This window comes from Mustela nivalis (genome assembly GCF_964662115.1).
Source record: "Mustela nivalis genome assembly, chromosome: 1".
NCBI lineage: Eukaryota > Metazoa > Chordata > Mammalia > Carnivora > Mustelidae > Mustela > Mustela nivalis.
In genome coordinates this window covers 144,964,814-145,070,988 of record NC_139020.1, presented here as the reverse complement: position 1 = coordinate 145,070,988, position 106,175 = coordinate 144,964,814, and the positions used below count along the sequence as shown (strand labels likewise).

The window sequence follows — 106,175 nt, the reverse complement described above, 5'->3', positions numbered from 1 at the left end:
ACGAAAAGTGCCACTGATAGAATCTTTAGTCTGGAAAGGGTTCTGCAGTCATGGTGTTGTAAAGAGATTATTTTGAAGTAGTGCTTGATGAAATAAGGGAGACTAATGAAAGAAAATCACTGACTAGGCATCATGGTATACTTTGGTATGTCTGCTGTGCTTGCGTGTCTAGGCCAACTCATTCTTTTCTGTGTGACATTGGAGATGTACTAGAAAATCCTTGGAATTAATTGAGTCATTAGCGGAAAGAACTGTAATTATTCACTTTATAGGGTATTCAGTTTTAACTAATCTGCAACCTTGTGTTTACCATGTTTAAATCTTAAACCAATTTTTCCCCTATTTTTTGCAAGAATTTGTTTTTAAACTACTTAAATCTTTTTGTTTTTAAGCACTTTTTATTGAAGTATACATTAGAGAAAAGTATACAGATTACAGGTTACATGGTTTGAAAGATCACTAATCAGCACCAAGATCAAGACAGATATTACTGGCATCCTATATGCTTACTATGTGCCCTCCTCATCAGCACCCCTGCCTAACCCACCAAGTGACCAATGCCCCAACTTCCACATAGATAAGTTTTATTTATTTTTAAGCTTTATACAAATGGGATCTTAGAGTTATATTCTTTTGGTGCAAGTCTTTCCAATTTTAGTTCTCCGACACATCAACAAATGCATGTAGCAATAATAATTATTCGTCTTCATTGCCTCATAATACTCCACCATGCAAATATGCTATAATTTATCCATTATGCTATTGATGGGTGTATATTAGTTTCGTATTATTGCTGTAACAAGTTACCACAATTTAGTGGCTTAAAACCGTACAAATTTATGATCTTACCATTCTGGGGGTCAGAAGTCCAAAATCAGTCTTATTGGGCTGAAGTTAAAGTGTCAGCAGTGCTGATTTCATTTGGAGGCTCCAAGGAGCATCCGTTTCCTTCCTTTCCAGCTTCTAGAGGCTGCTTGCATTCCTTGGGTTCCTGGCCCCTTCTCCATCTTCAAGGCCAACCGCATAGCATCTTCAGCTGGGTGCGTCCGCCACATGGCTTCTCACTCTGAACCTGCTGCCTCCCTTGTGTCAGCAACCCTGTGATTAACTTGGGCCCACCTGAGCAATCCAATGTAAGCTCCCTCAACACTTCACTCTCCTTGCTAGCATAGCATGGTTTCTGAAGAGAAATTGGGCGTCATTCTTATCTTTGCTCCTTCCTTCGTAGGTGGTTTTTTTTTCCCCTTTGGCTTCTTTCAAAGTTTTTTGTCTTTGATTTTATGCGGTTTGCTATGTTATGCCTAGGTGTAGTTTTTTGGAATTTATCCTTTGTGTTCTGTAAACTTTCTGGATTTGTGGTTTAGTGTCTTGACATTAATTTGGGGGAAATTCTTAGTCATTATTGCTTCAAATATTTTTCTGTTCCTTTCTTCTTGTAATTCCATTATATATATGTTACATCTTTGTAGTCCCACAGTTTTAGGATATTCTGTTCCTTGCCCCTCTCCCCCTCCAGTCTTTTTTCTATTTGCTTTTTAGTACTGGAAGTTTCTATTAACATATATTGTCACCCAGAGATTCTTTCCGCATCTATATCATGTCAACTAATTAGCCCATGGAAAGTACTTTTCATTTCTGTTATAGTTTTTTTTTTTTAACTCTACCTTTGTTTTTTATTCTTCCTTAAAATTTACATCTGTTTGCTTATTATTACCTGTGTATTCTTGCATGTTGCCTACATTTTCTGTTAGAGCCCTTAGCATATTAATCATAGTTGTTTTAAATTCATGACCTGATAATTCATCATTTTTGCCATATTTGAATCTGATTCTCATGCTGCTTCTGTCTCTTCAAAATACTTTTTGCCTTTTACTATGCTTTGTAATTTTCTGTTGACAGCTGGACATGATACACTGGGTAAAAACTACTCCAGTGAATAGACTGTTAGTAATGAGGTGGTCAGGTGTTGGGGGGAGAAGAAGCATTCCCTAGTCCTGTGGTTAGGTGTCAGTGAACCTGCACCCCTGGGCTGTGAACTTCACAAGTCCTTCCCAGACCGCATTTCCACCTCCAAGGCCTTACACCTGAGGTGGACAAGATGGCTAGATGGGGAACACCAGGGGATTTTTCTCATTTTTCCTTTTGACATCCTGGTAGAGCTCGTGGAGGTAAAACTCACAAAAGCGTGGGGAACCCCCTGTGACTGGGGGTTTTTAACTCACAGACTTGACTGCTGTTAGTCTCCAGCAACTTGTCAATTACAGTTTAGAGTTTCTTACCCCAGAACTCTCACCCTCAGAGGTTTCTGCTTGGGAGTTTCTAGTTAAGCAAGTTGTTATTCTATGTCCACTTGCCAATCTCTAATTCAGGGGACAAGGGTTGGCCCTGGGACCTCACTTCTCTGACAAATCTAAAAAGAGTAGATTTTTAAGTTCAGCCTTTTGCTTGTTAGAGTAGAGAGATAACTTTTAAACTCCTTCCTTGCTGGCTTGGAAACTGAAAGTCTCATTTCTCCTCAAAATCCTAAATACATCTGCAAAGTCCCTTTGCCAAACAAGGGTCCTAGGTCCCCAGGGATTAGGATATGGACATCTTTGTAGGATCATCATTAAGCCTCCCTACAGGGTGTTAGCAGCTTTCAGCTTTTCCAATGCTATTATGAATTGTGCTGTTATGAACACTCAGATGTGTCTGGTGGGAAATATGTTCTAATTTCTATTGCATATGTACGTAGATGTGGATTGCTAGGTCCAAAGACTATGTGTATACTCAGCTTTAGTAGATAATGCCAATTTTTCCAAAAAGGTATAAGAATTTCCATTCCTGGGAGAAGATATTTGTAAATGATATATCTAATAAGTCTAGTATCCAGATTATGCAAAGAATTCTTACAACTCAAGGAACCTAAACTTAAAATGGTCAAAGAATTTGAATAGACATTTCTCAAAAAAAAAAAAATAATAATAAGATACACAAATGACAAGCACAGGAAAGATGCTTATTCTCATTTGCAGCTGGGGAAATGCAAACCAAACCACAATGGGATACCACTTCACAATCTAAATAAAAAATGAATGTTGGCAAAGAATGTTGACAAGATGTGGAGAAATTAGAACCTCAGCATTGCTGGTGGGAATGTAAAATGTAAAATGGCAACCACTTTGGATAGCAATGTGGTGTTCCTCCTAAGAATATACAAGAGTATACATGTCCTAAGAATAAACATGTTGTGGGCGCCTGGGTGGCTCAGTGGGTTAAGCCGCTGCCTTCGGCTCAGGTCATGATCTCGGGGTCCTGGGATCGAGTCCCGCATCGGGCTCTCTGCTCAGCAGGGAGCCTGCTTCCTCCTCTCTCTCTCTGCCTGCCTCTCTGCCTACTTGTGATCTCTCTGTGTCAAATAAATAATAAATAAAATCTTTAAAAAAAAAAAAAAAAAAAAGAATAAACATGTTGTATTACCATACAACCCAGCAATGCCACTCCTAGATAAGTACCCCAGAGAATGAGAACATATGTCCTCACAGAAACTCATATACAAATGGTTATAGCAGCATTATTCCTAATAGCGACAAGATGTAAACAACCCAATCATCTACCAACAGGAAAATGGATAAACAAAATGTGGCATATGCTACAATGGAAAATTTTTCAGCCATAAAAAGGAATGAAGTATTGATACATGTTATAACATGGATAAGCCTTGAAAACATGTTAAGTGAAAGAAACTAGTCAATAAAGTCATGATATAGGATTCCATTTATTCAAAATGTCCAGAATGGGCAAATCCATTGAGGCAGAAAGTAGATTAGTAGTCTTTCTTTAGTTTGAGACATGCTGGCAGGTAGACAGTAGGATATTGTAGTGGTTTTAATTGTATTTCCTTGATAACTAATGAAGTTAAACATATTTCATGTTTATTGGCCGTATAGATCCCCCTTTTTGTAAAGTACCTGTTCAAGAGTCTTTGAAGTCTTGTCCTTTTTATTTTTTCTTTTTTTTGGGAGGGGGTTGGGGAGAAGGGTGGGAGGAAGGTGAGGGGGAAACTATCTGACTTTTTCTTACTGACTTACTCTTTACATATTCAGGATGCTAATCCTGGTCAAATATGTATTGTAAATATCATCTCATTTTGTGGTTTGCCTTTTTACCCTCTTATTGGTATCTTTTGATGAATAGGAGTTATTGATTTTAATGTTTCATTTGTCAGCTTTTCTTTATTGTTTTTGCTTTTATGACCTATTTTAAAGAAAATCTTTGCCTGCCTTCAAGGTGATGATAGTCTATGATTTTTTTTTCTAAAGGATTTATTTTACTTTTCTATAATCCTGGGATTGATTTTATGCATGGTATGAAGTAGGGAACAAGATTTTTTTTTTTTTTCTTTACCATGGGTAGTCAATTAATTCAGTACCAGTATTGGAAAAAAAATCATCCTTTTTCACCTCACTGCAGTGCCCCCTTGGTCATAATTTGTCAATTTATATATAATTCTGTTTCTTGACTTTCCATTCTATTTGCCAGTTTGCCTATAATATACCAATACTACACTCTCAATCTCTGTCCTCTATCTGGTAATCAAGTCCTCCAATACTGTTTTTCCTTAAGATTGCTTTTGCTATTCTTGACTCTTTGCATTTCCATATAAACTTTGGAATTAACTTGTCCATACACACACACACACACACACACACACACACACACACACACTCTGCATTTTGATTGAGATTGCTTTGAGTTTATAGATTAATTTGAGGTTCGTTTGTCATCTTTAAAACATCTTCCAAACTATGTATAGGACTATCCTGCCACTTACGTAGATTTTCTCTAGCAATATTTATATTTTTCAATGTATCATCCTGCACCTCCTGTCGGTAGATTATTTTTTCCAGTGAATTTTTTGATGCTGTCACAAATGACATCCTTTTAAAATTTCATTTTATTTGTTGCTGGTGTATAGAAATACATCTTTATCATATTATCCAGAAACCTTATTCAAATCCCTTTATTAGTGTAATAGTTCATGTGAAACTTTTTATGGATTTTTCTACATAGAATTATGTTACCTGCAGATAACAAGTTTTATTTCCTTCTTTTTAATGTTGTCTTGCTTTATGACACTTGTACACAGTACAGAATACTACAGAACCAATGAGAGGAAGCATCTTTATCTTGTTCCCCATCTCCAAGTGAAAGCTTTTACTGTTCCACTGTTGAGTGTTTTTGCTGCATGCGTTTTGTAGATACTCTAGCAAAGAAAGTTCTCTTCTTTCCTAGTTACTTTATATCATGAGTTTTATCATGAATGAGTGTTGAATTTTATAAACTGTTTTTTTCTTTATGGAGATACTCATTTTCTTTTTTTTCCCTGTTAATGATATCATTGACATTACCTTTTAAGAATCTGAAGCCAACTTTGTATTTCTGAAATAAATCAAACTTGATCTTGATGTATTAGTTTTATTATATTGCTGGATTTGAGTTGCTAACATTTTATTAGGATTTTACATTATGCGCCTAAGAAAGATTGGCATGTAATTTTTATTTCTCATCATGTTTTTGTCAGTGTTTGATATCAAGATTATGTTGACCTCATAAATCAAGTTGGGAAGTCTTCTCTTTTTGTATTCTTTGTAAAGAGTTTGTTAAAGATTGGTGTAAATCTTGTCAATTTGTTTCTTTAAAACTATCTGACATCAATTTATAAGGCCCTTTGTGGAACTTAACAATAGCCCAAATGGTAATATCCATTACAGTTTTCTTATTTGGGCTTCATTTTTTAGAGAAATTACTTTTTCAGTCTGCAAAATGTCAGAATATGGGAATTCCTCCTTCATGTAGCACCTTATTAATGTCTGTACCAAACAATTGTTCCCCGTGCTGAAATAGGATGGCAGTCGATGTCAGGGAATTCTTGCTGAATGTGTAAGACTTCTCCTATGATCATCATTATTTTAGGGAATCTTGGGAAAAATTATGATTCATGCATACAATAAAAAATACAAGGTTATTAATGTGAAGAAGTACATGGATTCAAGAATATTTTTAAAAATACTTCTCAATCATATAACTAGAGAATAGAGGGATATGATCATACTTTGAGAAATAGTTGTTACTCTCCATTTTCTAAAACTATGGCTACATAGAGACATATATACACATATACATACACACTAACACATTTGGGGCAGAGTGGTATCTCAATACCATTGTATCACCAAAATCTCTTTAGAATTAGCTGGCAACAATTCTTTCCTGTCTTCTCTTAGGTTAAGATTTTTTTCTAAAATTCAAATACCATGATTCTCCAATTTTTTGTCATGGGACTCCTTTACACTTGTACTTAATAAGGAGACTCCAAAGAATTAATTATGTGGGTCATATTAAAACATAAAAATATGGGCCATATATATCTATATTTGATGTATTATAAAAGCTGAAAATTTTAAAATGAAATAGTAAGGCTATTAGATATTAAATAACCTTTTTTAGGGCTGACTGGGTGGCTCAGATGGTTTAGTGTCTGCCTTGGTCTCAGGTCCATGATCCCAGGGTGCTGGGATCAAGTCCTGCATTGGGCTCTCTGCTCAGTGGAGAGCCTGTGTCTCCATCTCCCTCTGCCCCTCCCCCTGCTTATGCTCTCTCTTTCTCTCTCAAATAGATAAAATCTTTTTTTAAAAAATAACATTTTTTATAGAAAATAACTTTTACAAAACAAATGTATTGAGTGTCATTGGTTTTACGTTTTTACAATTTTTTTTAATGTCTAGCTTACTAGAAGACACCTGGATTCTATTATCTGCTGTATTACATCTGATCTCATGTTGTTTGGTTGAATTCTGTGAAGAAAATGCAGCCTCACAAATATATATATAGGGTAGGAGTATCTTAATAGCTCTTATAATTGTAGATTTTGTTTCTAAAACTCAAGAAATCGTAGTTTTATAAAGGTCAGTGGCAGTGTAATGCATCGATCTGTCTTGCATTTTGAATGTATTTTTCCCATGTGATTTTATAACATTATTCATTGGTCTTTTAGAAAATACCAGTTCACTGAGTTAGAGTTCTTCCAAGTATTGACATGTCTTACAGAATATCAAACAAATCACATTTTTAGTAATATTACTGATCTCTTTAGAAAAGTTTAAGAGATGAGGTGCCTGTATGGTTTAATCAGCTCAGGTCATGACCCCAGGGTCCTGGGATAGAGCCCCCCAATGAGCCCCACATCAGGCTCCCTGCTCAGTAGAGACTATGCTTTTCCCTCTGCCCCTCCTTCCTGCTCATGCTTACGCTCTCTCGCTCTCTTTCTCCTCTCAAATAAATAAAATCTTAGAAAGAAAGAAAGAAAAAAATTTAAATGATAGGAAACTAACAAGCTCAGTGACAGATACAGTTTACTCAAAATTCTTTTTCTCTGGAAAGTTCAAATTTCACCAGTGTAGTGAATACTGTCAGTTTTATTCCTTGTACTGGCAGGCTCACTTCATTCATTTTTGAGAAAATGCCTGCCTGCCAAATACTGATGTCTGAAAAACCAAATGACCTTTAAGTAGTTCTTTCAAGTAAATATGGTGAAATAAAGTGGCTGTTCAGTTTATAACTATTCAATAGCACGAATGCTTTTCCTTGAAACATCATTGTACTTCAGTATAGAGCAGAAGTAATGTATGTATACTTCCCATTTCCTTATACAGAATTTGAAATAAGGCTGGTACCAATGGTTACAACTTAATAAAACCAGTAATTTTTACCTCATTAAGAGAGTTCTTAAGTGAAATCGGCTGGGTTTTGGGGTTTGTTTGTTTTTTTTTCACATATAGTAGTAAAAAATAAAATGACTATAAATTCAGTTTGGTGCCATTGCCTTGCTTCGTGCTGGAATGCCAGTAGCTTTATTCGACCAGCAGTGCAAACGACTGTCCACACAGTGAAAAAGCCAAATGACCTCTTAGTAGTCTTATGAGGATAGTTTTGACCTTCCAAAAACTTTGCAAAGGTCTCAAGACCTCTGGGGGGCGGCGTCCCCTGACCACATTGAGAACTGTTGTTATAATTCAAAGTCAAATTACTCTTTTGATTTTGCCCTGTGTTGGCTTAGAATTTAAAACAAGGCTTTCATTCCAAAGTTTTGGTTGACACACTGTAGAATGTGACTCTTCCAGCATCTTCTATTGAAATGTTTTCTGTCTGGAACACTGCAACTTTGCCACCGTTGGCTGAGTGAGACTTGTATTCTTCTGTGTTTCGTGTGTATGCACTCTGCTGTCTCCTAGAGTCTGGCTCACATAGAAAGGACTGTAGACGGCAGGTGATGACCACGTCTCTCGCTGCTCTAGCACTCCTTGACATTTGGAGCACACGCAACCTTTGAGTCTAATAGACTTACTTCAGCCCTGCCCTGCGAGATACCCAAGCATCTTAGCAACCACCTCCATGAGAACCTTCACGTACAAGACTTGCAGTGCCAGGACACTGTGGAAAGAGCCAGAAGAGCTGGGCTACCTGCATTTACAAGTCACATGACTGTGGAAGAGGCCTCTGTTGTCCTGCAGCCTTAGTTTCATCATCTGCATGGTGGCCAGCACAACGTGTCCAGGTGTAGGGTCACAAGTGAGGATAAAAAAGAGGGAGCTTGTAGAAGTGCTATGTAAACTGTGAGGGGTCACACACATTTAAGTTTTTATTGCCACAGGGGAAGGCGTTTTAATTTATATAAATATCATAAACACTAGTCCCATGCATAAATGACTCAAGCAAGCATTTTTAGATATTACCCTAAATGTATTAGTGTAATCAGACCTCTTCTGACAAGCAGTTGCAAGGCAGTTGCTACCTTGTGTGCTTGTTTTACAAAAAATATATATATTTTATACATATATTTATACACTATACATATATTGTATATACATATATCAACTGCTAGCTCTTTGTAAAGAAGAAATTAGATCTATGTCTAACATCAGTCACAAGAATAAATTCCAAATGTATCAGACCTAGATATAAAATATGCAACCATACAAGTACTAAAAGAAAATAAAAAAATGAAACGCTTTTGCATCTGAGTGGGAAAAGGCTTTCTAACTTTAATTCAATTCACAGGTAATAAAAAAAATTAAATTCAAGTACATAAAAATGATTGAAGAACACATGATGACAAAAAGCTCCATAAGCCAAGCCAAAAGGCAAATAAAAATGTAGAGAGAAAATATTTGTAATATACCGCCGATAAAGAGCTAATATTCCTAATTACACGAAGAACTCTTAAAATAGAAGTGGGGAGCCAAAACCCCTTTAGAATGTAAGTAAATAGGTAAAGGACATGAACAGACAAGTAAAAAATAATATAAAAACAGCCCTTGAACATAGACAAATATGTTTAACTTTCCTTAGGAAGAAATGCAAATCAAAACTACATTGAAATATTATTTCTTCCCATCAGAATGAAAAAAATTCAAAAGCCTGACAACGCTTGATTGGAGAGGGGATGCGGAAATAGATGTATTCACTCACAGCTCCTGGGAGTGCAAAACTACCTCTCGTGAGGGACTTTTGCAGTATTTAAAGAAACGACCCCTTCAAACTCAGCAATCACGGAACTTACCCTAAACTTTCCTATCTGACAGTACAAACGTAGTATTCACACAGATACTTAGTGCGGCATTATTTGTAATTGCAAAATATTGGAAGCAACCTAAATGCCCGTACACAGGAAATTGGATGAATAAACTGTAGCACGGCCACACAATGGAGTACTATGCGATTATTCAGAAAAAAATGTGAAGCTGATTTCCATGAACTGATAGGGAGCAACTTCCAAGATGGTATCTGTCTCTTTCCACCAAAGAGACACAGGAAAGATTGCCAGAAACAGTCACAAGTTGTGACCTAGGGCGGGTGGTTGTGTGAAATGAAATGGAAGGTATAAAGGCTGAGCAGCATTTCTCTAAGGATACCCTTTTGTATGATTTTCCTTTGAGATCTTTGTTAATTTTTCACATTTTCAAAAAATATTTATTCAACGATGAGGAAAAATCTCTAAGACGGGGACGTGTCTGGGTGGCGCAGCTGGTGAAGCATCTGACTCCTGATTTTGGCTTAGGTCATGATCTCAGGGGCATAGGACTGAGCCTCACGTTGGGCTCCACGTTCATTGGAGAGTCTGCTTGTCCCCTTCCTCTCTGCCCCTTCCCTCTCACATTGTCTCTTTGTCTCTAAAATAAACAAATATTTTTTAAAAACAACAACAAACCTCTAACACGGTTTTCTATAATCTTTAATGACTCTATGAGCCATGAGGGAAAGTCTTGTGTTAAGGGTGGCCTTCTGATGACAGGGACTCCCCGTAATCCAAATCCCAACCTGGCCCCCACCTTCTTTCTTCCCAATCAGAAGCGTCTACCCTTCTCCATCACATCTGTCCCCCAACTAATCAGATTGTCCTGTAGTAAAATACTCAACTGATGGGGCATTGGGGTGGCTCAGTTATTAAGCATCTGCCTTTGGCTCAGGTCAGGATCCCAGGATCGCAGAAGCCTGCTTCTCCCTCTACCCCTCCCCCTGCCTGTGATCTCTCTCTCTCCCTCTCTCTCTTAAATAAATAAATAATAATAATAATAAATACCCAACTGATAATGAGAGCAAGGGCGCTAAGCGACCCATGGTGTCCTCCTTGCCCCACAGGCCAAATACCACTGTGGAATTAACTCCCTGCAGAGAGCAGAAACCCTAGATCAAAAAGCATTATTAGCATTCCTTTGCCCTTGCAGCCCTCTGCTGGTATAAATGAAATGTGGAGATTGAACATGTTGATGTCTTTTCCTCTCTATTCTAGTTTGTCCGGAGAGGAACTTGATAAACTATCATCCCAAGAAGATCTCTGATCCAAACTTTTCTTTGCATATCTGGCATTCTTGTCCACTCTGCGGTGTTTGGAAACGTTAGCAAGGAAAAGGTAAGACTGTTGCTTTGCCTTCCACAGCACCACTTCCTGTGTTCTCCTGCTGGCAATAAATACCTCTTTATTTCTCTGCCTCCTCACCTTCTCTCCCACTCCCTCCAAAACTTTAGCCTAAATCCTCTCCTTTCTATAGGTGCTTCCCCTTAACATTCGTATGGTTCTGTCAGTTCTCTGTGTGTCCCCCCAAATGCCTTATCTCTTCCAATGCTCCAGATCCAAGTTTGAAACAATTTACCAGGAACTCCACGTGATGCCCTCTGGCACTAAAACCTCCATCCTAATCTGAGTTTTTCATCTGCCTTTTGTTGAGACAAATGGTCCAAAACCTGGAAGTAAGGCAAAAGGATTATTGATTGCCCTTTCCTATGTCCTACTAGAATAGTGTCAAAGTATGGTCTTAGCCCAGCAGCATCAGGCATCACCTGGGAGCTTGTTAGAAATGTAAAGTTTGAGGTTCTACTCAAGATCTACTGAGGCAAAAATTGTGGAGGTGGGGCACAGAAGTCTGGGGTTTAACAAGCCCTCCAGTGATTATGATGATCGCTCAAGTTTGAGAAATAATGAACAGGAACAGGGCTGGCAAACTATGAGCCAAATCCAGCTCAATGCCTGTTTTCATGAAGTTTTATTGAAATATGACAGCATTATGGCATTTATTTTTACTCTACAACAGCAAGATCGAGGTGAGTGGCTGCAACAGAGACTTATATGTCTGTGACAGAGACTTAAATGTCCTTCATAATCCAAAAGACTTACTATCTGGCCCTTTAGAGAAAAAGTTTGCCAACCCCTGGACTAGCAGCAAATCATCTACCAAACCCTCTTTCGGGTCATTGTTGGTTGAAAGATAATTTGATGTGACTTACTATTTACTATTTATTACTCAGTTGGGCCCAGAGTCTGTGAAGTTAGGTGTTAATTACAGAAGATTGATAAGCTACAAATGATTTTTATCTGATAGAGGTGAAATGATTTATCTCAGCTAGAGTTAATCACAAAGGCAACAATTTTATTGTCCTTGTAGAGGTTAGTCAATTTTGAGTCTAACCTAGCAACCATATTCCTGCATTTTTTCCCTTTCACTATGTATTTTTAAACACTATACATACATCCATATAATATATATACACAGATATACACACATACCACCATCTCTTGTATCCTCCTCTGGACCAGTTTTACTTTCTCCTGATTGCTTTACTAATAAATTTAACCTCTGAAACATGCTCGCTATATACTTATATGACAGTCGTCTTTTTAATTCTTCGAAATTTATACTTTGACAATGACAAGGGTTAATGCCTCCTTCCTCCTCAAACAAACCAGTCTCCAAGTCTCACTGATTTTACCTCCTACATATTGTCTTCTGTAACTCCTCTCTGTCCTTCCTTCCTTCCATCTCTGTGCCTGTGTATACTTTCTTTGGCTTCTTTCCTATTGCCTCTCTGCCTACAGTAAGTATCCTCGGTCCTGTTTTTGGCATGTCCAAGGGTAAGTATCCTTTAACCCCCAGCTTGAAATTCCATCAGGCTGATCCTTTAGCTACAAGTGATTTCTCTTTGCTCTTTCCCAGCACTTTTAATTTGTATCTCTTTTGTAGCACATATCACTTTCTATTTCATGACATGGTCTTTTAGGGAGGTTTCTGCGGCCTTATTGTAGGACTTCATCTATGATTCGACTTTGTATCCACATTATTGCCTAACTGTGCTAATATAGATAAGAAAGCCAATAAAAGTTTTCAAGTAGGCACGGCTGAAAAATCAAAATCTCAACGGACAAAAGTAGCACCAAATTATTTTTTGAATGTCTAAAATCTCATCAAAGTGTATTTTCCCAGACCATCTCTTTTTGTGAATGTTTCCTCTGTCTCATTTAAGAAATACTAACTATATAATATTGAAGGAGAAAAAAGAATATTCTTCAAAACTTAAATGAGCCTTTCTTTTTTTCTCTTTGGTAGATCTTTTCTCCATAAATAAGATTTCTCATTTTGCTGTGGCAAATCTCAGCATTTAACTGTTCAGTGTTGTTTATCCATGACCAAACATGACAGTTTTCCTACTGGATGCACCCATCAAATGGGGTCCCTAATTCAAGTGTCTGTTCATGAAGCCCTAAACTCTTTATTTGATATTTTTATCAAGAAAACTTAAGCAATGCACAGTTGTTATTGTAACAACAATTTTTTAACTAGGAGGGATATTAGTGCCTTAATCTAACTGATTTGGGCATCCCTAAATCAATCAGGACAAAAGAAGTTATGATACATCTGCTGTCCTCTGCTTTTGTTCTTATCACATCATAAAATAGTGTTCCTTTGTATGCTTGGATTTCTCACCAGTATCCTCTGGAGAGTTTGTTACAAAAGTATGTTCCCAAGACCAAATTCAGAAGTTTTGGGGGCAGATCTCCAAGAATCTTTGTTTTTAGTTAACTTCCCAGCTAAAAATCCCAGTTTGGGATTCTTACACATCCCAAAGTTTGTGAATCATGAGCTAAATTCTTATCCTCTTCTAAATTCAAGAAGTAGAGACCCCCTAGAGCATAGTGCACCTTAAATAGACTGAGAGGGCTGGGAGAACCTGTCCATTTTCTCTCCTCCATCAAAATTTTTAAATATAACTTCCCCTCAATAATTTATCTTGAAATGTTCAAACACAGAAGAGTTGAATTAAGAAACGACCCCAATAGTGACGCATATACTACCTCGTTAACATGTTACTGTGGTTACTTTGTCACAGGTTTATTCTTTTATCCTTCTCTCTGCTCTTCCACCTGTCTTTTTTTTTTCTTTCTTTTTTTGAGTGATTTTCTTTTTTTTTTTTTTTAAGATTTTTTAAATTTATTTGACAGACAGAGATCACAAGTAGGCAGAGAGGCAGGCAGAGAGAGAGAGAGAGAGAGGGAAGCAGGCTTCCTGTGGAGCAGGGAGCCCGATGTGGGGCTCGATCCCAGGACCCTTAGATCATGACCCGAGCGGAAGGCAGCAGCCCAAACCACTGAGCCACCCAGGCGCCCCTTGAGTGATTTTCAAAGTAAATTTCAGACTTCGGTAATGTCTGATTTGGGATGATGGCAACTTGAAGAATAACAGGGCTGTGAGTCCTTGTAGCCCTGGTGAAAACACGATGGTCTCATCTCATTGAACACAATCAGTGGCTGCTTGGCAGGACATTTATAAGGCATTTAATCAAAGACAGAGGGCTGATTTGGACTGGCTGTTTGGACAGCCGCGGCAGAGTAGTATCTCCTTGTCTCTATTCCTGTGAATGGGGGCTTTTGTTCTGTTACCAGAGGAAGAAAGGGAGATTTGGGACCAGGGAGGAGACTAGATTAAATATGGAAGTAGGCGGCAGCAGTGGCCCCTCCCCTCTTGCATGGATTTTGAGGCTCTGACGGTGAGATGGGTTAGAGGCTGAGGTTTGCTGAGTCCATGTTAGCAACAAGGTTGAGGCGGACTGTGTAGGTCTGCATTCCAGCTACCCCTAACCGCCTGCCCTTGGATATATTCCCCGTCTTGGCCTCAGTGTGTTCATCTGTAAAATGAAAGTAATGATAGTACCTACATTACACTGTTGAGGAGAGAATATGTGTGCCTGACATGGAACCCAGTCACCTTCAGTTGCTAAAATATAAAAATATGAATTTCCTTAAGTTGAGACAAAATTAACATACATTACTGCGGAAGTTGGTGCACAAGTAAGAGACAAGTAAACTAAATGGTTTTGACAAGCCTGAAAGGAATTCAGAGAGATGCAGAAGGGAGCAATCCTGAAAGTCCTTTCAGACAACGCCCTGCACTCAAAATGAAACCACATTTCTTTCCTTGCTCTACAAGGCCCCTACATGATGTGGCCTCCGCCTACAACTCCAACTTCCTCTTCTCTCCTTCCTAACTCGGTCCTCAGGACACGCCGTTCTCTTTGCGCGAAGGTTTCCCCCCAAGAACTTCAGTACGTTGGACGAGTGACTAAGGCGCAGACGCAGACGCAGGGGTTGGGGGTGGGGCTAGAGCGGAGGCGGGGCGGGGCGGGGCGGGGCGGGGCGGAAGCGTGGGCGGAGACCCAGGAAGTGACGGCCCTGCTGGTGGTCCTTCTGGAGTTGGTCAAGTCCGCGGCGACATCTCTGCGGCCACCGCGTTCCCGGGCGATGGAGAATGGAGCGGTGTATGGCCCCACCACGGAGGAGGACCCGGGCCCGGCTAGGGGCGCCCGGAGCGGCCTCGCCGCCTACTTCTCCCTGGGCCGGCTTCCGATGCGTCGGCTCGCGCTCAAAGCCTTGCAGCTGGTAAGTCCGCGGCCGGGGTGGGCGAGCCGGACTCGGGGGTAAGGGGTCTGGCCTCGGAGCCGCCGGCCTGCGGGCGTGGGAGGCTGCCGAGCTGGTGCTTCTCTACCTGCTTGTTCAGGAAGCGGCGGTTTCCACACCCCCAGTTCCTTCTCTCTCGGCTGGAAAGGGGGGCGTTACCTCCCGCCGTGGGGCAGCCTCTCCACCCCAGTCTCACCCCCACTGGGTTCCCGGTGACGACCTGGGCCCCCGAGCGTGTTGCGCGGGTCCAGGAAATGCGTCGGAAAGCCTAGTCAGCCGCTTAGACTTCTTTCACTCCATCCTCTGTTACGACCTCCGTCTCCTCTCCCAGCTGTTAGGCTGCATTATCGACCAAAGTGCCTGTATTTAGACTTCCAAGTGCCTTTTGTTTATCTTTCCTGGTTCTTGTGGTTTTCCTGGTACGAGCCCGTGGCGGGGGCAGTTTAATTTGTTGGGCGAAGTCTTCGTTACTGCGCACGGCATTGAGATGGGTGTTTCCAGTGAATTGTTTCTGAGTGAGCAGTATGCGTATACGAAGTACACAGTGAAAGGACAGCTTGTATTTGCGCGCAGGTGGCAAAAGGAGGGCATGGTTTACCCCTCTCTGAATCTCACTGAGTTTTAGTTCACTTTAGGCAGTAAAGGTACCTTAAACCTCATAGTGAAAATATCAAACATCTTTGGATTTTAACTCCAGTTATACACATACGGACACACTATGTTCTGTTTTAAGCAACGACGAATATTTTCTGCCAGAGGAAAAGTCAGACTGCCTAGAATGTTCCTAAGTTGATTTTGCTTGGTGTTTTTTGGTTTTTGTTTTTTAGGGTTTTGTTTTGTTTTGTTTTGCCTTTAGTCATCTCAAGTAAAAATAGCCAGTTGGTTTCCTTGGGAAGAGCTTAAATTCTTAGAACTCCAATAACCAGAACTTACATTCTTAGAACTCAGATGACCTACTTTTATTAAATTTTTAAAAAAATGCTCTCAGAAAACAGGCACTACTTTCTGGTTGTCAAATGATCACATGTGGGAATAGTTTGGATATCACTTGGAGGCAGCTGAAAGTGTGGCCTAGGGAAGTGAGAGTGTCTGGATTTCTCCAACCTGTTTTTAGGGAGTTCCTCTCTGGTAGCCTTTCAGTTATTAACAGGCATCGAAGGCTCCCTTCTGCATTGTTCCTTTGTATCATGTGCTCCTTATACCCAGAGATACTTCTTTCTGTTCTCTTGTCAGTTCTAACAGGACTTTTATTTTTTTATTTAAGATTTTATTTATTTGAGAGTTGGAGAGATAACACAAGTGGGCAGAGCAGCAGGCAGAGGGAGAGGGAGGAGTAGGCTTCCCACCAAGCAGGAAGCCCGATGCGGGGCTGGAGCCTGATGCCGGGCTTGATCCCAGGAGCCTGGGATCATGACCTGAGCCGGAGACAGCCACTTAACCAACTGAGCCATCCAGGTGCGCCATAACAGGACTTTGAGATACCAGTGATGCTCCTCTGTAGTGAAGCTGAAATGTATCTACACCAATAGAAGAACTTTTTATAACAGAAAAGGTTAGTATCTATATCTGAAGTATTCTTGCTGCCCTACAGACATCATCAGTATTGGTGTCCTGCCTGTTAAATCTAATTTTCAGTTGTCTGTTTTTTCTTTCTAATTAGAAATGGCACAGCTGAAGTAAAATTTTTCATTACCTTATTAACAGTTTAATAGACTGTGGTTCCTATCCCTGGACTAGACCTACAACCAGAAATTTTGGTGATAGACTTTTTACTTGAATGGGAGAAAAGGAGATGAATTTGCCTTACAAGGGTTGGTTGTTCCTGCTTGTTCCCCATCATAAGGAGAAGGAGAGAAAGAATAAAAACTAATGTCTCTTCTTGAAATCCATTTATAGGCTTATCTCGGAGTCCCTGCATGTTGGGTTCCAGACCACCACAGTAAAGCGAGTATCACAGTAAAGCCAGTCTAGTGAATGTTTTGGTTTTCCAGTGCATATAAAAGTTATGTTTGCACTATACTATGGTTTGTTAACTGTTCAAAAATAGTATTATGTCTAAAAAATATATATACATGCCATAATTTAAAATAACTTTTAAATTTTTTTTAAAAGGTTTTATTTATTTATTTGAGAGAGAGAACACAAACAGCGGAAGGAGAGGAGGGAGAGGGACAAGCAGACTCTGCACTGAGCTCAGAGCCCAGCAAGGGGCTTAATCCCAGGACCCCAAGATTATGACCTGAGTTGATATCAAGTCAGATGGTCAACAAACCAAGCCACCCAGGCTATCCTTAATTTAAAATATTTTATCACCAAAAAAAAAAAAAATTTCCAACCATTTTCTGAGCTTTCAGTGAATTGTAATCACTGATCACATCATCATAGCAAATATAATAATGCAGATGTTTGAAATATTGCAAGAATTACTGAAATGTGACACAGAGACATGAAGTGAGCAAATGCTTTTGGAAAAATGGTACCAGTAGATTTGCTTGGCTTAGTGTTGCCACAGACCTTCAATTTGAAGAATGTAATCACCTGTGAAATGCAGTAAAGCGAAGTACAGTTCAATAGGTATGCGTTTATTTACTTATGGGGGATTTGTAATGTTATAAGAATACTTTCTTGGGGTGCCTGGGTGGCTCAGTAGGTTAAAGCCTCTGCCTTCAGCTCAGGTCATGATCTCAGGGTCCTGGGATTGAGCCCCACATCAGGCTCTCTGCTCAGCAGGGAGCCTGCTTCCCCCACTCTCTGTCTGCCTGCTGCTCTGCCTACTTGAGATCTCTGTCAAATAAATAAATAAATAAATCTTAAAAAAAATTATTTTAAATAAAATATTTAAAAAGAATACTTTCTTTAATATAGATTTTAAAAAATATTTCATTATTGCTTTTGATTTTGATTGTTGTCTTTTCATTTCTGCTTTGAGTGATGGCCTCTATCTCTTTACAAGAGTGTATATTATGGAGTTACCCAGGAAGTTCCAAGGAAGTTATAATGAAATTAAATTAAAGCTGTCGTCTAGCCTGGGGCAATAGGCACAGTCTTCTTTGCCTTAAGTCACATTCTGCCTTTAGATTGTTTTACTTTAGATAACTTTTTTTTTTTTTTTTAATTAAGTAGATTTGCAGAGCTCCAGTAAGGAAACACCTGTAATGAAGAAACCCATAGTCAGAAGAGGAGGTACTTAAACTAGGAACGTGCAAGCCCTGTGACATTTTACCCAAAATGTGGTGCATTTCCATGTCTGGGTATGTTATTCTAGACCCATAAATCTTATTAGAGCCTCAAAACTCCAAAAGGAAAAGGAACCTTACTTTCAAACTTAAAAATCAGACTCTCTGGGCTTAGGAAATTCTTAAGAGTCCAAAGAGATGGAGTTGGATTTCCAAGGTTCTTTTCACCATTTAAGGTTTTTACAAATCTCTGAGGCTCTGTGGGGTGTGCTGGTACAGAGCTGAACACCAAGCAGGTCGAGAGTGGAGCCTACAAACAGGAGAGGTTAGAGATAAGGAGTATAACCAGCTCTTGAGGTTTGTGCTCTTGGAATTCTATAGCTGTGTCTGCTACCATTCAGATAAAACCTTAATTTCGTCAAAGGCTTGTCTAAAAACTTAAGCAAGCCATAACTACTATCTGCCCTTCCAGAGCTGAAGAAGAAATACTCAGCTGGAAATGCAATGCCAGGAGTCCTTGCAGTCCTAAGTTTATGCAGTTTATTTCTTTTTCAGTTTATTTTGTCCTTAGATTGGTCATTATGCACACATACACACACATATTGTCAAGTTTTTATTGTTATTTTTGAGGGAGTTTTTATTTTCAGGGGAAAATTGACATTGGGCAACTAGTTCCTTGCTAGTAAGCTGGTGGAATGATTTGAATATGTGTAATATTCTCTCTGCAACAAGCTGACATTGTGTTTATGGTACCAGTTGAATGTCCTGATGGCTGCAACGTACTGTACTTATAATGACTCTTCAGACGGGCAATCACCAGTGATTTAAAGTGCCAAGAAACAAGACACTGAGAAGTAATTTCTCTTGTATTCATGCTTTCTTCATTATTTCAGTGTGAAAATTGATCTGTACTAAATGGTAGTGCTCTATTTTTAACCTTGAGGAAGATCCATAAGGTCAGCAAATTATATCTTTGAACCTTTGTGAGAGTAAATATTTGCCCAAGGCAAGCGAGGCCTAACCTAACTTCAGGCTGACAGATTTGTTTACTTGTACTTTACATAGGACTGTAGGCTTTGGTCATAAGTTCATTAATTCACAAATTAATGTTATAGTGAGGCCTTATAACGAATGGCAAACATTTGAAAGTTCTTTTTGTAAGAAATGTTTTAATAGTAGACTCTTAAAGATCAATGATGGAGACTTCATGTTTACTATAACGACTGTTAATTTTAAGGAAGACTGACGTTTCAGAAGGGGTAGTGAAACTGAAATGAAGAGAGACACAGGGTAGTCACTCTCTGAATGTTTAAATCACCAGAACTGTGAGTAAGCCGCATTTTAGTCACGAAGATTTCCCAAATGTGTTGACCCTAGCACATTGGTTTTAATGTAAAATTTAACAGCAAAAGGGGAAATGCACATTAATCTGATTGTAACTTCCAAAATCCAGTTTTAAGGGAAAACCCACACGAACATACATAGTTGTAAAGTGAGCTTAATAAACAGCATTTCAGTGGGGCGGGGGATCAGGTTGGCGGTGGGGGGGCGGGGGACAAGTGCAAGAGTGGGAGTCAGGAGACCTGGGTTTTGGGTTGTGCCTGGCCAGCATGGAACCTCGCTGTCAGAGATTCACTCCATCACCTGTAGACAAAAGGGTGGGAGACTGCCCTCCAAGGACCTCCCAGCTCCAAAGGCTTGACAGTTCCCATAGTTCTGTTTGGGTAAGATTTTATGTCATTAGAAGCAGTCACATTGACAATAATGTTGTTAGGTTCTTAATAGTCAGTAAGCCGTATTTAATGTGACGTCTTCATGTTACTGAGAGTAAAATTATGTACCAGAAAATAATAATTGAGCCTTTCAACTTTTAACATTCATCATGATTTCCTTACCGAGTGACCTTACCTCTCTTATCCTTAACCACTTTGGTATTTAATGCTGGTGACTATCCAGTTCTTGAAATTATTCCTTCCCTTAACTTTCACAGTACATTTTTTAAAAAATTTTTAATACAAAAAGTGTTTGTTTACCAAAAAATATATATAAATTAGGAAATACGATTAAAATCAGCGATGCCACCACCACCTCACCCTGTCATTGTTTAAATCAGGGATATGGAGTATGTTCACTTAGTAATTGAGGAGTTTTCTTACAAAGTGTTAGACCCCCATTTCTTGCTTGTCAGGTGTGAGCTGCTCTTTCCCCTCCTAATCCTGAACTGCGATAGTCTTTCAGGCCCCACCCAGTCCTCTGTTCCTCCAGTCTTCTAACCAGCTAAACCAGGCCGGTAATCCCTGTTGCTTTCATCCGAAAGCCCTTGCTCCCTGGCCTGATCATCACGTAGCCACACCCAGCTCCTTAAACATTTTCATCATCACTCCCCACTCAGGTCAGTCACCTCATTATCCCTCTGGGTCTTACCATGCAAATTCTTGCCTTCATGAATCTCTTCTTTTTCATCCTCCACCTGAAATGTTCTCTGCCTATCCAGATCCCATGTGTCTCTTGGCCCTGGTTGAGTCTGGCTCTTCCATTTATCCTTGTCTAGCTACTATTAGTCCCTGAGAATCCAAGCATTTTCTTGAGATTTCCTGAATCTGCATATAAGGGATGGTCAATTAGGAGGTGTATTGTTTTCTTATTTCTTTTCTTTTTTTTTTTAAAGACTTTATTTATTTGAGAGAGAGTCAGAGAGAGTGTGAGAGGAGAGGTCAGAGGGAGAGGGAGAAGCAGAGCAGGGAGCCCGATGCAGGACTCGATCCCAGGACTCCAGGATCATGATCTGAGCCGAAGGCAGTCGCTTAACCAACTGAGCCACCCAGGCGCCCCTGTTTTCTTATTTCTTGTACACTGATCTTGTTGCTCTATCATTAATGTGCCTATACATTTTACGGTGTTGGATAATAATACTCAAAATGCACTTCTTCAAAAAATCTTTTGTAATTGAGGTAGAATTGACACGTGTTCGTTGCAGGTATACAACATAAAGATACTGTAGAGTACTGTCGGAGATTATATAGGAAGATTTGGAATATCAGACAGATGGGGAGTCAGGAGAAAACTTCATACTGAATATAATTTGTAGTGCTGATTTCTTGGCCTTTAACTGGGAATAGGAGCCAGTAAATGTCCAAACTTGATATTGTACCCCTTTAATCTCTCAGGGTGTCCAGGCAGAATCTGCCTCTTAATACTGCCCTGAGGCTTAACTCCTGTTAATAAGTTTGGAACAGGAGTGGTAAGGAAGGCACCTACTGCTGCTGGCTGAGCTGGGTCCTGCCCTTTCTTACTGAGAATAGACAAGCAGTCTCTATCTCTGCAGAAAAGATTGTATTGTCATATGGCTTACGCAGATGAGCATTCCTGATAACCTAATTATTGTGATATGAATGGCTCTTGAGCAACTTGTCTCAGACCCCAGATAGAGTCTTAGGTTGACATCTTCTCACAATTAATTGACTTTTATATACCTGAGGTCTATTTTGCAAATTTGTCATAGAGAAACTCCTAAAAGTTGGGTAAGATTTAACACAGAAGCAAGAATAAAACACATGGAATATTAGACATTTAGTATTTTATTTTACGGGAGTCATGTAAAAACGCACCCTGTAATTATAATTACAGGAGACTAAGGAAGTAAGTTTACACAATGACTTTCTGAGATTTGTATTGGTGTGTCACTTTTTATCCTATGGTGTAATAATTGGGAATACCTTACCTAACCTAACATCTGTCTGAAGGTGGGTATTTGGGATATCCTGGACTATTTTATGTTTTACTAACTTGTAGGAAATCATAATAAAGGCTCTGTTTTCATCCCTGTATAGATTCTTTTCAGTTGTGTGTATATAGGAAATTATGTATTGGCAGTTGGAGGGGGAGAAAATCCCTTAGAGACCTTCATACCAATTTAGGTTTGACCATTGTTTTTGAACTTTTTATTTTGAAATATTTATAGATTCACAGGAACTTGTAAAACAAAACATACAGGGAGGGCCTCTGCACTTTGTGTGCATGTGTGTGTGACCTGTGTAGCTTCCTAGAGTCACTACCACAACTGTTCCAGAACTGTCTAGTCACCACAGGATTCCCTCCACCCCTTTATGGCCACACCTTTCCCCTCTCCCCTGGCCACGCTAATTAGTTCTCCAGCTTTGTAATTTGTTACTTCAAGAATGCTGTATAAATGGAATCCGGCGGGTGTGTGTGTGTGTGTGTGTGTGTGTGGCAAGGGGTCGGGTGCTCAGTGAAGCAGTCAGTTAAGCCACTGACTCTTGGTTTCAACTCAGGTCATGATCTCGGGGTTATGAGATTGAACCCTGAGTTGGGCTTCACCCCAAACATAGAGAGTGCTTGGGATTCTCTCTCTCTCTTTCCCCCAGCCCCTCTGAAATAAATAAAGAAATCATTAAAAACATAAATAAATGAAATCCTGTAGTATGTAACCTTTGAGTTTTGGATTTTTTTCACTGCATAGTTTGGAGATTCATCTAAGTTGTTGTATGTGTGAAGTTTGTTCCTTTTTATTGCTAAGTAGTAGTCCATGGTAGGATATATCATGGTTTGCTTAACCAAAGAAAGACATGTGCTTGGTGTCCAGTTTCCAGAGCCATTATTAATAAAACTGTAATGAACTTTCATGTATCGGTTTTTGTACAGACATAAATTTTCATTTTTCCTGGTCACATGCAGAATGTGGGAATGCAGTTGCTGGGCCATACAGTGACTGGGTGTTTAGTTTTTAAGAAACCGCTTAGTTGTTTTCCAGAGTGGTGTACCACTGACTACTGTTTGATGGAAATATTTTGTAGCCTGGGTGGCCCGGTTGGTTAAGTGTTCTGTGTCATGGTTTCAGCTCAGGTCATGATCTCAGGGTCATGGGATTGAGCCCCGAGTCAGACTCCACACTCAGTGGGGAGTCTACTTGAGGTTCTCTCTCTCTCTCTCTCCCATTGCCCCTCCCCAACTCATGCTTGCTTTCTCAATGCTCTAAATAAATAAGTAAAAATCTTTAAAAAATGAAAATACTTTGTAAGATAACATTTTTATAATATGCAACATATCTGCTGATTTTGGTAGCACTCTTGTTGCTATTCATATATCTGGTTGTTTCTACTGGTCTGAGGGGCAAAATGGCATTTCCCAATAGGCTTTGATTTAGGTTACCAGTCATTTTGATGGTCTTAATGCTTGAAGGAAACTCCCTTGGCTTTCACAAAACCACACATACTGCCCAAGTGAACCTCTCTTCTTTCTCTTCCTTCCTATTTCTAGAGAAGAGTTAAGCCCCAAATCTGGGCTTTGAATCCTATCTATAGAGAGCCTCTTTTCTTCCTTGTCTTTAGGCCCACCCACCTTATTGGTTTCTGCCTAAGTATTTAAGTTCTCTCCCGTATTGAAATTCCCTTCCCTTTGACCTTGTCCACTACTCCCCTATCTGGCCGCTCTTGTTAGGCTATCCCTTTTGACTCTTCTGGCTCTATCCCACTGCTTTGTCTTCCTCTCACTTCCCACCATGCGTCCTATAATCTCAGCCTCCCTGGTTGACTACACTGCAATGGGCTTGCTGTTGCCACCAGCAGCCGCCTTGTAGCTCAGTCTGATGTCAGTGTTTCAGTGTTGTTCTTACCTGACTTCTAAGTACCATTCATTACCCGTGCTTACTTTCTCTTTGTAAAAACACTTTCTCCTTGGTCTGCTACCTCTTTGGACTGCTGCTCCTAATTGTCCTTTGCTGGTTTTACCCCCTCTGCACATCCCTTGGATCTTGGGTTAGCTCAGATTTCTGGATAAAGTTGGCTTTCCTCATTCTGGGTGATCTCACTGGCTGATGCCCATGTCTTCATCTCCACCCTAGACCGCTCCCCCGAGCCACAGACCTTATATCCTTTTGCCTCCTAGACACCTCCCTTAACTCTTTCACAAACCCCTCACACACAGCACCTTTAAAACAGAATGTATTCTCTTCCCAGCATGCTTGCCTCTTAAAGGGGGGGGGGGGCGGGCAAAAAAATCCTGACTCTTTTTCTGCAGTGTAGTCCTCAGTATATTAACACCTTATATACAACCATGGGAGTGCTACTAAATCCCACTTGCATTTAATTGAGTTTCCAGATTCGCTGGACTTTACCATTGTCCATTCAGTACCATTGTCCATTCAGTGCATGGCTTTCTGACCCACGTGTGTCTTGAGCACTCTTGCCTCTGCCATTAGTTGACTTGGGTTATTCCCACTACTACCAACTATACTCTTTATGGTCAAACATTTAATTAAATATTACACAGACTGAAATTGAGTGGGAAAAGGAATTGTTTTTGTGAAAACTAAATTGAATGCTTTGGAAAGTCTGAAAAATAAATTACTACAGTATTTTCTGTGGAATTAAGTAAGAGTGAGATAACCGTAAAGGGCTAGTAGAATTAGTCCAAATCTAGAAGGATTCTGCATTCTTCTTCTCAAGTGTCCAGGTCTTGCTCCACTTCAACTAAGCATTAGTCTGCAAGTGATAATAATAGATGAAGAAAGTGATAATAATAGATGCAGAAAACATGATGTGGAAGCGGAATTCCAGTTAGTAGGCTCAAAGTCCGAGAAAAGCCCTGTTTCAAAATATTGGTGAATAAAATGCCTTTTTGCTTTAAGTTAAGGTGTTCAAGTCTGTTATCTTTTTTCCTCCATTATTTGTACCCATGCTGATAAGGGCTTCTGTCACCTCTTGCCTCTCCCAGTGATTGCAGGAGCTGTTCTCCATTATCACTACGCAGCTCACTGTCTTCCCCTGGTTTCTTCCATCAGCTTTCCGACAGAACATCTGCCCCAAGATTGGCCCTTCCCCAGCCCCTTCTTCATGCCATAGCCAGCGAGAACCACTGAAAGCATAAGCCTGAACGTGTCACCCATTTGCTTTAAAACTCCTAGAATCCAGACTTTTTAAAACTAGAAATCAAGGACATTTAGATCCAGCCTCCGCTTATGCCTCTAGTCTTGTCACATCGATTTTGGGTTTTGTTTTGTTTTGTTTTGTTTTTTAAGATTTTATTTATTTATTTGACAGAGAGAGAGATCACAAGTAGGCAGAGAGGCCTGCAGAGAGAGGAGGAAACGTGCTCCCTGCAGAGCAGAGAGCCCGATGCGGGGCTTGATCCCAGGAGCCTGGGATCATGACCTGAGTCCGAGGCAGAGGCTTAACCCATTGGGCCACCCAGATGCCCTCGTCTCAATGTTTTTGTGCTGCCATCCCCTTCCTTCACGCTGGGTACCTGAACCAGGTTCACTGAACTTGTTCTGTCCATTCAATGGAGGTGGTGGGATCTGTGCGTGCGTTGCGGTGGGAGGGTGCCAGGTGCTCTTGCCACCGGGTTTGCGTCTGCTCCTTCTCTGCCTGGAGCTTCCTTCCCTGTCCTTCACAAAGGTGCCCCACCTGCCTACCCCCCAAACCCCCGCAACTGACCCTCCTTTCCCATCAAGTCTCCGCTTTCCTTCAGGAAGCCTTTCTGACCCGCAAGCAGAGGGTCCCTTCTGTGTGCTTTTACAGCAACACCCTGTATTTCCTCCAAGTCTAGCTTTTAGCACTTGGTAGTTAATTATTCGTGTCCCTGGATTCCCTTCAAGGCAGCCGGACTGTGAAGTTCGGTGGGGATCAGGTCCAGCCAGTAATCTTGTTTGCTGCAGTCTCCACTTCACAGAGTTGAGTAAACAGATGAGTTTTCTGAATACCGGTTTCTGTGGAGAACACTTGAGTAAACCGCTTTGCTTCTTTTGTAGTTGCTGTCCCTGCTGGCCTTTATCTGCGAGGAAGTCGTGTCACAGTGCACACTGTGTGGAGGACTTTACTTTTTTGAATTCGTAAGCTGCAGTGCCTTTCTTCTGAGTCTCCTCATCCTCATTGTGTACTGCACTCCCGTTTACGACCAAGTCGATACTCCCAAAGTCAAGCAGTCGGTAAGCGTGAAGAAAATAGAACCCCTTGACGAAGAACATGGCTCTTTTGGAATCTTGTGTAGTTTTGTCACTCAGACGAGTGTTGCTTTTAAAACTCAGCATGAGAAGACGCTCCCCATGGTACCAGCTCTGCCCCTGAGCAACTCCATTTTTCCTGCCAAGCAAGGGGGTGGGAGAGGGGGAAAGTAAAATCAGAAAGGGAGCGACAGATGAGGTCAGGAGTTTACAATGATTGGTGGTTTAGTCTCATTCACACTAGGCATTTTTTAAAGATTAGGATTTTTGTCACTTCGATTTCTCACATTTCAGAGCATCCCTCATGGGTTCTATAGTTGTCCATTGTGTTCCTGCTCTACACCAGGCATTATGTTAGACGTGAGAGAGACTGATGAGCTAATGTGATATATTTCTGGAGCTTTTCAGAGAAAGCACCACATGATGCTACCTATTTTGTTTTGATTTTTTGTTGTTGTTGTTGTTATGAAAGAAGTTACCAGTAAGTGAATTAAGGCACTTGTTGAATTCATTGTTCAGAAATTTCCCTTTTAATGAAAGTGCACACGAGAATTTTATTTTCACAGGATCAGTGTTGCATAACTTTCTGAAGACCATCTGCTGGCGCACATTTTTATTTGAGTAGAGTGTGGATTTGTGAGATGACACATGAGATGATTCACATGTTTACTGTACTTAATAATGGAGATGTTTCCTTCCTCAGTAGCACTGGAGCTAATAATAGTGGTTTGTGAAGAATTGTACATGTCAGGGTTGCCATTCATCTCTCTGAGGGAAAAGATACAAATGAGGGTGAATTTTTAACTGTTAAGAACAAGGGATAATGAGCAATACAAACCAGTAAGATTCTGTTAATTTTTTAAACTAATGGGAAGTAAGCATTGGGTCATATATTAATATAAACCTAAAAGATGTACTTTGTTCTGTATATCCTTTGGTACATTGATACAACATTGATCTTTTTGATAAGAAACAAGATTAAAATATTTTTCAGTTTAATGGTCTAACTAAACAATGAGAAGCGTTTATTATATCAAAGGAGCATTTGAAAGTTATTTTTTAAAAAGTTATTTTTAAGTAAGTACTGATATTAAAATGTTAGAGGGGAAAATAAATCTGTCATTTCATTCTAAAACAGCTTTTTTAAATATTTTACTATATCTCTTTTGGGTCTTTTTTTTCTGTTCATAGGTGATTAAGAGACATAGCCCTATATGTTGTACGTTTCACCTAACATTATAAGGATTTCATGTTTGTTTAAAACTTTTAAAAATCACTTTTACTCTTGCTCCGTTAATGTACTTAAATACTTTCTAATATCAGAGAAGTTTTCTGTTTTACAGAAAATGTTTTGAGAATGTGGTGGTGGTGGTGGTAGTGTCTGGGGGGTGGGGGAAATTAAGGGGGAATCTGAAGGGTGGAATCTTTTCTATTCCATGCTGTTGAGGCTCAGGTTCTGTTAAGAGTAACAACACCCAACACTAACAGGACATTTACTGTGTGCCTGGCACTGATCTAAGCCTTTTCTACTGATTAACTCTAATCTTTAGAATAACCTCTGAAGAAGAACTGTTATTACTCCCACTTTGTAGATGAAGAAACTAAGGCACACAGATGTTAAATAATGAATTCATTCAAAGTCATAGAACCAAGTAGTAGTATAACTGGGATTTGAACTCAAATAGTCTGATTCTAGAATCCATGTTTCTTCTTCACCACTTTCTTCTTCTTCTTCTTCTTCTTTTTTTTTTTTTAAGAGTTGTATTTATTTATTTGACAGGCAGAGATCACAAGTAGGCAGAGAGGCAGGCAGAGAGAGAGAGAGGTGGATGCAGGCTCCCACTGAGCAGAGGAGCCCTCTCAGCGGGATCTCAGGGCTCGATCCCAGGACTCTGGGATCATGACCTGAGCTGAAGACAGAGGCTTTAACCCACTGAGCCACCCAAGTGCCCTAACACCACGTTCTTCTGCCTCAGAATGGTTGTCTTGTTTAATGCCTCCTTGAATGTTCTCCAGATATCAGTAAATGTAGTTTTATTTGTATGTCACAGATTTGAAATAATATTCAAAGAAATAGGAAAAGCAGAGTAGTGCAGAAAAACCACCTCTTTTAGAAGCAAAGAGAAAATCTCTTAATTTTTTTTTTAATCTTAAATGCACAGTTGACATATAGGAATTCTGTATTGGATGCCTTATTGATATTAGATTTAGGAGACTGCACCTCAGAAAACTCTGAAAGTATCAGACTTAAAACCCTTTGGAATGGCCATCATTTTTACCAGTTTCTCCTGAGTCAAGTGTGCATGTCAAGCACTGGTTTCAATAGGCATCTGTGAGGAGCCTTACAAGATTATACCTGAGAAAACCCTTGGAAACCTAGGGAGAATTTCATGTCATGAGCTGCATCATGAGGAGATAAGGAAGCTTTGATAGAGTAGATAAATTCAACTTACAAGCTCATTTTGGGTCACTCACTTGGAACAAGTGAAAGCAGTATGTTACTGCAGAAAGCTTAAGTATCTAGAAAACATACTATTGGCATAATTTTATGTAGTTAATGACAGGTGGTTCTTCTGATTCTCTTTTCTAGAGTGCTTTGCAGGCACTGAAGTACCCTCAGAGAGGCCTTCCTAACATAGAATACAGATCTTCCCAACTTACAGTGGGGTTATATCCCAATAAACCTGTCGTTAGTTGAAAAATGAGTCAAAGTGCATTTAATGCACTTGGCCCCCTGAACATCATAGCTTAGCCTGACCTACCTTCAGTGTGCTCAGAACACTTAAATTAGCATCCAGTTGGGCAAAATCATTGCCCAAAGGCTGTTCGATATTAAAGTATGGACTCATGTAATTGGGTACTATACTGAAAATGGCCAACAGCCTGGCAGCCGTGTGGGTACAGAAGAGTTGTCAGCATACCTGTTGTTTACCCTTGTGACTGGTGGGTGGCCAGGAGCCACCGCCGCCGTGTAGCATCACGATGGAGGATCGTCCCATACCATGTTAGCTTGAGACAGCATCAAGATTCACAGTTTAGAGCACAGTTTCTCCTGAACGTGTAATTACACCATTTAAAGTTAAAAATCCTAAGTGGAACCATTTTAAGTCAGGGACCATCTGGACTTTGAAAGGGAAGAAAAATTTTTTGTTTCTGCCTTTTGGGTTTTTTTGCTGGAAGTAAGATGGATTTAATAAACCTTTGACTTTGATAATATCAGTATGTCCTTGAGAAAAACACAAACACACACGACCTTTTGGGGGAACTGCTCTTATTAAAAGATTATCTTGTGGGGCACCTGGGTGGCTCAGTGGATTAAGCCTCTGCCTTCGGCTCAGGTCATGATCTCAGGATCCTGGGATCGAGCCCCGCATGGGGGGGGGGTCTCTGCTCAGCAGGGAGCCTGCTTCCCCCTCTCTTTCTCTGCCTGCCTCTCTGCCTACTTGTGATCTCTCTCTCTCTGTCAAATAAATAAATAAAATCTTTAAAATAAATAAATAAATAAAAATAAATAAAAGATATCTTGTGATGTGCTTTGAATACGCCATGTCCAAAGTGTGGATAGTGTTCCTTTATGGCCGGGGTTGGTGGGGGGTGTTAGTGAATGCCAGACTGATGGAAAAGTTAGAAGCTGAAGTATGTAGGTTTGGGCTATGTGAAAATAGACACAGAAAATACTGTGTTGCTGAAGTTTTTTAAAAATAAAAAACAAAAGCATTTGTTTCTGTCAACCTAACTATGTTCTTTATGCACATTACAGGATTTTTATCTTACTGCGGGAACAGGATTTGTGTTTTTGTTGGCATCCATCATTTTCGTTTCCACACATGATAGGACCAAAGCTGAGATCGCTGCAACTGTGAGTATCTCATATTTCGAATCCTTGCTTAGTTTTGTTTCCTTAGAAACACGGAACTTGGAAAGTACTTGCCAAGTGATACAGTATGGGAGAGTAGTTTGTCTTGTAACTTATTTTTTAGTGTAATTTTGAATAGAGGACCTAAGTGCAAATAAATACGATAGCCCTAGCAACCTAGAACCCGTCTTTAGAATCTAGAATAAAAATCCATTTACTCCACTTATGAACATGTCACTGCTAATGGAAGTGGTAGAATTGACTTCGTTATCCCATATTTTTCTACTTTGCAGTCCATTAAAAATACACCTACATGCCAGGCCCTGTTCACGGTGTAGAGAATACATGAGAGAAATGATCCAAAGGTTCAGTCTTTATAATAAAAGATAGATAAATAAATGTCTTTATCTGGAAGCCTTAGGGGAGGGGCAATTTTTTTTTTTTTTTTTTTTTTTAGGAGTTCAGTATATTATGGTTTTTCAAAAGGTAATCCTGCACATATTATATGACACCTTCAGACCTTCAGAGGACCTGGGGCAGCACCCTGTAATCCAACATATTAATATTTCTGAAGGATGAATATTCACAGTAAAAAGGATAAAGACTCTTAAGTAGTTTTACCTCATGCCACTTTTGAGCCCAGTAAATTATGAAAACTTCACTTTTGTGGGTTTTTGGATTTGGGAATGACAAATCAGGGTTCATGCACCCGAATTGGTGCTGGTCTTATGAACGTGAGTAACTGATAGCTGTGTAACAAATCCTCTTACAAATCAGCTGGGTTCCAGTTAATCCTTGTCTCATGGCGAAAGTGAAGTTATAATTAATTGACTTGTCAGCTAAATAGATCATTAAAACTATTTTTAATTACAGAACAACTCTGCAGGAGTTCAAAGCCTTGCATGGTTCTATCTACCTGTTCACAGGAGTGCTGTTTACAAAGCACACATGTAAAGCAAGTGTAAAACAAAACAAATTGAATTAATGCTGAACCTTGACTCATTCCAGCCACAAGGAGTATTTCTGCATGGGCACATGAACCAATGGGTACATGAAGAGAAAATCAGTTTTAATAGACTATTATGGTTAATTTCAGTTTATATACATATTTTTATTGTGGAGGAGTATGGTAAGAGTGATCAGTAAAATGTTTTGCAGTGTGGATATATATTACTAGAAAATCCTTGGAGTGGGGCCCCTGGTTGACTCAGTCGGATGAGTAGTTGACTCTTGGTTTTGGCTCAGGGTTGTAAGATTGAGCCCTTATCTTGGGCTTCGAGCTCAGTGGGGAGTCTACTTGAGATTCTCTCCCTCTGCTGCTCCCCCAGCTTGCTCCCTCTCTCCCTCTCTATGTCTAAAATAAATAATTTTTTTTTTGGTCAGAGAGAGAGAGAGTGAAGCACAAGCAGGCAGAGGGAGAGGGAGAAGCAGACTGAGCTCAAGGAGCTCAAGGAGGAACTCGGTCCCAGGACCCTGGGATCATGACCTGAGCTGAAGGTAGTGGCTTAACCAACTTGAGCCACCCAGGCATCCCTAAAATAAATAAATCTTCAAAAAATAAAATAAAATCCTTGGAAAAAATGAAACAGAATTGAGGAAAATTGAGTTGAAGGGGGAAAGAGAGCATGGCATGAAATTCTGAGCTATTAAAACAGCTTATTTGTGTGTTACAATCAGGTGATGTGTTAGATTATCACAGTATTTCGATTTCATTGCATATATTTAAGAGTAATGGTAGTTTAAGAACTCAGTATAATACGCTGGAAATTACCTTTTGCAACTGTTTAAATTATGAAAAAATTTGCAGACTAGAATGAGTGAGGGAAGCCATTAAAAAAAAGAAATTGAAGTATGTGAGCAAAAGATCTGGACGATCATTTCTCTGGATGTCCTGCATGGCCCAAAGCTCTCAAGGGGATCAGGGATGGCTTCACAGACACGATGACATCTGGTCTGTCCTTAAATTATGTAATATGTTTGTCGGGCAAATAAGGGGATAGATACCAAGATGCCATCAAGCCAAAATGAAGACTCCAGAGGGGAGAAGTGACTTGGGTTTGGAGATGTGGGATTGGTAATTAATTGTAGGTTGGACAGACGTGTTGGGGTGTTTGGGTGAATTAGTGAATTTGGAGCGGAGTCTGCTTCACAGTGGCATGAGGCAGAATGCATATTCTTTAGGAGAGAGGGGTTGGGAGTAAAGGGTTAAGACACTGGAGCAGAAGACAGCAAAATGTTAAAAATCTAGAACAGGGGCTCCTGGGTGGCTCAGTCGGTTAAGCGTCTACCTTCGGCTCAGGTCCTGATCCCAGGGTCCTGGGATCAAGTTCCACATCGGGCTCCCAGCTCAGCAGGGATCCTGCTTCTCCCTCTGCTGCTGCTCCCTCTGCTTGTGCTTGCTCTTTCCCCCTCTGCTCTCTGTGTCAAATAAAATCTTAAAAAAAAAAATCGAGAGCAAAGTGCTGGTTACCAGAGGGGAGATGGGTGAGGGGATGGGTGAATGGGTGATGGGGACGAAAGAGTGACTTGAGATGAGCACAGTGTGACATACGGAAGTGCTGAGTCACTGTGTCGTACACCTGAAACTAATATTACACTGTATGTTAACTAACTGGAATAGGAATAAAAACAAAAAACAATAATAAAAATCATGGAGAGATGGGGTGTTAGAGGTGGAAGGGACTTTAGCCGTCACCTGCATCCATTTTTCCTTTTTACAGAGCAGTTCTTTGCCCCATTTCTTTAAGAGTTTTGCTAGTGTAGATCCCGTCTTGACGGAACTCTCAGAAGGTTTGATCATATGTTAGAAGAGTACAATGAGGAAGTGATTTAAGGAAGAGGGAGTAGGTTGTAGTGTCATGTTGCTGTGTCATTACAGTGTGACAGTTAACTGGAAAATGGTTTTTAGGTAAAGTAACCTAGACGTATCTTAAAAATAGAGTTTCTGTTGATCAGACACTGGATAGTGATTACTTCTTGCCATTTTCACCTGTGCTCAGCTCCCTACTCACATAGTTCGCTTCCCTCCTCTGGGGTCAGGCTAACCATGGCTAATAATCTTGTGTTTTGTATCATTTTATAGGATTTTGTTTTTCCTCTGTTAAACTTAGTATCATAGGTTGGCACCCCACACGTACACATGCACATGTAAGACAGGACATCTCTATTTTGCGAAACTTCAACTAATAGCCATTATTCTAGAATTTCTTTTTATAACATCTGTCTTTTTGATGCCCTTAAAAATTCCTTTATTACTAGGATTAAGAATAATGTGTATAAGATAGGGACGCCTGGGTGGCTCACTTGGTTAGACATCTGCCTTCGGCTCAGGTCATGATCCTGGGGTCCTGGAATTGAGTCCTCTGTCAGGCTTCCTGCTTAGCAGGGAGTCTGCTTCTCCTTCTCCCTCTAATCCTCCCTCTACTAGTGCTCTCTATCCCTCCCTGCCCCGGCCTTGTTCTCACTCACTCTAGTGCTCTCTTCGCTGTGCATGCGTGTTCTCGGCCTCTCTCTCTCTCTGTGCACGCTCTCTTAAATCTTAAAAAGTAAATGTGGATAAAATTGGTGAATCGTCTTGTTTGTATAAAACACTCCCAGAGCCAAGTAGGAAATGGGAGATTATATTCCAAAATCTGTCACATAAACCCTTGCTCTTTCTTCACCTCAGGTGTTTGGATTTCTAGCAAGTATTATGTTCCTGTCTGACTTTGTCATTATGCTCTTCGAGAGACGACAGGAATCCCAGATGAGGAAACCAGAGGCTGCCAGGAGCGCAGGGGCCCTCACAGAACCACTTAATGCTTAAGGACTTTGGGGACCGGGTGTTACATAAGGTATTGACTGTGTGCCGCCTGAGCCCTGGCTGAAGCTCATCTAGAATTTGTGTAATTGTTAAACCACTTCTTTTGGAGACCAAGGGGAAGGGCAGGAAGGCAGTTTTATTAACTTTGGCCTATGTGTCAGTCACCGCAAATTAGGTCAGTGTTTTGGGGTTTAAAAAAAAAATTTCTTTTTAAATAACAGTTAAAACTTCTGTCACATGAAATGGTTCTGCTTTTTTGTTTTGAACGTGAGGACAGTTTCTTTAAATCTCATAGCTCAACTGATTCTAATTTATTCTGTCATTGTTAACTAGGCCTAACTTTCAAATTAAGACTGTACAGCCAGCATAATTAAATTTATCCATTTAGAAATTGTTTTATTTTCAAATTAATTTGTTTAGCCAGGAGTTTTTTAGGTTTTTTTTGTTTGTTTGTTTGTTTTTTGCTGTTGTGGTGGTTTTTTGGGTTTTTTTTTTTTTTTTTTTTTTGATGATCAGATACAACTTAATGTATATTTAAGAGATCACTATTTAAAATATTGGACTAGGGTTTTTTTTTTTCCCCTTAAAAATGTAATACCCAGGCTTTACTGTATGTCAGTCTTAAAATTGTTTAACATTTTAGGATAATATTAACTCTTTCTGAGACCTTTTATAGCCTAATAGAAACTATATAGGAGGTGTTGGTATTTTGTATATATAAAAGCAACAACATCAGAAACCCCACGTTTATACTGCACTTTGGTGGTTGGTGATAAGCAAAAACAAAACAACCCCACCACCACCACCAAAAAAAGAACCAACAACCATTATAAAACACGTAGAAGAAATGGAAGTAACTCTCATGGCTAAGGACCAAAGATAAGGAAGATAGACTTTTTGCACCATACAGTGAAAGTAATTATAAAAACAGTTCTCAACCACTTACCACTGTCTAAAGAGATAAGTTCATACTAGGATTTCAAAATTGGTCCCTTCCCTTACTGGCATATGGTTATTTCTACTGAAGTTAATACAGCTCTGGAAGTCCCATTAAGTGTTTTCCTTGAAGGCTTCCCTCTTTTTAAGACCCCAGCCTTTGATTTTTCATCTATTTGAGATTCTCCTTGTTCTGTCTTCTTATCCCCATGGTCCATATGCTGCTTCATCATCTGACAGAGGTGAGTGTCTAGCTCTGACTCTTGCTTGATGGTGGTGGTCTTTAGGTGGTCCACAATTTGGGGCCCTTTTAATTGCATAGTATATGTAGCAGGATCTTTCGGGTTCTTGTTCCCACATTGGGCATTACTCTAACTTCTGTTTGGGGGAGCCCTTCTTAAGGAAATGAGGATCTAGCAAATCCCGGCCTGGTGAATACTAATGATGGTGTAAGGCAGTAGTCAACCCATTCTCAACTAGTTCTGATCATTTGGGAGAATTGTCTCTGCTGGCAGGCTGTCTTAGAGACCACCAGACAAGGCACTCAAGATCAGACCTTTCTGACCAAGTGGTTCTCAGAATAGACCTGTCTTGTCCTCTTCTTGGATTTTTGACTCCGGACTCTAGAGTTCAGGCAGTGAGCCATGCATCTGGTGTTCTTCAAGACTTTGGTGGAGGTCTCCTGGGCTAGTCGGCCTGGGTTTTCTATAGGAAGGAGTGGAATCATGTTTCCAGTGAGACAATTTAGTGGCCCTGCCCTTTTTAAATTTCTCATTTGTGTGTTAGTCAAGGTGGTGAATGTGGTGGTCAGAATTCATCATTATGGCCAGACACAGCCTCTGCTCTGTCTTCACTGACTCAGGACCTTAGCCCTTTACCAGAGCGTGGATGCCAGCTGGTGCTGATGGTGTAATCACCACTGCCTCCCTGGGAGGCAACAAAACCAATCACTGATGCTGTTGTTTTTCTGGCATGGCATCCAAGAGAGGAGAAATAGCAAAAACAACCCACTTCTGGTCAGCAGGTTCTGGAATTTCCCATCTAACTGTACCACTGTCATTTGAAATACCATCTAGACCCAGCTGGGTTTCACAGCAAGTGGTCTGGGCCACCTCTGCCCCCCCACCCCCACGCACAGACTTAGTTGAGGTTGATGGACATGTCCCCGCCGGCCTTACACATGGAGCGTGTTGACATTGAGCTTCAGCTCTGCTTGCTCTGAGGCTTTGTTTCCATTTATTTGATTGGGGCACAAGTGGGCCTCATAGCTGCCACTTAATCCTTCCCTTTTCAGAAAGATCATATATTCACTAGTATTTTTGGTCACTCTAGAACTATTCTTCATAGTGGTGGTTATGGGACCCGTGACGGATTAGCCTCCCTCTTCTATAGAAGGAATGAGAGGAAAAAGACCATGTGGAAAATAAAAAGTTTTCAAGGAGAACTTGGGACCAAAACCCCTTCTATGTCCAAAACAGGGCACACTCAATAAACTGAAGTTTAACACAATTTTTTATTAACAGCCATATTAGACTTAATTTGTTATATTTTATACAAATAAACTGTTTAGAGTGGTTTTTAAAAATTATAAGGGAAATGAACATACAGTATAAAAATTTTATAATTGTACTTAAATTATGTTCTGTTTGGGGACTGGGAAATGTATTTTTACATTGTTTATGGCCAATCGCTTTTGTATTTATCAATTTAAATCCTGTACGTCTTTTTTTTATCATCTCTCTCAATGTCAAATTTTTTAGTCTTTTTAAATAAATCCATTTTATTGTCTGACTCTGTAGTTGTTTCATTATTTCAGAATCCTGATGCTCAAGGTGCCTGGGTGGCTCAGTCAGTTAGGAGGCTGCCTTCAGTTCAGGCCCTGATCCCAGAGTTCTGGGATCCAGCCTAACATCGGGTTCCCTGCTCAGTGGGGAGTCTGCTTCTCCCTTTGAGTTCCCCCACCCCTGCTCTCCCTCTCTCTCTCTCTCTCTCTCCCCGCCCCCCCACCTCAAATAAATAAATAAAATCTTTCAGGAAAAAAAAAGGAAGCCTGATGCTGAGATGAGACCTTTCTCCAGAGTTCTAGGAATTGGCTCCAAAAATGTGGTAAGTCCACCCAGGTATGGGGCACAGGCAGAAAAGAAACAAGCCCTCTTCCTACCTAGGGGCTGCTCCTCTTGTTGCCAAGACAGAACACACCTTCAAACAGTATTTTTAGGGAGCCATAGAGGAATGTTACGGAGTGAACACCTTGAAATACTTGTAAAGAAGCACATTGGGGCTCTCCCATCCCATTTCTCGATGTGGCTAAACAGTGCTAAAAACAAAATAGACACATTCTTTTTCAGACAGTCCCGTGACTGGGAACGTGTGAAACAACTAGGCTGGTTCTGATAAAGCTACAACTATTTGTATCATTTGCAGAATTCCTGCCTCCAGTCTGGACAAAAAGAACAAGATCTTTATAGTCATCGAGAACTCACTGGAATTTGTACATTCTTCAGAGTTTTGTGTTTTGTTTTGATAAAGAACAATGTGTATTGATGTGCAGTCAATGGCGAGGAGCAGAAAACCCAATTTAAACAGGTCTTAACCAGTAAGGAAAATACCTTTCATAAGAAGCCTGGGTGAGGTGGTTCTGTGATGGTCAGAGTTTGGTGGCTCAGTGGTACTATGAAGCGCCCAGACTCTCTCCGTGTTTTTCTGCCCATCCATCTTCTGCTGTGAGTTTTTATCCTTAGGATTAACCATCTTTGGTGTAGCAAGATGGAGGCAACATGTCCAGACATCACCCACTTGCACGACTATATCCAAAGGCCCGAAGAGAAGAGATTGTGTATTTCTCTGTTCCTAAGGAGTTCCTTCTTCCCAGAAGCCGCTCAGTAGACTTCACCTACTTGTCTTTTACTAGAAGACTTTAAATGCCTCTTTCTAAATCACTTACGTGCAGAATGGCATTACTGAAGAAATGGCCTAAAGTAGTCCAAATTCCTCTCCTTAGGTGGGAACACCCTTTGGAGCATATAGTCTTCTGTTACTGGAACAGATTGGTTTTATAGCCGGAGAAGGGCTACTGTCCTGGGATTCAACAGTGTCTGTCATAGGCCAGTTGAGGATCGGGCCCCAGCTAAGGGAAATAAAATTCCCATTTAAGAAAGTTTCACAGGCCTGACTACCCCCAAAACAATGTGTCATAGAAAAACTAATGATTTTGATGTTTAAATTATAATTGTATAAGTAATGGTACCATAAAAAATTGGTTTAATAAAATGAGGAAAATACTGTTCTTTTCCTGAGATCTTTGCATTTGGCTACTGTTAATTATTGAAATATGTCAAGCACTAGAAGTACAAAAGATCATATCCTGTTGTAGACACCACCCAGCTTTAGAGCCCAAATTTTTACCAGATTTTCTTGAAAGGGCCTTATTTAAAACAGAAAATGAAGTTTCTCTTGTGAAGTACCACCACCTCAAATTTTGCTTTTTACTTTTCCAAGGGCAAACACTACCTTGAATTTGGTGGCTGTTTTTCCTGCTTTGTGGTCTGTGCACTGTATAGAGATGTACCCATAAGCAATGTACAGCATGGTATCTAGGCTGTATTTATCCTTTTAAAGATGGCTTTCTTCAATTCTGAAATTCATCTGATACATGCAGCTCTAACTCATTCACTTTAACTACTACTTGGTATTCCATTGAACAGATATGCCACAATTTACTTACCTCTCCTCTGTGGATAGAAGACTTCTGGTATGGTTTGTTTTTGACCGTTTCAACTTCTGGTGTGGTTTGCAGTGAACATATTGGAGCATCTCATGCACGTGTACAAGAGTTATATATAGAGTGTGTACTTAGAAATAAAACTGTTAGGTCACAGGGGGGGTGCAATTCCAACAAGGCGAAATATTTCCAAATGGTCTCCAAAGTGGAGACTTCTCAGCAGCGTACAGGGGTGTTTGTTTCCTTATTCTTGTCTTGCACTAGTTTTAGTTTGGCTGAAGAGGTGGTCTCATTTGATTGTATACTCTCCTTTCTGCTGGTGAGCCTGATCATCTTCTCATTTGGTTGTTGACCTTTATGGCTTCCCCACATCAAAGGTTGTTCATTCATATCCTTTGCCCTTTCTTTCTTTCTTTCTTTCTTTCTTTCTTTCTTTCTTTCTTTCTTTCTTTCTTTCAAGATTTTATCCATTTATTTGACAGAGATCACAAGCAGGCAGAGAGGCAGGTGGAGAGAGATGGGGAAGCAGGCTCCATGCTGAGCAGAGAGCCAGACACGGGGCTCGATCCCAGGACCCTAGGATCATGACCTGAGCCGAAGGCAGAGGCTTTAACCCACTGAGCCACCCAGGCGCCCCTCCTTTGCCTTTCTTTCACATTGAAGTCGTTTTTGGTTTTTGGTTTTGTTTTTTTTTTAACTCATTTGAGAACTCTTGACATGTTATGGATGTTATACTTTGTTAGTAATAAGCCTTGGAAATAAATCTCAAAGTCTATATATTTTAACTTTGTGTCTTTGCTTATTGATTCTTGCTACCTCAAGGTGAGAGATGTTCTCTGCTTTCTAAGATGTTTAAAGATTTGCATTTTAGGGGCACCTGGGAGGCTCAGTGGGTTAAGCAACTGCCTTCGGCTCCAGTCATGATCTCAGGGTCCTGGGATTGAGCCCCACATCAGGCTCTCTGCTCAGTGGGGAGCCTGCTTCCCATCACCCCCACCCCGTCTGCCTGCTTGTGCTCTCTCTCTCTCTCAAATAAATAAAATCTTAAAGATTTTCATTTTATATTTAGTACTTGAATGTACCTTGGTTTCCGTGTACGGTGTGAGTACCACATGCCATCTGATTTCTCGTGTTAGCAAGTGACTCTTTCCTTCTCTAAGAGACCGTGTTCCCCCTGTCATTTACCAGGTTTATGTATCTGTGTGGGTCCAGGGCTGGCTTTCTTGGGCTATTTTTCTGTACCTGATAAAGTGTTAATATCTAATAGGACAAGATTAAAATTGTTCTATTCTTGGCACCTTTTAAAAAAGATTTTATTTTCTTATTAGAGAGCATGAGGGGTTGGGTGGGGGCAGAGGGAGAGGGAGAAGCAGGCTCCCCACTGAGGAGGGAGCCCAATGTGAAGCTTGATCCCGGGACCCCAGGATCATGACTTGAGATGCTTAACCAACTGAGCCATCCAGGTGCCCCTGTTTTAAAGGCTTTTTAAAAATACTTACAGGTGGGGTGCCTGGGTGGCTCAGTGGGTTAAAGCCTCTGCCTTCGGCTCAGGTCGCGGTCCCAGGGTCCTGGGATCGAGCCCCACATCTGGCTCTCTGCTCGGCGGGGAACCTGCTTCCTCCTCTCTCTCTGCCTGCCTCTCTGCCTACTTGTAATCTGTCTGTCAAATAAATAAATAAAATCCTTTAAAAAAAATACAGGTTTGCAGTAACATTGAGAGAAAGGTTACAGAGGTGTTTTATTGTATAAAATTTTAAGCTAGGTTTGACAAGTTCCATAAAAAGTCCTCATTATTTTTTTCTTGGAACTGCAGTGAATTTGTAGATTAATTTTGGGGGAAATGATTTATGATAAACTTCATCACAAACCTAGAATCTCCACTGATTTGGATCTTTATTGTTTTTCAGTCAAGTCTCATGGTTTTCTTCATGAAGGTCCCAGCACATCTTTTGTCAGATTTGTCCTAGGTACTTGATTTCTGCAGGTTTCCAGAATGGAATCTTTATTTTAAAAATTACGTATTCTCCAGGCGCCTGGGTGACTCAGTGGGTTAAAGCCTCTGCCTTCAGCTCAGTCATGATCTCAGGGTCCTGGGATCGAGTCCCACATCAAGCTCTCTGCTCAGCAAGGGGCCTGCTTCCCTTCCTCTCTCTCTGCCTGCCTCTCTGCCTACTTGTGATCTCTCTCTGTCAAATAAATAAATAAAATCTTTTTAAAAAATCATTAAAAATAAAAATTACGTATTCTGATTAGAATAGTGGAATGGGATTGTGATAGATTGTTATCCAGCACTGTTGCTGGCATCTCTTGATACCTCTGAGAATTTGTGGCTTCTTGTAGGATGTCTGATATCTTGGATTTATTTGTGTCTTTGTGGCATTTAAAAAAATATTTTATTTATTTGAGAGAGCGAGAGAGAATGAGAGAGAGCATGAGTGGGGGAGGGGAAAAGGAAGAGGGAGAAGCAGACTCCCCTCTGAGCTGGGAGCCCAATGTGGGGCTTGATCCCGGGACCCTGAGATCATGACCTGAGCTGAAGGCAGTTGTTTAACCAACTGAGCCACCCAGGCATCCCTGTCCTTCCGTCCTTTAACCTGTTCCTCTCCCTTCTCATGTTTCCTCTAAACTAAAAGATCACTCTAAAGGCTTGCTTAAAATCAGATTAGTCTTTTTCTTTTGTCAAGGTTTTCTTGTGGGTGATGGTGTGGACTTTACCAGGCTCTCAATCAAGCCTGTACTCACTGTACCCTTCGTGGTTGGGGGCCTGACCTTGATCCCATCAACTTTATTCGTTCAAAGTTTCCATCCCTTGACCTTTCTCTACATCTGTTATCAGAAGTTGCAAAATGGTGACTATCACTCCTGCCACGTTTATTAGCTAAAATTCTTCAGTAATGCTCTTCACACCTGTAGCACGCATATCTGACGTTCTAAACAACGTCAGATATTAACAACGGTCATCGGTACTCCTCCTCACCTCCTGAACCAGTACAAAGACCTTAGAAGTGATGCCCATCAGTCCTTCCTGTCTAGTGCACTGTCATGGCCTAGCAGTTTTTACTTCATCCTGTTTTAACACCTCCCTCGCCTCCCCTGTGTTCATCTCAGTGCTTTTCTCTAGATGTGGTTGCTTCACGTAACCATGGGTATAACATAAACATTGTGCCTGTAATTTCGGGGTGGGGGGCACACTCACTGGATTATGTCGTCACTACTCCAGGCCTGGGTGGCCCAAACACCCGAACATACAGCTAAGCCGTCAGTGACAGCCCAGGAGCCAGCATATGGATGTTGTTCACTGGATCTCAGGGAGATGCACTCTGGCTAGAAGTCCCATGAGTTCAGCCCATTGCATAGGTTGTCCACGGCTATGGGCCGTGACCCGCCTATAGCGTTGCACAGGACCTGCTTGCCTTGGCGGTGAGTGGGCTGTTTCATCACGGATTCTTGCCAGCTGGCTTATTTGCTAGGTGGGACCTTCCTTACACTAGCATTAGGGCAAATTAGGGCATTACCCTAATTTAGGGTAAACACCTCTTAGTGAAGATGGTTAAAAGCTCAGGGTCTGGCCCTTCATCAGAAGATCTATTTTCTTCTCAGGAAAGGACTTTCTGGTTCTTGTCCCATCTGGAATCTAGCTCAGAGGTGCCAGATGAGAATGTCAAGTTGGAAATGGTTTGGTTTAGGGCCCTGGATGCTAGCGATTGCCTCACGGCAGCAAGAGAAAACCTTCAACTTCCAGGGCTCACAGGCCCAGAAGCCCAGGAGTTTCCATTGCCAGAGGCCAGTCAGCTGTGCGATCCATCAGACACCAGTAGTTCCTTGACATCTGAGGGACACAGAGGCTTTAGGGTATGGCATTGCCTGAATCACCCCTAAGATTTCCTTGTTGGGGCCCTCCCTCAAACAGGCCTATCTGCTGACTTGGGGCGGAGGCTGTAGGAATATCCCCAGGCTTGAGACGTACTGTCTCCAATAGCTAATATGCAAAGCAGCCAGTTTTGGTGCAGGGCCACTTCTTTTGTGGTTGGTGGCTACTACAAAATTCCTTTTTTTTTTTTAAGATTTTTCTCATTTATTCACAAGAGCCAGAGGGAGCAGCAGGCTCCCCGCTGAGCAAGGAGCCCAACTTGGGACTCAATCCTAGAAACGTGGGATCATGACCTTAGCCAAAGGCAGACGTTTAACTGACTCAGCCACCCAGGTCCAGTTTGTCCTAACTTGATTGTGAAACAGCTCCATGAGCTGTGATACAGCTTCCAAGATGATCACTTGAAAGGCAGGTCACTTGGATTTCGTCCTCATTTAGGGCCCATCCGGCTTTCAGCAGCTGGGCTTGGGTGGCATGTAATGCAGCAAGAGCAGTTTTCTCTGTGGAGCCTTTATGGAAATGCATAACCACAGGGAGTTCACATCATTCTAGCAGTGTCCCATGCACAGAGGCTCTGTCACCGGAGAATTTGGAGCAACCCAAGTGTACTGCTGGGTGCTGTGGGGGGAAGGCACATTCCCCCACTCCATGCCCCTGCCCCCACCCCTAAGGAGATCTGAAAATCAAGTATTAGCAATGCCGGCAATGGCTGCAAACCAAGAGCCAGGTATGATAGGTAGCAACCCATTCATTCACTATGATTATGTCACATACTGTGGAAATGGACAGGACCGTGTTCTTTAAGCTTCCATGGTCTGGCTTCCATTGAAGCCACCTTCCATTGGCTGGCCTGGGTGTCCCATTGAAAGGAAGCTCGGAAGATTCACACAGCACCCCTGGCTATATGAAACCTTGTGCGAGAAGACAGTGTACTTTTTCTTCTTCCAGGAAAAGGCACAAAGTTTTCCATCATCATGCTTGGCAAGCTATATGGGTAAACACCGTTCTGGGCTCAGCCTCTGACTGACCCTTAGATGAGCTACCAACAGAGGTCGCCATGAGTGTGTCCTGTGAGCAGGTTCTTGCAAAAGAGCCCCGAGCAGAGTCCAGACCAAAAAACAAAGTGCCCCACAAAACCACAAAACTACAGCCAGTATCTAATAAGTTGAGGAATATTTGGGGCTTCCTGCAGAGTGGGGTACAACCTGGAGACCCCATCCCATACCTGATTCTTGTCCCTCCTTGTCCCATGGCTAATCAGTGCAGTCGGATTGGGATCAGCTCAGATTGAGGTCTTTGCTCTACAGGAGCTGTGAAATCCGCCCCAGGTTTTCATTTCTGTTGGCCTGTGCACCCTCACAGCCCCCAGCCAGTCCTACTTTGCCTGGCCTTCTGATTCTGTCTTCCCTTGACTCTTAATCATAAAACAATGGACATGTGCAAAGCTTCCCCCGCCCCTCCCTCAACCCCCAGGGGCTGCTTTTTTTTCCTGGCGTTCAGTGGCCTCATTACCCAGGATTTTTATTTCATAGGAAATCCACATCTTGTTCAAATGATTTGCCTGTTTGAGAATTTTGGTGGCGTTCTGCCCCGCCCACCCCAAGGCCTTCCTGGTCTTTCTCTCCAGATCCCTGGCCATTCACCTCTTGCCAGGGCTCTGTTTTTCATTGTTAGGCCACTTGCACCCAAGTGAATGATGAGAAGCACTGCACAGTGCTTTGACCATTGGAGTTCTTTCCCCTCACCTTGTCTTCCAAGGCCACACCGGAGTAAGGCTATTCATGCCGCCCCCTCGTAATTCCTGCTTGTGCCCACATATCCAGCCCAATGAACGAACCACCCCATGTTGGCAGGAGTGAAGCTGGGAAGGAGAGAGCCAGCAGCAGGATGCCTTACCGAGCTGGCCGCCCTTATGTGATTCTTGCCTTGGTCCCACGGAACTGTCTTGGAGAAGTGATCTTGGAGAAGTGATGTAAAACCTGTCTCAGAAGTTTGTCCTTGTAAGGACCTGTTTTACTGTCCCTGCTCCCCTTCCCCCGGGGACTTAAAAACAAGTCCCAGAAACCAGCTCCAGGTGTTAAGGCCAAGAAAAACAAGGCTGTACCCACCTCGAGTCCAGCCCTGACATAAGTACAGCCATCTTGGCAAAGCAAAAGCTGGCACCTTGTACTGTAAGAGTGGGTTAGCAAAAGAATGGGCATCCTGAAGGCCGGGAAGCCATTTTACTGAGCATCCCTAACGGGCCAACACTGCATAGACCACCAGGGCGGTTAGGCGATGGTGCCACAGGGAAAGAATGTTGAGGGAAAAAGTTAGTGCTTTACAACAGAAAGGTCATCTTTTCAATGGCTCAGTACCTCGAGGCCAAAGGTCGCCCTCCCCACCATAAAACTGTAGGAGGCTGAGGCAGAAGGAAATGTAATTAAGGTGAAAATTCTTCTAACCCTAAATCTCACTTAACTGCCAGGGTGACACCAGAGTGGCAAAAAGTTAAACAAAGTTAAACTGTCAAATTGGGGTGCAGGAGATGTATGTAGCTATGAGGAAGTGCCTTGAAAATGCTATATAAACCCCTGGCTTTGAGTGCTCGGGGTCCTTGTTGAAACCCGCTGCGCTGGGTGGACACTTGGACCCCAGCTAGCTGGAAATAAACCTCGCTGTGTGGCTTGCATTATTGAGAGTGTTCTCTGTCTAATTGAGGGGTGGTTGACACCATACCCTAACATCCTGGGAAAGGAAAACAGATGTATCCCCTGACACCTGCGCCCCAGCGGGTAGGGTAGGGTAGGCACTGTCCAGCACTTGCGGGTTATACATGTGTGGGTGCTGGCTGGGGTCCCTGGCAACGCCCACAGGAAAGCTCCCACATAAGAGTCCGCAGGCATCAGTGGAGGTCTGGAGCACAGCTGTGTGCTTATGATGGCATGAAGTTGGTCACAGCCCTTGCAGGACTGGCACTGTGGCGATGGCTTGTATCAAGACATACGTGAGGCCGGGAGGATGTAAAGTGTTGCGTAAAGGAGGGAAAGGGGTGTCTGTTACTGTAACATAACAGTAAGAGAATGAAGTCCCAAAAGATTACAGAGGGCGTGGTGACCGTTTCATGTAATTACAAATAACTACTGTAGTTATATGCACTTTCTAGGCAACCCATATAACTGCAATAGAGCTACAGAATAAGTAAAGCAAAGACGTGAATGGAAGAGTCGGCAGGTTATGCTGGAAGGAGATGGGGAGGGGTGAGGAAACGGAAAGTTTTGCAGTCACAGTTCAAGGTTAAACGTTGCGCTGCGCCCCGCTGCCACAAGAGGGCGCGCGCTACTAGTTGAGGACGCGCCCGGCGGCCACCTGCGGGGCCGCGGGGTTTTGTTTTCGTCAAAGGAAAGTTAGGGCCAGCTGCGAGAGGGGTGGCAGGGCACCACCGGGGGCGCCTGCTGGCAGGGGACCTCGGGGAGGGCCCCCGCCCCACAGGTTTCGGGAGGAAGCAGGTGCCGGCCGCCTGGACGCGCGCCAGCCTCAGCCCTGACTTCCTGCTGCCCGGCACCCTCCTTCCCCGGACCCCGCAGGGGCGCAAACCGAGGGCCCACGGGCTGCGCGAAGCCTCCGCACGGGTGTGGTTCGGCCTGAAGCGCGTCATTTTGAAAGTTCGTTTGGCAGCCTTTAGAACCCACGAAATGTTTAGCCTGAAAATCCAGACTTGCACTTCTCTAGGGCACTTGGGGCTGCCGTCCCCTCCACGTGCACACCCCCTTCCCTGGGCAGTGCGGTCTTTCAGTTTGGGTCAGATGGGTATTCAGCGGGACCGTTATTCCAGCTGTTAGCGCCCCTCAGAACCGAGCCAAGGGGCGCACTCGATACCGCGGCATTTCCTTTTTTGCACAACTCAGCGTGGAGTTAACCCCGGTCTTTCTCGTTTGCGTAATCCTCATATACGGAAAACACGACGGTAAAACCCCAGCGAGCCGCCAGTCGCCTCATTCACCTTACAAGGTCCACAGGCTCCAGTTCCCCTCCCGGTGGCCTTCAAGAGGAGGCCCCTCGGGGTCCCCTTCCCCGGGCTGGGGCTGATTGCTCTGGCCAGGGTCACGGAGCCTGGCAGCTCCCTTCCTCTCAGGGGGTTGGGAACGTTGGTTTTGTTTTGTTTTGTTTTTTAAACAGAAATCCCCCTTCTCAATCTAAACCATGTGGAAACTCCACCATATAAAACAGGAAATAGGCTATTAGTATAAATAACCGATTTATAGTAATATATACTGTAAGAACGGGACTAATTTGAAAAGTCCCCAGTTTGGCATGTAAGACCTCTTCTCTGGATTCATTCCCCTGCTTTGTCTTGGCTGTGCAGGGACAGAGAAATTCTGGTTCCATCCAGAACACAGCAGGTTCGGAGACACTTGACTCACACACTTGCCATCTTCCTCCTTAAGGGCGCAAGGCCAGGGTCCCCTGAGGCTGCCCAAGGTGAGGGAGTCTGTGGGGGCGGCAGGAGGGTTGAGGGGTTCTAGTGTCAGTGTTTGTTACTGAGAACGGAGAGTGTGTGGTTTAAGGGGTTAACATTTTCTGCACATAAAATCAGACCTCCATGAGCCGCCTGAAGCACCCCTGAGGGCTCACAGAATTTTCAAAGTGCTGGTTGCTGTGGAGAGGGCCCAAAGACCCTTGTGTTTCCATGACAACAAAGTTAGCTTTTCATGCTGGGGAGGTGGCCTGGGTGGGAGATGGTGGCACAGGGAATGGGCCAGCTCTGGGTCATCTGAGCATCCTGGATGGAGGGCTGAACAGGTAAACGTGTCTGGAAGGGAAGCTTCTAGCACAAGGCTGCAAGCACAAGGAGTGTGTCAGGCCAGGACCTCCCTCGGGAGCACGCTTGTTTCCTTCTCTGGGCGTCTGCAGACACCACAGCCAACTGTCTGTGGACGAAGCCAGCTGGCCTAGGCCGGCTCTGCCCTGGCCATTCCAGAGTCCCCCAGGGCACGGTGTTCACAGGCCAGGCCCAGGAGAGGACCAGATCTGGCCTCAAATCCCAGCCCTTTCGCCAGCCTGGCTTCCCACTCAGCTTCCTCCCTGGGTCCCTGCTCCACTGCCCGTCTGTTCAGGGAAGGTGCGAGGCATTTTACTGTAGCCCAGAGCAGCCGGCTGGAGAGAACCACACCATGTCTGTCTCAGAGGGCCTCTCCAAGCAAGTTTTTCTTGTGGGTGGCAGAGGCTTCCCCGAGAGAGAGCACCACCCTCCATCTTCCCCCCTCCCTCCCTCCCTCCCTCCTCAAGGCTTGTAAGGCAAGCCCAAGGAGGCTCTGTTTGCCAGGGAGCTGGCTTCCTATGGCAGAGGCTATGGGCAGACCGGCTTCGTCCTCGTCTCCCAGTGCCCCCTCGAGCCACAGGTGCCAACATGCTTCTCTGGGGGCTCAGGTTGGCCTGACTCCCTGTCCTCCCTCCAGGGCCCAGTCTTCCCTCCTCTCGCATCTTTACTGCCCAGTGGGTCACTTCCCACTGGGAGCTGGGGAGCTGGCGGTGGAGTCTGGGTTACACATAGCACCACCCCTGGGCTAATCAGTCTCACACCCACATCCTGCAGCCTTGACTCTCCGGCACCGGTTAGCACATGGCACGGGCCGTGCTGCCAGCATGGGCTGGGTGGCACCCGGGGCTCTGTCTTCCTCCATGCCCCAGGTAGCTCTCCCAGCTGCTGAGGTGCCTAGACAGAAGGCCTTGTATTGCGTTTTTGTTTTTTAATTTTGGTAAAAGATACATAAAACTTACCAGTTTAACCATTTTTAGGGGTGCAGTAGCATTATGTTGTTGGGCAGCCGCCGCCACCATCCATCTCCAGAACATTTCATTCTTCCCAAATGGCACTGTGCCCATTAAACATGAACTCCCCGGTCCCGGGCCACAATTCTTTCTGTCTCTTACTTGTAACTTCTCTAGGAACCTCCTGTAAATGGCATCAGACAGTTCTGGTCCTTAGATGTCTGCTTATTTCACTCAGTATCATGACTTTGAGGTTCCTCATGTTGTCGTATGTTCCAGAATCTCCTACCTTATTTTTTTTTTTAAAGGGCTGCTTGCGTGGCTCTTGAATACTGCTTTCTGTTTGTGTGTGAACAGTACTGGCTTCCACCCTTCACCACCAATTTACTCTGAAAATATGCAAATCTGCCCCTGCTGTTCTCCTTCCCCGGGGAGGGGGTGGTGTGCACACACACGGGTGGGGCCCCCAGGCTTTCCCATGAGTTCTGTGGGCCCCATCACTCTACTCCTGGTTGACAGCCTCAGTTAATGAGAAATCCTTGTGCAATTGGCCAAGTCAATTATTTTATTACAAAACACACACACACCCCTACACAGACACACACACACACATGCACACACACAAAACACACAGAGACAAACACACAATGGGAATTAAGGCTGAGGCCCGAAAGGAGCCAGGATCTCTGATCTGGGGACAGGCTGACCGCAGACTGCTTCTGCAGATGTGCCTCACTTAAGAAAGAGGGTCTCTCCCAGAGGGACTTCCCAAGCTAGATAAATTAGGAGATGGCTTGGTTTCTATAAGGGGACTTAAGGCGGCTTCACTCCCCCTGAGGAATGTGAAGCAGAAGCAGATTTAGGCAGGCGTTTCCAGAAACCCCTCCCTCGTGAGTTAAGTGGGGTCATCGGTCCCTGAGGCGGTTGGTTCCCAAAGCAGGAGGGAGAGACCAGATCTCCCTGGAGGCTGGTCTTCATTCCCAGGCGGGGAGGACTATTCTCCAAGGACTGGAAAGAGGCTCAGCGTGGCTCCGGAGCCCAGGACACCCTCCTACGTGTACGGGGCTTTGGCACAGGAGCTCAGGGTCAGAAGCCCTTCATGGGGGCTGGCCCACTGACCCTCCTGTCTGCAGGGCCTCCAGCGGGGCCAGCCTGGGGTGGCGTCACACAGCTGCATCTTGGGAAGGAAATGACAAAGTTAGACGCTGGCCGTGCAGGGCCCACAGAGAAGCCACACAGCAGGGGGCTGAGCCCAAGCTGAGCTCAGTGCACTTCCTCCCCCACCCAGCACCAACCGCCCTAGGAGTGATTTTAGTCTTTCTGAATACACTTCTTAAAGAGAAAAAAATTCAGTAGTGTGGGGAGGATTTCCCTTTCTGCTACCCCTCTCCGCCTAGGCATATCCTCAGAGGGACTTGAACTGCTTTAGCTCCTTCTTTTGGTTCTTCCTTCCCCCGAAAAAAAATTTTTTAAAGAATTTATTTATTTATGGGGCGCCTGGGTGGCTTAGTGGGTTAAAGCCTCTGCCTTCAGCCCAGGTCATGATCCCAGGGTTCTGGGATCGAGCCCCGCATCGGGCTCTCTGCTCAGTGCAGAGCCTGCTTCTCTCTCTCTCTCTCTGCCTGCCTCTCTACCTACTTGTGTTCTCTGTCAAATAAATAAATACAATCTTAAAAAAAAAAAAAAGAATGTATTTATTTATTTGACAGAGAGAGATCACAAGTAGGCAGAGAGGCAGGCAGAGAGAGAGAGGAGGAAGCAGGCTCCCCGCTGAGCAGAGAGCCCGATGCGGGACTCGATCCCAGGACTCTGGGATCATGACCTGAGCCGAAGGCAGTGGCTTAACCCAATGAGCCACCCAGGTGCCCCATTCCTTCCCAAACTTTAAGCCCTATGTTTCTGCCAATATTTACACATGTATCACCTTCAGCTGTTACCTAGTAACACTCTTCTTTACTTTTCATCCTTCATTTTTCCTTAAACAGCTTGACGGAGATATACTCCAGGTACCATATAACCCACCCGTCTAAATTGTACACTTCTAAGTGTACACATATTCACAGGACGGCACCAGAACTCACTGTCACAATATGAAAATGTTTCGTCACTTCCAAGAGGCCCCCTGCCCATCTGCCATCCCGTCCCCTAGCCCCTGGTCACCCACCACCCCATGCCCTCCCCGCCATCTACTTTCTGCCTCTTGGGATGAGTCTATTCGACACATTTCCCATCAATGGGATCCTACAGCCTGTGGTCTTTTGTGCCTGGGTCCCTGCCCTCAGCGTCCTGTTAACTTTTTGTCAGCAGCTTCTGGAAGGAAATGGAAGCTCTGATGAAATAAGCCCTCTGCGGGGCAGCTCGACCCCCAGACTGTACATGCTCTGCTATTTTGTAGTGTATTCTTTTTTTTTTCTTTTTAAGATTTATTTATTTATTTATTTATTTGACAGAGAGCACAAGTAGGCAGAGAGAGAGGAAGGGAAGCAGGCTCTCTGAGAAAGCCCGATGCGGGGCTCAATCCCAGGACCCTGGGATCATGACCTGAGCCGAAGGCAGAGGCTTTAACCCACTGAGCCGCCCAGGTGCCCTGCAGTGTATTCTTTTAAAGGAAAGAAGAACAGAGGAAGGAAGGCTGGAGTAGAGAAGGGAACTAATGAAAATTGTTGGCTCAAGTTCTCAGCAGTGTTACTTCTAGGAATGTATTCTAAAGAGAGACAGTATCAGGGATGAGTATGGGGCTATATTTACAAGGATGTTCTTTACAACACTGCTTAGTAGCAAAGAGTTAAAAAAAAAAAACCAAATGAAACATAATGACCCCAAGTAGGAGACAAACTATGACACAGACGTGCAGTGGGGTCAGTGCCACACCATGCAGCCATTAAAAGTGAGGAAGAAGAGGGGACTTGGCTGGCTCAGTCAGTGGAGCATGTGACTCTTGATCTCAGGGTTGTGAGTTCGAGTCGCACGTTGGGTACAGAGGTCACTTAAAAATAAAATCTTGGGGCACCTGGGTGGCTCAACGGGTTAATCCTCTGCCTCCGCTCAGGTCATGATCTCAGAGTCCTGGGATCGACCCTTGCACTGGGCTCTCTGCTCAGCAGGGAGCCTGCTCCCCCACCCCCGCCCCGCCTGCCTCTCTACCTACTTGTGATCTGTCAAAATCTAAAAAAAAACGGGATGCCTAGGTAGCTCAGTGGGTTAAAGCCTCTGCCTTCGGCTCAGGTCATGATCTCAGGGTCCTGGGATCGAGCACTGCATGGGGCTCTCTGCTCAGCAGGGATCCTGCTTCCACTTCTCTCTCTCTGCCTGCCTCTCTGCCTGCTTGTGATCTCTGTCAAATAAATAAAATCTTAAAAAAAAAAACTAAAAAAATATTAAAAGTGAATGAATGAATGAATTCATAAATAAACTCTTTAAAAAAAAAAAAAACATGTTGGAGATAAATCCTCAACCATGTGGGGAAAATGCCTGATAGGCAGTTAAGTAGGAGAACAAGAGCACGTTACAGTAACACAAGAAGTCTGATCCTTTAATAAAAGCAACATATATATCTATAGATCTTTATACCTATCTATGTATCTTTACATCCGCCCATCCATCCCTCCATCCAGAGAAAGGAAATACTGGAAGGACAGACACCCAGCAGCTGCTCTTCCTGGGTAAATGTGATAACAGATGGTTTTCATGAAATTTTTTTTTTCTTCTTTATGTGCACTTTGTAAATTCTCTGCACTTCACTTTTGTCATTAGGAACTGATTTAAAGAAAATGCTTCAGCATTAGAGGCACATCCCGGGTGTGGAAATGAGGCAAGGGCAGAGGGTCTTGGGTTCCACCTTTCCAACTAGGCCCCATGCCTCCCGGCCTCCCCTTCAGTGGGGCCCTTCCCTGTTGTGGAGTTTGGTCAGCACTGTTGCTGACCGAACTCCACAACAGGCTGTCCTCCCGTTCCCCAGCAGAGGGAACTTTCAGAGATGGCCTGTGTTTGGACAAGCGGAACTCACCTGTTGACTGGGTCACACATGAGATCTTGTAGGACATCCAAATACTCGCCAGGCAGAGGAATGTGGCCACGAAACCAAAGATCTGCACAGGACAGGGAGGAAAGGAAGTTCCAAGGCCCAGGGCCAGCCAATCAGGCTGTCCTTTATGTTTCTCATTCCTGTACCAGCTATGGCCCAGAGGGAGCCTGGGGAATTGAGTGACCTGACACCTGGGCCTTGCTCAGGTGCAGGGCTGGTCCCCAGGCCTCCCCCAGCAGGACCCTGGCTCAGGACTGGCCCTCAGGCTCTGGCCTCCACCTCCTGGCCCTCCTCACTCCAGGCAACTTCAGGGCCCACGTTCGGGTTTGTATTTACAACTGAGCTAAGGCCAAGACACTGCACAAGACAGTTACTGGGTTAGCGAAAGAGGAAAAGGTGGAACTGTACATTTCAGTTGGGGTTTTTACATTTCTAACGTTCAAATGGACTTTACTGATGGGGCAGGGTTGCATTTCATTCATAACGGCTTTCTGTTCCGTCTTGCTGTATAGCTGTGTACTAATAGTCAGAATCTGAGGCCTTGATACATGGTTTTATGTTTGCACATACTTCAACAATAGTAGACTAAAATCAGTTGAGGCAGCGCTCCTTCCCTTTCTGAGACTCCCCGTTGTGCTGAAGTGGCTAACCTCGCTGACCTAGGAAAGCTGACCCAGCCCAGTCCAGCTTCATTTAAAGAGGAGGAACAGGGCCCCCAGAGAGGAAAAGGGCCTCAGGGCAGGGCTCCTCCGATGGTCCAGAGAGAAGCAGGTGCACCCTCTGGTGTCTGTCTGGCCCTTCGAAGCCTGAAGCCATTTCCTCACCTGTGAACACCTGCAGTAGCTCTAATTTACCGACCACCTACTCTGTGCCCATGTTCTAAGCCTATCAGGGGTGCTGTTCCCTTCTACTCATACCACTTTGCTAGGTGGAGGCTGCTATTACTTCCCGTCTCCCTCATCTGCAGCTGAAGACATGGAGGGACCGCAAGTCAACTCCTTTGCCCAGGGCCGCGAGCCAGTGAGGGCCGGACATGGGACATGGGCCCTAGGAACCTGGCTCCAGAGCCTAGGTCGACTGTAGCCCGGGTGTTCCCGGACTCACCAATGGCTTCAGGCTGGTGACGTGGCCACAACCATGAGCTGATGTGCAGCAGGAAGAGCCCGGGAGCAGCCAGAGACCAAGGGCACAGTCTCCAAGGCCCTGGTTCGCTTTTCAAGCCCAGCTGCTGGTTTACAGAAGCAGCTGCCCCCTCTCCCCACCGGCCCACACCCGCCTTCCCCTCCCCCAGGCCCCTTTCCTTGGCTCCTTTTGTACCGATTGTCTACAGCACATAATTAGCCTACTGGAGCCTGTCCTGGCCCCTCATGGTCTGTTCTGCACAATTAGCACATGAGCTGCCATCCCAGGCTCCTACTGTCTGTACTGCATAATTGAACAGTTTACTATATCGCTACATCACGCTCTTCTGGATGACCATGCCTTGTTTGCTCATTGTTTCATGGGCCTTGGCTTTGACTCTACACTGGATGACCCTTTTCTTATAAGCAAGGACTGTATCTTTTAATTTATTCTGGCTTCCCCATGGCCAAGGCTTTATCCTATTTACTAAGATGGTGTATGATAAATTGGGCTTACTGGGATTCCAGGGCTAACAAATGCGGTTGGGGCAACCTGAATCATAAAACCCAGCAGGAAACTCCCCATGCACCAGTCTCCTCTGTGTCTCCCCCAGCTGCCTGCCTGTCCTGGGGCGGGTGGGAAGCTGGGGTGGTACCCACCCCTCTCATTGGGGACTGGGGGGTGTGGGGTACTTAAGACGATGAGTGTTCAGAGGCTTGGTGGCCCCCTCTATCAATGTGCTGCCTGTGCCCACCTTTGGAGGACAGACCCCACCCCTGAGTAGAATTCCAGGCATTTAACCCACTCCCAGCCCAAAGTCTGGAGACTTTTGCTAACATGTAAATGAAAGAGTGACTGTCCCATAAAGCTTTTCTTAAAATTCATTTAAAAAATTAAAGGTGCCTGGGTGGCTCAGTCAGTTAAGCATCCGACTTGATTCTGGCTCAGGTCATGACCTCAGAGTGGTGAGAGGGAGCCCCGTGCCGACATGGAGCCTGCTTAAGATTCTCTCTCTCTTCCTCTGCGCCTCCCCTGCCTTCACATGCACGTGCTCTCTCTCCCTCTCTCTCTAAAAAAAAAAACCTCATTTAAAAAATTTAATCTGCTCAATAGTGAGGCAAATCAGGCCACCCAACTGTAACGGATTAGCTGAATCAGAAATCAGCTAACAGGAATCTATAAGCCTTTTAAAAATAAATACATATACACATACATACATATATTTGCGTCGGTGTGGTAAATAATGCTCCCACATTACTGTATTTTTGAACATTTCCATGCTTCTATTCAGACTACCAGATGGATTAGTTTTCACCTCTGAAAGGTCTAGGAGTGTTGTTTCTTGACCTGAATACTGTTACAAGTAAGGACCAGCAAAGCTAGGACTCATGGCAGGTATCACTGATGGATCACACGTGCTCTTCCCCTGGGCCCCAAAGAGGCCTTGGGATCTTTGCACAGCTCTGAGGCTGCCATCAACAAATGACCCGAATGGCCCCCTGATGTAAGAAGTGGCTGGCTGAGGGAGGGCCAGGCCACTGGGGCCATTTGAGTGTGCCAGGAACCCTGACCAGCCATCTGCTGAGACCCTTTGCTGTGGGCCCGGCTCTTTCGAGGCTGCTGTTAGCTAGGTGGGTTCTGATGAGTACTTTTCTGGGGAAGAAAGTCCCCAGGAAACAATCCCCTCACTGCCCATCAGGAAGAAAATGCTCTAGAAGTGAATTCATTCGTGAAGGTTCCCTGAGACCATCCTTACCGCTCCAGCTACCAGCCCGCTCTGGCTGTAACTCTTAGAGGCTGCCACAATGGAGGCGATCAGGAGGAGGAGGGTACCGATCAAATAGTGCAGAAGTTCCTGGGGACAAAAACAAAGCAAAGCAGTGGGTCGGGAGGTCTACTCCTGGTTCTCAGGGACAACTGGGCACAGAAGAGAGGAACAGAGGGGAGGGAGTAATATCACCTCCTCTCCTCATGGCATCCTGACAGGAGCAGTTAGCTCACAGGGAGCAGACACGGAAGGCTGGCCAGGATGAGGCCCCGCAAGACAGAAAAGGAGCTGGGCAGGCAGCCAGAGAGATGACAGAGAGAAAGGACACTTGTCGTGTGAGGAGAGATATCCACTACATCTGCTCCACTCCTGAGAGCACTCTGTAGACAGTACCCTGACCTCCAGCTAAAGCTACTGAAAGCAAACAGCTTCTCACAACTCCCAGGCTATGGAGTTTAAAGGAAAATGCCAGCTCTGAGAAGCAAAGCCCCTTCAAGAGGTGTGTACCTCTCCCTGCTTCAGAGAAAGGTCTGGGCTAACGACATGCTGGCTTTGCTGGCTGCCTGGAGTGCCGCCCGCTCTGGGAACAGTTTTAGGTGTGGACTTGAGAAGCTGGTCCCCTCAGACTTAGAGTCAGAGCTAGGAGTGAGGTCAGGGGCCTTCTGTGAAGTGCTTGTGGGGCTGGGGAGAGCTGACTTTCTGGCCCCTAATAAGCCTCCTCGCTTTGTCCTCATTTCATCTTCTCTCTTCTCTGTTCTTCAGAAATCTGCCCTCAGGCCACACTGCTGAGGAGTGTGTTAGCTGGGCAGATTCCGCCTCTGCTTCCATCCATCTGCACCCCATTCACCCCCCCGGGCTCAAAACGGCATCCCCACAGGCCATGAATGAGGCTGAACCTTGGTCATTCAGCAGCAGGGTAAGGCTTCCACCTTCTTCCTTCTTCCTCCCCATTAAAGACCAGATCAGAGGAGAACTGGGGCTTAGGGCCACAAGAGGACTCCCTCTGGATCTGGAGCATATTCATTTTTAGTTGTCTTCCATGAGGATCCAGAAATTAGTTCTTCGCAAAGTTCTGCCCAGGGCAGGCACGTATTAAATTTTGGAAAAGCGGGGCGCCTGGGTGGCTCAGTGGGTTAAGCCACTGCCTTCGGCTCAGGTCATGATCTCGGGGTCCTGGGATCGAGTCCAGCATCGGGCTCTCTGCTCAGCGGGGAGCCTGCTTCCCTCTATCTCTCTCTCTGCCTGCCTCTCCATCTGCTTATGATTTCTCTCTGTCAAATAAATAAATAAAATCTTTAAAAAAAATTTTTTTGGAAAAGCATTCCACTTTTAGGCTGCAGCTCATCTGAAAGCTGTGCAAAATCAAAGACCCCTATTTCTCCTTTAGTGACTAGAAAGGACTATCAGAAGGTAGACCACAGAGAGTTTGACTGAAGAGATTAGTAACTGAAGTTCCCTACCTCTAAGATTCTCAAGCGAAGAAAGGAATACGACACGGGGTAGAGAAAACTGACTTGAGAGACTGCTAAATCGAAAATGCCTCCACAGTACCCCATCAAAAATGTGGGGCTGAGCTTACCTTCCAACACATACTCCCCCATTCCTGCCCCCAGCCCTTTTCTCTCCTGCGGGAATCTCTCCTCCAGCTGCTTCATTATCAACAGTCATCATCATCATTCTTTTGTTCTCAAAAGAAGCAGAAAGGTGCCATAACTTTGAAAGAGGCCTCATAACTTTGGAGCACAAAAGAAGTGTCTCTCAAAATAACACAGTAGGTAATAATATTGAATGTGAACAATTCAGCAATCCAATCAAGAAGTGGAGGTTGTCAGATTGGTTCTTTAAGAAGGTAACAGGAGTGCCCGGGTGACTCAGTTAAGTGTCTCAGCTTGGGTCTCGATATCACAGTCATGAGTTCGGGCCCCACGTTGGGCTTCACACTGGGTGTTGCTGTTTTTTTTTTTTTTTTAAACCAACTACATGCTGTCTGTTGGAGAAACACTTTATACTCAAAGATACAAATAGACTGAAAGCAGAAAGAAGGAAAAGGAAGGTCATTCAAACAGCAACCAAAAGAAAGCTGGAGTCGTTCTACTAGTATCAGGCAAAAATTTTAAAACAAAAATGTTACCAGAGATAAAGAGGGATATTCTACAAGGACAAAAACGGCAATCTATCAGGAAAACCGAACAATCACAAACAGGTATTCACCTCGTAACAAAGCAACAAGATACATGAAGCAAAAACTCAGCAAAATGAAGGGAGGAACAGGTAATTCAAAAATAACAGCTGGAGACTTCGGTACCCCTCTTTCAATGATGTGTGGAACAATGAGGGAGAAGACCAAGAAGGAAACAGAAGACTCAATGCTGTAAGACAACTAGACCTAACAGACATCGATAAAACACTCTACCCAACAACAGAACATACATTCTTCTCAAATGCATGTTAAGATATTCTCCAGGAGACACTATATGCTAAACCATAAACCTCAACAAATGTGAAGGATTAAAATAATATGAAGTATGTTATTCAACTACAACAAAATGAAATTAGAAAGCAAGAGCAGAAAGAATTTTGGGAAGTCCACGAATACGTAGAAATGAACACATTCCTAACTACTGGGTCAATCAAATGCAGAATCGCAAGGGAAATTAGAAAGTACCTGGAGATGAATAAAGAGGAAGACATAATATACTAAAAATTATGGGATGCAACTAAAGCAGTGCTCAGAAAGAAATGTATAGCTGTGCATACCTACATTTAAAAGGAAGAAAGTTTTCAAATTAAAAACCTAATCTTCACCTTAAGACACTGGAAAAACAAGACAAACTAAATCTAAAAGCAAGAAGGGGAAAAAAAGGACTGAAGCAGAAATTATGATATAGGGAACAGAAGAACAATAGGGAAAACTAGTGACACCAACACTGGTTCTTTGACATGATCTTTGTTCATCTACAAAACAGCCAAACCTTTAGCTAGACTGATCAAGAAAAAAAAGAGAGAGAATAGATGACCATATTCAAATGACCAGAATCAGAAATGAAAGAGGGGACATCACTATGGATCTTACAGAGAGGTAAAAAGGATTATTTTTTTTTTTAAGATTTTATTTATTTATTTGACAGAGAGAAATCACAAGTAGATGGAGAGGCAGGCAGAGAGAGAGAGTGAAGCAGGCTCCCTGCTGAGCAGAGAGCCCGATGCGGGACTCGATCCCAGGACCCTGAGATCATGACCTGAGCCGAAGGCAGCGGCTTAACCCACTGAGCCACCCAGGTGCCCCGGTAAAAAGGATTTTAAAGGAATACCATGAACATTATATACCAGTCAATTAGAAAACTTAGATGAAATAGGCATATTCCTGTAAAGACAGACCACTGAAAATGACTCAGGCAGAAAGGAACAATCTGAACAGATCTATAACAAGTCAAGTTTGAGTTAATAATAATAATAAATTACCCAAAGGAAAAACCCAGGCTCAGATGCCTTCACTGCAAAATTCTACCAAGCATTTAAAGAAGAATTAATACCAATTCTTCATAAACTCTTCTAAAAAATATAAGAGATGGTAACACGTCCAAAATTACTCTATGAGACCAGTATTATCCTGATAACAAAACCAGACAAATACATCACAAGAAAACCACAGACCAGTATCTCTTATGAATACAAATATAAAAATCCTCAACAATACACTAGCAAACCAAATCCTATAGCTACATATAAACTGAATTATATAATCATGACCAAAAAGAATTTATCCTAGGAATGCAAATGTGTGATCCACATATGAAAATCAACGTAACATACCATATTAATAGAATATCAAGGGGAAAACCCCCAAATGATTATTTCAATGAGGAAAAAGAATCTGATAAAATCTAACACCTTTTCATTATAAAAACATTTTCATGATAAAAACAGGGGTGCCTGGGTGGCTCAGTAGTTAAGCGTCTGCCTTTGGCTCAGGTCATGATCCCAGGGTCCTGGGATAGAGCCCCGCATCGGGCTCACTACTCAGCGGGAAGCCTGCTTCTTCTCCCTCTCCTACTCCCCCTGCTTGTATTCCCTCTCTCTTCGTCTCTTTCTCTGTCAAATAAATAAATAAATAAAATACTAAATAAATAAACAAACACATTCAACAAAGTAGGACTGGAAGTTAACTTCTTCACTCTGATAAAGGACACCTACAAAAATCCATAACACCACATTTAACGATGTTATGATGGAATGCTTTCCTCCTAAGATCAAGAACAAGAAACGATGGTGTGGTCTTGCCACTTCGGTATTCATCTGATTTCTTGCAGTAAGACAAGAAAATAAAATAAAAGGTATCCAGATTGGAAGGGAATATGAAACTATCTCTATTCATAAATGGCATAATCTTATATAAAATCCTAAGGAATCCATTAACAATCTGTTAATTCTAAAATGAGTTCAGCAAGGTTAACGATATAAGATCAATATACAAAAATCTTATTGTATTTCTACCCACTTGCAATGAACAATCCCAGAATGAAATGAAGAAAATAATTACATTTGAAATATCATCAAAAAGAATAAGATACCTAGGAACAATTTTAAGCTCCCCTCCCCCAAAAAGCACAAAATTTATACTCTGAAAACTACAAAACGTTGTTGAAAGAAATCAAATATCTAAATAAATGGGGAAAACTTCCATGGTCCTAGGTCACAAGACTTAATATTGTTAAGATGGCAATATCAAATCAATCTATAGATTCAATGATTTGTATTAGAATCACACTGACTTCTTTGCAGAAACTAAAAAGCTGGAGCACCTGGGTGGCTCAGTAGGTTAAGCCTCTGCCTTCGGCTCAGGTCATGATCTCAGGGTCCTGGGATGGAGCCCTATATCGCCTCTCTCTGCTCAGCAGGAAGCCTGCTTCTCCCTCTCTCGCTCCCCCTGCTTATGTTCCCTTTCTCCCTGGCTCTCTGTCAAATAAATAAAATCTTAAAAAAAAAAAAAAAAAAAGAAAGAAACTAAAAAGCTGATTCTAAAATTCATATGGAATTTCAAAAATCCAAAACAATCCTAAAAACATGGAAGATTCACAATTCCTAATTTCAAAACTGGCCACAAACCTACAGCAATCGAGATAGTGGGGTAAGATCAAAGCGAGAGTCCAGATGTAAATCCATGTGTTTACGATCAACTAATTTTCAGCAAGGATGCCAAGACAATTCAATGGGGAAAGAACAGTCTTCCCAACAGATGGTGCTGGGACAACTGGATAATTTTTACCTCCAAAAGAATGAAGTTGAATCCTTTTCTCACACTTGACATGAAAATTAATTCAAAACAGACAGAATATCTAAATGTAACAAACTATGAGAAGAAAACATAGAGGCACACCTTCATGATCTTGGATTTGGCAATGGTTTTTTAGATTTTATACCCACTTTTTTATATACCAAAAAAAGAAAAGCGGTTACATTAGATCTCATCGAGGTTAAAAACTTGTGCTTTAACGGACACTATCAAGAAAATGAAAAACAACCAACAGAATGGGAGAAAATGTCTCCCAATCATTTATCTGATAAGGGACTAAAATATACAAAGGACTCTGAGAATTAAGAAATAAAATGACAACCAAATCCAAAACCAGCCAAAGGATCTGTACAGACTTGTCTCTGAAGAAAATTCACAAATGGCCAAGAAGCTCTTCAAAAGATGACTGACATCAACAGTCATTAGAGAAATACAAATCAAAACCATGAGCTACCACTCCACATTCGCTAGCATGACTAAAATCAGAAGGTCAGAAAATAATGAGTGTTGAGAAGGCTGTGGAGCCACTTAGAACCCTCATACACTGCCGATGGAAATGTCAACTGGGCAGCCTCTGTGGAAAAGAGTCCAGCCGCTCTTCAAACATGAGACATAGTTAGCATGGGGTCCCACAGTTCTACTCTCAGGTATCCTCCCAAGCAAAATGAAAACATGTCCACACCAAAGACTTGTAAACATGAATGTTCACATCAGTGTTAGTCATAACAGCCAAAAGGTAGAAATGACCCAAATGTCCATCCATGATGAATGAATAAACAAGACATGGCCTGTCCTTCCAATGGACTATGACTTGGCTATGAAACAAACGAAGTACTGGCCTACACTATGACAGAGATAAGCCATGCTTATCTTACACTCTGCTAAGTGTAAGAAGCCAGTCACAGAAGAGCACACATGTGATTCCACTTACAGGAAATACCTAGAAGAAGAAGATCCACAAGACAGAAAGTAGATCAGTGGTTGCTTTCAGGCTGGAGAAGCTGAGAGGTGGGAGTGTTGGCTAAAGGCGATGGGGTTTCTTTCTGAGGCGAGGAAAATGTTCTAAAATTGACTGTGGTGATGCTTGCACAACTCTGGGAGTATGCTAAAATCCGCTGAATTATACACTTTAAATGGGCAATCAGATGGCATGCAAACTACATGTCTATCAGGCTATTTAAATAAATAATAGAGTGGGAAGAAAAACATCCTGGAAACTTCTGAAATCTTTCCTCGGACTCTACTGTCCCATTTAAATGAAAAATCTTGTCACAACAGTATGACCACCCATGGCCTTTATCAGCTTCCTCCTCCCACCTCATGCACACAGATGTCCCCTTTTCTGTCCCTTGAGAAAGCGCATGCACAGCCTTCTTGTCCCTGGAAGAAACCAGTGGGACATGGGCAGCGATGCCCGCCAGACGCTGCCCGCCAGACGGTGAGCAGTTCAGGGCTGCTGCAGGAAGAGATGATGCTGGCGGCTGTGGGGGAAGGGCGGATGGGACAGACTCCGTCAGCTCTCAGGGCCCCAGCTCCTAACCTGACCTCTGGGAGCCCAGAATGGGGCCAGGCCACCCCCTTACCGACAGGGGCCAGCTGATGCACGTGAGCAAGCGGTAGAGGCGGAACAGGTGCACCAGATAAAAGACGAGGATCATTATCAAGTTGCAGATGGTGACCACTTGGAAGTAGCTGTAGGCACTGTAGCTGTACCACACAGAGCTCCTCACGCAGATGAAGGCGATCAGCAGCGTGACCTGGGACAGAGATACAGATACGTCAGACACAGGCCCGCCCACGACAGACGCCCACGGAACCAGCAACAGCAGCCCGCCGAGGAACTGCTGCACTTCTGGCGATTTCCTGACAAACTAGCCGTGAGGCCGGAAAGGGCCAAGTTCCCAGAGCACGCGCTTTTAAGGCTGAAGTGCATTATGTTTGCATCAGACAGAGGGCAGGAACGCAGGAAAATAGCCAAGCAGAATCATTCCATTTATTTCCCTATTAGGTGGACCTGTAGGAAGTTGCCAATATTGGATGGTTTCTGACCCACAAAGGTGGCGATTCCTATGTCACAAGTTATCAGCTAGCGGAGGGTAAGCTACCATTTACTGATGCCTGATGTACATGATCTCCTGGAGGCCTCACAGAAATCTGCCAGGGAGAGGATATCACCCCCATGTTCATATTTGGGAAACTGAGGTACACCAGTTCAGTAATTAGTCCAAGACTACCCAGCTCATCAGCGGTGGAGGTGGGATTCAAAACCCAAGTCTGTCTGACTCCAGGGACCCGTTCCTCCGTGTCAGCTACAGTTTTGCCTTCCAAGAATATAAGCCCTCCTCACACGCAAGCTGAGGAAGGAGGACATGTTATGAAACACAAAGGAATCCTGGTTACTCAAGGCTTGCCTGCTCACCACTGGGCATGTGGTGAGAGCTCACCCAGTATATTGTTGCAACTGAATGACTGGGCAGAATTAATAAATTAATGAATTAAGAGGTCTGGTAGATTATTAGCAACAAATGAATGCCATGGGAGAGCAGAAGGGAAGAGGAGAGAGAAGATTCTAAGTTTTTGTGAGGGCTGCTCAAAAAGAGTAAAATCCCATTCACCCCATGTAGGGAACAAACCACTAACACACACAGGGTTAAATGTATGGAAAACCTTGGGACCAATTTTAAAAGTACACCTAATTTTGGATAAAGCTGATTTTTTACTGCTGCTTTCCTACAGAACAGTGAGCAAAGATGTGCGACAGAGAGACTTTGTGTCCTATGGGACACTCGGCAGTGCCTCGTTTGGTTGTCACCACTATGGGAGGTGTCTGTGGGCATTTAGTGGGTAGATGCCAGGGATGCTACTGCACACCCCCAAATGCATAGGACAGTCCCCACAACAAAGAACCATCTGGTCTCAAATGTGGCCCAGCAGACACCTGCTGTAGAAGATGTGAATGTCGGGGCGCCCAGGAGGCTCAGTGGGCTAAGCATCTGCCTTCAGCTCAGGTCATGATCCCAGAGTCCTGGGATCAAACCCCACATCGAGCTTCCTGCTCAGTGGGAATCTGCTTCTCTCTCTGACCTTCACCCTACTCATGCTCTCTCTCTCTCTCACTGTCCCTCTCTCAATAAGATAAAATCTTTAAAAAAAGAAAATGTGAGTCTATCACAAGCATTGAATGATACAATGGAGCTAATACCGGTTGAAAGGGTTAGTGTGAAACATACTCTGTTTTCTGAAGACCCTTAATCCGTTCTGGTAGACTCCTCAGAACAGGCACAAGGGCGAGAAGAGAGTCTCGTGGAAGATGAAGGCGGGTGCGAGGAGTGCTCTGCTTGCCGGATCCGAACAGCGGAGGGACTCTGACACAAAGGGACCCTCGACATTTGCCTAGTCCCCGTTGCTAATGAGCAACGTGAGTATTTTCATTTTTTCGGTTCCTCTCAAGCCAGCCAGGCTTGCTAATATAATATAATGATTCATGCCCTGAGGTTGTTTTAAAGCTCCAAGGGGAGGATTGCTTCACCCAGCACTGGGCGTGATCACCAGGGCTGCTCATCAGTCCCCATGTCTATGGGTCTCCCCACCTCCTGCTGACACCCCTCTCAGAAAGGGGGGCCTTCAGGGCCCACCTTAAAATGCAGAGAACTCAGGATTATGCAAGGCCATTCCTAGGGGGAGAAGCAAATTTGTGTCTAATTTAATGCAAAGACTAATCTGTACAACTCTTCATCTGTGACAGTCACCTCTTTCTCATGGTGACACAGAGATGTGGGAGTTTCCCAGTGAATAGGGGGGGTCTGTGCAGGTCTTCCCCTCTGAGTTCCCAGGGCTGAGGACCTTGTAGCAGCAAGGATGTTACTGCTCTACCACAAAACCATCTCAGATCCGCCTGGAAAACATTCTCCTGAAGGAAGACATCCAGAATTCAGTTCGATTGGCCTAAAGCCACCTACCACTTGCTCTTCTTCAAAGAATCCCAATTTTGGAAAATCTCATTTAGACCACAGATGGCATACACTAATGCATGCAACTAAATCTTTCTTTTTGTCCAATAATTCACCCATTCTTACTTTAAATGGCCAGCATCTTGGCCAGCACACCTTAAAAAAAAAAAAATTTTTTTTTAACTGACATCTCAACTTTTCGGAACTCTTCTAGGCCAGTAACCTCTGCAAATGCTGGAGACCCCTGAGTCATCTAGATCAATACTCTGGGGGCAGCCAGAAAGGTGCAGAAGAATGAGCAAGCCAAACGATCCTGGAGAAAAGGCCCTGGGGTATGGCTTCCCCCTACCACGCCCCCCTCGCTGTAACCAGGGCCCCCTCAGACCTCTCTTGTTTTCAGTTAGAAAAGCAAATAAAAAACACAGTGGAATGGAAGGCACTTGTGGTTCTGTTCAGAGTAACTTAAATGTGATCCATCCAACGGACTAACCTGTTTCCCTAGGGGCCCTCTAGCTCCCCTCATAAAGGTTTGTTCTTTTATATCAAACTGCCATGAAAGTTGCGAATAAAATCTCTAGCACACATGTCCGGGGGTTTAAAAGGAATGCTATGAGTCCCTCCACCCAGAGTCAGGGTCTCACACCCCTGCTGTGGCACTGTTCAGAATCGCTGGAATCATCTCACATTGAAACCACCCCCTTTGCCCCCAAACTGTGTCGTTTCTGACTTCATTCTATCAGAGTTCTTACTAGCGGGAAGAGATGATTTTTTTGGAAGCAGCAGTGGGCTTAAATTGCACAGATGAGGCAGGGTGACATCACCAGAGGAATGTTCCTCCGCCAGAATTCTGCAACTAAAACATCCTGGTCTCCCCAGCCAGGCGCCAGGCAGCTTGTTTGGGTTCTCAGCCTGGGTGGGGGTCCCTTAAGAAAGAAACCACCTGCAGCCTGCAGTCTGTGCCCTCAAACACTCCCTCAAGCAGGTTTGATCTTCCCATGCACCTGCCAAGTCTGGTCCACTGAGCATTCCGGCATCTGACTGAAGATGGCACCAGACACCTTATATTTCAAGAACCCTGGGATGGATGCAGGCAGGTCACCCAACCCCACCTTCTCATGGGGGTTTTTGCCCTGACCTTGGAATAATGTTTCAGTGAGGGAGACAGGCAGGAGAAAGAAAAGTAGCTGATGAAAGCCAGCATCAAAAGGTCTCAGACCCAACTGTACAAGGCTTTTCTGGAAAAGCCTAGGAGATGAAAGCCAGTCTTGTTCAAAAAGTCAGAGATGGGGTGAGTCAGTGATTGCAAAGTGCATTTGTAGATGCAGGCGGGCTCATAAATGACTTCGCTTGGCCGTGGGCAGGCAGGAAGAAGAATTTGATATGCTTCTAACTTCTGAATTCTGCCCTGCGGTGGGCAGAAATTTCCCCCCACCTTACCATTAAAGCCCCCGCTGGCCATCACCGCCAAACAGCACTTGGGGAACCTCATTAACACCCACGTGCAAGAGAACCCTCCCCAGCTTACTTCCTCTGGATCCCCGTCTCTCTCACCGATATCAGGCTCTAGGTGCAGGCTCCTTCCCATCCTCCCCCCACTGTACCCCAGCATACAGTTCTGTTCTGTATCCATGAATAAAAAATGCCATCAAAAGCACAAGGGAGGGGGAATAATCCAAAGAACATGATGTCAGGGGTCCTCAGATGGAGGTCTCAAGCAGGCTTCTAATTAGTGTACTGGGTTCTGACTGACCATCCAGCAAAGGACCTGAAGCTTATTAAACACCAAATACGCTTGTCCAGGCTGGGACTATTTCTGGAAGGACACATAAGAAACTGGCCGCCTCAAGGGACAACTGATTATTTAGCGGTTTTTCAAATTTGCTATTTTCTTTTCTTGATTATTAAAAAAAAAAATCATACACTAAGCTGTTAAAAAAAAAAAAAGCATCCTTTTTTTAAGGACACAACTTGGAGATCTTTAATGGTACAGATTTACCCTTTGCTTTCAGTTGGCTGCGGCTTTATTTGACCCAGTGTTTCTCAACCTCAGTACTACTGGCATGTGGGGTTGGGTAGTTTTTTTTGGGTGGCGGCTATCCGGGAGGATGGTTAGCAGGATCCCGGTCTCCACCCACGAGGCAGAGCCCTTCCCTAGGTGCAAGAACCACAAATGTCTTCAGATGTTGGCAAAGGTTGTCGAAGGCAAAGAACCGCTACCTTAAACAACCTTTTGCTAAGGGGTATTTGTCTAATCCCCCGTTTTTTACTAATATACACAACCCTGCAAAAGAATATCCTTGGACATGCCTCTTTATGTATGTATGAACATTTCTGAAAGGCTCTCCGAAGTGAAACTGACGTAGAAAACAGGCAGAAGAAAAGTTATTAAATTTCCTTACTATCTAGAGCCCACTGACAAGTCCTTAAAACAGGCAGAGTGACATTCCTCCAGGGATTCATCTGCTTCCACCTTAATACTTTGCTAAGAGCAAAAGGAAATCCTAGCCTGACCGCTCCCAACCCCCAACCAGGACCCTGTGGGTCTACTTTAACATATAAAAATTCCTTTGGAAACTTCCTTTATCTCTAAACCCTCCAAGATATGTGCTGGCAATCATCCCCAAGCATATGGCCCACCGAGATACATATCTGAAGGGTTTCATGACTAAGGTTTTATTAGATGGTAATAAATGACCTTTTCCCAACAACAGCTAGCTCCTCAAGGTCCTGGAAACCTTGCTTCCAAAATTCCTTAGAGACTTACGCTACCCCTGACCCCCTCCCAAGTTACAAGTATATAATGGACCACTCCTCACAACCGGGAGGCAGCAGCTCTTCCTGCCCACAGGTCCTGTCCCCGTGCTTAATAAACCACCATTTTGCACCAAAGATGTCTCAAGAATTCTTTCTTGGTCATCAGCTCCGGACCTCACCCCACCGAACCTCACTTAAATTCTAAGACTTCATCAAAATGACTAACTGAAAGCATATTCTCATTGAAGATTTTGATGTTTGCTGCCAAAATGCAATCCAGAAAAAGAGGAGCTTCCCCCGCACAGGTTACTATCGGCACTTACAAAAAAAGGAAATGGTATCTTGTTATTTAATCTTCATCTTCCTGATTACTAGTGGGATGAATACCTTTTTGTAAGTTTATTGGTAACTGCCTGTTCGTATTTTCAGCCTATTTTTCTCTTGTTTATATTTTTATTATGGATTTGAAAATATTCTAATTAATCTATTAATCAGATTAATCTCCTATTAAAGAGATTGCAAATATAGTCTTTCCATCGCCTTTATTTTTAGTCTTTTTGTTTTACTGAAATTAAAGTTTTTTATGCAGTCAAATCCATGTGTCATTTTTTATAGCTTCTGGGTTTTGTGTCTGACATTTCACCTGCAGACACACTGGGCCCCCAGGGTGCCTCACGGGCTGCCCCTCAGGGTCCCAGTATTTGCTCTGATGGAACCCTTGCGATTGATACTGTATCTCCTTGTTTGTTGGTTAAATGTGTATTTTCTTGTTGGTTACCTTGTTCACTATCCTTCTCCCAACTCCTCTAAGGACTCTGCTCCCAGCAGAGTGCCCTGAACATGATAGGTATTGAATTCAGCATCAGATGAATGAATGATTTCTGGGGTCATCCTGTCATCCTCCACAACACTCTATTGCACTAAAACCCCAAAACCAAAAAACACACAAAAACACGTCTCCCTCCCTTAATGGCCTCAAGTGCTTTGAGAAGAGAATTGTGCTTTTTCATTAAACTTCACTTGGGAACCTAGCACAATGCCTGGCATGCAGAAAAAATGAATGACTTTTGGAGGCACTCTCAAACACCTTTCCAAGTTGGCTGAATGGGCTCATTAACTACCCCGGGGGGTTCTGGCATTCAGGCTCTCCCAGAGAATGGGGTGTAAAGGTTTCCAGACACCTCGTTCCTGATGGAGCCAGAACATTCTCTGCTTGTTATTCAGGCCAGGCCATGCTCCCCTTGTCCCTAATCGATTTTCCACCACAGAGCCTGGATGGCAATCTAGGCAAGCATCATGTCACCCATGTCACCCCTGCCCTTCGCTGGCAAAGGTCATCAGATCACACTTAGCCTACTGAGATAGAACACTCAATGTGTCACAAACTATCCTCGTATGAGAAAGGTTCAGAGAAGCACAACTGACATTTATTAGGGAGCAACCTTGATGGTTTGGTGCTTATACTGAAGCAAACTGAAACCATTTTTTGTTTGGTTTCCAAGTCAGTTTCTCTACGTCGTTTTTCTTTCAGTATCTGACCCGATTTTCTGGTCTCTGCTGTGGCTGACTGAATTTCAAGAACAAGAGCAACGTCCTCTGCCTCTTGCTCCTGCTGTTACTAGGGGAGGCCCCGCGGCTTTGTCTAGGAATGAAAGTGGAAGGACAGGGCCGGGGGTGGTCACCTCCCTGAGAAATGGGTCATCAGGGAGGACCAGGGGCAGCTGAGACAATGTGGAGACACCACAGGGGATGGAAAGATTCAACCAGGAAGAGAAGAGCCTAATGGCATGGCTCCCCAGAGGCAATACCTAACGCTGACCACGCATGGTGCACTGAGCTCGAAGTGCTTTACAACTACTCACCCATTTTATAATGCAGTTTCCCAGAAAGGAGGCTGAGCTACGGAGACAGGAAGCAGCTTTGCACCAATCCCCCAGCTAGTGAGTACACGCCCCGGGCTTGGACCTGTGCCTGCCCACTGCAGCGCACCCTCCCCAGCACCTGCAGCGTCCCGTTGCCATGGCAGCCATGGCCAGAGCCCTGGGAGCTGCATCTCCCGAGGGCACTCCAGTCTCATCACTGGCTAGTGAATGTGTCTCAGCAAAGTGAAAGGGACAGAGGAATGGCTGGGGTGGGGTGTTTTTTGTTTGTTTGTTTTGACTTACACTCCTTTCTGTTGATACAATTCAAAAATGATTTCCTACCTCCTTTGTGCTAGGCACTATTGACAGAATCATTATCAACGTAACAGACAGTCCCTGCTCTCCTGGAGCTTACAATCTACCCACATTTACGCCATCACAAATTCATTATAAACTTTTCAGAAGGAAAAGTATAGGGTTTTCCAAAGATCACAAGAAATTTTGAAGAACTTGGGGCACCTGAGTGGCTCAGTGGGTTAAGCCTCTGCTTTCAGCTCAGGTCCTGATCTCAGGGTCCTGGGATCCAGCCCCATGGCAGGCTCCCTGCTGAGCACGGAGTCAGTTTCTCCTTCTCCCTCTGTCCTGATTATGCGCGCTCTCTCTCTCTCTCTGTTTCTCTCAAAGAAATAAAATTTTTAATAAAAAGAATAATATATAATATAATAATGTATGATAGAGCTTGAATGGGTCTGCAGGCTAAGTGCCATGGAAACCCCTGAGGGGCGAAAGAAGTGCTGGCAGAGGCCGGGCAGGAGGCATGGAGGCCCAGGGAGTGAACTGGGAGCCCTTCGGCGTGAGGAAGCCACAGCAGTGACAGGCACCCCCTCCTACTGAACACCTACTAGGTGCCAGCTGGTAGGATGCTAACTCATGTCACCCTGGCCCTGCCCCCGTCCATATTGAGGTCGCACCATGCCCATTCCGGGCCAGGGGCGGGTCAGTTGCCACAGATGGTAGATGGTGGAGCCAGGAAGCAAATCCAGGTCTACCTGACTCCCAAGACTCTGTAAAGAGCGAGCCTATTCCAGAAGGACAGGTTGCCATGCCTCGGTGGCTTGAGCTAGCACGTGCCCTCCCTCCCCCGCCCCGTCACTGTGTCTGCTCCCAAGTCAGCAAGCAGGAGAAGTCCTGTAGAGGCATTTGAGAAGGCGGTGATGGGTCAGGGTTGGGGGGAGGGAAGCACAGCCCACCTTTCCTTCCTCTTTTTTTTTTTTTTTAAAGATTTATTTATTTATTTGACAGAGAGAGAGAGAGAGAGAGAACACAAGCAGGGGGAGTGGGAGAGGGAGAAGCAGGCTTCCCGCTGAGCAGAGAGCCCAATGCAGGGCTCGATCCCAGGACCCTGGGATCATGACCTGAGCCGAAGGCAGATGCCAGAATGACTGAGCCACCCAAGCGCCCCCTCTAAGGTTTTTTTAAGGAACTTAATTGCACTCTTGCTCGGCAGCTGGCCCTCCGTGAGATTGGTGGAAGTGGGGGCAGGAAGGGAGAAGGGACAAACCCTCTGGGGGGAAGGAGAAGGGGAAAATGGGGGCTCGCAAAGAGAGGACACAGAGCATGGCCAGCGGGGGTGTCCAGTCCCCACAGCTTTTATGTTTCTCACATGAATTTCCTTCCTGCCATATTTCTCTTGTCACAGTCTGTGATGTCACACTGCCCTCCTTGACTTGCTCCGCAAATGACAAGTGCTACCATTTCTAAGCTCTTACTCTTCCTCTGTCTAGGCCCTGGGCTAAGTGCTCTACAACTGTTAAACAGGTTCACCCTCACAACAGTCCCAGTACAATTATCACTGTCCTTTTGACGAGGAAATATGAAGCACAGAGAGTTAAGCAACTTGTTTCAAGTCACAAAGCCAGGCAGAGTTGCTGCAGGCCCTGAATCTAACTAGCCATTACTCTGCCTCCAGGACCTGCTTGGTTCTCCTCACAGCCCCTCTCTCAGCTCCTGGCCCGTTTTCAGCATGGACTTGAATTCTTTGTCCCAACCCCCTGCAAGCAAGCACAGAGCATGGCCTAGAACTCTGCATGATAAAAGGGAAATCCTACTCTGCCTCAGTGTCCCTCCCACTGGAAGCAGGGCTCTGGGACTCCAACTCAGAAACAGCCTGTTAGGAATGGTGATCATGGGGTGCCTGGGTGGCTTAGCTGGCTAAGCATCTGCTTTTGGCTCAGGTCATGACCCCAAGGTTCTGGGATGGAGCCCTGCTTTAGGCTCCCTGCTAGTGGGGATTCCTCTTCTCCCTATGTCCCTCCCCCCGCTCCTGCTCTGTGTCTTGCTTTCTCTCTCTCAAATAAATAAATCAAATCTTTAAAAAAAAAAAAAAGAATGCTGTTCATATTAAGTCTCCTATTTAAACCGAAGTTACTCAAATTATATAATCAATACCTGTTGATGATAGAAAATTAATTATGCAAGTGTCTATTTAAGAAAATAAAAATCACCTCTCATCCCGTTTCTCAAAGATAAGCACCACCCCTCGCCTTTTGGAGTATTTCTTTCCACATAGGTATGTTTAAAGAACATATGTATTATTTGTTTTTTCTTTTCAAAGATTGGCTCATACTTAAACATATACTGCATTCTAAAAAGATTTTATCATTTGTAAATGTGACTTATTCAATTACTCTGCTCCAGAGCCCTTATCATGGCCTAGCAGCTGTTTAGTTTTGGCTGTCATCCCTGAATGTAAGCTCCACGATGATGGGGGTTTGATGATGGGGATTTGAATCACTCTTCAGCTGTCTCCGCAGGGCCAGGAACCCTCTACCTGGGTGCCTCAAGGATGTTTGGTGAGTATGTGAATGAACAGATGGCTGACTGCAGTCCCAGACCCGTCTGTGTCCCAGGCACTGGGGGAGGAGGGGCATTCCCCATCATCTGCACCTGGGAGGGGGGTGAGGTGGACAGGGGAGTAGAGGAAGTTAGTAGAAGCATCACTCTGGAGAGATCCCACCTTGACACGTGGAATGAGACCAGGACACTCCCTGGTTTCCTGTGCAGCCTGGAACAAGGAGAGGCGTCAAACCCAGAAGCCAGGGGTCATCAGGAAGTGTGTATAATACGCACATGCCAGCTGTAGGCCACGCCGGAGCGATGCTCTAGTTTGAGACAAGCTGACTCTTAAGCTCATATCCCAGCTGAGGCCACCTCTGCTCCCCTGTTCCTCAGTGTGTACGCAGCTGACCCCGGGGCACACAGAGGGGGACCATGACTATGTCCCTGTTGGATCTCCAAGTGCACAGGCCTTCAGTGGTCAACTGAGATCTAAGTGGGGGGGGGGGGCGGTGAGCTAAAGTCTCAAGGGCGCTCCTGGGGTAAAAAAAACGGCTGCCAGGCAGGGGGTGTGGTCTCTTCTCTGTAATCACTTCCCCCCAGGCTCTCCAGGGTTTTGCGGACAGGGAGTATGGGGCCAGGGCTTTGCTTTTAGGCCTAAGCGGAAGAGGAACAGCCCGAGCAGATGCCACCATAACAAGTGACTAGGATGCCCGGCAATTTGGATGCATGCTAAATATTAATGGACAAGATAACACACAGTAGAAGGTCTGCCTCCCAATAATATGGGAGCAAATGGCATAAGGGGTCTTTCAGGGGTGATGGAAATACACCAATCCAATACAATTGGATTATGGGAGGGGCTGCACAACTCTATCAAGTTCATTAAAAATCACTGAACTGCACACGTGAAATCAGGAGCTTTTGTGGGATGTATATTATACCTTGATAAAGCTGTTAAAGAATAATATAGGGGGGACTAAGTGGGTCAGGATATAGTTCAACGAGGACTGGCTAAGGGTTGGTGGCTGTGGTCACTGGCTGAGGGCAACACTACCACTCACTGCGCTGTTCTATTTTCATAGATGTTTGAAACTGTCCATAATAAAGAATGAAAAAAAACAACAACAACGAAAGCTCAGGGAAATAATGAATAATGAAGGGGGAGAAAGGAATTGAACTTTGCAGTCATCTCTGTTGTATTAAGGTACCTGTGGGAGTTAGGGAGTTGTTACTTTTATCTGTAAAACTATAATAATAAATCAATAATCTCATGTCATGAACAGTTCCGGACACTGATGCCACGGGGCTTCATCCAAGAGCAGACAAAGGTTTTTGGTTTCTTCAGATAAACCCAATTCCAGCCGAAGGTGACGGGGTCACTAGACCAAGTACCAGAGCAGAGAGCACCTCCAGAGGCAAACAATCACCCCGGGGGCAGAGAGCATGGGGGTGTGACCAGCTGTCCCCAGGTGGACAGCTGCTGCCTGTGGTTCTTGGTACAAGGTGGGCTGGACACAGCATGGCCAACCTTCTGCCAAGAATACAAGGAACATTCTGGAGCAATGTTTTTCCATGATTGATCAGAAAAACAGCCAAGCTGCTTTGATCAATTTGGCAGTGGGGTGTGAAAAGTATATCCAAGGCGCTCAGACGTCTGGAAATCCACGGTTTGATTTTATAAGTCAAAGAGCCTTTGTAAGCAAAAAAAGAAATGAGAAGCCTTATACTAAGATGAGACCTATTTCTTCCCTAAAAGGGCAGCTGCCCCATAACAACCCGGATTCATTCTTTTAAAACCTTTCCTCCGCCCCAATCTTACCAACACTTTTGGCTTCTAAATCCTTGCTCTCCAGAAGCTAAGAACCCTTGCAATCTCTTTTCCCAATGGAGAGTTCTCTCAACTCTGGTTTATCTTTGCTTCTTCTCTAGGGAGCACCCCTACCTGTGGGCCGAGATAAGGACATAAAGGGAAAACTCAAGGCAACGCAGCCAGACTTGAGGCTACAGGGAGCATGCCATCCCCCAAGTCCCCTTGGGTGATGGTGCTTGCCCTAAGGACATGGGGAGCCGCTCCGAACAGGCCTCTCAGGAAGAGCTGGTGGGCAGCCCTCATCGCTCAGGGCCCAGTCTACACATGGGTGTCCTTCTCCCTAGACCGTGCCACATGCTCCAGGACTGAGCCCCTCTTATCCCACACTCTCCACAGGGAGCAGCCCTGTCCACCAGTCACTGCCCAGAACCAGGCCACCACGCAGGCCTGGGACCTCCCTCATGTCCTGTTGACAAAGCAGTCTCTGCTTTAGCCAGTTGGATCCAGGGTCACATGATGCCATATGCAGGATTCTAGGCCAGCGATGTCCACCAGGACTTTCTGTGATGACAGAGAAGTTCTCTACCTGTGCTGTGCAGTGTGGTAGGCCATGGCCACAAGTGGTGATGTGGCTGGTGAGGGGGGCGCCTGGGTGGCAGAGTTGAAACTACTCTTTGTTTCGGCCCAGGTTGTGATCTCAGGGTCATGGGATCCAGCCCCGCGTCGGGTGCCATGCTCAGTGTGGAGTCTGCCTGAGTCTCTTTCTCCTTCTTCCTCTGTCCCTCTCTATTGCTCTCTCTGTCCCTCAAATAAAAAATCTTAAAAAAGAAAAGAAAAGGAATGTTGTTAGTGAGACCAAGGAACTTAATTCTTAATTTATGTTTAATTGATTTAAAGTTAAATAGCCACACATGGCTAGTGGCTACCATATCATACAGTTCTATACTGTCCATAAGGCATTCTCTATCCTTCTGTTCCCCAGACTGAAGGGGCCTCTCCCTCCCCCAGCACCTCACTCCCATCTACCATACTCCCTACTCCCTACTCCTACTCCCATCAACCGTATCCTCTTCCCAGTATCCTCTTCCCAGGCTCTTGCCCCTCACAAGATGAAACTTCCTTGCAGATCCAGGCAGGGTCTGGGCCTCCCTGGATCTCGCAAGGGAACCACTCAGTGAGAGAACTCACTCACCAAGTACTTTGTCCCTCCTTGGATTTAGTGTCAGGCTCCCAGCAGTGGCTGTTCCTATAGTGAGAGAGATTGGTGACTTTCCACAGATATGAGTAGAGAGCATACACTCCAGCCATCAGTTCCATTCCACGTAAATCCAATCTTATTTCTGACAGGCAGCTTGACTATGGTATGACTGACTGCCTCAGCTCAATGGCTGCGGCCACTTTCTAGCTGTCAGGACTCACTCTTCCTCGCCTCGAGTTCCTCATCCAGTGAGGATAAACCTTGTAAGGACGTTGTGAGGATCAAATCAGTTACCACATGTACCTCTGGACTGAACACCAAACTATCCTATTAAAACACTCATGGATTAAAAACAAAAACAAAAAACAAAACACTATGGGTATAAGTCAAGATTTATTTAGAAGAATAACACAGTGTTATGAAAGTGGAGACCTTCTTAAAAACCTAAGTATTCAATAGTACATTGATTAAATTATGGCTCACCCTCATGATAAAATACCATGTACCCATTAATGAAAATGTTCAACTACCTAAGAAAAACAAAGTCAGGCACAAAGCTTTAATTCTTCCCACTGCACACCACACAAATAAAACTAGAGACAATACATGTAACGGACACAACCACAGACAAAATGTTAACTATGAAAATTCTGGTGTGATGGCATTATGGGTGATTTTTATTCCCTGGGTGTTTTTTCATATTTTTAAAAGATGTCTATGTTGAAATGTATTACTTTCATAATTACAGTAAACATACTTTAAACAATCTTGCTTTAATAACTTGGGAAGATATTCCCAACATAGTAATAAATATAAAAAGGGTCCCAAAGTGAAAAAAGGTCACAATGTGAAAATACCCTTGCCTGTATGCCAAGAGATAAAAACGGAAGCCAAGTCCCCAGCATGTGGTTCATGGCTCATCATAACTCAGGGTTTTAGATAGCGGTGTGGAGACTCTAGTTTGTTCAGGATAATCCTAGTTTATGCCCCAGACCAGCTGGCCAGTGGGGTCTCCCTAGCTCTTAAGTGTCATAAGGGGTTCTAATTTTCCCATTTGTGTTTTCCAATATTTCTAAATTCTAATGAACAGAATGTGTTTCCTTAATTATGATTTGTATATGTGCAACACACACACACACACACACACACACACACACTGATGCTGTTGAGATTGGAACTTAATTTACAACAGATTAGTGCTCCTGATCTCCTCACTGCCTCTAGGTTCTAAAATCAGTGGAGGGTCTTCTGGTCAGTGTAAGGACCTATTTAGAAACTATCCCTGCTCCCCTTCCCCCAGGGGATTTACTTGCAGACAAGTCCCGGAAACCAGCTTCAGGTAACAAAGCCCAGATACAAAGGTGGGTCAGGCCAGGTGGAGACATCCGATCAGTGGGGGGTTGCATACTGTCTCCCTGGTTACCAAGGAGTACGGGCCCCACCCTTTGGGAGCCTTTTGGGCGCCAATCCCAATCAAGGTGTAAAAGGCTGGTTCAAATGTCTACTAGGGTAAATTGTAACTCAATTGGTCACCTAGCATCACTGTGGAGTTTCCTGTGTGTGTTACAATCTCACTGGCCACCTGTGCGTGGCCAGGCCCGACCGCATGGCCTTTGCCCTTAAAAGCTAGTCTGTGAAACAGAGAAGGGTCGCCCTCTCTTGTAAGAGGTGCGGCCCCGAACGTTCCGTTAGATTCTTGATGCTTGGCGCGAAATAAAACTTTGCTTGACCTTCGCTTTGTATCAGTCTCGCTCCTTTAATCACGGATCCATTATTGGGGCATAAGAGTCAGTAGGATCTTAGAACCAAGACAATACAACATATTAATTCAGAAATGGGAAAACACAGAAAATCTATTAAATGCTATTTGTTGTTGTTGTTTTTTTATGATTACAAGACCTAGAAAACTGGATAAAATCAGCTGGATAAGACCCTTCTGTGTAGCCACGGGTCTTACTGGTAGAAGGGGTTAGTGTTTTTCAGAGGTTCCCTGATGAGACGATTAACAAAATAAAAGACTGTGACTGCCAAAGAATCTTCTCCAGGACCAGAAGGGGGCAGGGGCAGGGCTTACAGCCCTTGCTGGGACCTGAGTGGGGTGCAGGTTTATTATTTCCATGAATGGCTAATTTCATTAGGCATGGGGGTAAATTCTATTACCCCCATTCCACAGATGAGAAAACTGAGGCATGGAAGAGGCATCTGCCCCAGGTTGTAGAGCTGTATGCACAGAGGTGGGATTCAGGTTTTCCATTTCATTCCAGAATGTGCTTCTTAATCACAGTATTATTGCTTCCTGCCTCTTTTATGTTTTTCCCAAGCTGTGAGACTGAGCAGATGAATGCATCAGCAAAGCCCTGATTTGTAAAGTTTTCCCAAGGACTCAGTGGTCTGGGGTGGGGGTACAGGACGGTGCAGTGGGGAGGACTGGCAAGGAAGGCTTAACCCAGCTCTCTGCAGCTTCCGCCTCAGTAACAAGGTGTAAACAGAGCACCCAACACTCTATCTATGCACAGTCACTGACTGTGACTCCCCAAACGGCCACAGCAGCATTTGCAGTCCCACAGACTCTTCCAGAACCTTGCTGTTCCTCACCAAGAAGCAGAATCTATTTCCCCTCCATCGACCTCAACGGCCTTGCTGGCCACCTCAAATATGGTGTTAAACAGATCTCAGTACTGACTTCCTTCTGCCCTCTGTTTTAAAAGACGCTCACACCTGGAACCTTGCTACCATGTTACAAGGAGGCTCAGACTCTTGGAGAGGCCACGCGTGGCTGTGTCCAGCCCACAGCCCCAGCTAAGGGCCCCGTCGCAGCATCAGCAGCCCATCCCAGCCCCAGCTTTCAAGGCTTCTTAGCCCAGGCCCTGGCATTACCGAGCAAAGTCAAGGCCTCTTCACTGGGCCCTGCCCCAATTCCTGCCCCCACAGAATTCCAGAGAAGAAGTGGCTGTCTTACACCACCGAGTTCTGGGGTAACTTCATATGCCACAGGGCAGCTGGACTGTGGATGAAAACAGAAGAGGCCCCCGCTTGGTCTGTTTTGAAAGTAGCGTATGAATTGTTCTGGGTTTCAGGTTCTGATTCTTTGCACAAGGAAGTGGAGCTCCATCCAGAAGGCAGCGGTGGGCCCAGATGAGAGACAGCCAACATCTGTGACCTGCACCTGGGACTCCGGCTTCAGTACGTCCCCTCAGAATGTTCTCAGGCCAGGCTCAGCCGGAAGGCAGCTGTCACCCTGAGAGTCTCGCCGGTGAAGTACTGTGTAATGAATCGCCACAGGGGGATGACGCGAGAACGGCTCCATGGAGCCCACCCCTGCCCCGCGGCACTGAGTCCATGCTCATCCTCAGTCATCTGCAGACGAGAGGCTCTGCCCGAGCTAACACCGCTGCCCCTTGAGGCCCCGGCTTGCTTGAGGTAAATGAAACATGCCAGTGACGCTCAGAGGCAACTCTGGAGAGCTCTTGGTCTAGGGCACCCTGTCGCCCAGAACCCACGAGGGAGGAGGAGGAGGACAAAGAGGGGAGCAGCTCGGCTGGTAGGAGTCATCTACGTGTGCTTCCGGGCACGACTTCATTTGGCTACAAGGCCAACCACCAACTGTATCTACGTGCACTCTGCGTGCTGCTGCCCACGTGGGATTTAGGTTCAACAAGTTCATTCGGGCTAATGTGGGTTCTGTGGCCATGCTATCTTCCCATCCCCCACTTTGGAAAAAAGATTTTATTTCTTTATTTGAGAGAGAGCGAATGAGCAGGGGGAGGAGCAGAGGGAGAGGGAGAAGCAGGGCCCCCACTGAGCAGGGAGCCTGAAAACGTGGGGCTCGATCCCAAGAGTTCCTGACCTGAGCTGACGGCAGGTACTTAACTGACTGAGCCACCCAGGTGCCCCCCCCCATCTCTTTTCTTTGCTCAAGCTACTGTCCTGAGGGGCCTAGAGGACAGGAGACATGGGGACAGTGATATCCCATATCAGATGACAGAAGCCAACCCCCAGCTGTGGAAGCAAGCCTAGTTCACGAAGAGCAGGGCCAATCCCAGCCGACCTCAGTCATGTGAGCAATAAACACCTGTTGTTATATGCCACCAAAGGGTTATGACTATTTGTCAGACAGCAAAAGCTAATTCACACATCTGATTTCAAAACAGCCCTGGTTTCCCAGTCAGGCAACCCTGGTTTTTAAAACGGAAAGAAGAGGGGCGCCTGGGTGGCTCAGTTGGTTGAGTGTCTGACTCTTGATTTCAGCTCAGGTTATAATCTCGGGGTCGCAGGATCAAGCGCTGCATTGGGTTCCATGCTCAGCAGGGAGTCCGCTTGGGTTTCTCTCCCTCTCTCTTTCTGTCCCCCCTCCCTGCTTGTGCTTGCGTGCTCTCTCTCTCTCAAATAAATAAATCAATATTTAAAAATAAAATAAAAGGGAAAGAATTAAGCTATTAATTCAGTGATTATTTAGGAAGGACCAACCACGGTGTCAGCCCTGTGCTCAGCACAAGGGATACAAGGCTATGCTGGTTTCCCCTTCTGCCCAAGACAATCCTAAGGAAACTGTAATGCAGGGAATGAGTTACATGGCCCATACTTTGGCGGGTGTCCTGGGGAAGTAAATATTTGGAGAAGCTGTGGGGCCAGTCCCAGCAGGAGGCCTGGCATCCAGCCCTGGGCCTGATGCCAGAAGTGAGTGGCTGTTGGATCTGAGAATGTGGGCGTGGGAGGCCTTGATTAAAAACCCAGGCAGTGTCATGCCAAAAAAGTGCCAGCCTGGGGAAGAAGAAATTAGTCTGGGATAAAAAACGACAAGGCAAGTATGCAAGGACCATTAAGGGATTGTAAGCATGTGTCACTGATGGAAAACCACAATTGTTAAGGCTGTCTGATCATCAGAAGGGACCCAGTGAGGAGGAGAGAAGGGAGTCCTGCGTGTTGGCCAAAGGCTGGTGCTCAATCTGTAAGTACAGCCAAGTGGGAGCACTAAAGCATGGCTGGCAACCTCTAGAGGTCCAATAGTCACTCAGCAAACACAATTATTAGTGAGCCAGTCAACCATTCTGGGACTCAGTTTCCTCATCTTTAAAAGGCAGATAATTGGGGCGCCTGGGTGGCTCAGTGGGTTAAAGCTCCTGCCTTCGGCTCAGGTCATGGTCTCAGGGTCCTGGGATCGAGCCCCACATCGGGCTCTCTGCTCAGCAGGGAGCCTGCTCCCTCCTCTCTCTCTGCCTGCCTATCTGTCTGCTTGTGCTTGCTCTCTGTCAAATAAATATATAAAATCTTTAAAAGGGGGATAATAAAATCTACCAAACAGAGTAGATGGGAGGATTAAATGAGCTGATTTGGGCAAAATATTGAGAACGGCTTGGAACATCTCTAGTAAACATTCAACAAAGAATAGGTATTAGAAGTCTTTTCAGGGTTTTCTTGGGAAGAGTAAATGGGATGTTTGAGAAGCTCTTAGCAGTGTAGCTCTTACACAATGATTCTCCAAAAGGGTGAGGATGTTCAGACCCAGACACAACTACCTTAACACATGATGGGATAAATGCCATCCAAGAGGTGCTGTTTGTGAGGAAGGGTCTGGAAAAAGGAGAAGGTCAGGCGTCCTCTGTGAGAGGCAGACGTGGCCCTTATAAGGACTCTGTAGGAGGTAGGATTTGAACATACAGTGAAGGAAACATGGGGAATTCCAGCAGAGGGAACATGACAAAGGGAGGCCCAGGGATGCAAAGGCACAGGGCATATTTGGGACTAGGTGAGTTGTCCATTTGGGGCAAACCCCACACACGTGTAAAGGGGCATGATGGGAATGAAGCTGGCAGGGAGGAGTGGGCACCAGATGCCAGGCTCAGAAAGTAGACACTATTGATGGGCAATGGGGAGCCTGTGAAGGTTACTGAGTAGAGAAGAGCCACAGGCAAAACTGTATCTCTGGACACCTAATCCAGTAAGTGGGCTGGAGATGGGAGAGAAGAGACTCAGGTCAGTTAGAAGGCTGTGTTAGTTCCAGCAAGACAACGAGGACCAAAAGCATCAGCCAGAGGCGATGGGTGGGAGAGAAGGTGGCCCTCGAGGACCCAGACTGCATGACCCCTACCCTCCCACCACCTCGTCCATGCAGCTGGTGAGTTCCAACAGGAAACTCCCTTTGCTAGCTTGGTAGGGAGGTAGCTGCCTCAGATTCCTCCGAGTGTTGACAAAATGCTCAAAATGAGCTGGGGGGAAAAAAAAAGAGCTGGCAATTCTAAACTCTTTCACACACGAGCCACAGATTAAAGAAAAATCTGCCAGGCCTCACCCATTCTGCAGGCCATTAGCTGTTCCCCACCACCCCCGCTCTCTGACCCCGTTCGGGAGAGCAGCCCCCCAGAGAGGACCTCTTCTGCCTGCCCTCTGGCTGCCTAGGCTTCTAGAGAGCACAAAGGCCTCTTTGTGCCCATGGGGAACCACCTCCTTCCAACAGGCCTGAAAAGGGACACCTTGCCCTTCCCGCCTCCCTCCTGCAGCTACGCTGTCCCCAGCTCAAAGGCATGACTACTGTGACCTGCATCTCCAGGTTCAGCGAAGTCATTTCAGAAGGCAGGTGTCAAGCAGGCCCTTCTCCGATGTCTCTGCTCTCTCACTTCTCTCGCATCTGCACGCCAGGGGAAAACAAAGACCTGCCTTCAGAAAGTTCTCCACTCGCTTGGCCTTCACGTATTAAAAATAACCTAGGAAGGCTGGCACCCAGCCACTCCCTGCATTTCCCCTTACCGGACTGCAGAGTCACAGAGCGTCCTCTCCCACCAACACAAAAGCCGCCTGGTGACAAGACAAAGAGGGCCTTTTAGTCCCCAGGAAGCAGCCCAGCTTCTGCCCTGGTGCAGATGCCATTAAAGGAAGCAGAGGGTGTGGTGTAAACAAAGCCCCACCCCTGTGCACCTGCTAAGGGGAAGGGATAAATCCAACACAGCCTTCCAAGGGCAGTCACCACAGCAGGCACTTAGATCCACAGTAAGGGGAGGCCCCTCAGCTTGAATCTGGCTACTAGGCTCGCATGCTTCTTCCTAAATCCTGTTTCTGAACTGGGTCCACAATCTCATGTTTTGTTTTTTGTTTTAACATGTGGGCAGAAGTGAGAAACAGGTAAAGCCTAGAACAAAAGCTGTCACAGGATGAGGAAAGAGAGAAAAGAATTCTGAGTAACCCACATCAGACTATTAGTACGTGAATGTCTCGAAGGGACAGACTGGAAGTGGGCTGAATCATTAGTCAGCTTACTCTTTCTAGGCTATCAGAATCCCTCAACAAAATATTAGCCTTTCAAATCCAACAATGTATAAAAAATATAAATATACAAAGTTGAGTCACAACAAGTGACTCAACTTCATTTCAGAAAGGCATGGCAGGTTCAACATTTGAGAATCAATGCATATACATCATATTACCAGACTAAAGATGTAAAACCAAACATGCATATCAATTAATGCCAAAAAAGTATTTGACAAAATTCAATACCCATTCATGATAAAAAAACTCCAGCAAACAAGGATAGCAGGGAGGTCCCCTGACCCAATAAAGGGCACGTTTGCAAAAATCTACAGCTAACATTCGATTTAGTGGTGAGAGGCTGCCCTCTTTCCCCCTAAGATAGGAAACAAGGAAAGACTGTCATCTCTCACCACTCCTATTCTGCATACTTCTGGAAGCTGCACTAAGCCAAGAAAAAGAAATGAACGACATATAGATTGAAAAGGAAGAAATAAAACTTCTTTATTTGTAAACAGTACAATTGTCTACGTAGAAAATCTCAAAGAATCTCCATAAAAAGATCCAAGAACTAATACATGAGCTTAGCGATGTCACTCACAGGTTGCAAGGTCAACGTGTTTGCCTACATTAGCAATGAACAACTGAAACTGAATATTAAAAATGCATAGGACTATTTATGGGAACACCAAAAAAAAAAAAAGGAAAAAAGGTATTTATTAGTATTTTTAGTATAAAAAGTATTTATTAGGTATAAATCTAACTTTAGAGACTGCTCAAACTACTATAATGATAAAAGAAATCAGAGAAGACCTAAATAAGTGGAGAGGCAAAACCTGTTTATGGATTGGGAGATGCAACACTGCTAACATGCCAATTCTCCCCAGATCCATATACGGATTCAACAAAATCCCAACCAAACCCCAGCAGGCTTTACGGGTACATGTTGATGAGCTGATTCTAAAATTTACATGGAAAGGCAAAGGGGTTATGATGTGGGGAGAGGGACTGACTAAAAAGGGACAGCACAAAGGCATTCTGGAGGGTGATGGGGCTGTCCTCTATCACTCTGTGGTGACAGAGACATGACTCTACGCATGTGTTGAAAGACAAAACTCTTCTAAAAGTTCTGATATGAATTGTGGTGATGGCAGCACAGATTCTGTGACTATACTAAAAACCATTGAGTTGAACACCTTAAATGGTATGGTATGTGAATTATATCTCAACAGAGCTGTTACCAAACTCCACCCACCCCCGCCCCGCCACCGCAAAAAAAAAAAAAAAAAAAAAATTCTGCAGGGAGATGGTGCAATGATGCTGCCAAACCACAGAGTGGGAGATCTGGGGACAAGAAAAAATTCAGAGGCCCCAGTCCTCACTACACTTTGTAAAGACTTTACTGTGCCATTTCCACAGCCCCCCTCTTTTTTTTCAGAACTCTGACCTTTTCTCTGCCCTGGAATTTTATTGATCATGACAGAAAAACCTTCCAGAAACTCCCCTGCTGTAGAAATGGCAGAGTCCCCAACACTCACAGCTCACCCACGCCAGGGCCCAGGTGTTCTTGAAGGTACCCAATGATTCACACTCTGACCCAGCACACACGTCCATATGCCTAACACTGAGAACAACAGGGAATCTTGAACATTTGCCTCCTACTGCTCAGGAGAAAAATTTTTGATCAAGAAAAGCGACATGACTGACTTGGGGTTACCCAGCTGATGGGTGGCAGACACAAGAGCAAAGCCTATGTTCTTTCTTCATTGTCTCGATACCTCTGTTGGGTCAAGAATAGAGCCTGGCACATAGGACACATTCAACACCAGAAAACTGAGGGCAGAATAAAAGTTCCACGTACCCCGAACGAGGGGGAATGAGTTCTCTCCTCATTCCGACACTGACCTAGGCCAATCTAACTTTCCCATCAAAAGGACCAGCACGGAGTCCAAGAAATAAGAAGGGGACACGCAAAGGGGAAAAGAGGATGAAGACCTTGTAGGAAACAGGACTACTATCAATATGAAGAACAGACGCCATTGATTTCTGGAGAAAGGGGTAAAGCTCGCACCAGGCACTGAGAGGAGGTAATAGAATAATTAACATTTCCTCAGAGCTCAAATGCTTCATACAGGATCTAGATAGTAGCCTAGGAACCAGGTCATATCATCATCTCCATCTCACAGATGAAGAAACTGAGGCACAAAGAGATTAGGTGACTAAACCGGACTCTCACTCCAGCAGTGGGGATTTCACTAGCTGTGTGACCCGGGAAAGCTACATAACCTGACAGAGGCTCAGCTTTCCCATCTGGAACGTGGGGATGACAAACGACCTCATTTAGAGGTTAGCTCATCCGGGGTAATACTGGAAAAGGACTGAGCACAGCACCGGGCACAAATTACATGCTCTACATGTATGATGTGCAAAATAAAAGCTTCACTGGGTCCACGCAACATTCTAGTATGGTGAACAAGCTGTAGGCTTTGTTTCATAATATTCTTGGGTTATCACCGCCTCTTCCTTCACTGAATCTTCTCGGAGTCTCTTTCGGTGTGTGAGTGAGAAACTATAGAAACCACCACTTCATCAGCTTTCTTTTTCTACCCAGTGAGGAGGGGCTCTATCTGAAATGCTTGGCCTTTATTTTTCTTCAACTTTCTCCTTGACCCCAAGGAACAGAGATGGATATTGACTTAAAGTGGACATCTGTTTGGGGTGCCTCGGTGGCTCAGTGGGTTAAGGCCTCTGTCTTTGGCTCAGGTCGTGATCCCAGGGTCCTGGGATTGAGCCCCACATGAGGCTCTCTGCTCGGCAGGGAGCCTGCTTCCCTTCCTCTCTCTCTGCCTGCCTCTCTGCCTACTTGTGATCTCTGTCTGTCAAATAAATAAATAAAATCTTTAAAAAAAAAAAAAAGTGGACATCTGTTCAGGGGCAGACAGTCTGTGCGATTTGAGTATTTATTATCTCAGTAATTTGTACTTTACCTCTTCCTAAAGGAAGAAGGTGACAGAAGGGGGCTTGGTAAGAAATGTCAAAGAGGAGGGAAGAACAGGGATTTGCACCAAATAGGAACTATGAACACAGCGCTTAAGTATCATTACGAAGAACAAGAAGCACGTACAAACTTTCAAAGTCTGTGCAAAGTTAAGAATAAAAATTTAATCCGAAAAGCTTAGGTTGGTCATTAGGATTGAGGGGGTGGAGAGAGTTTCCTGGAAACAGACTCTGGAACAGGTCTCGTGCCCCAACTGGCAATTGTGGGGCAGATACCAAATGAGGAAAGAAGCAAATAAGTAATTATGTATTACAGAATCCCATGCCATGACTTCTAATATGTGTGTATATGTACTGTAAAATCAAAACAGCAAGGTGAAAAATATCAAAAAGCAACAAACAACTGGTTTGTTGAAATCAAGTTCCAAACAAAAACTTTATAGTTTTTGCCCACCTTATAATGAAGGGCTCAGGCTGACAACACACAGGCCCACCAATCCATTTTAACAATCATGAAAATAGAGATAAAGAGAGATCACGTATTACCTGATGGAAATACACATCAGCACCCATGATGTGGTCTTGCAACAAATTTGAGTCTGATGAACCTCTAAATCTAACTGCCAATTTACAGGAAACATGGAGGACTGGAGAACTTCTTAATGATACCATAAGGATGCACTCAGACACATCTACTCAATGGGAATGAACCAAAGGAATGAATGAGTAGGTGTGTCCAAGAAATAAATTTATAAGGAAAAAGGAGGGAAAGGAATGCACAGATTAAAAGAAACTTGAGAGGGCGCCTGGGTGGCTCAGTCAGTTAAGTGTCTGACTCTTGATTTGGGCTCAGGTAATGATCTCAGGGTCTTGAGATCAAGTCCCATGTTGGGCTACATGCTGGGTGTGGGGCCTGCTTAGGATTCTCTCTCTCCCTCCGCCCCACCATCACTCCTGCACATCCTCTCTGTCTCTCAAAAAAATTTAATTTAAAAATGAGCACATAAAAGAAACTTGAGAAACATAAAGGAAACACAATAAGTGGTTTTTGTTTGGATCTTCATTTCAACAAACCATTTGTTTAAACACACAATTGAAGAAAGCTGAACAGACTGGATATTTGATGATGTTAAAGAATTACAGTTAGTTTTTTAAGCTGTAACAATAGTAATCTAATATAAGTGTTTGTTACTAAAAAAGAATGCATACTGAAATATGGCGTCTAGGACTTACTCCAAAATAATCTGGGGTAGATCAGAGACAGAGACGAAACAAGGTTGGCAATGTATTGGTAATTGTTCTAGTTGCGTGATGGGTCAGAGTGGGGTCATTATAATATTCTTAGCAGGCTTATGCTGAAAATTTCCCATAATAAAAACTTTTAAAAGCAAGATAACCAACAATGTGTATAAGCGAACTATGGAAACAATGTTGCCACAGGGAACTGTGGCAGCCCAAGAGAGGTGTATAGAAGCTTTACCCAATTTATCCTTTTAGACTTTGTGAATTCTTTGTTGAGAGAGCATGGGAGTGGGGAATGGTGGGGTTGACAGAGAGAGAGAAAGAGAGAATCACAAGCAGACTCCTCACCCAGCACAGAGACCGATGCAGGGCTGGATCTCATGACCCTAGGACCATGACCTGATCCAAAGTCAAAAACTGAACTATGTGAACATATATAATTATACATAATACACATTATATATTGAGTATATATTATATGTGATATGTATATTATATATTTTTAAATGATTTAAAATGTTAAAAAAAATAGCAACTATAGCAGAGATGGCTAAGTGATATCAAAATCTGTACTCCTCCTTCCAAAGTACAGAGCTGTAGGTAAGAAGTGGTGCCTAGCCAGGGAACAAGGAAGAGGAAAGGTTATTGTGTGAAAGCACTGGAACTGAGGGTCTATTTGTTATAGAAGCTAGTGTTCTACTGTTACAGCAAAGAACTCAAAGAAATACTGGGAATGAAAAGAAGCTTAAAATGAAGGTATAAATTAGTAAATTCTGAATACAAACAAAATTGACCAAAGTTGTTTTAATAATACCTTCTAATTATTAGAACATATAATGGTCAATAAACTGGCTCATTTGTCTCCATGACATTTCACCATCTAAATGGATCATATACAGGCTGTAAATTAGAAATCACTTTGAATTAAATAAAATAACATACATATCCTCTGAGCAAAAAATCCTCTCTCCTGCAATTTATCTTAAGAAAATGAATGCTAACCAGAAGAAAGCTCTAGTATTGTACAACAACAGAGGTTGACAATTTCTTTGTTTTTTAGCGACAAGTGGGGAGGGGCAAAGGGAGAAGGAGAGAATCTTAAGCAGACTCCAGGCTTAACATGGAGCCTGTCGCAGGGCTCCATCTCATGATCCTGAGATCAGGACTTGAGCTGAAATCAAGAGTTGGATGCTCAACAGACTGAGCCACCCAGGCACCCCCAGAGGTTGACAAATTTTTTTGTAAAGGACCAGTAAGTCAATATTTTAGGCTTTGAAGGCCATACAATCTTTGTTATAACTACTCAGCTCTGCCACTACAGTGCAAAAGCAGCCATATGCAATACACGTAAGTGAATGAGTTTGGCTGTGTCCCAATAACACTTTATTTACAAAAACAGGTGGCAGGCTGGATTTGGATGCAGGGGGCTGTAGTTTGCCAACCTCGGCAAATGTTCAATGTAATATCATTTATAGTAGCTAAATGTTCAAAAACAACCCACATGTTCAAAAGTCAATGGTTAAGTAAATTAAAGAATATCCATTTCAATGACTGTACATATTATGCACAATTACAAAGACTTTATTGCAACAGACATGTTAGTAAATAAGGAATTTTTTAATTTAAAAAAAGGGAGGAAGCAGAATCCATGATTATAATCAGTAGGATTACAGCTCCGCAAACTTCATGTACACTCTCAGACAAGGACCAAACTAGATCATCTGCGGAGTCTGTGGAATGGTGAGGCCATGGGTGAATTTTGTTTTTAATTTCTGTGGCTAGCAGTAATTCCATATACTACCACAACCGAAAAGCCAATTTTGTGAACTGACCAAGAAGCTTTCGAGCCCTCTACCTTCCTTCCCAATGCTGGGCCTTTGCAAAGGCTGTTCCCTCCTCCCAGACACTCCCACCTTCTCTTGCCTTGCCCCTTCCCATACTCAGGGGAGGTTCCTTCCCTAGACAAGTCTGACTTATGGACTAGGGAGGACCCCTGTTACCTGTGCTCACAGCATCCCCTCCTTCCGCCTCCATGACACTCACCACCCTGACACTAACCACACCTGACTCATTCAGAGATGCTCCACCTTGCTCATTTTTACTTCCCTGGAGTCAGGGCTATAACTTACAAATGCCGTTGGCCGACCAGACCGTCGCTGTGGAGTAGTTATCTTTCCCTGCCCTGTGCCATATGCTGGCATCAAAACTTCAGAAAGGTGTCAGCAGCATGGAAGAACATTCCAGAGACACGAGTGGCGCACACCTTAAAGCGCTGAGAACCAACGGTTTGTGGAGCTGAGACAGCGGGATGGGGAATCAGGCATGTTCGGTATCATTGCCAGAGCGGGAGTCAAAGAAAGCCTGTGAGCCCACCACCAACGGCTTTCAGCTCTTTTATGAACTCTTCTAAGGAATGCTCCACTGCTCTCACTCTTGATGGCACAAAGGACAACAGGGTGTGTAAAAATACTTTAAAAAAAAAAAAGGAATTTAGAAGAGGAGGGCTCTGACGGTAAAAAAGATTGAAGGAATATCTTAAGCAATTTATTTTCCTTCATCAGTTTTTCTTTTTATGTTTTCCTAAGAGTATATAAAACTCCGATTTAATTAAGTCTCTTCAAGGGGTGCCTTTTGGTTCAGTTAGTGAAGTGTCCAACTCCTGATTTCGGCTCCCTGAGATCAAGCACCCCACCTCCCATCACACTCCACACTGGGCATGGAGCCTACTTAAGATTTTCCCTCTTCTTCTCCTTCTGCCCCTCCTCTCCCCTTCTCTCCCCTCCCCTCTCTCTTCCCTCAAATAAATAAATAAATAAATAAATAATAAAATTAAGAGAACTCTTCCAATGAGCATAAAATAAAAATTCCAATAAAAGAAGTGTCATCGAATTATCATTTTCTTTTTTTCTTAGCCGTGCCTCAGAGGTAATGAAACCTGACACCTGTTCAGGGTCTGGATTTTGTGCCCACAGGGGAGACATGGACCTGCCCTGTTCATCACTGGAGCCTCACAACAGGCATGTCTGATGAAGTCCCAGGAAATAGCGCCCTGCCAGCCAAAGGGCCACGACCAGGACCCCACCCTAGGGTTAGCGCCTGAGCCAGAAATAGAAATCCAAAAGCAAGCTCGCCACATCTGGCACTGGATTTGTTTAGCCTTTACTCCAATTCTGTAATGCCACTATTCAGCATCTGCCAGCATCGTGTTAAATTCGGAATCCTGTCCTGACAGCTTGACACACTGACAGACACTTCCCTCATCCCTAGGCTTGTCTCTGTTTGCTCTGGCACAGCAACCCGCTGTTTTCACAGTGTGAGTCAGTGGAAACTTGTCAAGTCAACTAAATAGGAAAGAGAGGTGCTCTCACACCAGCAGCCAGGGCAGCGAATGTCACTTTACCAGAAACTCCAGGCTGGGCATCCTAGTCTCTCCCTACTGGGGTCTCATCTGTATCTTCCTCATCCTCTCCTCCCTCCGCAGGGAGACCCCCCACCAACATCCTGGCCTGAAGTTAGTGCTGTGGGCACGCAGTGCTTCAAGGCCTGGCACAGGGGCCCTTCCCAGAGCGGGGCCCACCCCCAGCCTCTCACAGGCACCTCCCTACATGGCATTACCACACCATCTGAGAAGATCCAGGTTTCACGTGGCCTGACTTTTTTGAAAGGAGGGCTATTACCAGGGGCTTTGGCAAGAAAATATACTTTCACTCATTAAAAACAAAACAAAACTGGGCACCTGGGTGGCTCAGTTGGTTGGGCATCTGCCTTCACTCAGGTCCTGAGATGGAGCCCCACATCAGGCTCCTTGCTCAGTGGAGAGTCTGCTCTCTCCCTCTCCCCCTGCTCTTGCTCTCTCTCACTATCTCTCTCCCTCTCTCAAATAAAATCTTAAAGAAAAAAAAAAAGAACTGTTGTGAAGGAATCAAGACTGGGGAAAATGACAGGGTGGTGGGGTTAGGGTGGTGTTAGGGGGATGACTTCAGAGGAGGGCACTGGAGAAGGCCTCTCGGGCAGGACAGGGAGTGGTCTAGTAGGAAAGCAGGCAGTCTCTACCCTTAGATTTGTTTCTGTTTCCTGATCTGTAAAATATGAGAACTAGGGCCTTGGAGCCTCCACGTATAGCTGACAGAAAAGGAAAAAGTAGAGAATCCTGCCCCTTAAAAGCCTCCAGCAGGAAGCGACAAATACCTCTTCTACTCGGATTCCACTGGCGAGAACTAGCGGCAGAGCCACGGGGACAAAGCCGGCAGGAAATGTCTGCCTATACAACTGTCCATCAGGAACCAGCCCACACTGCAAAAGAGGGAGCGTGAGCTTGGGGTGAACAGCTAAATATCTGTCACCACACTGAACCCTGTACCACAGTACCTGACTGCACAATTACAGTGAATTCCGATGCTTGCAATGAAATATGAAAAACAGTAGTATCTAAATTATAGGGGAAGGTCAGGAAGATTAAGTGAGGTCATTCCTGTCAAGTTCATAGAATGGGAAATGGTAGGTGACGAGCCCTCAGGAAAATTTAGCCATTGTCCCAAGGATGTGACATGTGAGCTAAGTCTTTCTTTTTTGTCTTTTTGTCATCGTTGTTGTTTTTTGACTAGGACAGGCAGTTAAGCTCCATATAAACAACTAACTTCAGAAAGGAAGTTTACAAAAGGGTCTCGTAAGCATAAAAATTGAGATAAGGTGTATGTCAGGATCCAGACGTGTTTTCTTCCCCTTCTTCCTTTGCATCAACCGTGGCTATAAAAAACACTGCCCTCCAAAGTAACTTTAATGTCCAGTGATGGAGTGGCTCTGTCCTGGATTCTTTGGAAATGTCAAGGTCACGAAAAACAAAAAGGACTCGTCAGGCTTAAAGGAGATTAAGGACACAGGACAAATGAATATAACTCATGATCCAGGACGGGACCCTAGAGGAGAAAAAGGACATCAGTGGGTCAACTGGCGAAATCCAAATAAGGCTGGTGGGAGAGATAATAGGGCTGGTAGGAAATGCATACTGGAGTATTCCTGGACAAAAGAGCATGACGTCTGCAGCTTACTCTCAACTGATTCAAGGAAAAAATAATATATACATATATATGCAAAATGATTATTAGACAAGTGTGTTAAAAGGTTAATAGTTGAGAATCTGCAGGGAAGGATATATGGAGAATTCTTTGAACTGTTCCTGCAAAGTTTCTGTAAATCTGGAATTATTTATAAATTAAAAGTATAAACGTATTTATAATTAGAGATTTAAGTCACAGGGCACATCTCCAAGTATTTTTTTTTAATTTTTATATATTTTTAAAATTTTTATTTTATTTGAGAGAAAGAGAGAGGGAACACAAGCAGGAGGCGCAGAAGAGGCAGAGGGAGAAGTTGGTTCCCCACGGAGCAGGGAGCCCAATGTGGGACTCCATCCCAGGACCCGGGAATCATGACCTGAGCCAAAGGCAGATGCTTAGCCAACCGAGCCCCTACAGACATTTTTTAAAAAATTGCAACTATTTCACAAGCAGGGCTAACTCAATCACCTTAAGACATATTTTGGGGGCACCTGGGTGGCTCAGTCGTTAGGCATCTGCCTTTGGTTCAGATCATGGTCCCAGGGTCCCGGATTGAGTCCCACATAGGGCTCGGCAGGAGGCCTGCCTCACCCTCTCCCACTCCCCCTGCTTGTGTTCCCTCTCTCACAGTCTCTCTCTCTCTGTAAAATAAATAAATAAAATCTTTAAAAAAAAAAAAAAAGACGACATATTTTGGGGCTGCAATATCTTATCTTTAAAAGTTCTACTGGAATGCTATAAAATTTACTTGGCAATCTAATGGTTTGGGGGAATTGGGGACATTTCATTCGATGCCCGAAGAAAGCCAAAAGCAGTTCTTTGGAATGTACTTTTCATCTTTTGTCTCTACTCTGCATCTGAGAATGACTCTCCAATGCTCTCTTCATGTTTGCTCTATCTTTATGGTCCTGCTTTGCTCAGCAGAAATTCAAGGACTGCTTCTCTTTTTGAATAAGCTATTAAGGAAAAAGATGTACCAAAATAAAGAAGATTGAGATGTAATTGCCATCCAGAGTGTCAGGGGATGGCCATCTCTTCTCTGAAACACTGTTCCTAGAAGCAAGCAATGCCTCTACACGGAGAAAATAGTAAAAGTCTACAGTCTACGCTGCTAAGGATTGTTAGAATTTAACCACAGTGGAAAGTCTTGAACTGGCTGTACTAGTTTCCTGTGGTTGCTGTAAAAAATTACTATCAACTTGGTGGCTTAGAAAAACAGAAATTTATTCTTTCACAAGTCTGTAAATCAGACCCAGAAATCAGTATCATCGGGCTTAAACCAAGGTGGCGGCAGGACCTAGTTCTCCCTGGGGACTCTAGGGAGAATCCTTTCATTGCTTCTTCCAGCCTCCGGTGGCTGCCATGCACCCTTGGGTTCATGGCCACATCACAGCAATCTCTGCCACATCTTCATGTCACTGTTGGAGAAGGTCATCAAACCAATGTGACCACGAGTTGACCTGTAAGCTGGACCTCGGCACTCAGAGGTCCTTGCCCCTTCCCTGTCCTTGGAATGTGGGTTCCACTGACCCTTCCCATTCCTAGAGGCTGCTCCAAGGACACAGCCTTGAGACAGTGAGGCAATGTTGAGAACATCTGGACCATATATGTGACTGAACCCAGTTAAGGTCTTGGTGTAAACTTTAAGGTTTGTTGGGCAGGTACAGAATTGACTCATCTTGCTGCTGCCCAAGAAAAGCCTTGTATCTAAGTTCCCTTTGTTTATTAAATGTGCCTCCTTCCTCAGCTCTGCTTGCCCTCCCAGTATGGGGGGCTGGTTTCCTATTACACCTGGGGAAGGTAGGAGAGGGTTTCAAAGCCAAAAGTCCCCATCCCCTTCTCCTTTGTGTGTCTCTTCTAAAAACACTTGTCATTGGACTTAGGGATCTCACAGGTACACTTGGATAAATGATTTCAAGACCCTGAACTTCATTACATCTGAAAATACCCTTGTTCCAAAAAAGGTCATGTTCATAGGTTCCAAGGGTAAGGACGCAGACCTATATTTTGGGGGCCGTCTTTCAACCCACTAAACTAGAAAGTAATTTTTCATCCCTAAATCACAGCAAGCAACTGTATGTTGAAGTAGCAATCACATCTCTAAATGGGGGACAGATGTTACCACAAATTGTGAGAGTAGGTCAGCAAGGAGACCCCGTTAGATCCAGGGGAATGTATGTTATGTGGCAGAGATTTTTTATCTCTGACTTAAGCGGCGGTCAATAAACAGGATGTACTGCTCAGTAATGGTAATATTTAAGGAACCCTCGTAAAACCAGGTCACATCAATACAAAGGTTAGAGGGGCCTCTTTTACCTTTTCCACGTGAAACTCACAACAGTATGTCAAAGAGTCCCCAGCTCTGAAATCAGATTGCTTTTCTCCAGGAAAAATTCCTGTGGTTCTGTTCTTAAGTTTTCCCAAGGAGTTAAAACAGATATAATCAAGTTAACTATAGTATGATGGCAGTGACATTGCTTATCATTCCCTTCTAAAAGGTTACAGAAATACTTCTGCTCCCTATTGAGTTTATTTTTCATCCAGTACACGTTGATTTGTTTTCCTCTCCTCTTGTTTCAAATAGGAAATGACAAAAAATAACAGGACTATTTAAGTGGACCTCAAAAAGTAACATCAGAAGTCTGGAAGGCTGAGCAGCCTGGCACTGCAGATCCAGAGGGGGCCTGGGGCAAGAATACTGATAAGCCAGTTTTGCGGGTGGAAGCAGTCTGCAGTCAGCTGGCCCCAGACTGCATCAGCTCAGAGCCTCAGAAGAGATCAGAATGACTCGAAGCAATTCCAAAGGCTCCGTTTAACCAGGTCGGTGCACCACTGCCCAGGCACTGCAGGGGGCGCTGCTGCTAACCCCGCCCACGTGCACTAATGATTCCCCCTCAGACAGGGGCAGTGGTCTGGCTCAGAGGTTCATCTACTCCCCACCACCCCAGGTCCGTAGTCAATAAAGGATACAAAGGCCCAGCTCCCCGGCCTCAAAACAGGAGAATCTCTAGGGTGCACTTACTTTCCAGAGATCCCTGAAACATCAAGCTGCACTCACTTTCCAGAGAACCCTGGAAAATTAACATCAGCTAATTTATAAGTCTAAGCATCAGCTGAGATGCTTAGACTTATAAAACCCATCTTTGTCTGGCTCCTTCTCCTGCCCCTGCCTGCCTCCCTCACTCAGAACCAACCAAATGCACAAGAACATCTCTAGCTCTACTCTACGGAAGCGGACTTCAACACTCCCTGTGATGAATGTTGGGAAATTCTAAGAAAAATGCTGGTCACACAATTTTCTTGTTCCCTAAACTTTCCCAATTCTTAATATCTTAATGCTAAGTGGAACTCTGAACACCAAACACTAAGCAGTCTTTCCCAATGTCAATGGATGTGGAAGACGCCTGACGGCCTGGAGGAGAAGATCACAAGGTAAGGTCTGTCATGCTGATTTTGGGGACAGACGAAAGACTTCCAAGAACGGGCCACATTTGGTCCAGGAATTCTATTTTAGGGACTTCTTCTGATATTCCCGTACATGTACCACACTGTGTTACGTACAAGGCTATCTGCCACAGCACTGAGCGAACAAAAGATTGGAAATAACCCAAGTGCTGTCAGTGGGGACTAATTCAATAAATGATGGTAAATCCATTCTCTGCAAGGCAATGCAGCTGTTACAGAGAATGAGAACTCTTTATGAATGGACGTGGAATTAGCTCCAAGATGGAAAGCTAAGTAACAAAAGTACAGAACAGCGAGTTTAAGTATGCTCCCATCGGGGGTGAGAGAAGAGACACACATGCATGCACAGACACACACACAGACACAGAGAAGCACAAGATAATTCCTGAAGGATATACAAGAAACTGGTATCACTGGTGGCCTCCAGGGAGGGAGAGCAGAAACTGGAGTTTTTATACTTTTAAAATCTTGATCTTGTTATCTGTTTCTTTTTTAAGACTGACGTACTTATTTGAGAGAGAGAGAAAGAGAGTGAGTTGGTGAGGGGTGGGACAGAGGCAGAGAGAATCTCAAGCAGACTCCCAGCTGAGTGTGCAGCCTGATGCAAGGCTCAGTCCCATGACCCTGAGATCATGACCTGAACCGAGATCAAGAGTTGGACGCCTAACCGACTGAGCCACCCAGGCACCCTGATCATGTTATCTGTTTTTAAAAAATAAACATAATTTGAGAAATTACACAGTCATACCTTCTTTTTGGATCAGGAATTTTATTTTTTAGAATAGCTCTGGAAGGGACCATGGAAGAAAAGAGGACTGCTGGGGAGGCAGTTTTAACAAGCCTAAAGGCTGCAGAGAAGGCCCCCTCGCCCCACATCTGTAAAATGGGAATATGGACACCTCCTAGAAATGCTATAATGACAAGTGGAGTTCTTGCAGATCATGCAGGCAGCACAATGCCCACAGCAAGGGCTCAACAGATTCACTGCCCAGGAATTCAGTGACGTATGATCATAGCTCATATAAAAATAATATGGTCATTACTGTTATAAGGATGGCACTGCTGTTGCCTCATCATCCCTGACAAGGAGCAGACACAGGAGAGGCTTCTGTGAGTGCAGGAGTTATCTACAGCTGTGTACCAAATGACCACAAACTAAATAGCTTAGAACATTTATTTATCCTGTCACCGCTTCCACTGGCCAGGAGCCCCAGGTGGGAGTCTTCTGCACTAGGTCTCACAAAGCTGCAGCAAGATATTGGCCAGCCTGGGGCTTTATCTGAGGCTTGGGGGGCCTCTTCCAAGGCCACGTGGTTGATGGCAGATTTTAGTTCCTTAAGCTGTAGGACTCAGGTCTGTTTTTCTGGCCATCAGCTGAGGGCTGCTCTCAGCTTCTAGACACAACTCATGGATGCTTGCCACATGGGCCTCTGCCTGGCCCCTTGCCCCACTCCCAAAGCAGATGACTTCTCAGGGCCAGCAGGAGAACCTCCTTCTTGAGAAGGACCCAGTACCTCCTCCTTCTTCTTCTTCTTCTTTTTTTTAAAGATTTCTGTTTACTTATTTGAGATAGCAGGAGCAGGGGGTGGGGGTGGTGGGCAGGGGCAGAGGGAGAGGGAGAGGCAGGCTCTCGGCTGAACAGAAAGCCTGGTGTGGACTCAATCCCAGGACCCTAGGATCATAAACTAAGCCGAAGGCAGATGCTTAACTGACTGAGCCACCCAGGTGAACCCCCCCTTCCAGTACTTCTTTTAAGGACTTCCACATGAGTAAATCAGGCTCCCTTGGAGACAATCTCCTTTTGATTAACTCAGAATCAACAGATATGGGACTTTAACTGCATCGGCAACATCCATTCACCTTGGCATATGACTTGACATAGCCATGGGGATGGCATCCCGTCAGCTCTGCTGTATTCTGTCAGCTAGAGGCAAGTCCCAGGGCCCATCCACACTCAAGAGGATGGATTACACAGGGTTGTGACTCACTGGGGGTCACCCTGGGGTGCATCTGTCACCCTGGACTAGACTGGGAGCCTGCTTACCCTACCTGAATGGATGGCATACCACAGTGGCAAAAGACTAGGCCTTGCCCACACCTGGCTTCAAATGCTGGCTCCAGAATTAAATGAATATTTGAAACTTGGGCAAGTTACAACACCTCTCAGCCTCTATTCAACCAAAAGAAGGGGAAGATAAATAATCTAGGGTCACTGAAAGGGTGAAACCAAGGGAAACTGCATGGGAAATTGCCAGACATACTACAGCAAATACACAAACCTTAGCTCCCCTCTCTGGTCCCAACCCTTCCAGGAGGCACTTGTGACTTACAAACAAGGATAATAGTGATGGTTTCCTCTCAAGCGTTCCAGCAGCCCTATGTGTGACATGTTAATATGCTTTCTGAAATACTATACACATACTATTCAATACCCCAGTGAGGGGTTTTCCCTACTCTGGCTGATTTCATCTCTGGCAAAGGGTGAAATTGCCACTGGCACCTGCTGTCGAGTCTCATAGCCCCTCCCTTCAGATCTGCCACAGCCTATCCACCAACGCGGAGCCGACGGGATCAGTTAAGATACAACCAATGGCACGTATCCCATCATTTTCAAATAAGGCTTAATGACATGGGAAAATACTCATAGGGTATTGGCAAAGAGAATGAAATGACCCCAAATTGTCCTTTCATGAGCTCAAGATCTGACGCAAGCTGGCTGGTTCAAAACCCAGCCTCATTCTTTACAGCTGTGACTTCGGGCAAGTTATCAAACCTCCCTGCCTCTGTTTCCTCATCTATAAAATGCAGGTAACGACAGAACTGACTTATCATGGGGGGATTAAATGAGGTAACACGTGTAGAACACCTGGCCCAACAAGAACTCAGTGAGTGATCAACTCTATGATTATTATTGAAGTATCACTTTTATCACTTGAGAGGAAAAGTTGGAAAAAGACTTCTTCACAATCACTAGCACTGTGGCCGCCGTCTTAGGGGAATAAAGAAAACCCAGAAAACAAAGTGAATAAAACCACGCTGCGGTCACAGGGTAGTTAGTAATTCTCGATGCTTTCCAGAAAGTTCCAATTTACTCTGCACCTGGAAGATGTGATTCATTTCTCCTTTATTTCCTCCTTCCCATCCCCTTCTTAAGGAACTGTATCTTCTCCATCTTTAAAACTCAGGATGATACCCTTCCCATCTTTCACAGCAATCCTTTCTGTGGGGAATACGTGGAGAGTGCTTTACAGACAATTTCTCCTTCTCTGTCAACCCATCTATCCTTTTACCTGTCCGAAGTAAGGAAAAAAAAAAGTATGGCCGCTCTGGGGAAAGGAAGGGCCATGTTCCAATCAGATCGGTGCTGATTAAAACACAAACCAGGTGAACTTCTTTTTCTGTAGGAGGCTGAGCAGCTTCTAGGTTCTGATTGCGATTTCTGCCTGGGAGCTGGGATAGGGTGGGGAGAGAATCCCTCCCATTCTCCTTTCTTTCCGAAAAGTCCCTGGGGCTGCCCAGCCACCAGCAGCCAGCAGTAGCCAGCCACTAGCCGGCTCTGCGCCAGGATGTTGCCAGGATGCCAGGAGTTGCTAAGGCCCTGGTGAGGAATGCCGGAGAGTGAGCAGCAGGCGAGGGAGCGGCCGAGCCAAACTGGTGACAAAGGCGGCAAGCATGTGGCAGGCGGCGGGTCAGAGGGAGGCTTCCATGGGCAGCACGCCTGGGCTGGCGCGGGAGGGCAGAAGACAGGGGGAGGAAACAGATGGAGGGTCCAGTGGCGCTGGCGCTGAGCAGGAAGCACTGGGAACACGGCGGGAGGGCGAGGGCCTGGGAGGAAGGGAGCAAAGAGGAGCCCTTCCCTGATCCCGAAATTGGACGACACATACTGATCCCCACAGGGAGTCCCCGAGTGAGGCCCAGGATTGCCCTAGAGGGTCTTTAATACCCACGGTAATGCCCAAACACCCGTGGGACTCCCTTCTGCCTCATGAGAGACCACACACGCACCCACTTGTGCTCCCCCAGCCCCTGTAGCCCAGGGGACCCTCCATCTGGTGTCTTCCTCTTCTCCAGCCACTGGTTTCCAATCTGGAGGCAGGTAGTTTTTGGGGTGCCCTGGAGGGGAATTCTTGCCAGTAGTGCAGAAACGCACATGCTTTGCAACCTGAATAAATAAGCTGTGGTACCATCACTCTTCAAATTTATACAGATGCTGTTGTCTTTACTCAGATTCAAGTGCATTGAAGAGCACTACAGAATCTTCTAGCCCATCAATGGCATTGTTCCTTTCCCAAACCATCAGACACCAAAAACACTATTACAACTTCAAATACTATTACCATCACCTCTGGCTCCTTGAAATTTCTGGATGATAAAGGGACACTCATTAATTTCCAGATATTAAAACGTTTACATCACTGTTTAATGTCACCAGGCTCCGAAGGGCACAAAACACTTCATCTCTATCTCTGTGAAAGGTCACTGCCATTTATCCTGAGGAAGGATTTAGGGATGTGTATACCAGGACTTCTCTACAAGAAGTTCACCGCGGCTTTGTTTGTACATGGACAGAACTGGAAGATTTCTGGGCCACAACAAGGGGGAGGGGGCTGTTCACCCAGACCTTGGTACAGCCATGACTGGCTACAGTGATGCTGTTAAAAACCAAATGGCAGACAAACATTAAGTGGCACAAGAAAACATCTATCGCATATTAAGCTCCTCCCCCCAAAAAAGGCATTTTACAAAATAGATATATGTCATTCTAATTTTCTATATGAAACAAAACAGGGGCCCCTGGGTGGCTCAGTTGGTTAAGTGTCTGCCTTCGGCTCAGGTCATGATCCCAGGGTTCTGGGATCAGGCCACACATGGGGCTCCCTGCTTCTCTCTCTCCTTCTGCCTCTCCCCCATGCTCGTGCTCTCTCTCTCTCTAATAAGCAAGATGTTTAAAAAAAAAGAAAAAGAAACTACCCCAAATTATAGATGTCTACTATGAAATGGTATAAGATTTTACTTTAAAGACTAATCTTGGAAAACAGACAGTCTGCTTTTTTTGTGTTTCCCCAAGTTTCTTTCCTTTTTTTTTTTTTTTTTTTTTAAGATTTTATTTATTTGACAGAGAGAGAGCAAGAGAGGAAACACAAGCAGGGGGAGTGGAAGAGGGAGAAACAAGAAACAGGCCTCCCACTGAGCAGGGAGCCCAATGGGGGGCTTGATCCCAGAACCTTGGGACCATGACCTGAGCCGAAGGCAGACACTTAACGACCGAGCCACCCAGGTACCGCATGTTTCCCCAAATTTCTACAAAGAACAAGCATTACTTCTGTCATTGGGAATAAAGCTCCTAACTTGTTATGTTTTATTATTTTTATTTGTTTGGCTATTGATGGAAAATTGTTCTTGGATTAGGACTGGGCCACGAGTAAAAGAATCTTGGCAGTGAGGTTCTTCGCTGCCTTTAACACCTTTAACCCTCTGCCTTCCAGGAAATAGGACAGGGATGTGCAGACTGCATTTGGGAACCCAGCTGCTGCTGCCCTGCTACAGAGACATAAAGTAGAACAAAGAGGGGTGGACCATTCTGGGTTATGCTGGGTCAGTCTGCAAGCATAAGTCCATTCCCAGCTACTCCAGAGGCTGGGATCCCCCCCATCCCCGCAGTCCAATTCTGTTTGGGAACTGGGCTGTGAATTTTCAGAGTGAAGCTCATAATCGCCCTGGCCTGCTGGAGCGTATTTAGAATGCTCTCTCATGCCAGAAAACTAAGTGTACTCTCCCCTGACTCACAACCCCACTCAGCTTCCACCTGGCCCGCGCAGGCTCCTTTAAGCTTCTTCCAGATAAAACATCTCTTTAGGATACTAAATATTGTCAATGCTCTCATTATTATCCTGAAATTAATAAAATGTATATATATATATAATATGATCCTAAACCCTGCCACAACCAAAAGTTTCCATAAAGTTCCAAAATAACCTCTAGGGGGCGGTATAGCCCTGGTTTGAAAACCACCACTTGGGTGGATGGTGACAGGATGCTTTCCTGGTATTCTTAGATGAAGGACCATACCCTCGAGGTGATCTTGCAGGCCCCAAGGGTCTGGCCCTTGCATTTTTCTCCAGTCTCACCCAAACCACTTCCACCTCTGTCCCCTGCCCTCCAACGACAGCAATACTCCTTTTTCCAGACTTGCAGAGTCACTGTGTTTCTCCTTCTTCAGGAAATGCCGTTCCCTCATTCTTCTAATATAATATCCCTTCCTTAGAGAAGCCCTTCCTCACCACCCAAACAGATCAGACTCTCCATTTAATTCTCTATGACACTTAATACTTCTTTTTCCGAGCTCCTGTCCCAATTTACAGTTACAGATTTATAATCGTTTTATTAATGTTTATCTCCCCTATTTGACTGATCTGCCTTATTTACTCTTCTTTTCAGCATGTTCTAGCATACAACAGGTGCTCAAATATTTGCTGAGTAAATAAATGAAACTTCTGGAGGACATATAAAAGTTTCCATATTTGCTGCTTGTGAAACCACAATCTGATTTTCCTTCCATATGGACCAGTTTCTGTTTCTCTGCACATGCATAAAGGGTCTGTCTTCCATGTGCCTCACATGAGAACACTGAAGATACCCAGGAAATGAGATGACACCTCCTTCTAGATATCAGGACTGCCCAAGTGCTTCCTCATGTCCTGCTGTATTCTCTTCTTCTCCAACACCCCCAAACTATCCCTTATCTCCAACTTAAATATACTGAATAAAGACATTCCAGAGGTAAGGGTGCACTCCCAACCTCACCAACCTGTACTCAGCTCTCAAGTTTCAACTCAGATGTGACGTTCTTGAAGGTTTCAAGCCTCTCTCCTTCCTTCCTAGTGTAGGCAACCAGACTCTTTTTTTAACCTCCCCCACCAGTCAATTTTGGGACTCATCTGTCTCCTCGGTGAAACCACAGACTTCCTGAGGGTAAGGGCTTTGTCACAGCCCCCTGCTCCCGCAGAAACAAAGATGAACATGGCACTCATAAGTGTCTGCTGAACAACTGCACTGATGAGGAATGCTGGCAAGGTCACACACAGGGCCATCTGGACCCCTCCGGACCTCAGGGCACCCCCCTGGGCTCAGATTCTGTGAGGTCTGCAGGGGACATTCCTCTGTCTAGTAGTGGATGGGGAGGATGGCCGGGGAGTTTCCTGTGTTGTGGCGCTCCCACACCCACCACACAGAGTCCCCCCTCCAAACTCTTCCCTAGATTTCCTTTTAGCTGCTTTACGGAGATACAATTCACACATTTAAAGTGTACAAACCGATGGTTTTTAGTATATTCACAGGGTTGTGCAACCATCACCACAATCCATTTTAGAACATTTTCCTCATCCACCTACCTCTTAGCAGCCACTCCCCATTGTTCCCAAACTCCTCAGCCCTGAGCAACCACTACCCAACTTTCTGTCTCTAGAAATTTACCTGTTCTGTACATCCCATGTTAATTAGTGAAATCATAGAATATGTAGTCTTTTGGGGTGCCTGGGTTGCTCTGTCGGTTTAGGAGTCTGCCGGCGGCTCAGGTTAGGATTAGGGTTAGCGGAAGGCAGATGCCTAAGCGACTGAGCCACCCAGGCATGCCTCCCTAGTGCCTTACAAAGAACAATGATAGGGTTCAAAAAACAAGAGCTATTAACAACAACAAAGAAACCTGCTCCTTTAGGGTCACCAAGTGTGACAGTCTCTTGGCTAAAGAGGGAGACCCAAGAAACTAAACTACTGAAGCCACAAGATTATAAAGATTCATTAAAGTGACAAGTACTAACATTCACTAAGAAACTCACTTTCTTTCTGTTATCTCTCCTCATTTTCTGGTACTGGTGGACCCAGGAGAGATGCAAAGCAAGGAAAGGAAGTTGTTCTCAAAGGGAACAGCCTTTTCAATTATTTAAGGTAATATATTGACAGGTCTGCTGATTAGACCATGAGGAAAACACTTAATGGGAAGTCTAGGACATTCAGTTCAGCCTTTTCAGGATGCAAATGAGATGGCGGGGGTCTAAATCAGAGACCCATGGATACAGTGCCCACTGGTGGCGCCATTTTAGCTGTATCTGCCCTTCCCCAATGTGGTTAATTCCTGGCTATGCACATGTTTCCAGGAAAAAGATGAAAGAATATCAAATGTCCATGCAGGCCCCAAGAGAAGAGGAAGAGGAGGAGAATGGGAAAGAGTTAGATAAGAGGCCCAAGTAGACAACTCTGAAGAGTCTCTCTATATGATTAACCTGCAAGGACAAGTTCACTTCCAAGGGGTCAGCTCAAACCAGCCTGCCCACAGGGGCCTCCTCAGGGGAAGAAGAAGGCATTAGAATCCCGTGAAGAGGATTTTAAGGGGTACAATGGAGAAGCAATTCCCTAGGTCTTTTTTCCCTTCTATGGAACAACAGGCCCTGTGACTATCACCTGCAACCCAGCATAAGGGTCACAGGCGAAGAGGCTAGTAGAGGAACTTTCAATGAAATGGAGCTTTCTCTTTTCCACAAACCTTACCCACCAAACTCATGGACCAACATGGAGCCTTCTTAAACCCATGACCTTTGTCCATGAAACTCATGGACCAGAAGAAGTGGTCCTTCTGATCCTAATTTTTGGCCACCAAACTCATTATTTCATTCATGACATGTCTTCCAGTCTCCATTAGGGTCTGTCTCATTCCCGCTCACCTTTTAAGGATGAAGAGGTAGGCTGGTCCCCTCTATTTGGCTGATCAGCAGTCTTAATGTGAGTCCAAAAATGCCCGGCTCAAAACCAACACTCCTCAGCACAATGTGTTGTTGTTCATAGCTAACACTTCCTAATTTTTGGTCCATCTAGACACCCTTCTTAGAGAAAAGAGAACTCAGCACCCCTCCCTTCAGATCTGGCCTAAGCAGGAAATGAGAGCCCCTTTTACACACACAAGAACAAAGTGCGTTGGACTCATGGGCAAGCTTTCACAGTGTCCAGCATCCTGGGACTGGCCTGCCATAGGAAACACCGGCTTCTGGCTACGTAACCTTGTCCCTATGTCCACCTTTTCTCCACACGCCTCTTCAAAACTACCACCTCCCCCACCACCATTCTTGCTGCAAACATTACAATGAGTGGACTCACCAAGAGCCCAACCTAGTTTCACAATACACATCAGACGAATGGGAAAGGTGTTTAAGATGAACATGTGTTTAAAGAAGAAAAAAAATGGGGAGAAAGAAAAGAGTGGGGAACAAGAGAACAGGCCAGATGACGTCAGCCCTGGTGGAGGCCACCACCTGCACCACGCTTGTCCTACTCAGGGCTCAGACCTGCAGCCTGCCAGGCTTCATAGGTGACTCCCCATTCGGGTGACTCTGGCTCTCCCAAATGAGGACTCCCCAGCACTGCCCATCTGCAATTTTGCTAAATTACCCACAGTCAACCATAAAGCAGAAGCAGATGACCCTCTGCTCTGCTGATTCGTCAGAAGATCAACAGCAGCCTAATGCTATGTCACAATGCTTTATCTCATCCGTCAGGCATTTTTTTCATCTCACATCAGCACAAGAGTGAGTTCGTACAAAAAGGCATTTTGAGAGTGAGAGACCACATTTACATACTTTTTATTCCAGCATATAGTTATAATTGTTCTATTTTATTATTAGTCATTGTTAATCTCCTATTATGCCTAACTGGTAAATTAAACTTTACCGTAAGTATGTATATACAGGAAAAAACAGTAAATACAGGGTTGGATACTCTCTACAGTTAGCAGGGGGACTAGTGCACAGGCTCCTCAAAACGGAGCTTCCCCATCGATCCTCTGCCTTCCAGCGGCCCCCTAACACCCGGACCCTCCCTTGAACTTGAGAGGTCGGGGGTCTAGGACGGCTGTCTCCGAGGATCCCCATTCCGTTTCCCCACCAGGGAACCGAGAACTTCGGACTTCCTCTCCTCTGCGAAACTGCGCCCAGAGCAGGGCAACCCTGCTCTCTTCGGTTGGGAGGAAAGAGGAGGCCTCGAGGAGAAGGACGGGTTTCGCCGCCTCAGCGCCCCGCCTGGCGACTAACACCCCGGATTCGGGTTCGAAGCGGCGCGGCCCAAAGAAGAGGAAGGAAGAGGAAAAGCAACTTTTGTCTGCGCTTTCTGTCGGAAAGCGGGCCGGGCCCCGCAGAGGGCTGGCTGGAAAAAGCCTGGGGCCCTGGAGACCTGCGTCCGCGGGAGCGAGGGCGGCGTCGCGGCTGAGTTCCAGGGCCGGGGCAGCGCACCCAACTTTCCGAAGGAAGCCCTCCCCGAACTTGACCGTAGCGGCGCCGTGCCCCGCCCCGCCCGCCGCGCGATGCTCCCGCGGGCTCCGCCCGGCTCCAGCCGCCCCGCGCGCCACCGCCCGCTCCCCTTCCTGCCCCGCCTCTCCGCGAGACCCCGGCCCCGCGCCCCGGCCTCTCTTACCATCTGCGCCACCTTCAGCAGGGCCGAGTACGTGCGGGGGTAGACGGGGTCCAGCCGCCCCTCCGAGGGCCTTGCGCTCGGCTGTCCCGCGCCGGCCCCCGGGCCGCCGCCGCTGCTGCACGTGGTGCGGACGAGCCCGGCTCCGTGCGACATCGCGCGGCCCCTGCCCGCCCGCCGGCCACCTCCCGGGCCCCGGCCGACCGGCCAGATAAGCGGGGCGGGGCGAGCCGGGGCGGGCCGGGGGCGGGGCCGGGGCGGAGCGGGCCCGGGCGTGCGGTCGCGGGGCGCCCGTGGGGGCGGGGCGCACGCGTCCAGGACCTGCGCGGGAGACCGCGGCCCCGCCTTGGCGGGACACAGTCGGACAGTGGGGCGGGCCGGCACTTTCCCGGGAGCGGGCAGGGCCGGGCCCCAGCTGGGTCTGGGCCTCCGGGGGTTTTGTGTAGGCGTGGCTGCGGACATGTGGGGAGAGGCCTTGACTCAAGTGTACTTTATACCCACTGAAGCGCGCAAACCCTCCGGGTTCAGCTCCACTACTTTCCCTTTATATGCACACCTGTGTAACCATCACCAGATCAATAGAAAGTGCCAATACCCCCCAAAGATCCCTTGTGCTTCTTCCCAATCTACCTTCCCTCATGGCACCCCTGGCCCCCAAGCAAGAGGCAACCATACTACTCTGCTTTCTGTCATTATAGATTTGTTTTGCCTGTTTCTGGACTTGCTATACTTGGAATACCGAGTAGTCTCATTTGTGACTGGCTGC

At 44.7% G+C, this 106,175-nt stretch overlaps 2 protein-coding genes across 4 annotated transcripts; one reads left to right on the top strand and one right to left on the bottom strand.

Annotated features, from left to right (window-relative positions):
• The first annotated feature begins 15,006 nt into the window (after window positions 1-15,006).
• Window positions 15,007-64,934, top strand: CMTM6 (CKLF like MARVEL transmembrane domain containing 6). Of its 2 annotated transcripts, XM_082724283.1 has the most exons (5): window positions 15,007-15,247; window positions 26,210-26,386; window positions 30,162-30,260; window positions 63,820-63,967; window positions 64,710-64,934. In XM_082724283.1, exons 1-4 carry the CDS (start codon window positions 15,110-15,112, stop codon window positions 63,940-63,942), a joined length of 537 nt encoding a protein of 178 aa, XP_082580409.1. In that variant the 5' UTR covers window positions 15,007-15,109; the 3' UTR covers window positions 63,943-63,967; window positions 64,710-64,934. The 2 variants fall into 2 exon arrangements, with proteins under 2 accessions (XP_082580409.1, XP_082580410.1); XM_082724284.1 differs by lacking the exons at window positions 63,820-63,967; window positions 64,710-64,934 and adding an exon at window positions 33,925-36,786.
• On the bottom strand, window positions 48,881-105,782 carry CMTM7 (CKLF like MARVEL transmembrane domain containing 7). Of its 2 annotated transcripts, XM_082724250.1 has the most exons (5): window positions 105,413-105,782; window positions 62,129-62,302; window positions 55,241-55,339; window positions 52,345-52,426; window positions 48,881-49,515 (listed from the first exon to the last, which is right to left on the bottom strand). In XM_082724250.1, the coding sequence occupies exons 1-5, from the start codon at window positions 105,563-105,565 to the stop codon at window positions 49,502-49,504; spliced, it is 522 nt and encodes a 173-aa protein (XP_082580376.1). In that variant the 5' UTR covers window positions 105,566-105,782; the 3' UTR covers window positions 48,881-49,501. The 2 variants fall into 2 exon arrangements, 1 of the variants encoding a protein (XP_082580376.1); XR_014309928.1 differs by lacking the exon at window positions 52,345-52,426 and having other exon boundaries at window positions 48,881-49,835; window positions 54,388-55,339; window positions 105,413-105,636.
• Between the last annotated feature and the right edge of the window lie 393 nt (window positions 105,783-106,175).

Bases quoted from the DNA above. Each gene is read 5' to 3' on its own strand.
- CMTM6 (XM_082724284.1), top strand. From the start codon at position 15,110: ATGGAGAATGGAGCGGTGTATGGCCCCACCACGGAGGAGGACCCGGGC. The intron at 26,387-30,161 runs GTAAGCGTGAAG...TGCACATTACAG, and splicing joins CTCCCAAAGTCAAGCAGTCG to GATTTTTATCTTACTGCGGG. The intron at 30,261-33,924 runs GTGAGTATCTCA...TCTTCACCTCAG, and splicing joins AAGCTGAGATCGCTGCAACT to GTGTTTGGATTTCTAGCAAG.
- CMTM7 (XM_082724250.1), bottom strand. From the start codon at position 105,565: ATGTCGCACGGAGCCGGGCTCGTCCGCACCACGTGCAGCAGCGGCGGC. The intron at 62,303-105,412 runs GTAAGAGAGGCC...TCTCTGTCCCAG, and splicing joins TGCTGAAGGTGGCGCAGATG to GTCACGCTGCTGATCGCCTT. The intron at 55,340-62,128 runs GTAAGGGGGTGG...TTTTGTCCCCAG, and splicing joins GCATCAGCTGGCCCCTGTCG to GAACTTCTGCACTATTTGAT.